The sequence below is a fragment of the Pithys albifrons genome, chromosome 16 (genome assembly GCF_047495875.1).
Source record: "Pithys albifrons albifrons isolate INPA30051 chromosome 16, PitAlb_v1, whole genome shotgun sequence".
NCBI classification, from domain to species: domain Eukaryota; kingdom Metazoa; phylum Chordata; class Aves; order Passeriformes; family Thamnophilidae; genus Pithys; species Pithys albifrons.
This window is the reverse complement of record NC_092473.1, coordinates 2,520,185-2,646,421: the sequence shown is the minus strand read 5'-3', so window position 1 is coordinate 2,646,421 and position 126,237 is coordinate 2,520,185. Positions and strand designations below refer to the sequence as shown.

General features: G+C 49.7%; 1 protein-coding gene and 1 long non-coding RNA gene across 3 annotated transcripts; one reads left to right on the top strand and one right to left on the bottom strand.

Moving 5' to 3' along the window:
• Positions 1–24,845: 24,845 nt before the first annotated feature.
• On the bottom strand, positions 24,846–123,160 carry ADCY9 (adenylate cyclase 9). 2 transcript variants are annotated; one of them, XM_071571654.1, is made up of 10 exons: positions 120,949–123,160; positions 69,381–69,553; positions 62,751–62,855; positions 56,448–56,665; positions 51,826–51,928; positions 48,447–48,655; positions 39,092–39,251; positions 35,970–36,118; positions 32,723–32,764; positions 24,846–26,128 (listed from the first exon to the last, which is right to left on the bottom strand). In XM_071571654.1, exons 1-10 carry the CDS (start codon positions 122,645–122,647, stop codon positions 24,940–24,942), a joined length of 4,047 nt encoding a protein of 1,348 aa, XP_071427755.1. In that variant the 5' UTR covers positions 122,648–123,160; the 3' UTR covers positions 24,846–24,939. The 2 variants fall into 2 exon arrangements, with proteins under 2 accessions (XP_071427755.1, XP_071427756.1); XM_071571655.1 differs by lacking the exon at positions 62,751–62,855.
• Positions 123,161–123,610: 450 nt separating this feature from the next.
• LOC139679685 (uncharacterized) lies at positions 123,611–125,261 on the top strand. Its single transcript, XR_011699223.1, has 2 exons — positions 123,611–124,333; positions 124,439–125,261. It is a non-coding gene; the product is annotated as an uncharacterized lncRNA (long non-coding RNA).
• The last annotated feature ends 976 nt before the right edge of the window (positions 125,262–126,237 follow it).

Below are 126,237 nucleotides of genomic sequence, written 5' to 3'. Positions count from 1 at the left end.
GTTAATCTTGGCTCCCCCACCAACCTTTAACCTCTTGCTGTGGGTTCAACTCTTAAAAAACTTTATTTCTCATCAGAGACTCTGTTGAACTCCCAGAGTCACCCAGAGAGCAACTCCAAGCTCTTTTGCAGTGTCAGCCTCTCACCATCACCTGGGTTAGAAGCAAACTGTGAAATGTTTTGGCTTTGGGTGGCAGACAGGTCCCTCACCTTCTCTGTTAGGCTCCAAGGGTTAACACTGACCAAGTCCTTGGAGAAAGGTGCAGCCTCAGAGGTGGCTGCCCTGTCCTTGCTCAGGCATTTCATTACATTTCTGCCATATGCCATGACAGAATCATGGAATGGTCTGAGTTTGAAGGGACCTCAAAGCTCATCCCATCCCACCCCCTGCCATGGGCAGGGACACCTCCCACCAGCCCAGGGTGCTCCAAGCCCTGTCCAACCCGGCCTTGGACTCTCCCAGGGATGGGGCAGCCACAGCTTCTCTGGGCACCCTGTGCCAGGGCCTGCCCACCCTCCCAGGGAAGGATTCCTTCCTGTGGACTGTGCACTCCTCCCATGCAGGAAAGGCCCCGAGCGGTGACCAGGAAGCCTTTCTGGAAAACTGTCCTGCCAAACCAGTTCCAATTTGTATGAAATTCTTCAATATTCATCAGGGCAGGGAGCACACTGAGCTGGGCTAACAGGGGGAATACATTAGCCACTGGTTTGGGCCTCCACCTTTTATCTTCCTCCACCACAAGTGTCCATTCCTTGTTTTGGACAAAAAAGGGCAACTTCCACAGGAGTTCAGAGCTCAGTGCTGTCTGGTCTGGGACCAGTGGAAAGTGGGACCTGGCCCAGCCCCCAAGTCGGATGGTGATGGCTCTTTCCCTCCCTTTTTCTAGCAGATAACAAGTTTATGGAAAACTGCCTTATCCAGGGGGGTAACTGGCATGTTCAGGGGTTCAGTGAGTATTCACAAACCCCCTGAGGTCTCAGCTTTTGGAATTCAGAAACCTTCTGATGTATTAATTCATATAGAAACCACTTAATTTCCATGCTGTGTGAGCAAAGCTTTAAAAACAGCTTTACCTCTGAAACTGAGAAAATAAAAGGAGTAAGAAAGGACAAAGTGACCAAAATACATCAATCCACCAACCTTCCCCTCACAGCACTTTTCAGATCAGTTTGATCCCAACTAAATTCCTTACCTTTTCTTGTTAAGCCAACAATCAGTTCAAAGGCTCCACTATTTCTCCAGCCCTCTGGGTCTCTCAGAGAGCTCCTTGGGTATTGTCTGGCTCTCATGCGTCCCACTGGATGCACCTTGGATTCCTCCTATCACCTTGTTTCAGCTGCCTGAACCACACCTGGAATCCCCTGGGTGCCCAGCATAGAGACAGACCCAAACCCTTCCTGGGGATTCAGTCCAGAGTTTCTCCCATCACACCATGAGGGTTTAGCTGGAAAACCTTTTTTTTTCATCAGAGATCACCTTTCACCATAAGTTTGCACAGTGCCTAAGCAATGGGCTCAGGTGAAAGTAGAAATAATTATTGTCATTATGGCTTCTAGCTCATACAACATGGAATCCCAGACTGGTTTGGGTTGGAAGGGACATTAAAGCTCATCTCATTCCACTCCCTTCTCATTCCACCCTATTCCACCAGCCCAGGTTGCCCCAAGCCCCATCCAACGTGACCTTGAACCCTTCCAGGGATGGGGCAGCCACAGCTTGTCTGGGCACCCTGTTCAGGTTAAGGGGGTCAGAGCAGGGCAGCAAAGTTACTGTAATAGTGGTGGTAATAACCAGCACAGGAAAAACTGGGATCATTTCCCCTGGAAAATCTGTGTGAGAGTGACTTCAGTGGGATGCTCAACTCTGTTGCTTTCAAGGTTATCAAAGAAATGATCTCCCTCCCAGCAGTGATGTCCCATTCCGTGGCATTAATGGCAGGGAAATTTAAAGCTGAAGGAATGTCTTGGCACAGTATGTAATTTTTCTGGGGAAATTAGTTTCAAAAAGAAACAGGAAGTTAAATACTATTGCTCAACTTAAACAAAGGCAAATGATTTTAACAGCCAAAATAATATTTTTCTATGATAAATTGTGTTGAAGGTGGGAGTAATAAAATGTCATGCTCCAGGGTATGAAACAATCCCTGTAAAGGTCAGGAAGCTCTTTTAATGCACCTGCACATCCCTGCAGATGCATTTTAATTTGTTTAGATTTTGTGTCCTTGACTGGACAAGATACTTGTCTCTCCTGAAGCTCCTCACGGCCGAACACTCCGCTGAGTGGACAGAGAATCCTTCCCCAGCTCTCTCAGGAATTGCTCCATCCCTGTGCACATGAGGCAGGAGATTGTTACACACAGCACTCCTGTCCCATTCCTGCAAGACTCGACATCGGTGGCATCTCACCCTCTGACTCATGACTCCCCAACTCTGCTGTGACAACACTGTCTCTAATTAAATGAGGATTAAATTGTCAGCCCCAGCGCTCCACCTTGGGCCTGGTGCTCAATTCCTGCCTCGTGCAGTTCAGCAGTTTGGCTGTCCATGTGCTCCGTGCTTCGGTCTGGGATCATCCACAGCACGCCGGGCGTTAAGGAGACAAACTCCCTTTTTTCTTGCTTTTCTTCCTACCCCACATCAGCCATTCAATCTTATCCCAGCCTTGTGCTTAGCAGGGAGTTGAGAGAGATGAGCTGCAGATCACCCAGCCTGGAGTTCCCACCACTGTCATCCTGAAGCAGGGCTTGGCAAACTGCTGCACCTCGTCTCAGTCCCCCAGTTCCTCCACATCCAGTGTATGGTCACATCTACTAAATAAGCCCCCAGACAACCAGCTTGGCCCCACTGTCAGCTCAGCTCCACTCCCCGTGGCCCAAGCCCACATCTCCCTGCTTACCTGAAGGCTTGCCAGGTGCCTGCCAGGTTTCTCCACACAGGACAACATTTGGGGCTCATTTAGGGCAAGTTACTGGGCTAGTTTGAGTATGGAAGCTCCAAAATTTCACACCTGTGGAACAAACCCAGACCCAACCTCTCCACACCGACTGTCAGTGATGTGCAGCATCCTGGAATGTCCACGTGGAATTTGCTTGTGAGCTTTGTACAGTTACTTCCTGAGAGAGACAAAATAGGGGAGAATTCAAGCTAGGAAAGGCAATTTACATTATTGAAGTGTTAAAGCAGGACAGAGCTGTTACCTCAAACTTATATTATAAAAGCTGCTACAGACTCTGTAAAATACAGGATTTTCCTAGAATCATAGACTGGTTTGGGTTGGATGGAACTCATCCAGTCCCACCTGTGCCATGGGCAGGGATACCTTCCACCAGCCCAGGTTGCTCCAAGCCCCATCCAACCTGGCCTTGGACACTTCCAGGGATGGGGCAGCCACAGCTTCTCTGGGCACCTGTGCCAGGGCCTGCCCACTCTCACAGGGAAGAGTTTTTTCCCAATATCCCATCTGTCCCTGCCCTCTGGCAGTGGGAAGCCATTCCCCTTGTCCTGTCCCTCCATCCCTTGTCCCAGGTCCCTCTCCAGCTCTCCTGGAGCCCCTTCAGGCCCTGGAAGGTGCAGAATACAGATCACCTGAGGCATCTGCAAAGTGGTACCAGTGACACTGCCCTGGTGTCTCCCCAGCCTTCGATCAGAGATGCCCAGAGTGATCTCTGCCTCTTCCAGAGCAATGGCAGCTCCATCTCTTCCTTCTCCACCCTTGAGCAAGCAGGGACCCTCTGCACCCCCACACCAGCACGAGTTCCCACCGTGACAGAGACATCTTCATGGCTTTGGTTATGAATTTGCATCATTGGCTGTGGCCAAACCAATAACAATACATCCCAAACTGTCTGGCTTTGTATCTTCCTGGAGTTTAACTCCAGCTGAAGGCATTAGATAATTTTTTCTCTATTTTTGGATGCCACAAGTCACTGCATTTCAGGTGAACATGGAGCCCCATCACTCAGGTCAGATTAAAGCCTCAAGAGAGCAGAGCTGCTGTCCCATCAGATGGGAAGCCATGAGGTGCCAGCACAGCCCCAGCACTGCCAGGGAGGGTCTAAAAGTTCACAACAGCAGCCTGGGCTCCAGCCTGAAGGAAGGGGGACAGTCCGGGCACCCTGAGCCCTCTCCCTCCACAGCTGGCACAGGGCACTGAGGTCTCACAGTGACTGATCTCACACCACTTGGGCAAGGCAAGAAATCCTTGTGGCTTCACCTCCCAACTCCCCACCTGCAGGCTGAGTCCTTCCTCCCAGACACTGAATTAGAGACGTGTGGTGGGAAAGGAGTTAATTTTGCTTTCAAACCTGTGAGCCCCAGCACGGCCACTGCCCCCCTCGCCCGCTGTCACCGTGCACAGCCCTCGGCACCGCCAGAGCTGCGCCTTCTTTCAGGGTTGAACCTGTCCAGCTTCAGTCCCTGGGACACCCACAGCCCTGGGAATACTCTGGGAATGCTGCAGACCATCATAGCAGAGCCGTTGCTTTCCTCGATCTGAGCTCTGGACAGGAGCTTGGTTTTTAACACTGATGGCCCTACATACCCCCTTTTTTGTACTCTCACAAGGCTGGAGAAGGGACTGGAGCACAAGTGCTGTGGGGAGAGGCTGAGGGAGCTGGGGGTGTTCAGCCTGGAGAAGAGGAGGCTCAGAGGTGACCTCAGCACTGTCTGGAACTGCCTGAAGGGAAGTTCTGGCCAGGTGGGGGTTGGTCTCTTCTCCCAGGCACTCAGCAATAGGACAAGGGGGCACGATGGGCTCAAGCTCTGCCAGGGCAAATTGAAGTTGGAGATGAGAAAAAACTTCTTTGCAGAGAGAGTGCTCAGGCATTGGAATGGGCTGCCCAGAGAGGGGGTGGATTCCGCATCCCTGGAGGTTTTTCAACTGAGCTTGGCCGTGGCACTGAGTGCCATGATCTGGTAAAGGGACTGGAGTTGGACCAAGGGTTGGACTTGATGATCTCGGAGGTCTTTTCCAACCCAATCCATTCTATCATTCTATGATACTTTTTTTTACATTAAGCAAAACATATTTTATTTTCAAGCTTTACTGTGCAATTGCAAGGACCAGATACACTTCTTAAATTACAGGAGCTGAGAATCTTGAGCATTTGCAGGACCACAATGATTTTAAAAACTCCTTTAACTAAACCACTGCCCAGCCCTTACCAAAGATGCGTGAGGCTGATGTACGTGCGGGCTGCTGACACCCAGCGCAGAAAACGAGCTCTAAAGTACCTAAAATTAGCTCCTGTTGGCTTTTGAAGATACGTCTCCACCCTCCATTCAGAATGACAACTTTTGGCAACAACAAGAAAACAGAAATGACAGATGGTAACAAAATCTGGTACACAAACATGACAGTAGGCAATATAATGAACGTTTCACCCACTCCTTCATTTATGCTAATCGGTGCTTTTGAGCAACCGGAATTGTTCTGCCAGACAGCCGCGGATCTGAAGCACGGCAGAGACGATCTCAGAGAGCCACCAACCTGAAACCAGGGTAAAACCCACCAGGCAACTCGTTGTGAATTACATTAAAGTATCACGCAACTCCGGCCCGCTCTGATGGACGCTGAAAAATTCCCCCCGCTCCTAAAAGCTCGTCGGCCTCTCCTCCTGCCTGACATTCCCGCCCTCAAAACACCACGTCCACAACAGTCCGGTTTTCCTGCTACCCAAAGCTCCACCAAAACTCGGAGGAACCAGCAAACCTGAGAACTAGGAGCCTTGCAGTCGGTGCCAGTTATGCCAACAAAATGTATTTGTTATGGCGACAAAAAATTGTCTTTAAAAAGCCCTTTTGTGCCAGACTGCTCTCTGGGATGGGCTCTGTCTCCGAGGGAAAACGGTTACCCTTCCCTTTGAAGCCCACTTATCTCATGCTGACATTCTCCGTAGAAGGTGCAATGTCACCCACAGACCTCCTTTTATTTCCTATAAAAATGTAAATCAGCCTATTTCCCCCCCAACAACCTTATGTAATGAGCAGTGTCCTTGCTCAATCATTTTGAAGACGTGCTTTAGCCTCTATTTTGTGCAGGAATCCGTAAGACTGGCACTGTTCCTCTTCTCCCTTCCCTGATATTTCAGTGCTTGCTCCCTTGCCTGCTGATGCAAAGCTCTATCGCTCTTCCTGGGGTGGGCAAGACCTAAAGACATCGTAGCAGGCAACAGCAACACCCTTATATTCTCCTGAGGGTATAAAATAATTTTCCCCATAAATAAATTGCCAGCACTTTCAGGAAAAAAAGGGGCAACCTTGAGCAATTGCCCTCAGAGCCATCTGAGATGTGTAATTGTACAAAACTGTGTGTATTTGTAATTACAAATGAGGCTGGTTTTCCGTGATGAACATTTCCAGACACTGCCCTTTGTAGGTCCCCATTTTCCTTTGCTGACAGTGCTGTCAAACATAACCCACAGCAGATGAAACATTCTCTTCTGGGGACAGAATCACAGTGAAAACTCACGAGAAAAATAGCAAATTTTGGCCAAAACATTTCAGTTGCTTTTGAGGGGAAAAAAATACTATATGGTGCTGGTGTGTTTCCAGTAACCAGGTCTGCACTTGGCCCCAGGAGAAGGGGCTGGAGAAAATCTTCATGACAGCGATTCATCTCATCATTGATCTCCCACTGTCCTCATGAAGATCCACCCAGACTTCTCTGACCTGGGGAAAACTTTGCTTTCCCTGCCTTCTGTGTTATTCCTTTGTCATTTTTTGCCCTGGGTGAAGCATTCTGGCCCATTTTGTTGCTCTTTGGGTGGAAACTGCTCCATTTCTTTAACTATCCTTGTTGCCCACTTCCTTCTCTTCTGGCCCTTCGTGCAAAGCCACATTTCAGTTTTGAGTTGAGGGAATCTCAGCAGTGGGAGCAGAAGCCCCCCATGGAGGGAGGCATGGCAGTCCAGGGCTTCAGTCTCAATCACTCCTAAAAATAATGCCCCAACCAACTCCCAGACTTGAAATGGTGAAGCCCTGACCAGCAGGGCTGGGCCTTCCCGAGCCCTCCCACTGCAGCCCTGGGTGTGCTGCGGTGCCAGCAGTGAGGGCATCTCTGCTGGTTTGGGGTGTGCAGGTCCTGCATAGTGACCAGCAGCTCTGGGGTGACAGTGCTGACATTCAGCAGCCCTGCCCTGAAAGAAGGGTGGCCAGAGAAGCTGGGGCTGCCCCATCCCTTGGAGTGTCCACGGCCAGGCTGGACAGGGCTTGGAGCAACCTGGGCTGGTAGAAAGTGTCCCTGCCCAAGGCAGAAGAGGTTAGGACTGGATAATCTTTAAAGTCCCTTCCAACCCTTAACGTTCTATGATTCTCTGATTTGGAACCAAATGCTCCTGCTCAGCTGGCCGTGCCTGGGCCAGCTCCCAGCCCACACGGCATCTCCCCTGATGGCAAGAAGGAATTGCTCACTCTGGCTTTCCCAGGCCTGAACCCATCTCAGACCAAAGCCCTTTCATACAACAGTTTGGGTTGGAAGGGACCTTGAAGCTCACTTCTTTCCACCCCTGCCATGGGCAGGGACACCTCCCATCAGCCCAGGTTGCTCCAAGCCCTGTCCAACCTGACCTTGGACACTCCCAGGGATGGGGCAGCCACAGCTTCTCTGGGCACCTGTGCCAGGGCCTGCCCACCCTCACAGGGAAGGATTCCTTCCCTATATCCCACCTAACCCTGCCCTCTGGCAGTGGGAAGCCATTGCCCCTTGTCCTGTCCCTCCATCCCTTGTCCCAAGTCCCTCTCCAGCTCTCCTGGAGCCCCTTTAGGCACTGGAAGGGGCTCTCAGGTCTCCCTGGAGCCTTCTCTTCTCCAGGTGTCCCCCCCAGCTCTCCCAGTCTGGCTCCAGAGCAGAGGGGATCCAGCCCTGGAGCTGCTCTGTGGTCTATCCTGGACTTGCTCCAGCAGTAGTTCCACATTCTTCTCATGTTGGGAACCCCAGAGCTGGAGGCAGCACTGCAGGTGGGGTCTCAGCAGAGCAGAGAGGCAGAATCCCCACCCTCACCTTGCTGCCCACGTGCTGGGGATGCAGCCGTGGACTGGGCTGGCTATCTGGGCTGCCCCTTCAATCCATGGGTACAGATGGCATCTGTTAAAAGATGAGCAAATCCTAATTTTTTTGTTTTGTTTTGGTTTTTTTCAGGTTTTTTTCAAGAGACTCAGAGGCTTCTCATCCCCTCCCACCCATACTACCCTCTTCCTTTGCCTGGTTTCAGAGTTGGGAAGCCACACATGATGTTCCTTCTCTCCAGGACATGGTGAACTGGCTGGCAGGATGTCTGGTAAGAAGGGATGTGTCTAGGGATGTTATGAAATGGTGGGAGCTCCTGTCTCTTGTTTACCATGCTGAAACCAGGACCACCAGCCCGAAACCGGGAGCACCACTGGGGTGCTGCTGCTCCAATGCTGCTGTGGTTGCAGGAGGCTGCACCTTGAGTCCTTGGTGTATTCTTGCCCAGGTGTGTTCTCAGGGGTCCCACAGCCTGTGGTCCTTGGGTGCCGCGGTGCTGTGGGACACCCAGCTCTGGCACGGGGGGCGCGGGGCGCAGGGCAGGTGGGTGGTGTCGGTGACTTCACCACAGCCCCTGGCGCCAGCACCGCCACAGCCTCTGGCTCTGCCGGGGCCGTTCGCACGTCCTAGCGGGTTCTGCGCGCTCGCTCAAAGTTCACGGAGCTATAAATACCCGGGGCAGCGCTGGCAGCGCCCCGGCAGGGCGGGGGAGCCGCCGACACCCGGCGGGTTTCATTGCAATTAACCCTGTGGGTGCAGAAGTCCCCTCTGTGCTGTGTGAGAAAGAGGAGGACTCAGATTCAGAATGTTTGTAGAGCCAGAAGAGTGCAGCAAACTCCTTCTGTGGGCTGTTTGCTGCTCGGAGCAGCGCTGGGATCGGCACTGGGACTGGAGAAGCACAGGGCACTGTGGGGCATTGCAGGGAATGGGGGGTTTGTGGGCAGGCACCTCCTGACCCCCAGCTTGGGCAGGTCCTCGTGCCGGGACCGCGGTGCTGTGGGGCCAGCATGGCTCGTGTTCTCCCCCAAAGCAGAGGCTGCCTGTGCACCTCACACTGCCCACAAAGCACAGCCTTGCACTGCACACCCCACACCCTGCCCCAAACAGCCCCACACAGCACAGCCCCACACCCTGCCCCGTGTGTCCCCACAGAGCACAGCCCCACACCCTCCCCATATGACCCTACAGAACATGACCCCACACCCTGCCCCAAACGGCCCAACAGAGCACAGCCCCATGCCCTGCCCCATGTGGCCCCACAGAGCACAGCCCCACACCCTGCCCCAAATGGCCCCATAGAGCATGGCCCCTCACCCTGCCCCATATGACCCCACAGAGCACAGCCCCATGCCCTGCCCCATGTGGCCCCACAGAGCACGGCCCCACACCCTGCCCCATGTGGCCCCACAGAGCACAGCCCCACACCCTGCCCCATGTGGCCCCACAGAGCACAGCCCCACACCCTGCCCCATGTGGCCCCACAGAGCACAGCCCCACACCCTGCCCCAAATGGCCCCATAGAGCATGGCCCCACACCCTGCCCCATGTGGCCCCACAGAGCACAGCCCCATGCCCTGCCCCAAATGGCCCCACAGAGCACAGCCCCACGCCCTGCCCCAAATGGCCCCACAGAGCATGGCCCCACCCCTGCCCCATATGGCCCCACACACCACAGCCCTGTGCCCCTGAGCATTCTCCGTGTTCCTGGCCCCACGTGCAGGCCTCACTCCCAGCAGAAGGGCTAAAACATGCTAAAAACCCCAGAGTGCAACAGAAATGCCCTAAATCAGGACCAGCTCTGTCACTGGCTCAGGGACAACCCCAAAAGGTGGAGGAGTTCCCAGTGCTGCCAGCTCACCTGAGGCAGGGCACAGGGCATCACCTGCAGCAAGGTAGGAAGAGGCTCTGCCTGGAGAGCCAAACAAACCTGCACTACCCCCCAAAGCTGCACAGAGCCCTTTCACGGTGTCTTTTTAGCCATTTCCCTCCCAGAACCTCACCATGCCAGGCTGAGGGACAAGCCAGTCTCCGAGGAAGAGCCTCTTCCCCCTTTCATCCTGTTCAAACCGTGGGAGATGGGAGGCTCGGAGTGATGGAGAGGACGAGCCTGCAGAGCAGGCAGGGCCTGTGGCTCCAGCTGAAGCTGGACATAACTCAGTGCACACATGGCTCAGGGACAGGGCTCAGGGCCAAGCAGGGTCCTTCTCACCACAGATCCTGCAGCCCCCAGGGCTGATCCACAGCTCCAGTGGGGCCAGGCTGCCCCGAGCACAGGGACAGACATTCCCAGGGTCCCACAGGCTGGGTGAGCCTCTCCCCACCCTCTGGGGAATCTCACAGTTCTGGTGGATCCCTCACCTCAGGTCTGGTCAGGTCACAGTGCCCAGCTGACCCTGCTGCCACAACAGCCTCATTTCAGCCCCGGACATGTCACCTTTTAGGTTCCCAATTTCATCACTTCACTCTCCATCTCCCTCTCCCCTTATCCCACAGGATGCCGAACCCCTTAGTGCTGTTGGATGCCGTGGCACTTCCTTGACACTCAACCACAATTCTGTTTCACTCAGGTCATACCTCCTCATGCCGACAGGGTCCTGCCCCACGGCTGTGCCCCGCACTGTGCCCTGTTCCCCCTGCTCCCTGTGCCGCTCCGGGACGTGGCTGCCCCAGGGCTGCTTCCCCCGAGGCGGCACCGCCGGGCTGCGTTCTCGGCACAGCACCGGAGCGAAGGATCCCGAGGCACTAGGGGGAGATAAAGGCCGGGACATGCCGGGCTGTCCCCTTGTCCCCAGGGCCACCCTGGCCCCGGCTGCTGGTGGGGACAAAGAGTAGAGCTGCAGGTTTCTGCCTGTCACAGTCCCGTTGCTTCGTGGGGTCTTTCCCGGCATCTCCGGTCTTTGGGAAGCACTTCTGGCAACGAGGGTCCTTACAGCATTTATACCTTCATGCAGCAGGTCTGAAAGCAAAAACCTCCCACATGCAAAGAGCTCAGGGGCACCCCAAAAACTCACCCAGGAGGAAGGAGAACAGCAAACAGCACCCAGAACAGGGACCAGCAGGGAAGGAGGAATCTGGGAACCCGGCCTGGAAGCACAGAGAGACACACACTGCAAGACCTCAGCTGGAAGCTCAGCCTGTCACTGGCCCAGCTTCCCTTTCCCAATGCACCCAATCTCAGGTGCACTTGGCACTGGCAGAGCCATGACAGTCTTCACAGGACCCCACCACCAGCAAACTGGGCACCTCCATGGCTGTAAACCATTTCAGGGGACATCTGGCTCTGGGCACCACCCCAGTATCACACCAGCCCTTCTACACAGGCTTCCTGCAGCCCCTCTCATTGAGATGGGAGGACTTCACTAGGCAGAGTTTGGGGCAGGTCCTGGGAGACAAAGAGCCAAACCAGCAAGACCTGTCCCCAAGAGAATTGTTTGTGCCCAGCTGGATCACACAGGGCCCCACAGGTGCTGGGGCAGGCAGAGCACAAGGGCAGCTCTGTGGGGAGGAGCCACTTGAGGGGTCACTTCTCCCTGGTATTGCCTATGGATCAGAAAGAAAAGTTAAATCTTACCCCTTTTTCCAGAAGGAAGGATTCAGAGCATGCCTGGCACAGATTTATCCCAAATGGTCCTGATAAAGGTTTGTACATTGTGATGCCATCAAGCCATGCTGCCCTTGGGGCCTGGGCTCTCTGGGCACATCCCTGAGCTCCCCCCAAAAACCCACAGAGCACCTGCCTCCAAACCTCCAACCCACCCACACTTGTCTTTTCTCTCCCACTCTCCAGTTTGGTCACACCATGGCATTGCTTCCCCTGCAGCCACATCTCTGCTTTGCTCATATTCACAGTTATGTGGAGTTTCAGCTCTAGTTCTCAAAATCCTCACTGGAACTGCTGGTGCTGGAGGGGAACAGGGCGGCTGGTAACGGAATAGGGATGCTGGCCTGGGCCCAGGAGGCTGATGCAGAGGGAGGAAGGCAGAGGGTGCCTGGGCCGGGCTGTTATCCGAGCCCCTGAAGGAACAGGGTGTCTCTGCCTCGATAGGAGCTGGCAAGAGCAAGAGGAGGGAAGGAGATCCTCTGTCAGCACTTTGCTATGCACTGCACTCTGTGTGTTCCCCAGACACACAAACTCCAGGCTGCAGTGGCAGGACACCCATACCCAGGGCTGCTCATCCCGGGTCCTTGCTCCCTCCCAGGCCTGGAAAATTTCATGTTCTACTTCGGCTTCATTGCAGACACATGGTCCAAGAGCAGACCTCTGGTGCATGCTCTGAGGCAGTGAGGCCACACAGGAGCACCCGGAGCTGTGCTGACAGAGAGGGCTCTGCCACAGGGCTCTTGTATGGAAGAGCTCAAGGTTTGTGCTCAGCCCCCACCACAGCCCCTGCACCTTCTGGAGGCCCTGGCACAAGTCTGGGGTTTGCACTGTCCCTGTCCCAGAAGCAGATCCATGGTTTGCAACGCAGCCTGGAAGTACAGGCTCACTTTTCCTGCTGATTCAACAACATTAAATAAGGACCAAAGCATTCCCTGGGATTGCTTGTGGCACCCAGTGCTGTGAATGCAGCACAGCATTCTGTGTGAAACCATCCTGTGCCACCGTGGGACCCCAGTCCAGGCCCTGGGACTGCACACGGGCAGGGACTGGGGTTTGTTTGAATTGTTTCCATGCTGGTGCTTGGCTTTTAGCAAACCATTCCTAAGATCCTGCCATTCTGCTGCACCTTTTACCCATTCAATTCCCACCTCCCAGCTTGGACACAACCTTTGAAAAGGGACATTTGACCTCCAACATCCCCCAGCACTAATCCAGCCCTTCCACAGGCTCTTCCCAAAGGCTCCTGCTCACAGCACCTCGTGCCAAGCCCAACGTGGTCACTTGTCTCAGAGCGTCGAGTACGAAGCATATGCAGGACAGATGGGTACGAGGCGTACAAGATAATTAAGCATGTTAATGAAGTTCATTTGCATCTAGCTCTTAAATTCCCATAAACTCCACGGAGCTGGTAAATGAGAATGGCTGCTTGATGCCACAAAGCAACAAAAGTTTAGTTATCAAAAGAAAATGATAATTAACAAGTCGAGACCCGAAGCCATCAAGGCCCTGCAGGTCCCCGTGGCAGAGCTGTGGCACTCGATGCCACCAGTGCCACTGCAGTGGCCACGGACATTGACACAAAGGGCTGATGGATTTGCTGGACTGAAACATCACAAAACCAGGGAGAGTGGGGGGAATTACTGCTCCAAAGAAAGACTTATCCCAGAGATGGAGGCAAAGCTCTTTGAGTGGTGTGAAAAGGAAGTCAATGGCAGTGTGGGGAGCCAGGTGAGAGCACCTGCTCTGCATGGGCTGACCCTGAAGCAGGACCAGGGCAGGGCCCTTTGGTGAAGCCTCAGCGATGGCACAGCAGAGAAGCAGGTGGGTACCCCTCAGGCAGAGATGGAGTCCAGGGCCCAGGATACTGGGGGTGCAGCTGGAACTTGGGAATCCCCAGGGAACACCCAAGGATACCTGAGGAGGAGGAGAGTAGGAGCTGGCAGATCTGCCCCACACCCACCTTCCCCAGGTGGTTCTTGTGCCCAGCCAAGTCCAGGCCAGAGCTCTCCTGCAAGTCCTCCCCTCCCTGGGAAAGCCAAAACACCCCCTCTGGTTCAGCAAGGAGGGCACAAGCCGGGCAGTTTCCAGCCATCCCTGATCCACAGAGTGGGAGATGGCTCCAGCTGCTGCAGCACCTCCCCCTTACCCCCAAGCTGACAGTGGTTCCTCAGGAGCAGAGACCCCAGGACAAGGTCTGGGGCCTCCCACCACACCAGTAACTCCAGGGTCAGGTACCACTCACCTCCCTGGATGATTTTGGAGCACAAAGGAGGAAGAAGCCAGCAGCTCCTGCACAGCTCCCACTGCTGCAGAGCCTGAGGGGTTGGATTCCTGGCAGCACCTGCACATGGGAGAGGTGGAGCAGCCTCTGGGTTGGCTCTGTTGTCCCAGAAAGCCTTTTGGGAATTGCTGTGAAACACATCCAAGAGATCTTCAGGCTTTGTACTGAAACCCCACATAAACTAACCAAACACAGCGTGGATCTTTCATTACACCCATGGCTGGTGTGTGACACATCCTGACCAGGAACCAAAGCACAGAGAGAGAAGAAACTTTAATGTGGGGTTACCCAGCACAACACAACACCAAACTGAACACAGGAAGGCAGGATTTATTTGAAAGACCTTGGTAAGATTTATTAAAAAATATCCCTTGGCAGTTGACAATCACCAGATCCACAACTGGAACACGACTGGACAACACTGAAACAGAAGGTGAACACCCAGGAACAGCCCAGCAAGGCCTACACACCCTTACTGGCATCAAACCCCTGGGCTGGAACTGAGGGGCTGGGGGCAACCACTGCCTGGGGCCCAGTCACACCACGGGCACCACCTGGTAAGTGCTCCAATACTTACCTGGTCTGTGGGCAAAATCCAGCTATTTAAAACATGGGGAAAAGAACTAATCAGAACCCAGAGAAACCAGACTCCACCTCTCCAGGATTCCAGGAGGACCAAGCTCTTGGTCTTGCTGCAGCTGAGGGAGAGCAGAAAAACAGGAACTGGGAGGTGTGGCTGGACCCATCCAGATGCTGTGGCTGCCCCGTGAGGAGGGTTTGGTGCCACAGGACGTGATGGCAGCAGGTGGCTGGTCACTGACAGGGAGCAGGATCCAGAGGAAACCTGAACATCTTCCTGGGCAGGGGCTCAGGGCTTCCCTAGGGGTTTCATCCCCCAGTGAAACTCCATGAACACACAGTGGGATGCTCATGAGAGACTCCAGGGGAGGCGAGGGGGCAGGTGGGGGTGGGACAGACAGACAGACACGGGGTTTGCTCTTTGGGTCAGATTCCCATTTTGGAGGAACCTCTTCCTGACCAGCCACCCCCACGCAGCCAGTCCTTGCTCTGTGGATGCTGCCTCCAGCGTAACTGCCTCACTCCCCCTTTCCAAATGGATGCAGGGGATCTAAACAAGGCATTGGTATTCCAGAGTAAACCATCTCTGCTAAAAGAGAAAAATAACTGTTTCCAATTCCTCCCCAGTTCTGCCCAACAGAAACTCCCTGTGGGGAAAGGCTCTGCTGACACCTCCCGCCACAGCCGGCCTGACCTCCGGTGGCTGCACCGCCCTTTCCCAGCACGTCCCTGCCCCATCAGAACGAGGGGAAATCAGGAAGGACTTCGTCATCTTCTCACCTGGCACTGGGAACACGAAGGTCAGTTACCACTAACTTTATGTGACAAATTCCTCTCGTGTTTGAAACGCATCCTAGACATGCACCTGATCAAAAATTAACTCGGCGGCTTCTGATTATCAAAGAAACATTGTCAAAGGCAGATCCAAACCTTCTGTTCCAAACCATTCCTCCTCCAGACCACGTGCAAAGGGCTGTGGCTGAAGCAGGGCTGGAGCAAAAATACGAAAGCAAACCGAGTTGGAGTTGACATAGTGTATTGTGAATTACTTCTCAGCCTTTCTACATCTAAGAGAGCGTGAAATGATTGGCTGTACAGTGAAACAGTTCAATATACAATTGATTACAGAGCCGCAGATAATAGGTCAGATCTATGTACACACAGAGCTTCATATTTCACAGATACAACTTTTTTCCACCTCGGTTTTGTCCACAAAGTGTTGGCAGAGTATTTACAGTGAGGCCTCTGCGAGGAAGACCCGTCCCCCACACAGCCCCAGCCGAGGCTGCCCGAGCAGGGGGTGTAAACAGAGCAGTTTCTCTTCCTGCAAGGGAGGGACGAGGTGGGGAACACATGGTGTGCTGGGCAGGAGGGAAAAACAACCTCCAGCTAACCTGGAGGCTTCAAAACACTTTGATTTGCCTTTTAAAAAGTTTTATTTTAACTGGAAACTGTTCTTAGTTAATTTTCATTTCATATTTCAGTAAGGTTTTGATGATGTTCTCAATGCTTTCGATCCATCCCCGTGTGTGTGTGTGCAAGGACAGGCAGTGCTGAAGCCTCGGATCAGTGCTGAGGCAGCTCCTCAAGGAGCAGGGGATGCTCAGGGAAACAGGGGAGGCTCAGGGAAACAGGGGAGGCTGAAGGAAACAGGGGAGGCTGAAGGAAACAGGGGATGCTCAGGGAAACAGGGGAGGCTCAAGGAAACAGGGGAGGCTCAGGGAAACAGGGGAGGCTGAAGGAAACAGGGGAGGCTGAAGGAAACAGGGGAGGCTGAAGGAAACAGGGGATGCTCAGGGAAACAGGGGAGGCTCAGGGAAACAGGGGAGGCTCAGGGAAACAGGGGAGGCTCAGGGAAACAGGGGAGGCTCAGGGAAACAGGGGAGGCTCAGGGAAACAGGGGAGGCTCAGGGAAACAGGGGAGGCTGAAGGAAACAGGGGAGGCTCAAGGAAACAGGGGAGGCTCAAGGAAACAGGGGAGGCTCAGGGAAACGGGGGAGCCTCAGGGAAACAGGGGAGGCTCAGGGTATGCACTGGCTCCCAGACCCACCCCCTGCCCTTGGTTTCAACTGATCACTCCAAAAACAATCCCTCTCAGGCTGTTTGTAGTCAGGTACTGCTGCCCAGCGATGGCTTATGGAGAGGGATGTGTAGGTGTCCCTGTGTGAACAGAGGGTGGGCTGACCCAACCTCATCCCCATCCCAATCCTATCCCCATCCCAATCCTATTCCCATCCCCAATCCCAACCTCATCCCCAATCCCAACCCCATCCCCAATCCCAATCCCCAATCCTATCCCCATCCTCATCCCCATCCTCATCCCCATCCCCACCCCAGCCCAGTGCCCATCCCATCCCCAGCCATGGTCAGACAGCAGCACTCCAATCTCAGGGTTTCAGTGACCAGCTGGAATTTGCTCTCACAAAAAAAGCAAACCCCCAGGCAGGAGGGAAGGTGCATTTCCAAAGGCATCCATGGACTAGCTGCACGAAGCAGGAAGTGGGATGTTGTCCTGGAGCAAACCCTCCCAGAGCTGTATTGCAGTGCCAGGGACGGGGAAAACTCGGCTGTGGGAGCTGCTGCTGCCTGGGCACCACTGTGGCACCTGCATGGCAGCTCCAGGGCACATCCAGCTCCCTCCCAACCACCCACCTGTCCCATCACTGACACCCCTCTCCCCTCCACCTCAATGCTGAAAGACCCTGAGGCTGGGAAAGGAGGAATCCAGTCCCTGCCATTGGCAAAGAGGATGTTTTATGGACATAAGGAGCTTTTCAGGACAATACAACACCTAAAGCCATCCTGGTGGCACTGGGGGAGCGAGGTGACTTTCCTGAGAGCACAGGGGGGAGCCTGTTACCTGTTCCTTGGGAACTCAGGGAGGGTGGCCAAGGTCCTTGTCATCTTTGGATGCTGCTGCTGCCTCCTCACTAACCAGAGACATGCACCATCGAGCAGGAAAAATTCCCAAATATTCAGCACAAACTCAGAACTGGGCTGTTTGTCTCAGCAGATGTCGGAGTTGTTAAGGCTCTTGGCTTTAAAGTTTATTACTTTGGAAGTTTAAAGCTGTACAGTGGGGTGTAACAGGCTCTGTCTTGGCATATATATCTCAACAGGGTCTCTGAAAGATAACTGGGGAGAGGGTCCCTCTGGCAACTGGGGGCTCCTGAGCTATGACCCAGGGAGAGGAACATTTGCCAGTGCTGCCACCCCTCCTCTGGACACGATGCAGTGGCACAGTCAGCTCGAAATAACCCCTGAACACAGCTCTGGGCTCACTGCAGTAAAGGCAAAGCTTCAGAGACACTGAGGAGGCCTTTCCTGGGCACACCCAGACCATGTGCCGTGTCCTTCCCCACCCTGAGGCAAATGTCTCAGCACAGATTGATACAGACCATCTTCAGTTCCAAACTAACACAGAGTGGGTGCGTTAAGGTAGAAAGAAAGGCAGGAGGGACCAAGGGAGGAAAAGAAGGCAAAGCTCCAGAAAGTTGCTGTGACTCATCAGGATGAGGGTTTGGGAATCGATGCTTAAATCAGGGACGTGCAGGAGGTGGGACTGGTTTCACCACACCCCGGCACTGAGCTGTGACAGACTGGTCAGAGCATCACTGATAAAAGCTGAAACTTGAAATTCTACTAACTGTTCCCAGCCACGACCTTCTCTGCAGCTCTTCAGATTCAGCAAACACTGAAATTTCCGCACATTACAATCCGTTACAGTCACAGAGATGCTCTGGGGGCTGAAGCACATCTGGGCTGGGAGACCCAGGGGTGTTCAGCCTTCCAGGGGCTAAAGGGGCTCCAGGAGAGCTGGAGAGGGATTTGGAACAAGGCATGGAGGTACAAGACAAGGGGAATGGCCTCCCACTGCCAAGGCAGGGTTATGTGGGATACTGGGAGGAAATCCTGCCCTGTGAGGGTGGGCAGGCCCTGGCACAGGTGCCCAGAGAAGCTGTGGCTGCCCCAGCCCTGGGAGTGTCCAAGGCCAGGTTGGACAGGGCTTGGAGTAACCTGGGATAGTGGAAGGTGTCCCTGCCCATGGCAGGGGTGGAAAAAGATGAACTTTAAGGATCCTTCCAACCCAAACTATTCCAGGATTCTGTGGAATTGTTGCAGTGAGCCAGAAAACAGGAGAGAACACAGCCAATCATGCCAAAGCTGGACAGGAGAGGCAGAGAGCAGCCTCGGGGCCTTCCCAGAGGTGTGAAAGACCAAAGCACTGATCTGTGACTCAGAGACAGGCACATGGGACAGCTCCTGTGAGGGATCTCTGACTCCAGCTCTGGAGCAGCACAAGGGACACACCAGGCACTGCCTGGCTCCTCACCAGCCCCGGGCTGGGCAGCCTGGTCAGGGCAGGACACATTAACAGCTACAATAAGGTACCAGGGGGGAAAATGCTTCCAGTATCTTCTACCAATCTGTGTTTTCCAAACTAATCTTCTTTCTCCCAGGCCATCACTGACTCCTGGAGATGAGCAGCAAACACTTCTGCATGTGCTGTGCAGCCCAGCCACTCATCAGGGCTGAGGCAGAAGATCAGCTCAAACCATACACACTTGGAAAAGGTTGTATATGGAATATTTGCACTTTTTTCCTACCCTGTGTCTGCAAAGCACCTCCAACCTCCTTATCATGCACCCTCAAACTGTGCCCCTGTTAAGACAAGATACATTCCACCCATTCTATTTTCTCCTTGAACCTCTTCAGAGCCTGACATTTGATTTTAGAAGAAATCTAGTAAGGGCAATAAGCTCCTGGTGTCCTATTTTCACCAATGAAACTCTCTGGACAGAGTTCAGAGGGTGGTGCTAATGCAGATTTCAATAAAATCAGCCTCTTTTAAGGCACCTTGGTGCCCCCCCAGAGCACAAACACAGCTCAGCTTCCCCCACAGCTACCAGGCAGGGACATCATCACTCCTGAACACTCAGATCAGCTTCTGAAACCATCTGACACCTCATCCCATGTTCCCTTCTCATTGTGTCCTCAGTCCAGGCCTGGAAACTCTCGTTTCCACACAGAGCCCCTCGGTGAGCCAAGCCCTGTGACCCAGCCCAGCACCCACAGCTGCAGCACCTGCAGGACCTGCTGTGCCATGGTCACAAATTCCCCCCTTTTCACAGGATGTTGCAGAACCCACCAGTGCTGCACACACAGGACAGTCTCAGCAACCCAAGTTTTACCTCCAGGAAACAAAACAGAGACTGCCACAGCCTGTATAGAGAACTCAAAAGGCAAAAAGCCATTGGAATAAATGACTTTCCTGCCCCCCAACTGATCATAGAATCAATTGGGTTGGAAAAGACCTCCAAAATCATCAAGTCCAACCCTTGGTCCAACTCCAGTCCCTTTACCAGATCATGGCACTCAGTGCCACGGCCAAGCTCAGTTGAAAAACCTCCAGGGATGGGGAATCCACCCCCTCTCTGGGCAGGCCACATGCAGATGCTCCACATGCAGCCAGTCAAGTCTCAGTGTTACCCTGAAACCCCAGCTGGGTTTTTGCAGCTGCCTGGGCATCGAGAGGGCAGCACCAAAGCACTGGGGGATCCCTGAACCTCCCCTGCTCCCACACACAAATCACTCTGTACTTACAGTCAAACCACCCCTGTGACAGTTCCAGCAATTGGGAAAATCAGATCAATAAGTAACACCTGCCTTTTGAGCAGTTACTTCTGGAATGTAACTGCTGGGACGTGGCTGCTGCTCTTCTGCCACCACCAGGAGGAGGAAGCTGCAGCTGTGACATGACAAAATGGCCAAGATCCCAAAGCAAACCTCTCTCCCTTCTCCCTGAGGACACAGCGAGGCAGCGGCAGGGACGGCACCAGCAGAGCCGCTCCGTGCAGTGAGGAAGACACAGGTCAGCAGAGATGAGGACAAGGGAGGCAACAGCCACTCATGTGTCCCACCCAGCCAGAGCAAATGAGACCACAGCAGGGAATAAGGGAGCAAACAGGGCAGAGTCCTTAAATTTGGCACAAGCCCCAAGCCAAGGTGCAGTTAAGCAGCCATGGCATGACAGCAACCTCAGGCACCCTCGGCCTCTTGAGATGCTGCAAAGTGAAGACATGAAGTGACTTAACTGCTCCCTTGCAACACTTCTTGCTGTATTCAGAGTGAAAGTTTTGGAAACAGGTCAAAGTTACTGATTTTAAAATGCTGGAAACCCTAAAAGCTTGGGTTAATACTCAGGAATAAGCTCCTCTTTAGCTCAGGCTGCTATGGTTAAGTGTTTGGTTTGTAGCTCTCTTCAGTTTTGCTCCAGGCACCTCCTTTCTCTCTTTTAGCCCTAAAGTAAGAATATCCCAATACTTGTGTTGTAAAGCCCTTGGCGAATCCATTCTCCCCTCCCCTCATTTTTCACTCTGGACTCTCCCTGGGACACTCTGGACTGTTCCTGGGGCACACAGGAGCCACTGCCAGGCAGCAGCACTGCCTGCTGGCAGCACTCACGTCACCTCCAGCAAAGGGGAATGGTCCTGGGAAATAACAGGCACATTCTGGGAAATAACAGGTTTATCCACCCTTCTCAAACTCGTAATGCCAGATGTAAATCAACAGGAATGCCATTCACCTGCTTCTCCATGAGGAGCCTCTCACAGGCACAGCTGGGAGGAAAACAAGCATTTTGGTGTGTTGGCAACACATTAAGACCTCACTGCTGCCAATATTCTGTGTGTTCCTCATGACTCTGCTCCAGAGTTGGCCCTGCCAGTGGCAGAGGGGACACTGGATCACAAACACTCAGCAATCTGCCCAACCTCCTTCTCTGGGCCGTATAAAATCATCACCATTAAACTACCCTAAAAACTGGCAGAGCTGTGACACACCAACTGTTCTTGTGGAATAAACTCCTGGGCAGAGCCCTCTCTGCTCACTGGCAGCACCACCAGCACACACAGGCATTTTAACAGAGTGAACATGTTGGGAATTCAGCAGCAGAGCTCCACAGTTGTTTTTGTTAGGACATCTCTCCAAAGGCATAAAGGGAAGATGTAAAGGTCCAGCTCCCAGAGGTTTACAACAGAAACAAGCTTCTCCTGGCTCTTTGTGCCTTGACAACCTCCCTCCCCAAATCACACACCAGAGCTGAACCTCTTGGTTTGGCATTACAGAGATTTAATCAGCAGAGCTGGGGCTGGGGCTGTGGAGCTTCTGCTGCTGTCCTGGCACGGAGCAAACAGGGTCTGCTGCTCTCCCAACCTGTCATGGCTTTTCCCAGCTCCAGAGTTAAGGCAGAGGAACGTGGCCAGCAGTTCCCAGAGCAGACAACAGCCCTTGATTTCAGAGTCCACTAAAGCCCCTGTCCTCAGTCCCTTTATTTGCTGACACCAAGAGGCCCAGGTGGGCTGTTTTGGTTTCCTGCTGTTCCCATAAACCCAAGAATCCTCTCACAGCCCCCCATGGCACACAGCTGTGCACTCGGTAGGCTGGAGGAGAAGGGGTTTGCATCCTGCAGTGCTTGAACAAGGAGGAAGGTGCTCTGGGTCCAGGGCCCCATCCAGCACCTTCTGCTTTTGGGATGGAGCACAGGGTGCCAACCCCTCCCGGGGTGCAGGGCTGGGGCTGGGGGAGGTTTGGTTACTGTGCAGAGCCAGCATGTCCCAACTGAGTCCTGCCACTGGAAACAGCTGAGCAGGCAGAGAGGCAGGATGGGCAGAGTCTATAAAACGGGGAGAAAGAAGTGACAGGGAGAAAGAAGTGACAGGGAGAAAGGCTGGACAGACTCTGAGACAAAAATGTAACACTAGAAGGCATGTAAACAATTCTGGACCGTGTTAGCTCCTCAACTGAAGGAAAAGGAACACTGACACACCTCAGCTGAACCCTAGAAATGTTTCAGGGATACATTCTTCAGATGCAAGAGGTATTTGCAGAATTACTACCTGAAAGTTGGAAATGCCACTCACTATGGCAGGGTGGGGGCAACTGTAACCAGGGAGAAGGGAGCTGCTGGAAAACTGTGCACCCACAAACACCTCACGTTGCTGCTCCTCAGGAACAGCCTCCAAGGAGGCAACAGCACTTGTGGCAGAGGGATCTGGGGATGGGGATCCCCTGGATTTCTGTGTGTTGGCAGACTGAGCGAGTAAGATGAATTCTGCACAGCTTTCCTTTCAAACAGAATATTGACATGCATGAACAGCAGCTCCTGTGGGACCAGTGCAGAGTCCTGTGTGACAGACACAGAAATTCCACAGGTTTACATGTGAGAAAGGCTTCAAGGGCTCCATGCAGACCGTGGAGTGGAGATGGATCTCCAGCAGCTGAACAGGAACACCACAATGGATATAGTTTTTACTCATATCCCAAAAACCACATGGGGATAAGAAGAATAACCCACATATTCTGCCTTGAGTTCACATGGGAAGCAGCACTGCCCACAACTGCAGCCCACAGCCAGCATAGCACTGCCTTCCCCCGCTCCTCCCTGGCTGATGGACTTCTCTGGGGCATAAAAATCCTTTATTTGGTGTCCCAAGGAGTTCCCTGGATGGGAATAGTTGAATAGTCAGTATTACCCACAGCAGGGCATCAAACCCAGTCAGGGAGGGGATGGAAGCAGAGGACAAACTGGCACAGCCCAAGGCCTCCATCCCACAGTCCCCTCTGTGCTCTGCCAGCTGCTGCTCCCAGGCCCTGCCCGGAGCCATCCACAGGACTGGGCAATGCTTGTGCTTCTCAGCTCTCCACAGGGGCTGCTCCCCCTGTCCTGCTCCCAGAGCCACGCAGGGAGCACCCTGCTCTGTTCCCTGCTGCCAAAGCACAGTGTGTGTGTGGGGAAATCCTGAAAAATGTTGTGCAGCACCATTGGTTCAGTCCAGAGGGAAGCTGGGATACTCAACTGTGTTTGGTGGCTTCTGAAGTGTCACCAGCTTGGAAACAAATATTGCCTAAGGTAACATCCTCACAGTGGTTGGTAGCTCGAAGAGGCTGAAACACCATCTTATGACTCCCGTTAAACCCACTCGTCTCTCCTGATCCCTTCTGCACATGACAATCCCCAGAGAAAACAAAAAGAGAAAGCCCCAATAGGAATAAAATAAATAAATAAATAAAGGCATTCCCAAAACATTTATTTTGCTTTTCTCTCTCTCTCTCTCTTTCTCTCTCCAGTCAGCTCAGAGACACCGACGTCACCTACCTTGGCCACCTCAGCCGCGTCCGGTGCGACACCGAACGGCGCTGGAGTCGTGAGCCCCCAACTGCAACACTCCTGAGGCCTCTCACTGCTCCTGGAAACCTGTCCCCAGAGCTGGCGCTGTCCCAACCCTTCCTGCATTCCCACACATCTGCAACTCATTGGCTATATGGAAAAGAAGTGTAGCCAAAGCACACGATGGCACGTGGAGGCTGAAGAAAGCACAGGTGAGGGGGAACACACCTGTGGCAGCTGCTCCTCCAGCCCTGCCCACAGGCTGGGCCACAGCAGGGCTGCTCCTCCAGCCCTGCCCACAGGCTGGGCCACAGCAGGGCTGCTCCTCCAGCCCTGCCCAGGCTGGGCCACAGCAGGGCTGCTCCTCCTGCCCTGCCCAGGCTGGGCCACAGCAGGGCTGCTCCTCCAGCCCTGCCCACAGGTTGGGCCACAGCAGGGCTGCTCCTCCAGCCCTGCCCAGGCTGGGCCACAGCAGGGCTGCTCCTCCTGCCCTGCCCAGGCTGGGCCACAGCAAGGCTGCTCCTCCGGCCCTGCCCACAGGTTGGGCCACAGCAGGGCTGCTCCTCCAGCCCTGCCCAGGCTGGGCCACAGCAGGGCTGCTCCTCCTGCCCTGCCCAGGCTGGGCCACAGCAGGGCTGCTCCTCCTGCCCTGCCCACAGGCTGGGCCACAGCAGGGCTGCTCCTCCTGCCCTGCCCACAGGCTGGGCCACAGCAGGGCTGCTCCTCCAGCCCTCCCCACAGCGTGGCACCCTCGCCTGGACATTCTCATGGTGCATTACTGGCACTTTATAGCAGTCTCATATGGTAGATACATGCACATGTCTGTGTGTTACATACAAAAGGTCTGATAACAGTAAAACATTGTTCCGAGAGATATAAAAAACCCAAGGAGTTGCATTAGCCAAAAAAAGTGTTTTGTGAGAAACAACAATAAAAATGATATAACCACAGCTTTTCTTTTCTTTAAAATTAGATAAATACCCAAAGCTATGATTTCACTTGGGGCCTCTGTACCTTGACAGGGAGTCCAATGGAGTATATCTGAAGGCACTTAATATCCTCTACTCAGCTATAAGATGGTTGCACAGGGAGCTGGGGAGCTCGGGGTGTGACTTGGGGCATGGAGGAGAGAGATGGATGAAAAGCAGCCCTGCAGAGCCGTGATCCACACAGCCCCAGGCGCCGAAATGAACACAAACGTACAACCCAGGGGTAGAGAAGGTCTCTCTTGAAAAAGAAAACTGCCAATTGCAAAAGTTTGTGTGTTTCTATGGACAGAGCACTTCATGCAACTCTGACAGTGCATCATACACTCTTAGAGATATTTAGCTTTGTCAGTTCATTGACCTCCTCAGTCCCCGTGTCCTCACTGTCAGACTTCTCCGCGGCTTTGCCAAACCGGCACGTCTCCTCTGCCTTCGCCGCGTCCTTCTGGAGCTTCTTGGCGGAAGGAAGGATGTCCTTGGGTTCTGAGTTATCTGTGCCATGGGCTATCTTATCAGAATTCTGTACAGAAGGCACCAGGTTGGCAATCTCATCGGTGGGAGACCGCCCAATGCTGCCATCCACTTGAACCCGAATGTCTGGAGATATGGACAACTGGTGGTGCGGCACGATCCCGTTGTCCATGCATTTTGGGTACAGGTAGGTCTTCATCTGCCCCTTGCCCTTCACATTGACCGTCCCCCTGTAGTCAAAGTCATAGCCCATCTTGCTGAGGATGCGGTAGCTCTCCTCACTCACCTGGATGCGGCACTCGACGCCGGTGGTGTCCATCCTGCTGGCGATGTTCACCGTGTCGCCCCAGATGTCGTACAGCAGCTTGGTGGTGCCGATGACGCCGGCCGTCAGCGGGCCGTGGTTGAAGCCGATGCGCAGCTTGAAATTGAACCACAGCATGTTGTTGTTGAAGTCGTCCACCACCCGCATCATCTCTTTGGCAAACTCAAAGAGGGTCTGCAGGTGGCCGTGGGGGTGGCTGCTGTCCTGGCACTGCGACGTGTTCAGCCCCGACGCCGCCATGTAGGTGGCCCCGATGGTTTTGATCTTCTCGATGCTGCTGTAGTGGGGGTCGCTGAGCAGCTCGTCGAAGTCCCCGATGAGCTCGTTCAGGACCCTGTAACACTCCTTGCCCCCCTCGTAGTTCTCCTCGTAGAACTCGCTGAAGTTCACGATGCTGGCGAAGATCACGCCGCCGCTGTCGTGGTTTTTGGAGTAGCTCTGGGACACCTTCAGCTGCTCGGCCACGTGGTAGGGGATGATATTCCTCAGCAGCCAGTCCGCCTGATCCCGCATGCTCTGGATTTTGGTGCGGTGCAGGTCGGCCTCCACGTCCCCGTGGTAGTGCAGGCGGTAACTGACCTCAAACTCCCGGTTCAGGAACCACACCAGCAGCAGCAGGAGGAAGGAAACCAGAACCACCTCCTGCCCAATGAGGTCTGCTGGCCTCTTGGTGTCACCTGGCATGGAGCTGTTGCACGGGCTCTTCCTGGAGCTGGAGAGAGGAAAGAACAAACAAGTGCATTAAAACCACAGCCAGGGAACTGCCACTGCTGCTCCACAGACAGAAATCCTCTGCTGGAAAAAGAGGTGTGGGAAGTGCAGTTACACACTAAACTATAAAATATGCATTGAGAACTTCATCTGCTGTTAAGGAAACGCCAAAGAATTAATTTAATTCTTAAACTCACGGAGAACTTCCTTCTCATCAGGTTCAGCACCACAGAAGTCGCCCAGTTGTGTGTGAGGAACTTCACCAAGGAAACAGTTACTGTTATATCTAAATACGTAACTAAAAGCACCCATGTAAATGTGCATGTGCAATGCTCAGTAATGCCTGGGGGTGTGCTCAGCTATCTGTGTGCATGTGCATGTCTGTACAGAGGGTGCATGTGTGAGTATTGTGGGATTTATCTGGTTTTTTATTACCTCCAATATTCAGAAACATCTGCTTTACATTCCTTGTGCTGTTTCCTCATCTCCTCATCATAAACCTTTGCCATGTGCCTTTCAGGCTGCACATGAAGGGTTTGGGAGAAGGTAACACTGCACAAGACACGTGATGGAGAACCCCCAGGGCAGGGGGTCGGACAAGATGGTCCTTCCAACCCAGACCAGCCTGTGGCTCTCTGACCTGCATGGAAGTGCAGAATCTGGGGCTCTGGGCTGACATCTCTTCTGTGATAAAACCACTGAGGCTCCTCATGGTGGAAACAGAAAGTTCCTCAGAGTGCCAAGAATGAGAAGCTCCTGTCTCACAGAGACTGAGAGCAGTGTTTCAGATCCTCTCCACACTTGGTCTCTGCCAATGAGACCATGAGGTGCTGATGGAGCCTCTGCCAGTGCCAAACCAACCCTACTGAGAGACATCTGCACTCTGCAACTCAGCTCTCCGCAGAGGAGCAGACACCACCTGAATCTGAGAAGGCTCCACCCCTGTAACTCCACAAACGAAGGCTCAGCCCAGGCATTTTGGCACCCAGTCACTTCTGGAGGCACCAACTGCAGTTTTTTGGTATAAAATGATGCCAAAGCTTGATTTGATATGAGCAGACATGTGCTGAAGTTCTCCATGTTAAGAGATGTTTCTTCAGGGAAAGCATCCCATCAACCTTCCTCCTTGAGACCCACAGAGGCAATCCATGCTCAGGGGCAATCCATGCTCAGGGGCAATCCATGCTCGGGGCAATCCATGCTCAGTGCCCCCACTTCTCTGTGAACTTTAAAACTCAGAGTTCCCAACTCAGAGCACAACTGGAGCAACAGCTCTAGAAGGGAAGGCTGAATTGGTTTCTGTAGCACATGAGAACATTTCTCAGCCCGTTTTGTTTCTCTCTGTCCATGGGGGACAGGCTTCCACTTGGGACATATTTTAGAACTGAGCTTTATCACAGACAGTTTCTTTTTCTGAATTTCATTCTCAAGTCCTTGATTGACAGCAAAGTGTGATGAAGCAAAACCACAGCACAGCTGTGGAACAGATGAACATGCCCCATCTCTGCAAACACTTCTCTGTGCCATAGTCTTTGTTTCCAGTAACTTCTACCACAGTGAGCCTACATGGAAAAGAGTTCCCTGCAAGTGAAATATTTACAATCCAGAGTGTGCAGATTGAATTTCAGATTAAAGATAACACACTATATTGGAAATTACTCCTTTTGTTTTCTGGCATAAATACACTTCTTCCAGGAGAAGTGAAGGTATATTCCCTTCACTCTCTTCAGGAGGGAACAGTGGCAGCAGGAGATAATGCCCAGCTCACAGCAGGTCCCCACCATCACCTTCCTGTCACTGCTGTACCAAGACTTTCCTGCCTCCCTTACAACCACTTTTCTCAACAGAACCTCTGTCATGAACCTATTTCTTTCCTCCCTTGAAAGACAAACCAGAGACTAAGCCAAAGACACAGTTTAGTGGTGGCCTTGGGAGTCCTGGGTTACTGATTGGACTTGATGACCCCTGATGGTCCCTTTCAACTCAGGGTATTCTACGACTCCCTGACCTTGGGGGCCTTTTCCTGCCTAAAAGATTCCATAATTAATGACTAGAATGGGAACAATTCCTGAAATACAATCCTTGCTACCTACTTTGCAGGTGGCAAAATATCCTCCCAACTTGCTGGGCTTATAAAACAAAATGAGGGGAGGGTAAGGAAGAGAAAAGACCCTGAAAGACCTTGAAAAATAAAAAAGGGTTGGGGGAAAGAATCTTGTGTAAGGAGAACAATTCAGGTTCTTTTCAGAGTCTGAGTTTGTTATTTCCCACACCTGGTGGGCAGATCTGTGAGAGGAACTGAGCATGATCATTGTACTCCTTTGAGAGTACAAGTTTGATCCAGATAATCCTCTCTATTATCAGACATCCCTGCCACAGGGATTTATTCAAGCCATTAAAGGCTTTTTATTTACACTTTGTTGTACAAAACACCTCTCAAAGCACTTTAACTCCTCTCCAATGAATCAGGTGAGTGCCACAAATGGCGTGTTGGGAAAAGTGGAAGGCAAGACCTGCTTTTTGGGCAGGAACTGCTGCCCCCATTGCCCATCCCTGCAGCTCTGGCCCCTGTGAGCTCTCTCAGTCACCTGCTCAGCACTGGCCTGACCTTCTCTGCCCCGTGGGCTCCAACCCAGGGATCTCCCTGTGCAGGGAGTGACTCACTGTCCCCTGACCTGATTTCACTAAGAAGGAAAGGGTTGGGATCCCAAAACAGAAGGGGCAGAGTCTCCTCCTGGGCAGGTGTTTTTATCCTGGTGCCACTGCTGGAAGCAGCAGGAAGGAAAGCCCTGAGTGCAGCCTGGACGGGACAGCACTGACATCTCCCTCTTGTGGAAAGCAGATTTCTGGACACCCCAGACCAGCTGCAGGACCTGCAGGACCATAAATCACCTCTCACAGTCAGCAGTGATGACCTGGAGTCACCCTTTAGAATGAAAAGAAGGAAAAACCCCCCACCTGAAACAGAAAGGATCACACCCCCTAAATCTTTCTCAGTTCTGTTCTTTATGAGGTGCTGCAGCAGAAAATGAATTTTAAAAGTAATTCATACTGAAATCTTAAGCTGAGAGTGTTGCTTTAACTCCCACTGGTGAGTGCTGGCTGGCACAGCCACCCCACTGTTAACTTGGCACCTCCATCCAGGCTGGGTGAACGTGGGGCAGCGAGAGCTCTGCAGACAGAATCTCCATCACAAATAAGAGATAATGGATTTCCACTCAGGGTTTTGGAAAGCCAGTTTGTTTCTGAGCCAGTAGCCCTTGTTTGGATTTGGATCTCTATTTAAGGAGGATTCCTGGCTGCTGGATCTGGGAGGAGAAGGCAGGGCAGGAATGGTGAGGAATGGAGTTCTGCTTTCCAAGAACAACGTGGAACTGAGCCCTGCAAACCCTCCCTGCAACCAAAGTGCCTTCAGTCCTCCCTCTGCTGATCCTCCTCGAGCACCCACAGTGGAAACAAACCCCCCACCTGCTCTGAGGGAAGAAATGAATGAAAATGAGAAATATTCCCTGCTAAAAGACAAGTTTATGGTTGTGTCCTTTGGGCTGTCTGGGAAATAGGGCAAATTCAAAGGTTTGATTAATGGACAATCCAGACATGACTCTGTGCTAAGGCTTCCTTACCATTGCTAATTTCTCTCTTCTCAGGCAACATCAACATAGTTTTGATTCGTGATCTCTTTTTGATTCTCCCTCTGCAGAGGGACCTGCATAGACTTGAGGGATGGGCTGATTGCAATGGGATGAAGTTCAACAAGGCCAAGTGCAGGTCCTGCCCTTTGGCCACCCCAACCCCCTGCAGCGCTCCAGGCTGGGCACAGAGTGGCTGGAGAGCAGCCAGGCAGAGGGACCTGGGGGGACTGAGGGACAGGAAGCTCAACAGGAGCCAAGAGTGTGCCCAGGTGGCCAAGAAGGCCAATGGGATCCTGGCCTGGATCCAAACTAGCGTGGCCAGCAGGCCCAGGGCAGTGACCCTTCCCCTGGACTCTGCCTTGGGGAGGCCACACCTTGAGTGTTGTGTTCAGTTCTGGGCCCCTCAGCTCAGGAAAGAGATTGAGGGGCTGGAGCGGGGCCAGAGAAGAGCAACGAGGCTGGAGAAGGGACTGGAGCACAAGTGCTGTGGGGAGAGGCTGAGGGAGCTGGGGGTGTTCAGCCTGGAGAAGAGGAGGCTCAGAGGTGACCTCAGCACTGTCTGGAACTGCCTGAAGGGAAGTTCTGGCCAGGTGGGGGTTGGTCTCTTCTCCCAGGCACTCAGCAATAGGACAAGGGGGCACGATGGGCTCAAGCTCTGCCAGGGGAGGTTTAGGTTGGATATCAGGAAGAAGTTCTTTGCAGAGAGAGTGCTCAGGCATTGGAATGGGCTGCCCAGAGAGGGGGTGGATTCCCCATCCCTGGAGGTTTTTCAGCTGAGCTTGGCCGTGGCACTGAGTGCCATGATCTGGTAAAGGGACTGGAGTTGAACCAAGGGTTGGACTTGATGATCTCGGAGGTCTTTTCCAACCCAATCCATTCTGTGATTCTAAGATTCAAGGAGAAGGAACAACCTCATTAAAAGCAAAATATAAGCTTGTTTGTCCCTCTCGGAACGCATGGAAAGTTTTTGTGGTAAGTGGGGTGAGAAAGGAACTGATTTATTTCATTCCATGAGAAAGGTGCTGCAAAAAAAGTTTGTTAGGATAAGGGAGTTTCACCTTTTCATTAGTCCATCCCCAGGAAAAGGGGCAATTCTGTCTGCACAGCACTCCAGAAATGTGTTACACAATAATGTACAGTAAAACAGCCCTCAAAAGAGAAGCCAAATTCTGTTTAATGGTAGAAATAGAACAGGACTCACTCCCAGGACTTGTTGGTTTACAGGTCTGGGCAGTGCCAGGTCAGTGGAGCCTGCACTGAAGGGAGTAACTCATGCACAGGTGCCTCTTCCCCACCTGAAGGAGCACAGACAACACACAAACCCAGCACATCTCCTAAGAAAAAGGGGCAAATGAAGTTTAGAAATGTTTAATGAGTGAGACATTTGGGTCACTGCCTTATTTGGCCTCTAAATCCCAAGTAAGGCTCAGCAAAGGAGGCAGAGCCAGCTCACAGTGACATCCATGGCTCGATTTCTCACCAGCTCTCACCTGCAGTGACTTAAAAGTTGTGTATTTATGGAAGAAAAAGCCTTGCATGCAAACAGTGCTTGGTAACTGATCTTTTCCCAGATTTCTGTCCTTGAGGGGAAGACCTGGTAGTTAATGATTTAAGGCAGGATGAATTGTTTATCAGTGATTAACAGCTGGGTGGGAGCCTGTTGGGGGAGAGGTTTGTAACTCTGAGCAGCACAAAAGCTTCAGTGAGTTCACAAACTAATAATAAACCACTCAGGATCCAAACCTGGACTGATCCTAAGGCATCACTGGAGTGACCACCACACTAACACCTTGCCCACTCCTTCACAGCAAGTTCCCTGCAGAGTTTGGTTATACAAAAATCAAGCTGCCTCTTCTTTTGGCTTTAAACTGCTATTCTGGATTCAGAGAACTGAATTCTGTTATGAAAATGAGGTTACCTTTATGAATGAAAGCCATGAAAAAGGAAATCCCAAAGCCCCCCAAATCCCCAGACTGAAGTGCTGACTCCTTGGGGAGGAAACACGTGATTGAAGGTGTTCCCACCTCTCTGCACCAACCCCACGTGTTTCCCACACACCACAGAACTCAGGGGGGTCACAGGTCTGTAAAAGCAGGTTTGTTTTGGCCCATGCTCCCAGGAAAAGCAGCACATGCTCCTGGAAAGCCACTTCAGTGGATTCCTGGCTCACATCACGGGGTCAGCAGCTCAGCACGACCCAGTGTTGCCCCCAAGCTTGTGACTGGCAAACACACACTTGTCTAATACCAAAGGCAAGTAAAAACACCTTCAAAATGGTCCTGCAAAACTTGCAACAAACCCATGAGAAATCCACCACTGAAATAATCAGAGTGAATCTTTAATGTATTGATTTATAAAGGGCCATTGATAACCCAGGAAGACATTTCTGTTTGATTGTTTGAAAATCTGGGGGCAAGAATGTCCTTTGCTCTCCAATTAATTTCTGCTGTCCTGCCCAGGTGAGCTGAGGGGACAGCCAGGCCCAGACTGTCCCATCTCACCCTGGGAAGGCACCTGCACATCCAGCTTTTCCAGGGGCAGCTCCTGCCCCACAGGGAATTCTCCCCTGGCCAGCCATGCTCCAACTCCTGCTGCTTTGAATGGTGCAAACCAGCCAAGGGAACCAAACAAACAGCTGGTGATGTACAGGTAATGCTCTAAAAACTGCTACCACCAGAAAAACAGATGCTGTTTTATAGAGCTCCTCCATAATTCTATTTCCTAGAAATCCAATTTAAAGAGGAGATACCATTACACAGCTCTGACATCAGCTCTGCTGAGTTGTGGTCACACCAAGTAACCTATAAAGGAAATTACAAATATGAGGAGCTGAAACACCACTTGCTGAACCAATTTGTTGAGTTCCCAAGTTATTACTGTGGATGCAAAATTTTGCTACAGATAAATCACTGAAAACATTTCCATCCCTAAACATAAAGATAGTAAATTTATATAAAGCTTACCTAAAGTTCTGTGCCAAATCTAGAGGAGGAGTTTCCATGGAGCTGAAAGTAAAAAGAGCACTGATTTCAGAGGGGAAGGTGAAGCAACAAACAAACCATCCTGCAGAATTTCAGAGAGAATGTTCAGCTTCTGTTATACAGACCAGGATCTGCATCTCACACCTGAGCAGCTCCAGATAATCTGTGTCTGAACTGACTTATCTGCATCTGGCCTGAAAGGAGGAAGCAGCCAGAGATGCAAATCCCTCTAAAGGGAAACTGCTGGTTCCTGGGATGAGTAATAGTTAAACAATCCTGGATTACCTGGAAACAGGGAGGTGCAAACTCAGAACTCTAAAACTTGGTTCTGCCTTCATCCCATCTGAGCACACAGGACAAAGATTTTAAAAATAAAACACAAAAAACAAACCCCAACCCCTCCAAACAAACAAAAAATCCCCTCACAAACAGAAGACACCATTACAGAAAAGAAGCACTTCAAGCACTTTTTCAAATATTAAGAGAGTGTCACAATCTCACAATTAGTTACATCTGTAAAGAGAAGTAAAGAAACCTGCAGAGTGGATCCATCTGTGGTGCAGACAAAGCTGCAATACCACTGTGACCAAAAACATGGTCCAGATTCATGGCAGGAGCAACAAAGAGGTGATTATTAACACACTGAATTTATGGGTTTCACTAACTCAGCCTGTGTTAGTTTTGCTCAGCAGCAATTCCACCAAGCACCTTGTTGGACCTGCAGTTGCACTGAGCTCCATCACTTCAAACTTTTATTTTTGAGGGATGGGATGGGGACATATTCCATGATTTCTGAACTTTCCTCATTAATGGGGACCACTGTTCCACTCACAGGTGGAAACACACTCTCATTACCAACATTTCTTAAGACAATGGGTTTTTAACATTCCCAGGACACCCCCAGCAGGCAGCAAAAGCTGCTGAACCCACAGGACAGCAAGGTCTCTCTTCTGTGCTTTGGAACAGCCTGTCCCAGTCCCTCAATAACGTTGAAAAGCAGAGAAAATCCCCAGTTTTGGGTTCCTTTCTGCACCAAGTGCCAGCACAGAGCTCGGGCACAGGAATATTCCCTCCCCAGGCAGCTCCAAGCACACACCCCAGCAGGGCAGAGCTGAGGGAGCTGCAAAGATCCTGCTGGGGGGAATCATGGAAAAGGAACCAGGGAGTCAGGAATTGGCATCAGGGGTTTGCTCCTCACTCACTTCCCTGAAAAAGCAAACCTGGTGGAGCCAGTTGGGCTCTGCTCCAGGGAACAGGGGCAGGACAAGAACAAACGGCCTCAAGTTGTGCTGGGGGGGGATTACAGTGGATACTGGGAAAGTTTCTGCATGGAAAGGGTGGGCATTGGGTCAGGCTGTCCATCTTCATCATCATCATCATCATCATCATCATCATCATCATCATCATCATCATCATCATCATCATCATCACCACCATCCCTGAAGGGGTTTAAAAGCCATGTGGATGTGGCACTTGGGGACATGGGTTAGTGGTGGCCTTGGCAGTGCTGGGGAGCATTTGGACTCTGTGACCTCAAGAGGCTTTTCCAACCTAAAGGACCCTGTGATTCCATGACTGTCAGCACAGCTGGTGGCAGCAGTGACAGCACCAGTGCCACAAAGGGAAAAGGCACAGGACAAAGTCATCTTTGCTCCTGGGAGAGGGTCCCTCAGTGCTGGGGCACAGACAGCACTGGCTGTGCTGGAACCCAAACCCAGGAGGGGACAAACCCAGGGGGACAAACTCAAGGGGACAAACTCAGCTGGGGACAGGGGAGTCTCCAGACCCCACCACTCCCTCCCTTCACTGAAGCTGCAAAGAACTGCCCTGCCCTCCTTGAATGCTCTGCACACTGACCAGGGAGGGGTTTTTCTTCAGCCCAGTATGAGCAAGAAATCATCTGCCAACTGACTCCAACTCTCAGTTGTTTTTTCCCAAGGAAAGACTTTCTTCCTTCAACCCTTACAGCCACCTCCAAATCACAGGTGTGAACAGAGGTGACTTTTATGCTCCCTTTTTTCCTTTAATATAAATTAAATCAAGATTAAAAGAGTGCACTGAAGATACTCCAAGAGGGGATTAAAGAAAAACACTCACACAAAACGTGTATCTGCCAACTCTTTTTGGTTTGTTTGGAGGTTTTTGCATGTTTTTCACCACATGATTCAGCAGGTCTCTGAAGTAGGAGAGCAACTAGACTGATTGAGCAGAAGACCTTGCAAAGTCCATCCCAGGAGAGCCAAAGACTGTGAGAGGTCTTAAAGCCACTGAGAAGTGCAAGTAGATTATAAAATGTTATCAGCAGGAGTGGAAGGCTGGAAAGACCCCCTTGACTCTCCTGGGAAGGAAACAGGAGGAGAATACTACAAACAATTTCTCCTTGGGGAAAACTGCTTATCAGAGGAAACCTGAAATAACTTAAGGTTATTGCACAGAAAATGCATAGTCTTGATTCTTCTGGTTACTGTCCTGCAGCATCCTCTGGAAAGGCAGGAAAGTGAGAAAGGAAACAGGGCACTGGAACCCCATTAAATTTAAGCACCTCCATTCCACACAGGAACATGCATTGAGGAAAGTGGTGGAAGAAAAACACATGGTTCCTGAGAGCAAAAATAAAAGCAGGGAGGTGTGGGGGAACCACTGGGCTCCCTGGCCCCACCAAATGCCTGGGAAATTCCTTAATAAAAGGGATTTTCAAACCAATGGTGAAAGGCAGTTCTGTGGGTCTGACAACACGTGTGTGCCCCACAAGCACAGCAGGTGAGCACAACACTAACACCTTGCCCACTCCTTCACAGCAAGTTCCCTGCAGAGTTTGGTTATACAAAAATCAAGCTGCCTCTTCTTTTGGCTTTAAACTTCCATTCTGGATTCAGAGAACTGGAATTCTGTTATGAAAATGAGGTTACCTTTATGAATGAAAGCCATGAAAAAGGAAATCCCAAAGCCCCCCAAACCCCCAGATTGAAGTGCTGACTCCTTGAGGAGGAAACACCTGATGTGAAGGTGTTCCCACCTCTCTGCACCAAAGAAGCACAGCAGGTGAGGACAGAGAGTCACACAGGAGAGAGCCCTGAAAAAATTAACAATGCAGACATAAAATTATTGAAGTTGAGGTGGTGGAGAAAGCCATGGCAGGGGGTAAATCCTGTGCATTAGATCCTGGTGTGAGTGGTGCAGGAACCCCAGAGTGCCCCCCTGGAGCAGAGGGTGTGAGCTGGACACTCACCTGCCTGGGCACAGGGACACGTGGAGCAGGAGGAGCAGCACAGCTCCCACCACAGTCGCCAGCAGGGACCTCATCCAGGAGCTGAGCTGGCAGAAGTTACAGTACTGCACAATGGTGATGAGAATGGCACAGCACATGAACATGGTGTACTGCAACAGAGAGAGACAGCCAGTCAGCCCCACCTGGGCACCGGGAAAGGGCACGGGGAGAAGGGTCCAACCCCATCTGCACTGTGGGCACAGGCAGTGAGCCCTCACAGGGCACCAGGAGGCAGCACGGGAAGAAAAGGCACATCTTCCCTTCCAAGAGCAAGAGAACCTTTAGCACAGGTCACAATTCTCCCTGGATGGGGTTTTGTACCTCTGTGTTACACAATTACTTCAGCCACTTCCAATGCCTCCAGCTCACCTTTGCAAAAAGCTCAGTGCCTCCTCTTACTAAAATAAAATAAAATTAAAATAGAAAAGGTAAATACTCATAGCAACCTCCTCTCCACTGCTGGGGTTAGACCCCATCTGTTTAAAATGGAATATCAAAATGCCACTGCATTGAAAATGTGGAAGGCAACTACACCCACCTGCCTGTTTTTACAAACCCTTCTCAGAGGACCCTGGTCAGCAACAGGGGAGCTGGGGCAAGGAAAGATCTGCCCTGGCAACAAAGGGCAGGGACTGGTCATTGCCAGTAACACGACCACTTGTGCCAACTTGCAATGACAATTTTACATTTTTTGTTCCAAAGGCCCCATCTCAAACCCCCCTCCCTTTCCCACAACTTCACTGAACAAAGGCAAGGAAGTGCAGGAGGGACACATTGCCCAGAACACCTTCATCTCCCCCAGATACAATCCCACAGTGCTCAAAACTCTCAGGCTGATGTGCCAATTTTGGTTTTAGAAGAATATTCATGACCATCCAAGCTCAAACAGAGATTCCACACCTGCGTGAGGGAGTTCTGTTCTGGCTTTATGCTGTGCTTTACAGCATGAAATGATCATTCTCTCCCTTTCTCTCTTTTATTTTTAATCACAACCTCTTAATAATAGTCTCTTTTTATTGTTAATTTTACATGCTCTGTTCAGCTGAAGCACAGACACTGCAATCCTGTAGCATAACAAGCAAACACATGATTCAGAGCAGACACAGAGCATGGGAAAAAACCCTTGCATAATTTACCACTTTCAAACCACAAGCACAGTTGTTGGTTTTTTAAAATTACTCAGAAAACAGATAAAAGGAGTTTCAGAAGTGTCCATAAAAAGACATAACTCAAACTTACTTTTTTCCCCCCATTTCAGGTCTCCTAAAGTGGCAGAGCACTGGGTCTCACTCCAAGGGATGCCCCAGCATGAAGCCAGCCTGTAGAGGGTCAGGTTGTGCTGCACTTTACTATGGATGCATGGCTTTGGAAAGTTTTTTTTTTCATGGCTCTTTTTTTGTTAATGTTCTTTTGAATTATTTTATATCCAGGGAGGGTATAAAATGCTATGAATAAAAAAAAACTTTGCAAAACCATGTCATAGTAAAACAGGACACTCACCTGACCCCCTACAGGCTGACTCCACCTCCCAGAGCTCCGTGAGTGTGGGAACACTGAGCACAGCCCGAGTTGGGACATCTCTTGGAGAGGGAGCCAACAGCCCCACGACTCTGGAGGACCTGCAGGAGGAAAGAAAGCAAAGTTCATTCTCAGTCTGGTGATGAAAATCACCATTTTACTGCAGCCTGAAGTGTTTTGACTCAGCCTGACCTGAACAGGTATTGAGAATACACCAATAGAGTTTTTTTATTATTTTTAAACATTTGGAGAGATGATCAAGGATGGTGATGAATGGGATGATATCAAAATCACTGGACAGATTTGAAGGTTTTTGGGTCCCTTCAGTTTAAAGAAAAAATTCCTTCAACTAATTCACTGATAATCATGTCAAAGAAAGAGCATCAACAAACTGAACTAACAAAAAATAAATTTACTTCTGCAAAGTTCTTAACTAAAGTCCCAAAAGGGAGAAGCTGCAGAATGGCTTTAAACATGTGATGTAACAGAATGTCCAACACACCCTCCTGTGCCTGTGATAACCACGGGGAGTGTGTTTAAATCAGAAGGACCAACAAGTGTGTGGCCACAGGTTGTCATGGCACAAACACTTCCCACAGCCAGGAATGAGCTGTGATAGGAAGAGTGAGGAGGATCTGGTCATAACCTACACCCAGGGCCCTGAAATAGCAAGGGCTTTGTGAGACAGAATTCCCTGAAGATCCTGGAAAGCATCACTATGGGACTGAAGAGAAACCTGCAGAGAAATCAGCTTTCATCTCCAGTTTGAGGCCATTTTATTCACAGTTTTTAAGCTTTGATTTTATGCTACAGTTGGCCTTTAAATTAAACTGTTCTTTCCCCTTCTCATCACTGCCCATGGTAGGTGGCTGGAAATGGAAGATCTTTAAGGTCCCTTCCAACCCCAGCCAGTCTGGGATTCTGCAAATTCAGAGAATTTATGTGAAATTCTGTGACTATTTAACCCCTTGTTCTCCCTCTCTGAATGCTTTTACTAACAGAGACCCCAAATCCCCTGTGGATCTCTGTGTCTGGGCTAAATATGCCCATTGCTTTCTGTTCCTTTCCAGAAGGCAGTTGCTGCATCCCTTTAACCATCTCCACAGCCCCTGCAATGATCATTTCTAGGTACAGAGACCTCTCTCTGAGTTCCTCCATCTCTGCAAAGTCACAACACCCACCACTAATACTGTTCTCACTGCTGAGATTCACTGCACACCATGGCCAACTGCAAACTCCAAATCCAGCCTAGATTAATGTGCCTGAGATAAATAAACCACCTGCATTATGTCCAATAAACTCCTGCAGAAGTGCTTGGTCTAAGGAAAAACACAGCAGGGAAGTATCAGGCATTTCTAGGCAGGCTGTCCTCTTTTGTCTGGGAGTTTTCAAAGCCCTGTATTTACATAACAAACTAGGAATTCCATCAGCCACAAAGCCCTCTGCCTCCCAGAGATCCGAATGGAACAGATGTAAAGCACAGGGAGGTGGAGGAAGGTGCAGGCAAACAACACGGATTGTTCCATCCAAAACATCTCATCACCGAGTGGAGTTGCACAACTTACATGTATATTTGTTTCGAAATCAGAGGTGAAGTGTGAAAAAACTGCCAGGGCTGGGAGAGAAACCAGGATTGCACCGAAGAAATGCCGAGGCAGCCAGCCAGATATCACCTCCAGGAGACGCTTGGTGCAAGCCATCACCTCCTCCAGGAAGAACGCCATCCTGCAACACAGGGAACCGGGCGGTGTTAACGAACTGCAGCATCACCGCAGGCTCTGAGTCACCTGGAGGGACCCACCGACCTGCAGGTGTCACCCAGGCTCTGAGTCACCTGGAGGGACCCACCGACCTGCAGGTGTCACTCGGGCTCAGAGTCACCTGGAGGGACGGACCGACCTGCAGGTGTCACTCGGGCTCAGAGTCACCTGGAGGGACCAACCGACCTGCAGGTGTCACTCAGGCTCAGAGTCACCTGGAGGGACCCACCGACCTGCAGGTGTCACCCAGGCTCTGAGTCACCTGGAGGGACCCACTGACCTGCAGGTGTCACTTGGGCTCAGAGTCACCTGGAGGGACCCACCGACCTGCAGGTGTCACCCAGGCTCAGAGTCACCTGGAGGGACCCACCAACCTGCAGGTGTCACTCGGGCTCAGAGTCACCTGGAGGGACGGACCGACCTGCAGGTGTCACTCGGGCTCAGAGTCACCTGGAGGGACCAACCTACCTGCAGGTGTCACTCGGGCTCAGAGTCACCTGGAGGGACCCACCGACCTGCAGGTGTCACTTGGGCTCAGAGTCACCTGGAGGGAATGACCAACCTGCAGGTGTCACTTGGGCTGGGAGGTCACTTGGAGGGACCGACCTGCAGGTGTCACCCAAGCTCGGAGTCACCTGGAAGGACCGACCTGCAGGTGTCACTCAGGCTGGGAGTGAGCACTCAGGTGTTCCACACTCACAGCACCTGCTGATGGGGCCAGGGAATGACCCACCTTTGGCGATGGATAAGTGAGGGGGTGTTTGCTGCGGCACAGGGAGGGCTGGGCGTGCTGGGGAGGCACCTGACAGCCAAATTTCTCTCACTCGGGGGGTTAAGCACAGGGAGGGCTTCTCTCCAGTCATAAATTAATAGAATCATAGAATGGATTGGGTTGGAAAAGACCTCCGAGATCATCAAGTCCAGCCCTTGGTCCAACTCCAGTCCCTTTACCAGATCATGGCACTCAGTGCCACGGCCAAGCTCACCTTAAAAACCTCCAGGGATGGGGAATCCACCCCCTCTCTGGGCAGCCCATTCCAATGCCTGAGCACTCTCTCTGCAAAGAATTTCTTTCTCATCTCCAACTTCAATTTCCCCTGGCAGAGCTTGAGCCCATCGTGCCCCCTTGTCCTATTGCTGAGTGCCTGGGAGAAGAGACCAACCCCCACCTGGCCAGAACTTCCCTTCAGGCAGTTCTAGACAGTGCTGAGGTCACCTCTGAGCCTCCTCTTCTCCAGGCTGAACACCCCCAGCTCCCTCAGCCTCTCCCCACAGCACTTGTGCTCCAGTCCCTTCTCCAGCCTCGTTGCTCTTCTCTGGCCCCGCTCCAGCCCCTCAATCTCTTTCCTCAACTGAGGGGCTCAGAACTGAACACAACACTCAAGGTGTGGCGTCCCCAAGGCAGAGTCCAGGGGAAGGGTCACTGCCCTGGGCCTGCTGGCCACGCTAGTTTGGATCCAGGCCAGGATCCCATTGGCCTTCTTGGCCACCTGGGCACAGTGGGCAGGTCGGGAGAGGTGAAGTGTTTACAAACTAAACCGACCCACAAGAACAGCAGGACTGTGTGCCAGCAGCACCGCACACCCCATGGCCAGCCCAGCCCCCGGCGCCAGGCACAGCCACCCCACCACTACCAAAACCAGTCCTCCCAGTTGCAACCACCCGTCTGCGAGCTCCCTGTCACTGAGGATGGGCAAGGGGAGCGTGGGCTGAGCCCTGGCAGCCTGGAGGCAGCAGAAGCAGTTGGGCTGGGAGCTGGAGGGCCAGCTGGCAGCAGCGCCAGCCCCAGGAGCCAGCACAGCGTGCCAGGCTTTGCCCACGCGGGCACCGAACGGCTCCTGCTGGAGCAGCACAGAAACCACGGCCCGGGCTCGGCGGGAGCCGAGGGGGAGAGCTCTGAGAGAAGAGACCGGAGATGCTCCTTAATGAGAGCAGCTCTAATTGCTAAAATGAATAAGGGAAGGGAAGAGGATGCTCAATGCTCAAGGGCATTGCATGGAAAACTATTATTTATCCACAGAAATAAATCCTTGGGATAACTTCCTTCTCGAAGCTCAGCATTAGTCACTTGAGAAAAATTGTAACTGCTGTTCAAGTGCCTAATTAGTTTTATGGAGACATAAAAGAAGGTAGTGCAGCACAGTTAGCTGCAGCCAGAGCCCTTAATGGGATGTGTGGAATTACCAGACTCACTCTGGGCAGGTACTTCTGGACAAGAGCAGCGCCCAAACAGTACAGAATTACACCTCTTTTTAAACAGAGGTGCTCACAGCTAGAAAAAAACCTGTAACATACACTAAATATGGATTTCCCAATCTCCAAACTGACATAAATTACTCCATATCACCATATCTTTAAAAATAGAAATGCAACATGCTTATTTTTAACCCCACTGTCTGAAATACAAGGTTTTATGCTGGATGGAAGCCTGAAACAAACCAGGCTGAATTTGAATTTGTTTATGCAAATTTGACCCTCATTCCACACCTTTATATTCAGTGTTCACTAATGATATTTTAATTATCTAGTCTGGACTTTGTGAGTTTTGCAACCACAAGCATTTTCTGAAGCATCAAGAACTCTCCTCTAATTTAACTTCTTTAATATATTAAAGTCTGGAAATTATCCTTAAATGCACGGGAAAAGAGAAATTTGGGCTGGGATACATTGTAATACACCCAGATCCCACGAGAGGGTGCTCACAGATTTGCCAGGTCTCAGTTTAATGGACTTCCATTCACACCTAAAATCATACCTGTGTTCCACCAAGAAACAGTTTCCAACAAGGCACGGAAATTTAAAAACTGGATATAAAGCAAGATATAATACATAAATAAATAAAATCTCTGCAGAGTAAGATTTGGGGTTTGTGCAGGGTTCTGAACTGTCCCACCCTGAGGACAGAACTGTCGCTGTGCTCAGTGGCAGCTGTGGGCGCTCAGCATGTCTGAAGTCAAGGTCCCACCCCAGAAAACACAGTGCCATTCTCCCGAAGGATTGGGATTAGGATGCCCATGGCTATACTGGGAGAGAGGAGTGGGAATGGGGCTCCCTGGACTGCCCTGCAGTGCTGGTGTCTGCACAGGCAGCTCTGCAGCTCCTCTGCCCACGCTCTCCTGGCGCTCGGCGTCGCTGCCATCCTGCCTGGCACAGCACCCGGCTCAGCGGAGGTGCCCAGAGCAGCTCATGTCTCTCACCCCAACCCACACACCAGGGACTCCACTTCTGCAGCTCTCCTTCCTGCCAAGCCTCCATGCCAGGACGAATTCCTGTGGGAACTACAGCAACAGAGGCACCAGCGAACGCCAGCAGCTCATCCCGAGATGAGGACACGCTTTGTTTCGGCAGCCGTGTCTCCAAAAGGACACACAGCACAAATTCCAGGGCAGTGCCCCGTGTCTCCTGAGAATCTTCACCTTCCTGCATTGATTTTTTGGGGCTGGTGTTCATCCCAAAGCTCAGTGCTCCGGAATGGATGGCCTGACCTCCCCTCCCTCCCAGGGAGCATCACTGGACACAGCCTGATGCTTCCAGCCAGGAGAGCATCCCATCAGACAGCAGTGAGAGCTGCAGACACTTCATGGCTACAGGGCACGATCAGTAAATAATGTACTGCCAGTGGGCAGCTCAACGGGGCCTCAATGCTGAGGTTTAAACAGGCTGGAGTCCAAATTAGTAACTTTGACATAAATGATTAATGGCTAATGGAGACTGTTAACATCATTTCTGTATTTACTGGCAGTTTCAAATCAATTCCCAGAGTTCAAATCAAGAGCTTCTGGCATAGCAGCAATTTGGTGGGATATTAAATACCAGATGTTAGAAATAAATAAAGGCAACCAGACTCCATTGTCTTGCCCAGCATCAATACTCTGTATCAGTCGTGTTAACAGATCTGGGTCATTAAGCTCTAGTTGCAGAAAACAATTTCTGCTCCTGGTCATTGGGAATTTAGGAAGATCCAAGAGGATCTTGGCTGTGGACAGACCATGGGTGGCACTTCAGCAGGGCTGGGAAGGTGAGGCACCAGGAAAAGAGCAGTCCTGCTCAGTCAGACAACAGCACAACTTCCCATTCTAGTGCTGAATTGCACTTGTCTCCCTCATCCAGGAGATAATTTGTTTTGGTCTCTAGAAAGGTCCTTTTAAATTCACGAATCAACTCGAAGTGCTCCCACTTCTCACTCTTTTGAACAGGGGTGAAACACCCACCCCTCTGCCCTCAACGCTTCACCCACAACTCTTCTCTGAAGCACATTACCAAAAGCAACATATTTTTTGTAAACAAACTCTTTTATGGACAGTTTTATTCAAGAACCAGATGTCAAAATTACCTAGTTTACAAAAATCCTGTATTTAAACAAAAGCAGTGGGCAGCTTTCACCTGTACTCCTGCAGCCCCTCCTCTGACTCCCAGATGAAACCCTGCACTTGCTCTGTGTTCACTGACATTTCCCAAGTTTTTTTTACCAAAATCCAGAACTTTGGGACCTCTTCCACTTCAACAGAACTTGTCAAAGTCGTTACATTTCAAGTGGGCAGAAGGACATTCTTTGCAGAACATTTACAGAGCAGGAGATGACATTTCCCACGTGCTCACAAATGAAGCACCGATTTTTGCGAGCGGCTTCATACAATTAATTTTCGAGTGGCTCTTGTGTTAACAGTGGGATCCTCATTTACAGGTACTCCAATAATTTATTATTAGACACTTCAGAGGCATCAAAACATCCTTCTCCCTCCCTCTTTGCTCCATGAGGACTTCTGCTCTGCCAGAACTCAGGTTTGGTTTCTCATTGCCCAGGCAGAGTCAGGGCTTCCCTTTCCCCTCCCTCAGCTGGACTGAGGGCTGAGCCACAAGAGCCAAGCGAGTCCTTGCTAGGCTGAGTCCTGTATTTAATTACAATTTAGACTGATTTAAAGACAGGGTGTTTCACATCATGATAATGAAAATACAATGTGAAACTTAGGCAAGAATTTTCTGGTCTTAAAATACTCCCCTTTCCTGAGATTCTGGGACGGTGCCCAGCATTGTAGTCTGATCTCCTCCCTGCAGATATCTCGGTGCTATTCTGTGATTGTCATTTGGGATGACATTTCTGCACAGGAAGTTCTGCACTGTTTCTGTGCACTCTGAGTGGTCAGAGGGAGCAGTCCTCACTTGGAAGTGGATTTGAAGAGGAAAAAGATGATTTTCTTCCTTCTGCTCAAGGGAACGTACAGCAGTGTGTGCCCAAAAGGCCCCAAAGGCTATTTTATGTATTTACTATAAAGCAAATATATATTATAAATTCAAAACAATAACAAACACCTCTCCAAACCCAACTAGACACCTTTTCTTACCAGAGCTCCACCTAAATACACCACTGTTATTACATTTAAAACTGGACACCTCCCAGAAAGCTCGTGAGATTTTTCACCTACAAAGCCTGCTCTTTCCAGGTGAGGAATGAGACTGTTTCCCAGCAGGTACCCTGGGCAGGACCTGCTCAGATCTGGGATGATCCTGGGTCTGCACTCTAAGAGATTTACTCAAGTGTTACCTTAGATGGGATGAGCAGAGTTAACCAAACACAAACTGCACCTCGTTAGCAGAGGAAAGATCACAGATGTGAGACCATGGGAGCAGGTTCCAGCCAGGAGCTGGACTCGATGCTCCTTGTGTGTCCCTTCCAACCCAGAACACAGAATTGCTAAAATAGGGAGTGATTTGCAGACACTGCCAGAGATACCTGGTGCGTCAACTCCTGTGTCCCACCTCCTCCTCAGCTGCTGGTTTGAGAGAGGGCAGGGAAGGGGCAGCTGCTGCTGATCCCAGCCAGCAATTCCTGCTTCCCAAACTAACCAGGACAATTTGTGGCGTCTTCAGGTTGACCACACACTGAAGCCAAACCCCTGCACAGCCACACATGGCTCAGGAAGGCAAAACTACTTTGCCAGTTCTTGGCCATATAGATAGACTGAAAACAACAATTTTCCTTCTCCTTAAGAAACCCATAAACCACCAATTACAGAACAGGACTGCAATAAAACCTTATGTATCTGCCTATAAATATTTCTAAGATTATAGCAATGGTTCTTATAAATGGCCAAAACAAGGAAAGGCCAGTGCAATGTAGCACTGGGAAAACAAGTGGGAAAAACACTGAACTGAAAAATACTAAAATGAAGCAAGAATTCCCCTGAAAAGTGAGTGAACACAAATTTTCTCTGGGTAGCAGAAAGCAGCAAAGTGGGGGCTGAGCTGTTTACAGCTGAACTAGTTCATGGCCACCAAACCCAGAGCACATGGGAGAGCTGCCTGGGCACAGTGAGGTGCCAACACAGCTTCTCCCCCACCCAAACCAGAGTGCAGAGACTTCTGCAAAGGGGAAAATGCATTTCTGATGCAAGAGAGAGGACAGAACATGAGTTAATCCAGTTTAGGTGCATTACCAGTTCCACCATCTCCCAGCACAGCTCTTAACACCTTCTGAATTTCTAGGTTTTCTAAAAATGATTTGAATTGCAACAGTCAAACACCCCTGCCAAGAAATACTGTCTTTAAAAGCATTTCCATTGTTCATACATGACCTCTCTCCACCCTACAAGCCAGCTTTGATGTAAATATACTGCCACACATTTACATGCCCACTGAGATACAAACTCCCTTCAGTGACTAAAGCACTAATTCAGTGTTTTTCACCTTGGCCCTGCAGTGTCAAACCAGTGCACACTGTAATCTCTTGTTTCTCTTGAAACAGCAGCAGAATTGCTTCCAACTTGTAATTACAGGAGCATTTGGACTCACAACCCTGACAGATCTGCAGAGATACAAGTCAGGAGGACACAGGTCCCCACACACCCCCCTCACCATGCTCTGGTGTCAAGGGAAGGGCAGGGAGAGCAGGGATGAGGAGGGCACACTGAACCTGCTCCCACATACACACAAAACCAACAACTTATTAATAGGTCCCTCATCTGGGTTAATTACAGGCTGCACGGGGATCTGCACACATCAGACAACACACCCAGGAGGGCACGAGCTGCTCTGAGCGCACGTACAGCTGTGGCTGCTCCACCTGCTGTGAGAGCAACCTCTGGGAACCCCACAGCACCCAGGGACTGTGTGAGCAGCCCCTGGGAACTCCACAGCACCCAGGGACTGTGTGAGCAACCCCTGGGAACCCCACAGCACCCAGGGACTGTGTGAGCAACCCCTGGGAACCCCACAGCACAGAGGGACTATGTGAGCAACCCCTGGGAACCCCACAGCACCCAGGGACTGTGTGAGCAACCCCTGGGAACCCCACAGCACAGAGGGGCTGTGTGAGCAACCCCTGGGAACCCCACAGCACCCAGGGACTGTGTGAGCAATCCCTGGGAACCCCACAGCACAGAGGGGCTGTGTGAGCAACCCCTGGGAACCCCACAGTACTCAGGGACTGTGTGAGCAATCCCTGGGAACCCCACAGCACACATGGACTGTGTGAGCAGCCCCTGGGAACCCCACAGCACACAGGGACTGTGTGAGCAACCCCTGGGAACCCCACAGCACCCAGGGACTGTGTGAGCTACCCCTGAGAACCCCACAGCACAGAGGGGCTGCGTGAGCAGCCCCTGGGAACCCCACAGCACACAGGGGCTGTGTGAGCAGCCCCTGGGAACCCCACAGCACACAGGGACTATGTGAGCAACCCCTGGTAACCCCACACCACACTGGGGCTGTGTGAGCAACCCCTGGGAACCTCACAACACACAGGGGCTGTGTGAGCTACCCCTGGGAACCCCACAGCACAGAGGGGCTGTGTGAGCAGCCCCTGGGAACCCCACAGCACCCAGGGGCTGTGTGAGCAACCCCTGGGAACCCCACAGCACCGAGGGGCTGTGTGAGCTACCCCTGGGAACCCCACAGCACACAGGGACTGTGTGAGCAACCCCTGGGAACCCCACAGCACACAGGGACTATGTGAGCAACCCCTGGGAACCCCACAGCACCCAGGGACTGTGTGAGCAGCCCCTGGGAACCCCACAGCACCCAGGGACTGTGTGAGCAACGCCTGGGAACCCCACAGCACCCAGGGACTGTGTGAGCAGCCCCTGGGAACCCCACAGCACCCAGGGACTGTGTGAGCAACCCCTGGGAACCCCACAGCACACAGGGGCTGTGTGAGCAACCCCTGGGAACCCCACAGTACACTGGGATGCTCCCTGAGGAGCTCCCACAGCTCTGGAGCCTGCAAGTGTCCCCAAAGCTCAGGACACACGAGCTGTGTGTGACTGGGTACAAGTGGGAGCCACTGCCACACAGCCAGCCTTCCCTGCAAGGGCAGGGATGAGGCTGAGGGGCAGGACAAGGATTCAGGACTGAGGATTCTTTGCTGCTGTGTGGGGCTGGCACTGCAAAGTCCCACCCCTTCTACAGAGACCAACCAGTACCCTCTTCCCTTCAGCAACAATGCCTGTCCCACAGCCCTGACTCCAGGGAAATGCTGAACTTCAGTTACGTGTTGGACAGAAACACAAGGTCTTACAACATTAACCTGTGAAACTTCAGAAAAGAAACTAATTCTGGGCAGATGCAACATGACTTCAGCAATTTTTCTTCTTTTTTGCTTTGAAAGATGCACTGCTCTTTGCACCTCTGACTTCAGTTTTAACCCCAGAACAGTGTACTTTTATCTAGGAATGTTTGAGTGGGTTTGTTTGAAGGGCAGATGCAAGTTTTCAGCTTTGGTTTTGATGGTCCAGCAAGGGGAGGCTCATGGGGCAGCCCAGGGAGCAGTAAGAGGGGCAGGCATGGTGTGCAGACCCTGTTTCCCTAAGAGGCCTCCAGCAGAGCAACAGCATTCCATGATTAGTTCTCTCTGTGCAGGACCTGCTGTGAGCCTTGGCCACAACAATGCTGCTCCTCAAACATGCCATGCCATGCCATGCCATGCCATGCCATGCCATGCCATGCCATCCTGTCCCATCCCATCCCATCCCATCCCATCCCAACCCATCCCATCTCATCCCATCCCATCCCATCCCATCCCATCCCATCCCATCCCATCCCATCCCATCCCATCCCATCCCATCCCATCCCAGTGAGCTCCAGGGATGCTGTCAGACCGAATGTTCCCCAGCCAGAGCGTTTCAGCCCTCCCTGCCACCCCCACACTCGGTGACTCCTCACTCACCTGATGGAGATGACAAGGGACAGCACCTCCAGCAGGATGGCGACGACGAACACGGCGACAGCGGCGGGTGGTGGTGGCGCTGCCACCATTCCGTGCCTCAGGAAACAGGTGATGGAGAGGATGAGGAACACCGTGGTGGACAGGAACACATCCAGCAGGGAGCTGAAGGTGGCACTGGCAAAGGTCTTCACTGGCGCATTCTTCACCACCTGGGTGGGGATGGAGGGGAGGAAATGGTTAAAGAAGTTCTGGCCACTTTGTTAATCCAACTAAGGACTGCTTGGAAACAAGAAGCAGAGAGGTGGTTCCATGGCTGTCACAGCTCCCAGAGAAGAATGTGTTGAAAGAGCATTGGCAGCACAGCCCCCAGGCCTGAGCTGATTTTTACACACTATTAAGATACAGAAATAAAATAACATGAGAATTGACTACTCTGTGCAAAGACACATGAATATAATTACTAGCAGATAAAGCTGTGGGGTATTTTCTTCAATGATTTAAATTTAAAATAACAGGTTTTATAAGAAAACCCTACAAACACCTCCCTGCAGTAACAGCTCCTGTGATAGGGTTCCCATCTCCCTTTCACACCATTAAAAGCAGTCAGTGGGACTCTGTGTAATCCCAGTTGGTCAGAGCCCAGGACACCGAGTCCTGCTCTTCCATAACCCCTCACCACACGTTCCCAGCCCATCCTGTCCTGGCCCAGTGCTTGTGCAGCTGTGCTGGTGCTGCTGTGGCCAGTCCAGCTGAAAACTGGAGCTCCACCTCCAGGCTTGCTCGGATGAGCCCAGTTTTGGACTGCCTGTACCTGCCCAAGGGACCACAGAAAGCAAGTTCTGAAGAAAAACAGAAATTCTGGGATCAATGTCACCACGAAGGCACCCAGTTGGAGTGCTCTGGTTTACTCTGGAAGCTCCCTTTGCTCCTCAAAACACTCCTTGCACTCAGCACTATTGGGAACAAACCTTTCCCTCCTCTGCACCTCTCTGCAACCCCAGCCAGCACCTCTTCACCACCCCAATCCCCCGTTAGCCTGAGCAGCAGCAGGCCCTGCTCACACACAGTCCCAGCAGGGAGCTGAGGGAAGCAGCACTGGATCCCCAAGTGACAGCACTAAAGATGCTCTGACAGTGCTAAGCAGTGCCTTCATTTCCAGCTCTGGGGAAGCAGAGCTGACTCCAGAGGGGGATCACAGCCCGGGCAGGGAGCTGGCACTGTGCACCCAGAGCTGAGCTCAGGGGTGCAGGAGTTGCCTTCAGCAGCAGGGACTGCCAGGCAATTAGAGCGCTGACAACTCTTTTCACTCTCCAAGAGAAGATTTTCTTGTTGGTTTGGACCAGTGCTCTGCTAAATATTAAGGCTTTGCAAGGTTTTTGCTCCAGTGCTGCAGAGTTACTATTACAGAGTGAAGATTCCCATTTCCAGGGAGATTTATATAACAACTTAATAGCTTGCTACTAACAAAATACACTGGACACATTCCTGCTCTTTCTAGGAATTCCCTACATATCCACATTAATAGGTCAATCTGTATATATTTGACTATCACTACTTCACTTCTCTTTCCAATCTTTCCATTGGAAACAACTTGATTTACTGTTTTCTGTATGGTGTGCAGATTTTGCAGGCTGAATCCCACGGGCAGTTTCTCCCTGTAGCTGCTGCAGGAGCTTCATGCAAACACCCCCAGACTGTTGTGCTGCAGGATGAGCATGGAGTGAACAAAGTGAACAGACTGAACTGCAACACAACTGGGCTTTCCTTTGGTCAAATAAAGGGAGGTCTCACCTGGAAGTATCAGAGAACAAGCAAACAGGGGCTCTATTGCCAAGGAGAACATGATAACACTGCCCAGAGCTGGCAGCATGAGCAGCACAGGCAGAAATCCCACCTGCTCTCAGATGCAGGACAGACTGGGAAGAAAAGAAACCAACTCCTCCATGTCCCTCCATCCATGCAATCCTGCAGCTTGGTCACCCAGCCTCACAGCTCCTCTCCTGGGCTGGCTCTGGCACTTGCCAACCCCTCTGGAGCTGCTGGTTCAACACAGCAGAAAACACAGGGATGGAAAAAGAAAGAGCTCCAGATAGAAAAACAAACCCTGAATATTTTATGCTGGGCTAGTAAATGAAGTGCTCACAGCAGGGAAGGCTTCTAAGCACCAGAGCCATTAGAAGGAGCAGGGGGGAGGAGGAGCAAGAAGGACAGGGCAGAGCAATTGCCTCTTTTTGGCAGCGATTTTTCGGCTCCTGCTGGAAATGCAGCCTCAGTTCTAAGTGACACTTAATGTCACTCCATGTAAATGTAAGATACCTTGCCAGTTCCTATCAGGCAGGCAGGGCTGTCCCCTGACATGGAAAGCCTGTGATATTATTAGCCCCCGGGGGAACTGAGGGCTTGCTACACTCAGAGCAGAATCCTGAAGAAAGTACCGAGTTCCTTACAACTTACTCACTGCTCCTCACAGTTCCCCAGGGTTTCTGAATGCACCACACTTCCGGAATTAGGACATTTTTGTTCAGTTCAGGTGCCACAGGAGCAACCTGTGCACTTGAACAAGGGTCAGATTCAAAGTTGGCACTCTCAAAGCTGGGATATTTGATGAGAAGGCAAACAGCATTTGGTCCCTTCCTGCCATCTCACCATGGTTCTCTGGCCACCCCAGAGCCTTAAAACAGTCACTGAACATGGAGAAAAGGCAAGGGAGAAGTAATTAGTGAACCTTGGTGGGTTGTGAAAATGCATTTCCAGACCAGTGTTGGACAAGGTTCAGGGTACAGCACAGGACATGCTGATGCTCCAGGGCTGGAGCCCCTCAGGCTGGAGTCAGGCTGGGAGAGCTGGGGGGGTTCACCTGGAGAGGAGAAGGCTCTGGAACACCTGAGAGCCCCTTCCAGTGCCTAAAGAGGCTCCAGGAGAGCTGGAGAGGGACTGGGGACAAGGAATGGAGGGACAGGAAAAGGGGGAATGGCCAAATAGGGCAGGGATAGACGGGATATTGGGGAGAAATCCTTCCCTGTGAGGGTGGGCAGGCCCTGGCACAGGTGCCCAGAGAAGCTGTGACTGCCCCATCCCTGGGAGTGTCCAAGGCCAGGTTGGACAGGGCTTGGAGCAACCTGGGCTGGTGGGAGGTGTCCCTGCCCATGGCAGGGGGTGGGATGGGATGAGCTTTGAGGTCCCTCCCAACCCAGACTCATCTGTGATAAACTGGAAGGAGACTGTTTTCAGAGGCAGCAACACCAGTAGTAGATCACATCTGACATTTCATGACCCTTGCCATCAACTACAATGAGATGTGTTGAAAAAACACCACCCAAAATGACAGACAGTTGCTTAGACTGATTACAGAAGGAAACCAATGCCAGGGGAAACACACCTCGACCTGGTAGCTCTTCCTGTAGGTCATCTCCAAATCCTGATCCAAGAAGTTCAGGCTCAGCTTGTTAATAGGAGGTTTAAAGAAGTAATCTTTCATGAGGCTGAAAAATAAAAAAAGACATTATCAACATCAGTTTGTTCAGCTGCACCTGTTTCAGCCCTCCCTGGTCTGTGGTTGCTGTTTCCAGGGATGCTGGACCTTGGCTTTGATGTTCCATTGGCCTTGCTCTGCTCCTGATCACCAAAGCACCCCCTCAGTCACACCACTCAGTCAAGGGAAATATTCCACAAACAAATGACACAGCAAACTTTTGTCCTTTCAGGAAGAGACTAACAAGTCCTTCCAGGAACTTAACAGCTCTCACTCCAGATGCCTGCAGATAATTGCAATCTAAGCCAGCAAATAGTAAAGGTTAATTGCTGCTGCAGAGCACAACCTCAGGAGATGTGTGGCTGGGGGATATTTGTGCCTTGGGTGGAATTCTGTTGCTCAGAGCAAGCCAAGGATGACAAAGGTGACAAATTGTTAGGGAAAAAAAATAAAATAGCCGTTTCTTGTTATTTCAGACACTAAAATAACTCAGTAACTCGACTGGGAACACTTCCTTAAGAATCTGGGCTGCAAAGAAAAAGGGAATCCAAGGAAATAGAGAGCTTAGACTGACTTCTGGAATAAAAGATTTAAAATTACCAGAATCATCACCAAAGTCAGTGGCAAATAATGACACCAGCTCAAGAAGGGACCTGGGGGCAGATCTGCCAGAGGGTGTTTGTGCCCTCCTTCACCTTCTCTTCCAGTGTGAGATGCAGAAAAAATCAAAATAAACAACATAAAGGAGGCTTCAATCATTAAAAAGTTGTTTCTATTTCCCATTCTCTAGTGCAAAAATAGAAAGCTAAATTTTGCTCTAGTTGTAAGAGGTTTATGAATGAAGTTACCCAAAGACAGCTCTGTCCCTTGATCTGCAAACCCTCCTTTCTTTCCCTGGGTGGGTGTCAGAGCTGAAGGACTTGACTGGCAGATGCACATGAGGTCGAACTCTCAGCAGAGGAAGAAGCTGGAAGATCCTACAGAGATTTTCTGAGCCTGAATTATTCTTTTTGAGGGGGGTTTTCCTGTTTAATTTTCCTGAACTCTTGGCAAAGAGGTTTTTGGAAGTGCAGTTCCCCAGCACACAACGGCACGTGGGAAGCACTTCTTTTTCTTTTTGAGATGTAAGACCAACCAACCACACATTCCTAGACTGATGCTGGAGAAGACAGAAGACTCTAACCATGAATATGGCCAATACTTTATAAGCTTTAATCATTCTGGCCTTGGCCAATATACTTAAAAAAATCAGGATACCCTGAAAGAATGACAGGACACATTCACTTGAATTACCCTTCTCTCTTTCATTACTCCTTGTCTTCATTCCTCTCCTCTCTTAGATGTTTGCAAGAGCATCTTATAATAAGAATTTTGAAAGCTATTGGGTTTTTCTAAAAGATTGTTGAAATTCCTTTTTTAGAATCATAGAATGGATTGGGTTGGAAAAGACCTCCGAGATCATCAAGTCCAACCCTTGGTCCAACTCCAGTCCCTTTACCAGATCATGGCACTCAGTGCCACGGCCAAGCTCACCTTAAAAACCTCCAGGGATGGGGAATCCACCCCCTCTCTGGGCAGCCCATTCCAATGCCTGAGCACTCTCTCTGCAAAGAATTTCTTTCTGATCTCCAGCTTCAATTTCCCCTGGCAGAGCTTGAGCCCATCGTGCCCCCTTGTCCTATTGCTGAGTGCCTGGGAGAAGAGACCAACCCCCACCTGGCCACAACTTCCCTTCAGGCAGTTCCAGACAGTGCTGAGGTCACCTCTGAGCCTCCTCTTCTCCAGGCTAAACACCCCCAGCTCCCTCAGCCTCCAGGGCAGCTCCACAGAGGATGGTGATGCTGTGCTGGAGGATGGCAGAGGAACAGCCCAGCACAAAGCAGAAGGGGTGCCACGATGGACCCAGGGTGAAGGCAGCATTCCCAGTGCCAACCCAGCTCCATGCCAACTGCTGCCTGTGCCAGAGAGGAAGACCCCACTTCCCTTGACTGAACAGTCCCACACACCATGTGCTTCCCAGGAGGCACGAGGGATCTGTGTGTTTCCCAAAGGACCAACACTGGGAAGTGGGAGAGGACAGAAAAACAAATTTCAGAAGTATTTAAACAGCAAACTGACCCAAGGAGGTGATGCTGTGGGATTACTTCATGCACCTTATCATCATACTTGGGTTAAGTACCTTCTGTTATAGGAATTTATATGGAAGTGACTCTGCTCTGTCAGCCCCAGGGGATTACTGGAAGTGCTGCCCTGACCAGTGCATGAGCTCTTGTTTCCTGCACTTCAGGAGGTTTACAGCCCAAGGAACACCTAATTTTTCTTGGAAACAAAAATCCCCAAACCGAGACTCCTTTGAGGTATCCACAATGAAATCATGTTCTAACATTCTGTACACTTACTCTGTAGTTTTCAAATACACAGTAATGTGCAGATTTCAATGAACAGTATTTTTATAGTGCCTGTAGTAAAGCTGCACTCAAAGCTCAAACCATACCCTGTTTGTCAAACACAGAGAATCAAGTTGTAAGAACTGGTAACTTTGCATAAAAGTCTTCTTCTATAATGTCCTAATACAACATGCCACAGTAAGACTGTCTTCATTATTATGGTTTTTAATGAGAGCTCTGAGGTATCAGCTCCCAGGTTCAATCCTGGCATGCAAAGAAACTCCCAACCACAGAGCTAAAGCTCTGGAGAGAGACTGGAAATGAGAAATATCACCAGTGTCCAGCATTTCCTCCCAGGCAGCTCCTAATGCAGTGTCCAGGCTCCTGAACCCCCCAAGAGATGTTCAACCCTTCCCAGCCCTATGCGATGCTGTGGGATTAATTAATGTACCTCATCATCACACCTGGGGTAAGTACCTTCTGCTGCAGGGATTTATCTGGAAGTGCCTGCAGGGCAAATCCCTGCCCAGTGCCCAGGGAAGGCCACTTGGCTCCTGCTGGGTTTGAGCAATGTCCAACCAGTGCAACAAAACTCCCTGAAAATGGGGATTCCTGCAAAATGACACCTCAAATTCCACACCCAAAATCCTCACAGATGCCTGACTGATCAAGATCAATGTTTGATTGGAGGGGATCAAGAATGTTTTTAAAAGGACTTATTCCATGTCATTTCTCACTGAGAGATGTTGAAAAGATGAGTGTAAACCAGGAGGCTTAAAGCATTTTGCTTAGACCTAATTAATCAGAAGATTATTTTTGGAAAGTTCTGTTTACATGGACTGAACTCGGCGGAGAAGTTTCCGTGGCAACAAGAAATGGCCCACTTAATATGGTAATGATGGTATTTAATTGAGACCAAAAAAGAGCCAGGCTTTGACTGATCTCAAATCACAGTCCTGCCTCTTCCTTCTTCCCAAATCAGAGATTTATCCATTTTGGGAGTGGAGGAGGAAAGCATCAGGAACACAAGAGCTTGGGCTTGACCAACAGCATAAATGAAGCCACTTCTGTAAGTTGAAGTTTGGAGTGTGCTGGTTCCAGTTTAAACAACAATCCCATTGCTGATTTCTGCCAACACTCAGACTTTCCCAACCCACTGTCTTCTAATATTTGAAAATATCAGCTAAACAGCAATTCTCAGCCACTAATGACAGAGAAAAACAATAAAGGAACCAAAGGTTTATCTGAAGTTGGCACAGGAGAAAGGCAAACTGAGGAAATCTGGGTAAGGGATTGCAGACAGAATCCTGTTCCTGCTTTCCCCTCTCCCTGCCTCGCCATGTTCTCAGCTCAGGTGATGGTGTCCCTGCTCCAAGCAGCCCAGGGGCCACACAAGCACACAGTTTCATGGATATTTAGATAAAATACCCTCAATTGGAGTGGAAGCAGTGAAACAAGAACAGCCACAAATAACAGCAAACTCATCTGTTTTGCTGCTCCGGTCCAGTCACTGTCACAATAGGGGAAATGCAGTTTTGTGTTTATAAAAATCCCACACTACTGAATTTTGGAGAATGTTTCCTCTGCCCCAAATGATTGGGTTTTTGAAACAGAGAAACTAACTTTACAATATGTAAGTAGGTAGAAATTCCAGGAGAAATCTCTCCTCTGAATTCTGTTTCCAAGCCCAGCATGATTTCTAGGTGTTAGTCACACAGTGTTATCAGATGTTGTTCTGCTATACAAAAATGTGGTTTGTGGTTCAGATTTTATGTTACATCTTAAATTGCAGGGCAAGGCACAAACAAGTGCATTTAGACAACATTTGATTGTTGAGATAGAGCTGAACTTCATGACAAGTGATTTAAAGAGCAATTTCCTTTCCAAAGACTCGAGTGAAGGAGGACTGTTCACCCTGGAAGCAAGATAAAAACTGGCTTTACATGTTTCTGAACAGAGTGTTTCTGATATCAAGTTCCTACTGTAGTTTGAACAGAATAAAGATTAAATCAGAAAACTTGTGATATGTTGTATGTTAACAATAATTATTGAAACCAGAGAAAAAGCACACAAAGATTAAAGACATGGGCCCCTGGCAGTGCCTTGTCACCTCTGCAGGATTTCACACTCCATTTTCCTTACCTGTCCTCTTTAATCACATCCACAAAGTGAGCATCTGTCTTCTCCCTGATGTTTTTGAACCTGAGGGGCAGCAGAGCCGACTGGTCCAGGCTGACCCCGCCCCAGCGCCCCTTCTCCTGCAGCATCTCATACAGAGAGGTCTGGCTGTTGCTCAGCTTCTCCTCCTGGGGAGGACTCAGGAGCCCGTTCTGAGTCTTGGGGCTGTGTCCTCCTGGAGCCTGGATGACAGAAGGAAACACACACAGGGAATGTCAGGGGCTGAGAGAGCAAACAGATGAGATGCCAAGGAGCAAAAGCTGGAAGAAGCTTTTCTTCAACACATTGAGATTTGACCTGACCATGTCAAAGCCCAAATTCCCCCTGCTCTGACTTCATCCCCATCCCTGTGGATGCATCTCCTCCATGTTCTGTAGGCACATCCCTGGTTAGGGGGCTTTTTGTTTTTTAGGTACCAGCTTTCCAAGGAGCAGAAAACAACAATTCATAGAATCATAGAATGGATTGCTTGAAAAAGACCTCTGAGATCATCAAGTCCAACCCTTGGTCCAACTCCAGGCCCTTTACCAGATCATGGCACTCAGTGCCACGGCCAAGCTCAGCTGAAAAACCTCCAGGGATGGGGAATTCACCCCCTCTCTGGGCAGCCCATTCCAATGCCTGAGCACTCTCTCTGCAAAGAAGTTTTTCCTGATATCCAACTTCAATTTCCCCTGGCAGAGCTTGAGCCCATCGTGCCCCCTTGTCCTATTGCTGAGTGCCTGGGAGAAGAGACCAACCCCCACCTGGCCAGAACTTCCCTTCAGGCAGTTCTAGACAGTGCTGAGGTCACCTCTGAGCCTCCTCTTCTCCAGGCTAAACACCCCCAGCTCCCTCAGCCTCTCCCCACAGCACTTGTGCTCCAGTCCCTTCTCCAGCTTTGTTGCTCTTCTCTTCTCAGTTGGGTTGAAAGAGACCTGTGAGATCACCAAGTCCAATCCTTGATCCAACCCCACTGTGATCACCAGCCCAGGGCACAGAGTGCCCTGGGCTGGTGATCACAGTGGGGTTGGATCAAGACATGGTGAATTCTCTGTCCCTGGAGGTGTTTAAGAGGACACTCAGTGCCACATCCAGTCCCTTCTCCAGCCTTGTTGCTCTTCTCTGGCCCCGCTCCAGCCCCTCAATCTCTTTCCTCAACTGAGGGGCCCAGAACTGAACACAACACTCAAGGTGTGGCCTCACCAGCACAGAGTACATTGCACACATGCAATGACAACCAACCACAAGCCCAAATTTCATTCACTTATCTTAAGGTCAAGATCCTCCTACAAAGTTTTTTGAATACCCACTTAAACTGTGCTGACTTTCCATGGATCATGAGACAACTCACTCTGGCAGCCCCTGCAGATTCTTCCCCTGACTGCTGCTGCTTTCCCAGTGCTTCCTCCCCTCTCCTACCTGTGGGAACAGTCCTTTTGTACATCTCATCACCCTACAAAAAAAATCCTATAAATTAACCCACATTTTCCTCACTGACTAAGCCAAACTTACTGTTTCTGTTTTTCTTTTGCCTTTGTTTTTAAGACTTCAGTGTCAATTCTGACACAAGTTGGCAAAAGGCTTAGGTACAGTGTCACCAATCCTGCTTTCATTTGAGAACATAAATGACTTTTAACCAAAATTCATTCTATTTTCATGGATCCTGAAATTCCTTCTAGTACATTTTGCCTGACCTAGACCAATATGCACTGAAGCAATTCCAAAAGAATTAGACAACCCAATGTGGTTAGAATGAAAATGAACTGCAGTTAGTCAGGATCATTTTCAAATGCAAACACAGAGCAAACGGTGCATATTTGAATGTTCATCTCCCCCCTCCACGTCTTATCACTTCTCATGTAGCATTTCTCCTCATCCTGAAGCCCACTCATGACAGAAGCTTCTCCATTCCTGCCTGTAGAGCTCTGACAAGCTCCTCCAGAAGACTATTCTGAGATGCCACCGCAGTGACCATAAATAAATACCATAAATATCATCATCACCACCCCAACCATGTGCTGAAATATGTTCCTGACATTGTAAAATCAACTTAGTTAAAGTTAAAAAATATCTGGTTCCTGGCTGGCTGTGCAAAGTGAGTTCAGTCTCCTTGTGTGACCCAACCCTGCAGCACCTGAGCACAGACAGGGGCAGTGAGAGGGGCAGTGAGAGGGGCAGGGAGAGGGGCAGAGAAGGGGCAGTGAAGGGGCAGTGAGGGCAGTGAGAGGGCAGTGATGGGGCAGTGAGAGGGGCAGGGAGAGGGGCAGTGAGAGGGGCAGTGATGGGGCAGTGAGAGGGGCAGGGAGAGGGGCAGTGAAGGGACAGGGAGAGGGACAGGGAGAGGGGCAGTGATGGGGCAGTGAGAGGGGCAGTGAGAGGGGCAGTGAAAGGGGCAGTGGGAGGGGCAGTGAGAGAGGCAGTGATGAGGCAATGAGAGGGGCAGTGAGAGGGGCAGTGAAAAGGGCAGTGAGAGGGGCAGTGAGAGGGGCAGTGAGAGGGGCAGTGAGAGGGGCAGTGAAAAGGGCAGTGAGAGGGGCAGTGAGAGGGGCAGTGAGAGGGCAGTGAAAGGGGCAGTGAGAGGGGCAGTGAGAGGGCAGTGAGAGGGCAGTGAGAGGGGCAGTGAGAGGGTAGTGAGAGGGGCAGTGAGAGGGCAGTGAGAGGGGCAGTGAGAGGGGCAGTGAGAGGGGCAGTGAAAGGGGCAGTGAGAGGGGCAGTGAGAGAGGCAGTGAGAGGGGCAGTTAAAGGGGCAGTGAGAGAGGCAGTGAGAGGGGCAGTTAAAGGGGCAGGGAGAGGGGCAGTGAGAGAGGCAGTGAGAGGGGCAGAGAAGGGGCAGTGAGAGGGGCAGTTAAAGGGGCAGTGAGAGGGGCAGTGAGAGGGGCAGCGAGAGGGGCAGTGAGAGGGGCAGCAAGAGGGGCAGTGAGAGGGGCAGTGAAGGGGCAGTGAGAGGGGCAGTGAGAGGGCAGTGAGAGGGGCAGTGAGAGGGGCAGTGAGAGGGGCAGTGAGAGGGCAGCGATGGGGCAATGAAAGGGGCAGGTGCCAGACCAAGGAGCAGCAGGAGAACCTCGTACAGGGAAGGGACAGGAAGCACCCAGGCTTGGCTCCCTGTCCTAGCCAAGACCTCCAGAGCTCAATCCATACCAAGGTGTGCTGGAATGGTTCCCTGGAGCTACAGCAAAAGCAGGAGGGAGGTGAGTTGTGCCTCCCCTTCCTCCCTGCCAGGGGATCCTTGTGCTGCCCCACTGGAGGTGTGAGCCCCACAGCCCTGTGCTGGGCACCAGGGCATGGCAGCAGTGCCAGCCCAGCCCCAACAGTTTCTGGCAGCCTGCAGGTGTCACAGCACAGCAACAGCAGCTGAGGAAGGAATAGGAAACTGGGGAGTTTCCTTGCTGTGCTGCCAGTGCTTTGCTACAGACCATAATAACCAGGAGAGAAAGATGATTCCAGCCACACAAACCCCAGCAGGGGCAGAGCAAGAGCCCTCCTGCATGGAGAGGTGCTGCCTGGGACAGAGGGACACTCTCCTGCTGTAAGCCAGAGCCACAAGCACTTCTCACATAAAAGATCATCGTGTTCTTTCCAAGGGAACACATTCAGCAGCTTCCAAGCAAGTCTTGTGCATCCCTACCAGGTTATCCAGCTCAGAGGGAATGTGGCTGTGGAGCCAGGAGAACACCCCTGGCCTGGAACTAACCAAGGGAAAACAAGGAGAACTCACCAACAAGCTGCTAGTGAAGGGTCTTCATTGTTTGGTTGGGGTTTTTTTTTTAATTTATGTGAAGGATTGCATTAGGAAAACCTGAAGGTCACAGTTACCACCATTTTTCCCCCCCTAGTGAAGTCTTTCTGCCTTTCCCCACCCCTGCAGCGAGTTGTCACTTGAAAGGCACCCAGGTTTTGCTATGATCAGCCCAAATAAAAGACCCAAACTCCTGTGCACTGTCTGCTCTCCCTGCTGTTCTTCAGGATCATCTGAAAAATGCAGTGAAAATTTCTGCTCCTTCAAAGAAGGTCAGCGTGGACTTTCTCTTTAGCTCCTTGGCAAAGGCTCAAATCCCCAAGAAAATTCCTTCCTTCAGTCAGCTCAAGGTTTCCCTGTGCTGTCTCCACTCTGTTAATCTTAACAGGCAGGGATTAGAGTGTGAAACTGTTTGTGCAGGAGAAAATCCCTATTTATTAAAAGTTGTCAGCTCCAATGTTGCCGTGGCTTCTGAGGGCCACAGGCCATGCAGGTTTGCTGGAGAGCTCAGAGACAGGGCAGCTCCAGAGGCTGCTGGGACCCAGGAAGGTCCATGATGTGGTTTCACATCAGTAACATTCCCAAAAGGCAGGGCACAGGAGCACAGCATGTGGCATGGGAAGGGCACAGACTCCAGAGACGGGCAGAGGGAGCTCAGGGCTCTTTTTCCCAAGAGACTTGAGACTTCAAGGAAGAATTGCTAATCAAATGCCACAGCAACTTTGTGCATGTGGCTGCTCTTTAAGCTCTCAGTTAAACAGACATCCCAGAGCCATGTAACAGCTCCAATTTTTGGCTGAGCAATAACCAAAAAAAAAAGGGATGTGTGACTGGGTCTCCACTAACATATTTCTTCCAGTGAACCTCGAGCCCTTTCCCTCTGCCCTGCACAGCCCTCCTGGAGCAGGGTCAGGTGAGTGGCTGATTCACACACACACAGCCAGTACAGCTGCAGGGAGAGGGAACTCAGGATAATTGCAATGACACTGCTCTCTAGAACTCCCTGAAGGGAAGTTCTGGCCAGGTGGGGGTTGGTCTCTTCTCCCAGGCACTCAGCAATAGGACAAGGGGGCACGATGGGCTCAAGCTCTGCCAGGGGAAACTGGAGATGAGAAAGAAATTCTTTGCAGAGAGAGTGCTCAGGGATTGGAATGGGCTGCCCAGAGAGGGGGTGGATTCCCCATCCCTGGAGGTGTTGAAGCTGAGACTGGATGTGGCACTGAGTGAGAATCCACCACATCTTGATCCAACCCCACTGTGATCACCAGGAGTGCCCTGGGCTGGTGATCACAATGGGGTTGGATCAAGGGTTGGATTGGATGATCTCAGAGGTCTCTTCCAAGCCAATCCATTCTATGATTCTATGAAGACATCACTGACATGGGGCAGTCAGTACCTGAGGACAATCCCTGTCTGCAGTTGTGTCCTGGAGATCCCTGGCATGTGGGCAGAGCCAGACTGGAGAAGTAGCATCTCCTGCTGACCTGCAGCTCTCCCAGGTTTCTCTCTTAAAGATCTCATGCTGGTTTGAGGGCAATACCTGCTGGCCACTCTGCTCCACCTCCCTCAGGCCTGAAGGGATTATTTTTTCACTCTTTTTTCAAGCTGTTTCCTGGGAATCCTGGCATGGAACTGCTGTGTAACACAGCCCTGCAGGCCAGTAAGGCAGGCCCTGCTTCTGAGCTTACAATCCAAGCAGGAGACAACAGGTCAAGTACAGACAAAGAGCAGAGAGACAAACACTGATTCATGCAGTGGCTCAGCAGTGGAAGAAGTGCTGGCAAGTTTTTCAATCAGCTTTCTAGGCGAGAAGAGTCGTAGGACAGATGTGAAGAACAAGACTGTTGTCTCAGAGTGTGTTCATGAAGTGATTCCCCCCCCCAAGGAGGGAAAACATGAAACTTATTTGAATATATAACAGCCAAGTGGTGAGCACAGGTCCCCAGCCTGCACTTAGGCAGGAGCTGAATGCTCAGGAAGGAGAGGAGACAGGCAGAGCAGAGGCTGGGAAGGCCATGAACGAGAAAAAACAGACAATGTGTGGAATGGCAGAGGAGTAGGTGGCTGAGGGAGAATATCTAAGCAACAGGGAGGGAAAGCAGCCCGAGGAGGATGTAAGATGCTGTATTTGTTGGTCACCAAAGGATGCAAACTGAGTCGAAGCTGTGAGTTTCAGCTGTGAGCACCAACAGGAACAACCCTGTGCTAGAGCTGCAATGCAGAGGACACTGGCAGGACACGGGACAGTCACTGGGTAAGGGATGGAGGGCCCAGGAGTGCTGTTTGTGCCTGTCTGAGTAGCTCCAGCATAACTGAAAGAGTCCAGATTTTAGGACCTTCTCAGTATCAATCTGAGCCCATAAAATTACTAAAAATTCTGAAAATTGAGGTGGGAGACTCGAACTAAATTTCAGAACCCAACTGCTCAAAATCCAAATCAGTTCTGCTGCTTAAAAGCTTGAATAAAGGAATGGCAGCAAAAAAATGAGGAAGCTGAGGGAAGCAGAGAAAAAAAGAAGAAGAAGGGGAGTGAGAAATACTTCAATTACCTTCACACTGTTTTTATGCTCATCCTGACAACCATTTTGGATAGCTCCTTCCTCTACGCTGACATCGCAGTGGGGAGCAAGGGTGGTACTACATGAAGGGCAAGGCTGCAAGGAGACAAAAAAATTTTAGCCAGGAATGTTCTGGTGTCCTTGTAGTATTATGCAATTTGTAATTCAGTCCACTGGTATATTTGCAGCGTGGCTAAAAGACAAAGCTACAGAATGGGAAGCAGGGAGCAAAATCCGACTGGAACAGAGTGCACCATTTCAAAAATAAATCACAGATTGGCTGTTCACTGGAGCTACATCTAACCCAGGAAAGCTGCACCAGTGTAAGATCCCAGACACACTGGGACTGTTGTGTACTAGCACAGGACCTCCCCAAGAGGAGTAAAACGATCTTTAGTAGGTGGAGGGCAGTTTTCTTGTGTAAAAACTGCCTGCAAAGGGATCTGAATGGCATTAGGAGTGAAGACTTAGCACAGAATGCAGCAAAATCCAGAGAAAGCACAAACCACCACGATGCACTATGAGCAGCACAGGGAGATGGAAAGCAACAAATCTGAAACTAATAAAGGGAAATCCTTTTTCCTACAGAGCTCCAAGGCAGGGCAGTGGAGCTCAGGCTGTTGTACACTGTTGAAGCCAAACACCCAGCAAAAGTCCCAGGGAACATGGAAAGCAAAGCCATTGGGATTTGTACCAGGAACAGGTTGTGCATTCTGGAAGCAACCTGAAATGTTGCAGTTGAGCTTTAAAAACAAGCTAATTCCTTTGAGTTTAAATGTGATCTTCCTTAGGGGGATTAACCCCAGATTTGCATCTTCCAAGTTCTCTCTTTTCTGCAGTCCTGGCAGAGCACAGGCAGGATCCTGCTTGGAGGGGCCCTGTGCTTGAGCCCTTCTGCAAGCCCCTGCTCTGGGATGTTCATTGTGACCAGGCTCATGAGCTCTGCTGACGTGTGGGGGCATCCACTAAGCATCTTGATGAGTTTTTCAGCAAGCAATTTGAGCCTGTTGTCTCAAACTCAACACCCCATGTTCATTTTAGATGCCTGGAGGGACAATTCCAGGCTCTCTAGTCTGTCATTCTCCTGATCCAAACCCACAACTTCCACCTGCAGGTTCACTTCCAATTCCAGAGACCAGCGTGTTAAGTCTCTTCAGAGCTGACTCTTCACTCTTTCCCATTTCTGGTGTCACACCTGAAACTCAATCACCCAGAATGTTTAATTGTCAGGTGTTTCTCCCAGCCCCTCCCCCTGTGACTGCTGACCCACCTCAGCACTCACCAACGCCCCTCAAAGGCTTTCATCAACACCTTGAGCCTTCTCGGGAGACCATCAGATCTGCTGTTCCCCAGGGGCAGAGGCCAACTGGGGCACTGAAATTACTCTGAGTTTCCTACCCTGACATCAGAAAAGCAACTTAGATCCAGTCCTTAACCTGCACAGTCTGAACAAATCCCAGCACAGCTAAAGAAACTATAAAGTTGGTTCTCAGATGGTTGTGTTTAAAAATAATCTTGGACTAAACGCCGAGAATGTCTTGACCACTCTGTGGAAGGCATTATTAGATGGCTTGAAAAATAAATTGGCAAAGGGCTAACAGGCACTCCAAACTCCTGGAGGGTCAGGCAGTAGATTTATCCAAGGCAGACGGCAGTTAATGGCAACAAAACCCAAGCACCTCTAACAGTAAATAAAGCAAACACTCCCTGTTTGATCTTGCTAATCAACTCAGAAGGCCACCTCAAACACTCAGCTCCCGGGGTTAAACCAGGAGACAAAGGGCTTGCAAAAGCAGCCTGACCTTTGGGAAGAGGCAGAAGTCCCTCTTGACTTTCCCCATGTGTTCAAGTCAACATCATTAAGTTCCTTCTCTGTTGCAGGCGCTCACAGGGCTCCGTGTGCTGTGACCTCAGTGCCATGAATAAAACATGAATGCACTTCCAGCAAGCACCCAGACAAGGAAAAGGACTTTCTGTTTTCATACCAAGCAATGATTAAAACATTTTTACAACAGCTTATGATTCCCTGTCAAGTGAGGCATTTCATGAAAGATAACAGGGCAAATAAACTGATACCAACACTGCTTGAGCAGGTTACAGTGTTTTCATTCAAAAACCAGCTGCTATTACAGACTTAGGGGTTTCAGCCTCTGTCTTCACCATTTTAATCACGTACATGGACTTTGCTGATACCCACCCTTACTACAGTTTGCAGTTAAATGAACTACAGATACACCAGAGGAGGAAACACAATTCCTTTCATGGATCACTTGCTGTTCCATTCCCCCTCCTGACCTTCCTTTACATTCATTCAAGCCCTGAATGTGAAATTCATCCTTGGCATCCAATATGGCCATTTATTCCCTTTAAAGCAGAAATATTTCAACTTGCCTGTAATTTTGCCCCTCCTACTTCAGTCTCTTTTGCAGAGCTGGAGTCATCTCCTCCTACCCTGACACTGTTTACAGCTTTGCATTTAAAACAGTCTCATGGAAGTCATGATTCTTCTGCAAATTATTATCTCCAGACCCTACCAGAGAGCTGAAGGCTTTACAAAAACCAACACACAAACCCCCAAAAGCTGTAAAAAAGAAGCCCACTCCTTTTCAAAAGCTGTGCATGATCTGTGATTAAACTGCAGTCATTCTTTGTGGGGATTTTTTGAAATATGTATTTCAAGCAAAAGAGGGGGAATTTGGATTAGATATAAGGACAAAGATTTTTACAACAGGAGTGGTAAAACACTGGCACAGGTTGTCCCATTCCTGGAAGTGTCCAAGGCCAGTTGGACAGGGCTGGGGGAATAAGTCCCCATAGAATCATAGAATGGATTGGTTGGAAAAGACCTCCCAGATCATCAAGTCCAACCCTTGGGCCAACTCCAGGCCCTTTACCAGATCAGGGCACTCAGTGCCACGGCCAAGCTCACCTTAAAAACCTCCAGGGATGGGGAATCCACCCCCTCTCTGGGCAGCCCATTCCAATCCCTGAGCACTCTCTCTGCAAAGAATTTCTTTCTGCTCTCCAACTTCAATTTGCCCTGGCAGAGCTTGAGCCCATCGTGCCCCCTTGTCCTATTGCTGAGTGCCTGGGAGAAGAGACCAACCCCCACCTGGTCAGAACTTCCCTTCAGGCAGTTCCAGACAGTGCTGAGGTCACCTCTGAGCCTCCTCTTCTCCAGGCTAAACACCCCCAGCTCCCTCAGCCTCTCCCCACAGCACTTGTGCTCCAGTCCCTTCTCCAGCCTCGTTGCTCTTCTCTGGCCTCGCTCCAGCACCTGCCATGGCAGGGGGTGGAATAAGATGAGCTTTAAGGTCCTTCCAACCCAAACCATTCCAGGATTCTATGACTGGAACAGCAGAGGGAAGGCTGGTGCACCTCCAGCCTTGCAGGTGTGCTGTGGAGTGTGGAATATCTACACTGGCCAGGCAGGACACTGCACTCCTGTGCTGCAGCTGCACTCTCAGAACATGTTTCTCAGCCCGTGCTCAGCACTCACAATCACTCCATCACTCCAGCTGATCAGACCACAGGGACACCTGCTTTGGAGTCATCCAGAATCCACTCCAGCATGAGTGAACTGGGACGCTGCTCAAGAAACCCCTGGCCAGATGTACAGTGCTCAGGGTGATGAATAAAAGCAGGCAGCCATAAACACCAACTCAGTACAGTAGCTGTGGCACAACAGGGTATCCAAGGCAGCTGAAACTGAGCTGGCACTGGTTCAAGATGCTCTTCTGAGCAGCTTCTTTTTTAGCTTCTCCTTCCCTCACTCTGACAGCCACGCTGGCACTGCTGCTCTGCACAGACCAGCACTCAGCAAACACCTGAAGAGCAGGAGCTGCACTTGGATCATCCTTGTGGGTCCTTTCCAAGCCAGGATATTCTGAACGGCGATTAATACCCAGCAACAGCCCCAGAGCAGAAAATCAGGGAGGAGGCAGCAAACAAAGCATGGTGAGGCAGCAACAGGCTCCACATCACATAGAATCATAGAATCATAGAATGAACTGGCTTGGAAGAGACTTCTGAGATCATCAAGTCCAACCCTTGATCCAACCCCACTGTGATCACCAGCCCATGGCACAGAATGGGCTGGTGATCACAGTGGGATTAGATCAAGAAGTGGTGGATTCTCACTCAGTACCACATCCAGTCTCATCCTAAACACCTCCAGGGATGGGGAATCCACCCCTTCTCTGGGCAGGCCATTCCAATTCCTGAGCACTCTCTCTGCAAAGAATTTCTTTCTAATATCCAACCTAAACATCCCCTGGCAGAACTTAAGCCTGTGACCTCTTGTTCTCCTGCTGGTTGCCTGAGACACACCAGCTGCTGTGGGACAGTGGTGCACCTGCCCCTGCCCTTCTGGTTTAGAAGACACAGAGGTGATCCTTAACAACAGGTTTCATGTTGGCTCTGGATCATTTTAACAAGTACCACTGTTATACACAACAACTCTTATCACAGCCCAGCTGTGGGTGGGTCAGTCCTGCACCTCACTGTAGTTTCAGAGTCCTCAGTCACAGCTTCCTCTGTGCCTGCCATTCCCAAGGCACCCTCATTGTCTCTCAGAGCAGCACCCTCAGCTTCACTGCTTTCTTTCACCCCAAGGCACCCTCACTGCCTCTCAGAGCAGCACCCTCAGCTTCACTGCTTTCTTTCACCCCAAGGCACCCTCACTGCCTCTCAGAGCAGCACCCTCAGCTTCACTGCTTTCTTTCACCCCAAGGCACCCTCAAGTGTCTCTCAGCAGCATCCCTCAGCTTCACTGCTTTGTTTCACCCCAAGGCACCCTCAAGTGTCTCTCAGCAGCACCCTGAGCTTCACTGCTTTCTTTCACCCCTCCTCTTCCTTCACTGCTTGAAATGAAGGAGTTTCTACCCGTTGCTGTCACACTTGTACACGGCCACGACTGGGCAGCACTCACAGGTTCATTTGTACAGCTCCCCACCAACTCTAGGATGCATTTTCCTGCCTTATTTGCTGGTGCTTTTGCTGAAAGCCAAGAGGAAGATGCAAAGCTGGTGCCTGCAGGATGCCAAATATATTCTTTCTTGCACAGAGGAAGGAATAGAAACCCATCACCAGCAACTTGGATGCTGTCAAACCACACACAGTGCATATTTTGGGGAGGGATAAAGTTGGCTCCAGCTCCCTTGTGTAGTTAGACAGGCCTGGCTTGCTCTCTAAGCAGCTCACTTGAATCACAGAATGACAGAATGGATTGGGTTGGAAAAGACCTCCCAGATCATCAAGTCCAACCCTTGGGCCAACCCCAGTCCCTTTACCAGATCATGGCACTCAGTGCCACGGCCAAGCTCAGCTGAAAAACCTCCAGGGATGGGGAATCCACCCCCTCTCTGGGCAGCCCATTCCAATGCCTGAGCACTCTCTCTGCAAAGAATTTCTTTCTGATCTCCAACTTCAATTTCCCCTGGCAGAGCTTGAGCCCATCGTGCCCCCTTGTCCTATTGCTGAGTGCCTGGGAGAAGAGACCAACCCCCACCTGGCCAGAACTTCCCTTCAGGCAGTTCCAGACAGTGCTGAGGTCACCTCTGAGCCTCCTCTTCTCCAGGCTGAACACCCCCAGCTCACTCAGCCTCTCCCCACAGCACTTTGGAAGTCCAGCTGATCTCACTTTTACTGCAGAACACAGACCCATGTGCAGAGGCAGGTAAAGGTGCCCTACTCATGCTCTCCTAATCCAGAGGACAAACAAACAAGCAGGAAAAATGGAGGAGCACGAAAATCACCCCCACATCAACTCCACCAGCTCAGCCTCAGACCTGTGTCAAAGGGATCCAGTCAGCACTGAACACACTGAGGTCTAAGGACAGGGACTGTGGTTCTGAAATTGTGCCCAGCTCAGGCAGCCCAGGATAAGGAACCCTTAGCACGAATGAAAAGACAGAATACACATCTGTTGTTTGGGAAATCTGCTCTGAGCTGGAAGCTGGAGAGTAACAGCAAAGCTCTGAAGCAATACACATTGTGTCACAGATTTCCTCCTGGAGAGATCTTGGGAGAGGTGTGAACATAAAGTGTCATCATTCCTCCAGGCTGAATCCATAAAACCATGGCCCTCAGCTCCACGTACAGGTTTCCAGAGCAAACAGATACAACAATAGCACAGACTCCTGAAGTGTTTTCTCCCACCATACAAAGAACCCAGTTATCTTTTTGCAGGGATGTCTGTTAAACACTCCTGAAAAGGCTCACAGGTACAAAACCTGCACGAGAGAGGAATGGCAGAAGCAGCAAAAGCAGAAAATCACAGAAGTTACAGCAGCTGCATAAATCACATTCTTTTCCCCCCACATAAAATCCAGACCACTAAAAAAGCAGCACTGATCTCTGAAATACAAAAGGAAGTATTTATCTGAAACCACCTTTATAAACTGTTCACTTTCCTTTAGGGATTGTTTGTCATTTGGTGAGTGGAATTTTCCTTGGTAATTTTGTTCCTCCCTCAAACTATGTTTTGTCACTCTATGTATATAGACATATATATATATAAAATATATATAAAAACATGTAAAGCAGTGCATAACCAAGCCTGTGAGGTTTCCCCATTGCTGTTTGAGGTCTGTGCTGCTGGTGTGTGAGATGGGAGCTCACCTTTGGTTTCTCCCCCTGTTTGGGAGCCTTGCCCGTGTCCCTGGCGCTCTCGGCCGAGGACGCTCCCGCTGTCCTGGCCCCATCCGTGGCCTCCAGGCCAGGCAGCAGGGCCTGGGAGCAGCTGCACTGCGGCTCCTTCACCTTCTGACCCGAGATCAGATAGGTCTTCAAACCTGCAGGGAATACAAAGGGACGGTCAGAGCTGCAGAAAGACAAAGATGACACTCCTTTGGGCTTCTCAGATAGGAAATACAGAGACTCCCAAAGCGCTGTCCAGCTCGGCAACAGCACACAGAAAAAGACAGCTGGGAAAAACAGCCAGAAATATAAAGACATTCTGCATGGAGTGGTGGCACAGAGGGTTACCCAAACCTGCTCTCCAGGCACCCTGAACACAGCAACAGCCAGGACCAAAATGCACTTTCTTTATTACATTTTCACTCATGTACTGCTGAAAAACACAGCTAAGACCTTCTGTATTCGCTTCCAAGGCATAATTTGAGCTCTCACATTAACCCTTTCCTCGTGGAAAGGGTTTGCAGCCTGGTTTTCACTGATTAATATTCTACTTCTGAAAACCAGCATCTCACTTGCCAGAGAGATGTTGTGAACATTGCTCAGTGCTGGGAGCACACTGAGAAAGGAAATGGCATTTAAGAGCTAGAAATTCTGATGGGTTTTCATACTTAGTGCAGACTTCACATTTTCAAAGAACAAAATCAATCTCCCTCTCTCGCACGTACACCCACACACGCCCTCTGCAACTGGTGCATGAATTGAGGCATAATTGGAAAGCAGATCCAGCACTAAAGGCCAGGCTGGTAAACAGCAGGTTGTACCAAGCTGAGCTGTATCAAAAACCTGCTCAAAAAAAGAAAGATCGGAATTTCGTTCAGCACATCACTTTATTTTACTTCCTTGAACTTCCCCCTTGTGATGTTCAGGGTTATTTCCAGACACAAAGATTAAGAAGGAGCTGTTCAACACTGCTTTTTGAATCATAGAACGATAGAATGGGTTGGGTTGGAAAAGACCTCCGAGATCACCAAGTCCAACCCTTGGTCCAACTCCAGTCCCTTTACCAGATCATGGCACTCAGTGCCACGGCCAAGCTCAGCTGAAAAACCTCCAGGGATGGGGAATTCACCCCCTCTCTGGGCAGCCCATTCCAATCCCTGAGCACTCTCTCTGCAAAGAATTTCTTTCTGCACTTCAACTTCAATTTCCCCTGGCAGAGCTTGAGCCCATCGTGCCCCCTTGTCCTATTGCTGAGGGCCTGGGAGAAGAGACCAACCCCCACCTGGTCAGAACTTCCCTTCAGGCAGTTCCAGACAGTGCTGAGGTCACCTCTGAGCCTCCTCTTCTCCAGGCTAAACACCCCCAGCTCCCTCAGCCTCAATCCAGAGGAGTTCATTTTATTGCCACTGGATGGGCAACCTCCTGCTCAGGAGGTGCCCTGGAAAGTGTGGAGGTCACAGAAGGGGAAAGTGACTGTTCTGTGTTGCCAGACCCTGCTGGCCCCTGGGATGCTGCCCCTGGCTCTGGGGGTGGCTGCTGTGTGTCCCCTCCCTGCCCTGACACTTGTCACCCCCTGTCACAGCCAGACCCGACTGGCACAGCCACGGACTGCCCTCAACTGCCTCTGTCACAGGGTGAGTGCTGGAAATACCCATGTCAAGGTGGAGCCTCGGGAACAGAGGGCAGGTTTCTGCTGCCTCTGATAAGGTCACCCCCTCAGAACCTTCTTCACCCCCTCAGAACCTTCTTCACCCCCTCAGAACTTTCACCCCCTCAGAACCTTCTTCACCCCCTCAGAACTTTCTTCACCCCCTCAGAACCTTCTTCACCCCCTCAGAACTTTCACCCCCTCAGAACCTTCTTCACTCTCTCAGAACCTTCTTCACCCCCTCAGAACCTTCTTCACCCCCTCACAACCTTCACCCTCTCAAAACGTTCTTCACTCTCAGAACCTTCTTCACCCTCTCAGAACCTTCTTCACCCCCTCAGAACCTTCTTCACCCCCTCAGAATCTTCTTCACTCTCTCAGAACCTTCTTCACCCCCTCAGAACCTTCTTCACCCCCTCACAACCTTCACCCTCTCAAAACGTTCTTCACTCTCAGAACCTTCTTCGCCCCCTCAGAACCTTCTTCACCCCCTCAGAATCTTCTTCACCCCCTCAGAACCTTCTTCACCCCCTCAGAAACTTCTTCACCCCCTCAGAACTTTCACCCCCTCAGAACCTTCTTCACCCCCTCAGAACCTTCTTCACCCCCTCACAACCTTCACCCTCTCAGAACCTTCTTCACTCTCTCAGAATCTTCTTCACCCTCCCAGAACCTTCTTCACTCTCTCAGAACCTTCTTCACCCTCTCAGAACCTTCTTCACAGACAGAAACCCACACTGTACAAACCTCAGGTGAGCTCTGTAACGCACAACACTGACCGTACTTTGGACATAACCTTTGCAGGAACTCTAAGTCAGGCACACCAACAGCAATTGTGCAGTTTCTCTGCTTGTTCCTGTCATGACCTCAGCTCCTGAGCACTCCAACCAGCACAGAAAGCCACATCCACATCCACCATGTCCCCCTCAGGCTCCTGAGCTGTTGGGAAAGCTCCCACACAGTGCTCCAAACTCCGTCCCACTCGCTCCATCTTTCAGAGGTTACCCCACAGCCAATCCTTAGTTTTAAATCATTTATAGCAGTGCTTGGATTGTAGTTGGCAGTGCTGCTTACAAAAACCCTGAGCTGCTGCTGGCTTCCAGATGTTGGGCTCTCTCCTTCAAGCTTCCATTGATTGGGCTGTTGATTGAGGAATTCACTATAATAATTCACAATTATATGTTTACTGTGGTGAAAGCTCAAACATTAACTTACTACTTCTATTTTTAAAAGCTACCTTAAAGCAACAGGATTATTTCCCTATTACTCCTCTTTTTTTTTTAATTCCCCTAAACAAACATCTTTTCTTTGTTTGTTGCATTCTTAAAAAGGCTTTTTTTATGTCTCTGTGCTGTGAGCAGAATTATTTGGCCAATTATTTGGAAGTTGGAGCTCCACGTCAAGAGAAAAGGGAAAAAGCCACCGGAAAGTTCTTGAGGGGCTGGAGCGGGGCCAGAGAAGAGCAACGAGGCTGGAGAAGGGACTGGACGTGGCACTGAGTGTCCTCTTAAACACCTCCAGGGACAGAGAATCCACCATGTCTTGATCCAACCCCACTGTGATCACCAGCCCAGGGCACTCTGTGCCCTGGGCTGGTGATCACAGTGGGGTTGGATCAAGGGTTGATGATCTCAGAGGTCTCTTCCAACACAACTGAGAAGAGCAACGAGGCTGGAGAAGGGATTGGAACACAAGTGCTGTGGGGAGAGGCTGAGGGAGCTGGGGGTGTTCAGCCTGGAGAAGAGGAGGCTCAGAGGTGACCTCAGCACTGTCTGGAACTGCCTGAAGGGAAGTTCTGGCCAGCTGGGGGTTGGTCTCTTCTCCCAGGCACTCAGCAATAGGACAAGGGGGCACAGCTTGAGCTCTGCCAGGGGAGGTTTAGGTTGAATATCAGGAAGAAATTCTTTGCAGAGAGAGTGCTCAGGCATTGGAATGGGCTGCCCAGAGAGGGGGTGGATTCCCCATCCCTGGAGGTTTTTCAGCTGAGCTTGGCCGTGGCACTGAGTGCCATGATCTGGTAAAGGGACTGGAGTTGGACCAAGGGTTGGACTTGATGATCTCAGAGGTCTTTTCCAACCCAACCCATTCTGTGATTCTGTGATTCTATTATTCTAAACCAGCCACTAAAAATGGGTTTGGGAAGGCAGAATGCACCACCTTGTCCCCTCCTTCCCTGGCAAACCCACCAGCCACACTGACAGCACCTCCTTTGTCCCCCAGGCTTTAAAGTCAGCTGAAATGGTTGGGGTTTGGCACCAAGGGCTCTAAAAATCTCCTTATTCCTTCCCATGCTCCCCAGCCCATCCCTGCACAAGCAGCACTACTCAAAAGGGGAGTTTGAAATGGGATGGAGAAGGGCCATTATCCTGCAGAATCACAGCACATGTTTTGTGTGGAGCCAAGAGGGGAGCATGAAAAGGAGAAAAAGGTTATTTTTTCCAAAGTTTTGGAAAATGAAGAGGTGTAAAACCCTTTCATCTTTAGAGAACTTTATCAATATGGCCTAACTAGTACTTTGTTTGTTATTAAATCCTTCTTATGATTGGAAAACTCAATTAGCTCCAGAATTCCCTGGAACTCTGTGACACTTCACAAAGCAACTCCTACGCTGAGTCTGAAATATCTCAGTATAAAAAAGGGTCATTAATGGAGCAGAGCTGTAGTGGTGTAACTAAAATATATGACTTGAGAACAGAATTCTTCCTCCTTCTACATCCCCAGGGAATCAGCACAATCAACACTGTCATTTCCCATACAAGTGGAGTATGGAGGATGGAAAAACATCCTCACTGCTGTGCTGCAGTTATAAAGCCATGAAGCAAAGCAATAATAAGAAATTAATAAGCAGGAGACCTGATATTTTATGTGAAAGTGCAACTTTTGGTGTGTGTTGCTGTGCAATGAAGGAACTCAAGACATGGCAATGAAGCAAGTGCTGTGAGGTGCTTGTAGTGTTATTTCTAAAGGCCAAACTCAGCCTTTTACTCCTCTCCTTCCCCCATATTTCTTCAAAATAAATGCTGGAACACAACCCTGAGGTGGCTGAGAGAAAATCTGTACTTTCAGGTTTTATCCTGAAATTTGTAATTTCAGGTTTTATTCTGACATTTGTACTCTCAGGTTTTATCCTGACATTCTGCTTTTTTGGCTGTTGGAAGCAAAGGCAGAATAAGCTACAACAACCCACTCCCAGCAAACTGATTTAGTGTAGACAGTATTTTCTGCCCTGGAGAAAAACTGAGCTCCATCACCTGTCTCTGAGAAACACAAGCCAGTTCCCTCACTGCTCTTCAAGGTATGAAAACCTCCAGGTGTTCCCAAGACAAACTGGACCAAAACACTCATTTCTTGAATTCAACTCCTCTGAATATTGACATGACACTGTTTGTAAAGTGTGTTTTTGTCAGAATAGCAACAGGTGAGATGCCCACAGGACAACTGTGGGTTTATTAGCCCTGAATTGGACTGGAGTTGGACCAAGGGTTGGACTTGATAATCTCAGAGGTCTTTTCCAACCCAATCCATTCTATGGTTCTATGAATTTTAAAAGAATCAGTAAATTCCTGCACTTGGCTCCTTTTTTCAGTTTGCTTTTCTTTTATCAGGCTTTTCTCTGAAATGATAAAAACAGAAAACTGTCCCAACCACTAAAAAACCCTCCCAATAACAACTCACACTCCTGTGTGTGCACTCACAGCAATTATTTTCCACATGCACAAAAACAAGTATAAATAAGGTTGTCCATAAACACCCCGGGCAGCCCCAGCAGGTTTGGGGGCGTGAGAACAGCTGGTTGTGCAGCCCAGGGAAGTGCAGGGGGAGGCCCCTCCTGCCACCCCTGGCATGGAGCACCTCCAGCATTCCCACCTGTGGCTGCACAGGAAAACCTCTCAGGTAATTAGTGGGAAGCCACTTGCTGGGAAGGAACTGGGAAAAGGAGGGAAAAGATGTTCTGGTCCTTCCAGTCCTTAATTTGGTCATTTGTTCCTTCCTTTCAGCTCATTCATCCTCACGACTCCTGGTCAGGAGTTGCTGTTATGCCAGTCTAATCCCATTTTTCCCTTAGGAAAGGACCCCCTGCATGGATCTGTTAAAGATGGCGTGTCCTCCTACAGGGCCCAGGGATCAACACAGACACTGACAAGCAATTCCTTTGCAAAATAACATTCAGTTTTTCCAGCATACACATTTTCAATATGCATTTTTTCAAATAACATTTCAGTTTTTGATGCTTCACCTGTCTGGAACCAAAACTTTTTATCCCACTGTGGACAGCAGACAGCAAAATTCCCTTCTCTCTTATGCTTCTCACGTCTCATTCTAATGAAATTCAAATGCTTTGGAAACCCTTTTCAGCACCAATTTGAGCAGATACCAAAAAAACTTGAAAATATTTCAGTCACAGCCTTACTGATCCATTTAATAAAAATATAACCCCCCTTTTGTTCTATCCCCCTGTTCCTTCCTGCAGGGGTCACCTCACCTGTCCAGCTGCACTTTAACTAACAGGTTAATCCCTTGTTGATTCAGTGCTTCCCATACCAGCTGTCTCTGCTGGGGGACAGTAACATTCCTTACACTGGTGTGATAAAATCCAAACTGTATTGATTACACCCCATGGTGTTTCTTCACTGTTTCTCCTTCCATCATTTATAGCCAGGTGGGGGTTGGTCTCTTCTCCCAGGCACTCAGCAATAGGACAAGGGGGCACGATGGGCTCAAGCTCTGCCAGGGGAAATTGAAGTTGGAGATCAGAAAAAAATTCTTTGCAGAGAGAGTGCTCAGGCATTGGAATGGGCTGCCCAAAGAGGGGGTGGATTCCCCATCCCTGGAGGTTTTTCAGCTGAGCTTGGCCGTGGCACTGAGTGCCATGATCTGGTAAAGGGACTGGAGTTGGACCAAGGGTTGGACTTGATCTCAGAGGTCTTTTCCAACCCAATCCATTCTGTGATTCTGTGATTCTATGGATGTGGCACTGAGTGAGAATCCACCACATCTTGATCCAACCCCACTGTGATCACCAGCCCAGGGCACGGACTGCCCTGGGCTGGTGATCACAGTGGGATTGGATCAAGGGTTGGACTTGATGATCTCAAAGGTCTTTTCCAACCCAATCCATTCTATGATTTCTTTTAGACCCCCATGCTTTAATCATTTAATCACAGCTCTTCCCAGATAATTACATATAAATTTACAGAACTAGCTGAGCTCTATTTCCACCTCCCTCTACCTCTGCAGTCTCTTAGCTGTAATTTCCATGCAAACTGCTGCCCTGTGAGAGCCCCAGTGCCTGTCACTGCCAGGGCAGGGCAAGAGTCACTTTGCAGCTGGAAGGTGATTTAATGACCTGCTGCAGTCCAGCATGGACCGTGTGAACTCTCCACTTTCAATAACTTAATATCTCATTTTATCTGACTGATACAACCAGCGAGGTCAGAAGAAGAGCTTTGCAGTTCAGGACTGGCTCAAGCTCCTCCCTGCAAGGGGTAACTCACTCCTGGGTTGTGCTTCTCTGCAATCCATAAGCTCTTGCAGATTTCTCTTTTTAGAGAGACAATAAAAAGTTTTCTCCACGCCTTTCAAAGACTCTGCACTGTGCCAAAAATCTGGGAGTACAAGAATTGATATTCAGGCACTGTCATTCCAGGGAAAGGAAACAACACACCTACACTGAGGTTTCCTCATACAATAAAAGATGCTGCTATACCATTTCATCAGACTCTCACCTGCTCTGTAAACTGAACTTTGAATGTAACACGGCAGCCAAATAATTAAAAAAAAAACCCAAACAAACCAACAAAAGCCCAAACCAAAAGCGAAATAAAAACCAACTCAGAAAGGTGTTTCTAATTACAGTCTCTTTTTGGCTTCTCTAACTTTCCTCCTGTTGGTTTTCTTTTATTCCCCTGTCAAAGCTTAAATGATTTTTCAAGCACAAACCTACTCTAATGTTCATGGAATAAATAATAGTGTATACTCTCAGTCCAGAGCTTTAGTACTATTTGTGTCCAAGCTGCTGCTGAATCTAAAGATGATTTGTAGTAGCAAATACTCTCTCCTGTTCTTAGAATTCAGCAGTTGCCACATCTGTATTTATGGGGACTATTTTCTCACTTTATCAGACTCACTCTTGTCGAGGCAATTCACACAAACTTCATTCTCCTCCCCAGAACGAAACTCTCATGTACAGAATTGGGAGCTGGAATTTTACAGCACAGCAAGAAACCTCTGAACTGGCAGGAGTTCAGCCCAGCCACTGCCCCCTTGGAGTCCCCTGTGCCACAAGGCAACACAGGTGACACCCACAGGTGACACCTACAGCCACACCGACTGTCCTGGTGACACCCAGAACCACACTAACTGTCCTGGTGACACCCACAGCAACACCGACTGTCCTGGTGACACCCAGAACCACACTGACTGTCCTGGTGACACCCAGAGCCACACCGACTGTCCTGGTGACACCCACAGCTGCTGTTACAGAACCATGGAATGCTCTGGGCTGGAAGGGGCCTTAAAGTTCATCTTGTTCCACCCCCTGCCATGGGCAGGGACACCACCCACCAGCCCAGGGTGCTCCAAGCCCTGTCCAGCCTGGCCTTGGACACTCCCAGGGATGGGGCAGCCACAACTTCTCTGGGTACCCTGTGCCTGCCCACCCTCACAACCAAGAATCCCTTCCCAATATCCCACCTAACCCTGCCCTCTGGCAGTGGGAAGCCATTCCCCTTGTCCTGTCCCTCCAGGCCCTTCTCCAAAGTCCCTCTGCAGCTCTCCTGGAGCCCCTTTAGGCCCTGGAAGGTGCATAACACAGATCATATCACATATACACAGATCATATCACAGATATCAGGCACATATCACAGATCCCAGGCACTCAGCAATAGGACAAGGGGGCACGAGGGGCTCAAGTTCTGCCAGGGGAAATTCAAGTTGGAGATGAGAAAGAAATTCTTTGCAGAGAGAGTGCTCAGGCATTGGAATGGGCTGCCCAGAGAGGGGGTGGATTCCCCATCCCTGGAGGTTTTTCAACTGAGCTTGGCCGTGGCCCTGAGTGCCATGATCTGGTAAAGGGCCTGGAGTTGGCCCAAGGGTTGGACTTGATGACCTCAGAGGTCTTTTCCAATCCAATCCAATCCATTCTATGATTCTATAACACACAATAGAGACCAACTGAAGCATCTTCAGAAGAGGTACCAGCACCCAAGCTGAAGGTGGGGCCAAGACATGTGCAACTGCAAATGTAAACAGGGGTTGCTATTTATGTAAAAATATTCTCTTCCCTATTCAGCAACTTTTGTCAAAAGCTTGCTACACCAGAAATAATTTCAAAAAGTTTTTCCCCTTAAAGCCTCAAACAAATTCATGATTAAAGGCCTTGTATAAGCAGAAATGAAGAGAGAAGCAAAACCTGAGGGCAATGTCCTTAGCTGGGCAACAAGACCTGGTCAGCACAAACCAGGGGCTGTGCCATCCCTGCAAAACACCTTCCCAGCACTGAACTGGCACTGCTGGGAGAGCTGACACTGCTCTGGCAGCGACTCCTCAGCACAGCCCAGTGAAGTCCCTCTGACTTTGCAGCTCAACTTCAAGTTTTGCCTTTCAGAAATGCCCACATGTAAAGGCCTGTAGGTACATTTTTAATTTCAAGGAGGCAACTGCATTGTAATCAGACTGCCTGGAGAGAAAACTGCAGTCAGGCATAGCAACACCTGGGGAAAACAAAATAATTCTCAATTTCTGAACCTCTGAAGCAGCCCTGCACTCGTGGGACTGTGCAGTGCCACAGGCCATGCCCACAGCCCACTCCCAGGGCAGGTGTTCACAGCACCTTCCTCCCCAGAGGGGTCTGGGCAGGGTACCAGCCACCCTGGCCAGGCTGAACAGAGGAGAGGGCAGAGCTCACACAAGATGCTCCCAGAGTGGAACAGTGGCCAAACCCCAGCTGTGCCCTGTGGGCCGTGCCAGGCAGAGTTTATCAGACTTGCTGATGAACTCCCAGCAGCTGTGGTTAAACATCCCTAGCACAGCATCTGACCCAGGCTGGTCTCCCATCACCCCCCAGGAAAGCTCACAGAGAAAGGAGGGAGGACTGAGCCGGGCATGTTGTCTTCACTCCAGCTCCAAGGCTGGCAGAGCCTCCACCCCACACACCCACAGGGTGCTGCTTTTCCTCCTCCTGACCACAAACCCTCAGCTCCCTCATATTCACCTTCCTAGACCTTCACCTTCCTCACTGCTTTCTCAGATAAGTTAACCAGCTTTTTCTCACAGAGGACTGAAACATATTTCCATAGTCACATGGCAAACACACACTTACTTTGCTCTTTCAGAAAACATCCCCAGCTGGGGGGGCTCAGCCTGGAGAAAAGGAGGCTCAGGGGGGACCTTCTGGCTCTCTGCAATCCCTGACAGGAGAGGGGAGTCCGGGGAGGGTCGGGCTCTGCTCCGGGGAACAGAGACAGGAGGAGAGGGAACCTCCCAGGCTGTGCCAGGGGAGGTTTAAATTGGACACCAGGAAGAATTTCTTCATGGAAAGGGGTTGTCAGCCATTGGCAAGGGGCTGCCCAGGGAGGTGGTGGAGTCCCCACATTCTTGGAGGTGTCCAAGAAACAACAGGACATGGCACTCATGTCCTGTGGACAAGGTGGTGATGGGTCACAGGTTGGACTCAATGACCTTGGAGGGCTTTTCCAACCTTAACGATTCTGTGACTCTGATTTACTTCTCTTTAGGCACAGCCCTTCTCTCACTGTCCTTCCTCCAGGCACAAGGGGAGCCCCACACCCCACATACACCCCACACCCCATGCTCATCTATTGGGGTCCTCCTTACCCTGAGCACGGGGGCAGTGTGAATGCTGGTCAGGAGAGCTCAGGCACAGCGGCATCAGAAGGCTGGATCAGAAGGCTTACAAAAGTTTGTTCAAGATTCCATTCTTAGTAACATCAACACTTTTTATATCCTCTCATATCTAACATGTCATGGCATTATTGGGTAACATTCACCTCACATACACAGAAACATCTCAGTGGTCACAAGACACCCCACACACCACAGGTAGTTCTCTTCTCTTTAAGGGTGCTCTCTAAACTGCTTTCCTTCAGAGATACACACACTGTCATCCCCCCACACTCATCCTCACAGCCAGGGCAGAGGCTGGTGAGCCCAACTGGCACAGAGCCCCACAGGCACCACTGCCCTGCCTCACACAGCCCCTTCCCCTGGCACAGCCACAGCAGCCTGGCCCCTGCCAGCCAAAGCTGAACAGCTCTTCACACAAAAATAAGGGAGGCTTTTATGTTTATAACTCAATAAAATGGGTTGCTTTGTAGCCCCAATAAAATGCTGACCAATTTCTACTTGTTCTAGATGATCATAGAATGGATTGGGTTGGTAAAGACCTCCGAGATCATCAAGTCCAACCCTTGGGCCAACTCCAGTCCCTTTACCAGATCATGGCACTCAGTGCCACGGCCAAGCTCAGTTGAAAAACCTCCAGGGATGGGGAATCCACCCCCTCTCTGGGCAGCCCATTCCAATGCCTGAGCACTCTCTCTGCAAAGAAGTTTTTCTGCTCTCCAACTTGAATTTCCCCTGGCAGAGCTTGAGCCCATCGTGCCCCCTTGTCCTATTGCTGAGTGCCTGGGAGAAGAGACCAACCTCACCTGGCCAGAACTGCCAGAAATGAGGTTGCAGGATGGTGGGCAGATCCAGCACGGCCACACAGCTCCAACACACCAGTCCAGCTGCCCCTGCTGGCTCAGAAATGTATTTACAGAAGTACTTTTAAACTCTCCTGGCAAATAAAGACAGGCTGAAGAGCAAGATTTATCCTTATGCTGGGGTTTACCAGGGCCCCTGTTCATGTTCTGCTCCACCTGAGCCACCAACTGTGGCCTGAGCATGAACAGCACACGAGCCCCTTCTCTGGAATGACTCCGGGTTTTGAACAGTTTTTACCTCAATACAACTCACAACTTGATACCTTAATAGCAAAGAAAGGCAGGTTTGAGGAAAGGTAAGCCTGGGATTTTGCAGTCCTGCCAGGGGCAAGAGTGAGCTACACAAGGGAAGCCTGAAGTCCTGCAAACTCAGCAACCTCCTGCAGAGGAAAGATTCCCTCTGTCCTAAGCATTCCTCACAAGACCTGCTCCTCACAAGACATATCTGTATGATCTTCCTACAGTTGAAGCTAAAAAGAGGCCCTAATTACAGCTCTAGGATGTTTGGGATTAATTGGTAAAGATACTGTCTGGCTTTTATTGACACTTCTCAACCCTGCTGTAAACTCTCGCAGACTGAGTCATGACCACAAATTCCATGATGCAATCACACGCCTGAACAGGCATCTGCTATCATTATATTGACATTATTTTCCACATTTATTGACCATCCCTTTGCCATCTGTGTCAATTTTAACACCTGGAGAGGAATAGGATGAGAGAAAATGAAGTGTTTGCACAATGCAGCTGGGAAACAAGAGTGACAGGAGCCCACGGCGCCTGCAGGGGTTCCAACTGCTTCAAAAGTTCTTATATTCCTACCACAGAACAGCTTTTCTGAAAATACACTCAAAGAACAATGACCTAGAAATTGAATATAACTAGGAATACAGCCCATTTAGAAACTCAACCTGAAGGGAAGTTCTGGCCAGGTGGGGGTTGGTCTCCTCTCCCAGGCACTCAGCAATAGAACAAGGGGGCACGATGGGCTCAAGCTCTGCCAGGGGAAATTAAAGTTGGAGAGCAGAAAGAAATTCTTTGCAGAGAGAGTGCTCAGGCATTGGAATGGGCTGCCCAGAGAGGGGGTGGATTCCCCATCCCTGGAGGTTTTTCAACTGAGCTTGGCCGTGGCACTGAGTCCCATGATCTGGTAAAGGGACTGGAGCTGGACCAAGGGTTGGACTTGATGATCCTGGAGGGCTTTTCCAACCCAATCCATTCTGTGATTCAACATTTGCTCCACTGCTGGATTGGGAATGAGGTGGCAGCACTGAAGAAATTGCAGAGGTGGAGGAGCAGAAGATGGAGCAGCAGGGATGGATGGAAAGCAAGAGCCTCAGCCCAGCACAGCCACCCTGCAGCACTGCCCAGCCCACTGGGGTCCCCACTGCAAACTGGGAGCTGTGGGATGGAGGGTCCAGGCTGTGGGTGTGGCTGCAGGGATGGAAAGCAGATGGAAATGTGTCTGAGGTGTACAAGGTGCCTGTTTGGGCAGCCACGGGACTGCTCTTGGAGAAAAACAGTCAGGCCACAACAATGCAAAGTCTTCTGAAGGCACTGAAGGGAGGGGTTTTTTCTTCCATTTCCATGTCTGGGATGCAAATGTGGGTTTGGAGTTTTCATAACTGACAGGAAGTTCCCTCAGAGTCCAAACCCGAGGAAATAACCAATCCAGACTCATCCATTTTGCCCTGGGCCAGCCCTGGAGCTCCTCCACAACCCCCCTGTGTGCCACAATTTCTGCTGCCAGGACACAGCTGGAGCCCTGGGATGCCAGAGGGGCCTTTGGAAACAGCTCCTGTGCAGCCCCTTCAGCCCAGGCTCAGGCAGGACCTGTCTGGTGAACGTGCACATGTGGGAAGTTGTGACATAGCCCATGACCCTGAGAGCAGAGCCATCCTCTGGGGAAACACAGAATGCACTGCCAAAACTGCCTTCATTATAAACAAAAAAGGGGTGCCCACTTAAAGCTGCGTTTTACTGTGGGAGGCAAACAAGAGATCTGAAAGCTGCATGGGGAACATCTCTACGGCAAGGACTTCAAACAAGCTGTTTGAACAGCAGCACCATAAACCAGAGACCCAGGGGGAGATAAGGATTTCTCAAGAGTAATTCCACTGCTGTGGATGGGACAACTACACAAAGCCACAAACATTCCAGAAAGACATCATATATATTCCATTTTCTGCCCACACAGTGGCTGGCACACCTCAGGAGCTACAGATGGCAGTGCCAGCCTCTACTACATGCAGCTGGAATTAAAAAGTTCAAGGCAGAGAGACTCCAAGTGCAAGTTTTCTCAGCTCTGGGCTCTCAGAAATGGGAATTTATTCATTTTCAACTAAAAAGGGAGGCCAGAGTGAAAGTTGTTAGAAGTTTACTAGAAAACCCACCCAGGAAAATTCCACTTGGGACCAGAAGATGCCATCTATCTTTTTGATTGATACTTTGGAATTGATGAATAACAAACACATTGACCCTGAGATGAGTTCAGTTGGTTCAAACCTGGTTGCAATAATGCCAAGGTCATGGGTTCAATCCCCTGTGTGGGCCATTGACTGAAGAGTTGGACTCGATGATCCTTGTGGGTCCCTTCCAGCTCAGAATAGTCTGGGATTCTGTGAATAATACCAGATCCAAGGCTAAGCCCTGCAAAATCATGTAGGATGGAGGAGAGGATTCCAATAAAAAAACAATAGTCTGAAGCAACTGGAGCCTGCTCAGCCCCCGGTAACAGAGGGAACTATTGTGGCTCTCTGGGCTAACAGTTCTTAATAGAATCCAGCCTCAATTTAAACAAGACTTCAGGAGCCTATTTTGTTCCAGCAGTGCAATCTCTGTGTGTTGACAGGGCTACAATCAGGCAAATCCCTTCCCTCTCACACAACGCAGGTGGCTGGATGTGCCACGCTACATCAGCACGGTGTTCAAACCAGGCAGTCCCACAGGCTGGCACTGCCCTTGCTCTGAGCTGAGACTGCACCACACTCCAAGGACTCCCAGGAAAGCAAACCCAGATCAGCTGCAAACCATGTGCAAAGCAGGGGGGCTCTGCATGGGGAACATCTTTGGTTGGTCACTGTAGGAATTGGTTTACAGTATCTGGAATGGAGAAAATCCTGCCAGAAATGAATTTGTGAAGAAAATCAACAAGCCATTGACAATGCTTTGATAACTGATGTTTGCAGTGTTGTTTAATTGTACAAAATGTTTGTTCAAATGTCTTTTTGCAAAGTCACTCTACTCCTTCCCAGAATACTCTGTTATCTCAGGCTCTGGAGGAAGGTTGTGACATGCCTGTTACCTGCACCCCCCTCCTACTGAATGTAAATCCCCTCACTCCCATTGGCCCAGAGCCAAACCCCCTCTTGTTTTCTGTTAGTGGGGTTTGAATCCCTTCCAAGGCCCATATAAACCCCTGACCAGCAATAAATGTTCTCTTCTTCTCCTCCCTCTCTGGTGGTCTCTGCGTGTCCCTCTCAGGGGTTCTCAGGGACCACGTGGTCAGGGCAAGCAGGGAGCACATTTTCTCCTGGGTAATGGAATAACCTGCAAGAGCAGGAGACCCACCCACCTCGCTGCAGACTGCACCCTCCAACAGCCAGCCACACAGACACAGAAGGAACCCCCCAGGAACAGGTCACGGCGAACAACTGAGAGTCCACCATTCAAAAGGTAAAATAAAACCCAGGTGTCATTCTGTCACCAGTTGGGTTTGATTTTTTTTTCCAGGCAACTGATGAAATAATATTGAAAACACACAGTAAGTACCCACAGTTTAACTTATGTCAAAAGTATCTAATCTCAGGCATCTCTGTGACCACAAATAAGGAAACTGTAATTCATATGTTTCTAAATACCCATCACATACTGGTGAGAACAACCCTCCTCATGCAGGCTCTCCTCAGCACTGCTGTCCACAGGTGTCACTTGTCACCTCTTCCCAGGACAAACAGCTGTAACAAAATAAAGCCAATAAGCTGAGAAGGCAGGGCAGGGCTTTGGGAGCTGCACAGCCCTGGCCCTGCTGCTCTGCCTCCCTCCAAACTCCCCCCAGCTCCGCTCCACACACTGGGGAGAGTTTCTAAAGATGCTCCTCACACTCTCCAAGTAACCTGAAACATTTAAATGAAAAGAATGAGACACAAATGTCCTCCAGGCAATGAGAATCACTCTCTGGTTCTATGAAATACTATTTCTGACTGTTCCTGTGAGGATGTTTGATGAAATTTGACCCAAGTCCATTCAGTGTTGTTACCTTGAAGAACACCCCTTGACTTGATTAAACCAACTCACACTCAGAGAACACAAAATAGTTGACCTTAGGGCACTAAATTGAAAGAAATAAATCTGTATAGTGCAGGTAATTCCCACATTAAAAATAAGAGGATATTAGGTTTTTAAAGTTACATGTCTGTATCAATGCCCAAAGTAAAGGAAGACCATTATCCAAGGAGGACATGGACCTGTTGGAGTGGGAGCAGAGGAGGCCACCACGGTGATTAGAGGGCTGGAGCAGCTCTGCTAGGAGGGAAGGGAGGGAACTGGGATTGTCCAGCCTGGAGAAGACAAGACTTCAGGGAGACCTGATTGTGGCCTTCCATGGCCTGAAGGGGCTGAGAAGAAAGAGGAAGAGAGACTGTCTCCAAGGGCCTGGAGAGACAGGACACAGGGAATGGCTTCCCACTGCCAGAGGGCAGGATTAGGTGGGATATTGGGAAGGAATCCTTCCCTGGGAGGGTGGGCAGGCCCTGGCACAGGTGCCCAGAGAAGCTGTGACTGCCCCATCCCTGGGAGTGTCCAAGGCCAGGCTGGACAGGGCTTGGAGCACCCTGGGCTGGTGGGAGGTGTCCCTGCCCATGGCAGGTTTGGGGAATAAGATGATCTTTCAGGTGCCTTCCAATCCAAACCATTCCATGATTTTATAATAATTTTTTTCACCTGCCATCAGAGTCTACCAGCACAGTTTGAAGAATTAATAGTTGGAATAAACCCCTTGTTAAATACACTTCATTATTGTTAATAGATTTTTTCCCCTCATCCAAGCTCTGTTGCTCTTTGGTCAGAACTGACAAGTCACATTGTGAGCAAGCAGAGCCTCACCAGAGCCTGCAAGGAATGCTGCTCATCCCAGGAGCAGGAGCTGAGCCAGCACATCCCAACACATATCCGAACACATGGGGAGGCAGCAATTCCCCCAGGACAGCTGCAGCAACCACGGGAGCACCAGGGTTCTTATTCTTATTTCAAGAAGCCAGATAAGCAGAGGATGTTGCAGGGCAGTTGTTCTTCCCTCCCAGGTGAGTTGTTATTCACAACTCACACGCTGCTTGTTTACATGTGGTCGTCAGTTTTTAATGGGTACTAATTCAGGGCTGAAAAATAAAGCGAATGCAAATCAAACTGCTGCAGGAGGCACATCAGAATAACAATATGTAGCAGTGGGATAAACAGCAGGGAGGTGGTGAAGAAATTCCCAAGAGCAGCCACCCAAGCATTCATCACTATCCAGCTGTATTTAACTGGCAAACTCCAGCCACTGACTGTGTGCAGTGTTTCCAGCTCAAAGTAAGATTAACTTAAGACCCACTGCTGAGAACAGCTACTGGGGGTTGTGTCTCCCCCAAGCAGAGAATCAGCTTTTCAGTTTATTTTCCCTCCTTAAGCAAAATACATAAAACAACGATCCCTCTCAAAAGTAAAAAGTCACAAAACAAGGTTAAAAAGGAGATATTTCCAGCACTATGTTTATTCACACAGTGAAAACGTTTCTGAAATTCCTTCCATTCCCTCAGGGTACAGCACTGAGACAACCTCTGGTCCTGACATGACACATTGACCGTCCTCTTCCTCTTCCCAGGGTAGCCATAGTTTCAGATCTCTGGTGAGATCATAGAATCATAGAATGGATTGGGTCGGAAAAGACCTCCGAGATCATCAAGTCCAACCCTTGGGCCAACTCCAGTCCCTTTACCAGATCATGGCACTCAGTGCCACGGCCAAGATCAGCTGAAAAACCTGCAGGGATGGGGAATCCACCCCCTCTCTGGGCAGCCCATTCCAATCCCTGAGCACTCTCTCTGCAAAGAATTTCTTTCTCATCTCCACCTTCAATTTCCCCTGGCAGAGCTTGAGCCCATCGTGCCCCCTTGTCCTATTGCTGAGTGCCTGGGAGAAGAGACCAACCCCCACCTGGCCAGAACTTCCCTTCAGGCAGTTCCAGACAGTGCTGAGGTCACCTCTGAGCCTCCTCTTCTCCAGGCTGAACACCCCCAGCTCCCTCAGCCTCTCCCCACAGCACTTGTGCTCCAGTTCCTTCTCCAGCCTCGTTGCGCTTCTCATCTCAGTTGGGTTGGGAGAAACCTCAGATTATCAAATCCAACCCTTGATCCAACCCCGCTGTGATCACCAGCCCGTGGCACTCTGTGGGGTTGGATCAAGACATGGTGGATTCTCCGTCCCTGGAGGTATTTAAGGGGATAGTACCACATCCAGTCCCTTCTCCAGCCTTGTTGCTCTTCTCTGGCCCTGCTCCAGCCCCTCAATCTCTTTCCTCAACTGAGGGGCCCAGAACTGAACACAGCACTCAAGGTGTGGCCTCACCAGGGCAGAGTACAGGGGAAGGGTCACTGCCCTGGGCCTGCTGGCCACGCTAATTTTGGTCCAGGCCAGGATCCCATTGGCCTTCTTGGCCACAACATGCATCCCTTTGACCCAGGCCATGGCACCAAACCCACCATGGAGACCAGCCAAGTGCTGCTGTACATGGAACAGCCATCCAAGGACAGGGTGCTGGTGGGAGGACAAGGACAGGGTGCTGAGCTCTTGGCTCACTTGGGAGAGGGGAAAAACACAGCCAGGACTGGAGGAGTCTTGTCCAACAGCTGACTGAACTTCTCTCCAGCCTGTGATGCTCAGACTCTGCCTCCAAGTGAGACAGATCACCCACACTCAGAGCAGTCTGCAAACCAGAACAGCTTGAAAGCCACCACAACAAAGGACTGTAGAATAGTGGAATGTTTTGGGTTGGAAGGGACTTTAAAACCCATCTTCTTCCAATGCCCTGCCATGGGCAGGGACACCTTCCACTACACCAGATTGCTCCATGCCCTGCCCAACCTGGCCTTGATCTTCCAGGCCATGTTCCACTGCCCCCTCCCACTGTATCACTGCCCAGTGGAGTTTGCTGCCTCTCCCGTTACTAGAAAACAACATGATGGGCAGGAAGGGTGATGACATCCCCAGTCCCAGGACAGAAAACAAATTCTCTGCCACACAAGCAGCTGTGGATGGTCTTCAGCCCATCCCCTCAAAGCTCCCAGAGCAGAGCAGCCAACACCTGGGCCAGGAGACTTGAGCCAACACAGGCATCTTGTGCCAAGCCTTAAGCCATGTGTGGTTCCCACAGGCAAAGCTGGGGCCCTTTGCACTCACTCCAAATGCTGCAGCACTGCATACTTCAGCAACTTGTACTTCACCAGATAACACAATGGGATGGATTCTAATGTGATCTGCACCCATAAAATATAGAACATGAATTCCTTTGTGTATCCAAACGGTGAAACTGTTTGATGAAATGAAAATTGAGATTTGCCCCTTGCTACTTAATATCACCATTAGGTCATGTCACTAATGGGAATGACATTAAATAACATACAGTTAATGAACATTCTCCAAATGCAACTCCATTGACTTGTCTGAAATGAGTTCACCCACACACTCTTTGCCCAGTGCTGAGAGTCCTATGGGGAGAGGTTGAGGGAGCTGGGGGTGTTCAGCCTGGAGAAGAGGAGGCTCAGAGGTGACCTCAGCACTGTCTGGAACTCCCTGAAGGGAAGTTCTAGCCAGCTGGGGGTTGGTCTCTTCTCCCAGGCACTCAGCAATAGGACAAGAGGCACGATGGGCTCAAGCTCTGCCAGGGGACATTGAAGTTGGAGAGCAGAAAAAATTCTTTGCAGAGAGAGTGCTCAGGCATTGGAATGGGCTGCCCAGAGAGGGGGTGGATTCCCCATCCCTGGAGGTGTTTAAGATGAGACTGGATGTGGCACTGAGTGAGAATCCACCACGTCTTGATCCAATCCCACTGTGATCACCAGCCCAGGGCACTCTGTGCCCTGGGCTGGTGATCACAGTGGGGTTGGATCAAGGATTGGATTGATGGATCAAGGATTGGATTGATGATCTCGGAGTCTTTTCCAACCCAATCAATTCTATGATTCTATTCTATGATTCAAAGCTGCTTTTAAGAGCAAAGGAGACTCAATCACCAGCTGAGAAGCAAGTACAAGTCCTTCAAGTGACATAAACCAGACATGGGTAGAATCAGCATTTCTGGTGTTCCAAGGTTTGAATATCCCATAAATCATCTGTTATTGCTCTCTGCCTTTGGCCCAGCCCTGGCAGCAGAGCCAGCCCCCAGCAACAGCTCCCCCGTCAGCGTGCGGCCACATTCGGCTTCTTCATCCTCTGCAAAAACATTCCCAGAGTTTGTGCTAATAACTGGCTGATTACATTTCAAACCCTCGGGCTAAAAGTTATTACTGGGGAGTACAGGAATGTGTCTGGAATGCAAAAACAACCGGGGTGAAGAATCAGTGGGCTCTGAGCTGGTACAAATAGAGAGTTCACTGAGGAAACCCATCTCCTCTCGAAACCCCCAAACAAAGACCCACTATCTGCCCCAGCTCATCTACCAGAGAACTGACTCAGTCCCTCTGCCAGCTCTTAGGAAAAGGCACCTCTTATCTCCACAAATCCAATATAAATAATGTTTCTGTTGTGTTTGCATGTCAGATGCAGAACCGCCCTGCGTAAGCTGTTGATAAACTCACGTAAGAGGCAGTAGTTTCGTGACATGCCAAACAGCTCACATCTTGGCAAGAAAAGGGGAAAAAGTTATTCTTAGGGAAGCCTGCTTTATGGTTTAATGATACCAGGTTTATTGACAGAAAGTTTCTGTTATGAAAACTTCCTTTGGTCCAAGGAAATTCCTGCATCACCCTCCACCTGGTAGTTCAAGCTGAGTGTTAAACCATGAGCTCATCACCAAGGGTTGGTCTCTCTTTCCAGGCTCCCCAAGGGCTGTTCCAGCACTCAGCCCTGCAAGGCCCACCAGGAACAGCCCCAGGAATCCATAGGATCTGAGGGAATCAGGGGATCAGCCCTCCCAGTCTGATTTTTGAGGCTTTACACTGTGTTTGTTTGCATATCCTTCATCCTTTCTGATCTGGATGTGGAGTTAATCACTTTGAGGTGGAAAGGACACCGGAGAATGTAAAGACTTCAGGACTCCAAAGGAAGATTTTTGTGAAAACCACTTATTTAGCTGCAGCCACACTCTGCAGAAAAAAGCTTTAAAAAGCAACCTACAAACTGGAAGTGAAAGCAGAGAAACAAAAGAAATACCCCCCTCCCCATCAAAACAAAAGGGCTCTTGGCTACACTTCACAAAACTGAAAAAAAATCAAACCAAGGCTGAATATTTTCCCAACCTCTGTATTTGCATCTGTGCTGCTGTTGCTGTTTCCTGCCATAACTTGGTTAGAATTGGAAGAGGCAACTCCAAGGTCCAATTTCTCTGTCCTTCTACTGAATCATTTGCCTAATGAAGTCTTTCATGACTTATTTGAAGATCCAAGCATTCAAAAACAAAATTCCTCAATGAAGAATGAAGTATTCTGTGGGATTACTCTTTCCCTGAGGTCAGGGATCAAGGTTTCTGAGAAACACAATGAATCACAGTGGGTTTAGCTTACTCATCTTCAAAAGTGTGGGCTTTAATCTGATAACAAGCCATTCTTTTTACAAAAGAATTTGAGAACCACTGAACTCGTTTGAATGAGAAACAAAATATGCTTTTTGTTACCCTCACACTTGTATAAACTACGTTATGTAAAGGGAGGATTTCATAAGCACCCTTTGACACTTTTAGTGTCAAAACTGGGATAACCCACAGAAGTTCTTGCTGGTTTAGAAGCAACAGCTTGCCCAGACTGAAGTGAGGCAAAACAAACCTGAGATGCAAAGGAACTTTCCAACCAGAAACATTTACAGTGTTGAAGCCACCCTTCAATGTGCAGTCTCCCTTCCTTCCAGGAAATTGAAATTAAAGAACCAGCATAATGAATTAAATTCACTGATGCCATGAAAGGGTTTTAAACAAAGAGCAGGACTTACAGATGAACTCACAGGTTGGTCAGGAATATATTCCCTGTCACCAGCATCAAAGGCTGAGGGAGCTGGGGGTGTTCAGCCTGGAGAAGAGGAGGCTCAGAGGTGACCTCAACACTGTCTGGAACTCCCTGAAGGGAAGTTCTGGCCAGGTGAGGGTTGGTCTCTTCTCCCAGGCACTCAGCAATAGGACAAGGGGGCACGATGGGCTCAAGCTCTGCCAGGGGAAATTGAAGTTGGAGAGCAGAAAGAAATTCTTTGCAGAGAGAGTGCTCAGGCATTGGAATGGGCTGCCCAGAGAGGGGGTGGATTCCCCATCCCTGGAGGTTTTTCAGCTGAGCTTGGCCGTGGCACTGAGTGCCATGATCTGGTAAAGGGACTGGAGTTGGACCAAGGGTTGGACTTGATGATCTCAGAGGTCTTTTCCAACCCAATCCATTCTATGATTCTATTCTATGAGGACAAGTTACAGCCACGGGGAGGTGCCTAAAAACCAGCTCAAATTAAACCTCTGTTGAACATGAGCTTGGACAAGAACCTTCAGGAGGTCCTTGAACAAGCTGTTATGCTGTGAAGACAAAGGGCTGCTGCATAGAAAACTACAGGAAAAGTTTGGTTTGCCTCAAAGGTCCACTGTGTGCCTGTTTGGTTTAGATGGTCACTGATCCAGGAGATCACACAGGCAGCAGGAAATTTTCCAAGTTTTCATCATATCTGACTTAAAATTTCCACTTCATGCTCTAATTTTCACAAAGAAAGGTCATACTGAATGATTTCTTTCAAATCAGGTAAATTTGAGTTCCTGTATGTTTTTCAGTTGAGATTTCAGCATTTTCCCTTCAACATTCTCACTGCTGTTTCTTCAGAAACAACAAATGGATTAGAAATTCCCACTCTTGTTCTCCGACCGAGGAATTTCCACCGTAACCTCACGTCACCTTGGAAAATACTGACCACACATATTAAAATTGTATTTATGCACTGAAAGCTTCATAAAACACCTTCTGCAAGATGTTTATGTGGGGCAAGACCTTCTAAATCACTCCTGATCCACAGGGATAAACCAAATTTTGAGTCTGGTTGTTGAAAGGAGAAAGACTCAAGGGGTGCCCTGGTTCACCTGACCCAAAGCACCCACCTGGAATGGCAAAGCAGGTATTTTTTATTTAAAGCAGGATACCAGTACTGATATTGTGAGGTGCTGTTGAAATGCAATGGGAATCAGAGGCTTTTCCAGGAAAGGAGAAGAGCAGTTTCAAGTCTGCTTCACCTCTGCCAGGAGCAGCTTCAACCACCTCCTGGACACTCAAAACCCAAATTCTGTCCAACACCTTCCTCCTGCCAAATACACTAATTTGTCTCTCATCACCCAACAAGTCCCAGGCTCTCACACTCTCCACAGCTCTTCCAATACGAGTGAACATAATGAATAAAAAATCTGTGGCATATTGGACTGAGCAGAGCTCTGGGAGCAGCTCTGGATGTGGCTGTGGATTCATCCCTGCAGCACAGCGAGGCAGAGGGAGCTCCCACAGCTCCCACCTCCAACTCTCAGCTAGCCTCACACCCCACACCTCCGGCCTGAAGGAGACTCCAGACCACAACTTAATGCAAAGGGATTCCCATTCTCACTCTCACAACCGTATTTTATTGGCAAACAACTGAACTCCTGTGTTTAAATTGCCTTCCTTCAGAAACCTGCAAATTCTTGTGTGTTGTGGGGGGGAGAAATAAAAGAGGGGAAGGAGAAAAGGCAAACACAAACAGGGAAGTCAAGTAAAGCCTTCACGGCAAAATGCTTTTGAATTGCAATTCAATTGGGATAGGGCAGGCTCGGAAATGATGGTTCGAAACCACAAACAAGGCAGGGAATGTTTAGTAACCCCAGGCAAAAATCCCCTGGCCTGTGCACAGCGCAGCTCCAGCCTGGAGCTCTCCAGCTATTTATAGAGCCGGGGCACCGATCACCACAATAGCTGATTGTGCTTTGCAGCTGTTTTGTATATCTAGTAGGGCAGGAAAGAACAGGCTGCACTTTGATCTTGCCCTTTTTTGGAGTAAAAACAACAACAAAAAAAGGCCATTAAGGAGGACTTGGTGTTGTGGACTCAGGAGGGTCGAGGCTCCCAAAGCCACAGCTGGCACCGGGAGTGCAGCACCGGCAGCAACAGGGCAACTGTTCCCTGGGATTGTAAATCCAGACAGTATTTATTCTAGAAGCACACAAACTATTTCACCTCGCATGAAAACATATGGCAAATCTAATTATAGGAGCCTTTACTCCCCAGAGCATCTGTTAAGTGACACACACAGAAAATTAAGATTCAACCTGAATGCATCTGCATCATAAATTAGCGCTGCAATTAAAGAAATTAAGGATTTGCTCAAGATCACATTGTGTGATAGGAATGAACTATGTACAACCTGTGAGGTGTGCTGGGATTAAAGCTTTGTAAATTATACAAAAGTAGTGGAGCCAGTGCTGCTAAAGGCAGAAATACACATTATTCCCCAAGTCAGATCAGGGATCCCTGGCTTAGGGAGGGAGCTGCTCCTTCCTGAGCTCTGGAGTGGGAAGGATCTCTTGGCCACTCTCTCGTTCTTACTGTTCTTACTCCAGCACCCAAACAGTGACACTGAGAAGGAAAATATCTTTTTCTTTAGCACTAGAAAGGAAATAAGCCAAAATCAAGTACCCTCAGAGCCCTGAGTGTATCATACCCAGTCTCTCCGAAGAACATTTCTAATCAATTACTGACAGGATTTACAAACTGCAATAAAATGTACAATGGGCTATAAATGTACTGCTTACAGTTACTACCTGAATGAGTCTTAGTAGTTCATTTCCAAAGAATGTGAGTATGTTTAAAACACAGCAAGTGAGTCTGCAGAAGGGACTTTAAAAAATAGAAGCACCAAGAGAGAAAGACAGAAGGTCAAAAGAGCTTGTGGTGAGGCCAGGAGTGGGCTGGGAACAGTGAAAGGCTGAGGGAGTTGGGGTTGTTCAGTCTGGACAGGAGAAGGCTTTGGGGTGACCCAACTGTGGCCTTCCAGACCTGAAGGGAGTCTGCAGGAAACATCATAGGATAGAATCATAGAATGGATTGGGTTGGAAAAGACCTCTGAGATCATCAAGTCCAACCCTTGGTCCAACTCCAGTCCCTTTACCAGATCAGGGCACTCAGTGCCACGGCCAAGCTCAGTTGAAAAACCTCCAGGGATGGGGAATCCACCCCCTCTCTGGGCAGCCCATTCCAATCCCTGAGCACTCTCTCTGCAAAGAATTTCTTTCTGATCTCCAACTTCAATTTCCCCTGGCAGAGCTTGAGCCCATCGTGCCCCCCTGTCCTATTGCTGAGTGCCTGGGAGAAGAGACCAACCCCCACCTGGCCAGAACTTCCCTTCAGGCAGTTCCAGACAGTGCTGAGGTCACCTCTGAGCCTCCTCTTCTCCAGGCTGAACACCCCCAGCTCCCTCAGCCTCTCCCCACAGCACTTGTGCTCCAGTCCCTTCACTTGTTTTACTGTAGAAATACCCTTACAGAAAGGCATCCCTGTACTGAAAAGGGTTATTGTGGTAACGAGTATCTGGAGTTCCACTGATAATTGTAGCTAAATCCGCTTTGGAAAGCTTATGTTCTGTGTGAAAAACGTGCTTTTACTGAAAGTTTTGTTAAGAGGAAATTATGTGAGAGATCCTTCTAAATTTCAGCTTTTCCAGCTCTTAAAATAATGAGTTTGAAATACAAAATTTCAGTCTTGGGTTGCCCTGCAGGGTGTGAATACCCTGGAATCTTTCAGGATCCTCCTGACTTTTCTGGAATGCAGCTTGCTTGGAGCAGCTTAGTAACTGTGTCAGTGGTGTCTGTAGTTATAAATGTTCATTTTCAGAGCCCCTTGGATGCTCCTGTTGTCTCTGTCAGCTCATGCCTTCTCTTAATGGGTTTTATTTAATTTATTGGGGTTTGTAATCCATGTGAAATATGGTTATATGTATTTAGCAATAAAAACAGTTGCTCTTTGAGTCTGCTCCCCCTGCTCAAGGTGATGTAGTAACATTTTTATTATTGCTTCAACATAAATAATTCATTTAGTAAGTTACTAATTTATGTAGTAGTTGCTAAACTAATATATAATTATATAATAGTGCTAATGAAAATCAAGAACATTCTCTCAAGTGCTCTAAAAATGAAACAAAAGCCTCTCCATCCTGTGAACTTTGGTTTAAATAAACAAGATAGAGGGATACAGGACACAACAGAGATAAACTGGTATCCAGGACAGGGATATACCTAAAGGTTTTCTTTCAGAATGAGGTTTTACAAAGTACTATTCAATGCCCTGTCTTAGGTATTTAAAATTCTGAGAGCTTTCTTCCAAATGATCAAATGAGCTGTGCTGATGTTGCAACACAGATAATTCAGAGGCCATTTAGCACTTAACAAAAGGCTGATCTTGCCAACTTTCCTCTTAAATCTCTTCTCTCCTCCATTTGATCAGCTGCATTTCTTGCAGCCTGCTGCTGCTTTTCCATCTCCCTAACTGTATAATTTATTTATTTGCTCTCCCTGGCATTCTTGACTCAACATTTGGGAATGTGGAAGTGCAGGGTCACCCTGCAGCCCACCCTGCACACCCAGGCTCCCTGTGTGGGGGGCAATCACAGCACCCCAGGGTGGGTTGGGTGGGAAGGGATCTGAAACCCCATCCCATCCCACTCCCTGACATGGGCAGGGACACCTCCCACTGTCCCAGCTGCTCCAAGCCCTGTCCAGCCTGGACACTCCCAGGGATGGGGCAGCCACAGCTTCTCTGGGCAACCTGTGCCAGGGCCTGCCCACCCTCACAACCAGGAATTTCCCACCAGCATCCCATCTAACCCTGCCCTCTGGCAGTGGGAAGCCATTCCTGGGTTCTGTCTCTCTGGGGGTGTTCAGCCTGGAGAAGAGGAGGCTCAGAGGTGACCTCAGCACTGTCTGGAACTCCCTGAAGGGAAGTTCTGGCCAGGTGGGGGTTGGTCTCTTCTCCCAGGCACTCAGCAATAGGACAAGGGGGCACGATGGGCTCAAGCTCTGCCAGGGGAAATTGAAGTTGGAGATCAGAAAGAAATTCTTTGCAGAGAGAGTGCTCAGGCATTGGAATGGGCTGCCCAGAGAGGGGGTGGATTCCCCATCCCTGGAGGTGTTGAAGCTGAGACTGGATGTGGCACTGAGTGAGAATCCACCACGTCTTGATCCAACCCCACTGTGATCACCAGCCCAGGGCACTCCATGGGCTGGTGATCACAGTAGGGTTGGATCAAGGATTGGATTGATGATCTCGGAGGTCTTTTCCAACCCAATAGATTCTACAGTTCTATGTTAAACATTAAGTTTAAATGTCACGTTGGCTCAGCCCGAGCTAAACTCCAGCTGTGAGCAGTTTGCATCTCGAAACCCCTCCATGGCACTGGGGTGTGCCACCAGGCCCTCCTCAAACACAGTGCCCAGCACAGCTTTGGAGCCCCTGCTGAACACAACAACTCCGCTGGAACTACACTGAGGCTCTTCCTGGAGTCCACAGGGATGGGAATTCCAGAGGGGAGTCGCTGGACTGAGGGCCAAGGTCCTGCAGGACACAAGGTACAATAAATGCCCGGCTCTTGCAACACAAGTGCTAAAGATCAAGTGTCAGACAGAAGGAGAAAAACCAAACTGCACCTAGAATCATAGAATGGATTGGGTCGGAAAAGACCTCCGAGATCATCAAGTCCAACCCTTGGGCCAACTCCAGTCCCTTTACCAGATCATGGCACTCAGTGCCACGGCCAAGATCAGCTGAAAAACCTCCAGGGATGGGGAATCCACCCCCTCTCTGGGCAGCCCATTCCAATGTCTGAGCAATCTCTCTGCAAAGAACTTCTTCCTGATATCCAACCTAAACCTCCCCTGGCAGAGCTTGAGCCCATCGTGCCCCCTTGTCCTATTGCTGAGTGCCTGGGAGAAGAGACCAACCCCCACCTGGCCAGAACTTCCCTTCAGGCAGTTCCAGACAGTGCTGAGGTCACCTCTGAGCCTCCTCTTCTCCAGGCCAAACACCCCCAGCTCCCTCAGCCTCTCCCCACAGCACTTGTGCTCCAGTCCCTTCTCCAGCCTCGTTGCTCTTCTCAGTTGGGTTTGAAGAGACCTCAGATTGTCAAGACCAACTCTGTGCCCTGGGCTGGTGATCACAGTGGGGTTGGATCAAGACATGTTGGATTCTCTGTCCCTGGAGGTGTTAAGAGGACACTCAGAGCCACATCCAGTCCCTTCTCCAGCCTCATTGCTCTTCTCTGGCCCCACTCCAGCCCCTCAATCTCTTTCCTGACCTGAGGGGCCCAGAACTGAACACAACACTCAAGGTGCGGCCTCCCCAAGGCAGAGTCCAGGGGAAGGGTCACTGCCCTGGGCCTGCTGGCCACGCTAGTTTGGATCCAGGCCAGGATCCCATTGGCCTTCTTGGCCACCTGGGCAGACTTGTCTGGTGAGAGCCCTGAGATGAGCCAAGTTAATTCCCAGTGAGGAGTAGCACACACATCTCCAGAGCAGCTCCCCAGGGAGTGCTGCTCACACTGAGCCAGGACACAGCCCAGGACTGGAGGTGACTCAGTGCTGGCATTTGAGGAAGACACAACCCACTGCCTGACCATACCCCTCATTTTTTGATGAGACAACACCAAATCCAGACTGGAATACATGGGATAAACCTCTGAGAACAACCAACTTCCCCTCCCATCACTCTGTGCTTGCTGACAAGCTGCTGGACCCTCCCTGGGGACAAGTGACAAACACGTAAGGGATCGTGTCACAGACGTATTTGTGACCACTTGGAGATCCACTTTCCAAAACAGAAATGCAGCTTTTGGAAAACATTCCTATTTTAACAAGCCACAGCGCACACCAGCAGAGCCCTAGAAATAGTTTTACAATTGAAACATTACACACAGTAACCGCTATTTATACTTCAATATGTCAGCCTTAAATATTTACTTTTCCACTCACTTGGTTTACATGGAGTGTCAGCAGAGCACTTTCTGGCATCAGTTAAAGAGCTTATAGAAACTCAAAATTGTCAGAGCAGTAAGGAAAATACTATAAAATATTTCAGATTAAATGAGGAGGGAAAATGTGTTTGCTACTTTTTATGCACGATTCAAGTTCATGCAAAGAGGCACAATTTTTACCAATAATTAGGATCTGACAAGAGGGAATCAAGACTATCACTGTGTCTTTCCTTTGGAGTTGTGTTGCTCTTGCAAATTGGATAAAACATTTGACATATGTGTATTTGAAAGACTTCTGGGTCATTAATTGCTCCTTCTATATTGCTTTGCTGGTGGTAAGTGATTCCAAATGCTGTTAAACTACTGGAAGGATTTTGTGGAATAAAGGGATCCTTCCCTTGCCAACTGGAGGGTTCTTTCTGAAGCTTTTACTAGGATGATAATGATTGCTCTAGGAGCAATAATTAGGCACTTTGAATTATTTTTCCTGATTTAAAAAGGTCTTTTTTTAAAAAGCAAACTGATTTGACCTTTCAGTCTCTATCAGGCTTTACATCTCTGCAAGGAGAGCACTCATCAGGTGGCAGCATGGCATTATTCACATCATTGCCCTGCCCTGTGGGCTCTCAGTTCAGAGGAGTAAGTTCAGAGCAGGTCAGTGTTCAGGGCTGAGCTCCACCACACACTGTACCAGCAGTTACTGGACATTTTTCCCAGAAAGCAAATGGGCTGGGAACTGTATTTTGACAAGAAATGTTGTTTCCTTTTATGGCCCACAGTCGTGTCTGTGGTCTGAGGGGGGAAGGCAGTGGGAGCACCTCGGGCTGCATCCCATGGCTCTGCTGTCCCTGCTCTTCCCATGGTCACCCTGATGGTTCCCTTCCTGGCCCTCACTTATTTAAGTGCACAAGAGACACTCCAAATAGGATATTGTATTATTTACTTTCCAGTTTGCTCTATTTTAAGACCCATAAAGCCACAGTTTAAACAAACTACTTGGACTGAGAAGTGTTTATGGTGCTCCTGAGCCCACCAGACAGAGGAACCAGGATAGAGCTCAGCCACTCTGCCACTGCCTGGGCCATTTGTACACCTGCATTTCTGTGTCTTTCAAACCAGCTAAAAGGGGCTTTGAGGGATGAATGGCCTGGAGACTCAACAGCACTGAGATTGCACAACATCCCAGTTCACAGCCCATGGAAAATTCAAAGGATGACTCTGACCATTTCCAGTCAAGTTTTTGGCTGGTTCTTTGGGAATTCAGTCCTGATGGGCACGTTAACTGAACAACTGCAAGGAAGAAAACAAGAGAGCAGAGGGTGTGGGAAACCTCTGTGGCAGAGGAGCTGCAGACAGACAAGGAACACCTGTCCAGGAGCAGCCAGATGTGCTGAGCAGGTTTCCAACCAGCCCACCCTGGCTCATCACCCCCATTCCTTCATTTACTGCCTTTGCTCCAGCTTTTCACTCCTTCAGCTGAATGAAACATTGAGCCAGCCCTTTCTTGTGGCTTTAATCCCAGAGTGGAAACCTGGAATAAAGGACTGGGAAGAAGGAAAGGGGAATGGGGAAAAGCAAGAAGCTGGAGGCATGGAAGGAAAATATTTCTATGAAGAAGATAAAACAAGTTTTCCAAATGGCAGTTGGAAATTCAACAATTGTAACAGACATGGAGGGGGAAAGGCCAAGAAACAAGGGCTGAACACTGTCAGAAACAGCAAAGCCTCCTTACCTCCCTGGCTTGGAAGTCCTTATCTAACTTCTGCCTTTTCCTAAAACAAAGCCAACCTGACATTCTGCAGGAAGCCAAACTCCAAGCAGCTCTGCACAACCACTGCAGCAGCAGAGGAGAACCAGCTTCTCCAACTGGCTGCACTTCCCTTTGTGGTGCCTTCATTTAATTGGAGTGACACTAATGAGAGGAGAGGGGGGAAAGCAGAGTGGAAGGGAGGAGCAGGAACACCAGGACACAGCCTGAGGGGCAGGGATGGCCAGCCTGGAGTCGCCCTGTAGGGATGGAGCTTTGCTGGGCAGTTATTTGCTCAGGCTTTACAGACGTGGGAAAACTGCAAACATTGTCAGGAAACACCGAACCTCCTGTAATGGAAAATCCTGTCAGAAACACATCCTGGCCACTGCCAGCCCCAGCCTGGAAGGGATCCTGGTGTCCTCCAGCAAACAACACACAGCTCCAGCGACTCTGAAGAAACTGAGCTTGGAAAGCAGAGGGAGAAATGAAAAAACTCAAATCCTTTCTGTCGAAAGCTCTGGCACAGGTTGGGCAGAGCAGCTGTGGCTGCCCCTTCCCTGGGAGTGTCCAAGGCCAGGCTGGAAGGGGCTTGGAGCACCCTGGGATAGTGGAAGGGTGTGGAATGAGATGGGCTTTAAGGTCCTTTCCAACCCAACCCATCCTGTGATTGCACAGTTCTGCAAGGCAGGATTTAGATCACTGAAATAAACCTGAAGTGTATCCTGATTTCATCCATCCCCCAGGAGTGGGAGATGGAGACACAGGCCACCAACTCTCCCTGCTGCTGGGGCAAAGATTGGACTCCGTGACCTCAGAGGTCTTTTCCAACGCAGTTGCTCCTCTGTGTGATTCTGTAATTCTTGGGAATGTCCTGTATTACACCACGTAAGGGCTCCAAATTGCTCAACACAGCTCATTTTCTAGTTAAAAAGCCTCACTGAGACGAGTCAAATATATTTATACTCTGCTTTTTTTCCCCAACCCAAGTTTAGAATCCTGTTTCCACAACCTGTCGATGCAGGATCAAAATGAGTGAGGGACACAGCTCCCACTGTCATTTGAAATTGCAAATTAAAGGCAAGGCAGAGCCTGGAGAATCTCAGGGCTTGTGAAAGTTCAGAGTTGTAGAAACTGTTTAAATTGTAAGGAGGTTATAATGGGAAATTTAAATAATTAGATTTGGCACTGTTACATCAGACTTCAACAAAACCAAATAAAAGACTCAAGTTTCAAATGCAGAGAGAACAAATTATTGAGGAAACTGGATACAAACATACTCTGGCAGCCTTTTGTAATAAACACAGCTCAGGGAGATTTAGTAAGAAAATTAAAGATATAAAAATTAATAAAACAGATGCAAAGAAATCCTTAGGTAAGAACCCTCATAAAAATTAATATAAAGAAATACAATCCCCTAAAACTTGATGAGACCCTTAAACTCAGTAATCCAAGGCAACAATTCTGCCAATTATGGAAAGAAATAGAAAATTGATTAAAAAAAAGACAAACCCAAAAACCAAATAAAGCCATCCCTTCAAAAAAAGCACTATAAACCCCCAAACTATGGAGGGGGAGAGGGGACAGCCTCAAGTTTTCAGCCCCTAAAAACAGCCCTTGAAGGGGTCCTCCCCTGAGGATATTTTGATCTGAGTCACATGGGTTTTCCTAAGGTATTTTTATTTAGTCTCTCTGTAGATAAGTGCAAGGAGAGAGCTGTTAACATGGGATTAAAGGAATGGTTTGCTGGGGGACCTCGTGGCTCAGAGAGGCTTTAAGTCTGAAATATTACCAATAAAACCATTAAGGCTGAGCGACCTCTGAGAACATTCTCACACTCACAGATTGTTTTCTATCACTTTGTCCCAATGCAAAAATCAAGTTCATTTTCTTATTCTTTGATATTTACCTGTTTACTGATATGCCTGTATAACTGTACAGGTAGGTAAGATCAGAATTCAAACAAGAAGAGAAAACATTTGGGAATGTCTCATGATACACAAGTGTTCTTGTTTACACAAAGAGGGAAGAGAAGAGCAACGAGGCTGGAGAAGGGACTGGAGCACAAGTGCTGTGGGGAGAGGCTGAGAGAGCTGGGGGTGTTCAGCCTGGAGAAGAGGAGGCTCAGAGGTGACCTCAGCACTGTCTGGAACTCCCTGAAGGGAAGTTCTGGCCAGGTGGGGGTTGGTCTCTTCTCCCAGGCACTCAGCAATAGGACAAGGGGGCACGATGGGCTCAAGCTCTGCCAGGGGAAATTGAAGTTGGAGAGCAGAAAAAACTTCTTTGCAGAGAGAGTGCTCAGGGATTGGAATGGGCTGCCCAGAGAGGGGGTGGATTCCCCATCCCTGGAGGTTTTTCAGCTGAGCTTGGCCGTGGCACTGAGTGCCATGATCTGGTAAAGGGACTGGAGTTGGACCAAGGGTTGGACTTGATGATCTCGGAGGTCTTTTCCAACCCAACCCATTCTATGATTTTGCTCCTGTGGCTCATATTTGCACCTAAACCACCTATGTTTTTTGATTTCATCTTGCAACATAAATTTGGAAAACACACAGGAAGAACAGCTCACACAACAACCTCTCCAAACTGCCATGTCTGGTTTCTGCAAGTTTAGACAGCAGGAGTGAAGCACCCAGTTAAACAGACTGGAAATGTTATGGCAAGGCTGGCAAAGCAGAGTGGAGTAAATTCCAACAACAAATACACTTGTAATCACAAAAACTTCTCACACAAGTGCACCCACAACAAAAGCTCCTTCAGAGCAGGGATCCCCAGGCTGGGGCTGGACTTGGATTGGGCTGGCCAGGGAAACATGGATAAGCACAGAAAGAGAAGACACAACAAGCAGATCTGACCTGGGCTGCCACATCTGCCTGCCAGGGAGGTTGGAAAGACATTCCCAGCTTCTGTCCTGGCATTTGAAAAGGCTGCAGCATGCAAAGGTTTTCACATCAAAAGCAAAACAACCCCCCAAAACGTTGGTTTGCAATGTATTTTTGCAGTTCTGAACTAATGGAATGGATGCATTTATTTATATACTGACACATGCATAAAAATTAGTACCATCTGATATTGGATTTTTACCAATGGGAAAATCTTTGGGAATGAGAAGCAGAGACAGAGAGAGAGGGAGAAGGGGGAAAGGAAGGAAGGGGGGAGAGGAACATTGACTCTCTGAAGCCCCTTGCTCTGCTCATCTGTCATCAGGGGGTAGGGCAAGTACACAAGTACCTGTTAAACACCACATTTCCTTTCCAGGAATGGGCTCCATGATATCAAGGTGTCCCTTGCACCCTGTGTGGGCAAACCTGCAGCTGTGCCCCCTGTGCTCCTCAGGAAACACTGCTGGGATGGCATGGGGTGGGGTGGGGTGGGGTGGGATGGGATGGAGTGGGATGGGGTGGGATGGGGTGGGGTGGAATGGGGTGGGGTGGAATGGGGTGGGATGGGATGGGATGGGATGGGATGGGGTGGGGTGGGGTGGAATGGGGTGGGATGGGATGGGATGGGATGGGGTGGGGTGGGGTGGGGTGGGACAGGACGGGACGGGACGACCTGGCATGGCATGGGATGGCGTGGGATGGGATGGGATGGGATGGGATGGGATGGGATGGGATGGGATGGGATGGGATGGGTCGGGTCTCCGGGACTGCTGCACACTGTATTCTCTGGGAAGCAAAGGCACAGCTCCAGCTCCACATCACTCCTTCATGCAGCTCTTGTTGGCAACAAAGACCACCTCTATCCACTTCAACCAGAGCAATTCTCCCTCATATTTCACATCCTGGACAAGCCAGATGGCTCAGAGCACCAAAAAACCCAATTCAAAACAACCACCTCAGTAAAGCAGCAACAGCTCTATGCCAAATTATTCCAACTATTCCAGAAGAGGATTAAGATTCCGGTAATGCCATCCTGCTGAAACACTGTGTGGTTATGCCATCCTTATTCCAGGCTGGTACAGAGCAATCCATGCTGCTCCCAGCATTCCACACCCTCGGGAGGAGCAGAGTTCCCTTCCCAGACCTGCCAAGTGCTGAAGCTCAAAGGGATGTTGACCAGCCCAGACCTCACCTGCTCCAAGGCCAGACTCCCAAAAGTGTCCCCACAGAGCTCCACAACTCCTGCTGGAGGTGTTGGGTGTCCCCACACGTTTGGTTCGCATCTTTTTAGTTGATGTTTCTTCTGTTATTGAGAGTTGGACCAAGGGTTGAGCTTGATGATCTCAGAGGTCTTTTCCAACCCAATCCATTCTATGATTCCGTGATAAGTTATGAGATTTAACAATTAAACTAAAAAACTGCATAAAAATGCTTCAGATTAGATCCCTGCAGATTTCAACTTCTCGTGATCTCTTCCCTCCCACTGTCACCCAGAGTCCCTTTGATTCCCACTTTTCCAAATACCAGCATGAAATTCCTCTCTAATTTACCTCTCAGAGATGCAACCTAATGGGTAATTAAAAACACAAAAGAGAGTTTAGGAATAACTGCCTTCCCTTCACAGCCCCCATCCCATTAAAATATTTTGCTGTTATAATGCCTGCAGGGATTATCTCCACTTGCAAGAGAACAAAGAAAACAAACACCAAAAAATTATCTAAATAAGCCACAATATTTTGAGAAAAGCCACCATGGTGCTGTTGGACCTTGGAAACTTGCACCAAAATATGTGAGATATTGCTCAGAAGTCAGTTTTGCTCTTCAGTTCTATGGCTAGAAACAATAACACCACCTGCAAATCCCACCTTTCCTATTTCACATCACCAAACTGCACAGGGAACACCATTACAGCTCCCCATGCACTTGGTAATGCCTTCAAATTATTAGCAAACAAATATTAAAGTAAATAAAAAGGGGGGAATAGACCACAGCATGAACTACATGACATTGTAAATAAAAATATGGAGTCATTTTTAATGGGGGGGACAACAACTACCACTGAGTTTGTTTATAAAGGAGTCTGGTTCTCTTCCAAGTTTCATGTTCCAGCCTGAAAATAACTTCTTAAAACAGCTGTCAGGTTTTTTTGGGAGGAGGGAGAACGATCTACCAGCAAATACGACCTTTCTTTAGAGCACACAAGTTGTCGTGGGTGGTGGCTTGGGCTTTGCTGAGAAAATCCAACTCCTGTGTGGGCCCTAAAATCTGCAATCAAGAACAAAATGGAGCATCCAGAAAGAAAAACTGACCTTCATGGAGAGCTCCTGGAACAGAGAGACACCATCACCTCCGTGCTCTGAGAGATGGGAATTAATCATCTCCCATGGGCCAAAATTCAGCTGCTCAATTTGCCTTTCCCTTGAGTTCCAAACTCCCAGTTCCTCCACAGGAGAGGAGCAGCAGGACTCTCCTGAACAGCTGGGGTTAAGCAGCCTCTGCACCCAAACACACAAATATCAGCTGGATATATTTACTGAATCCACCACTTCTACACCTGGCACAGGGAGAGGCTTTTCCATGCTATGAAAGTCTTGGGATTTGCTTTGGGGAGTGCAAAATAATAAAAAGCATCTTAGATTTAGTGCTGCTTCAGTGTCCTCTTTCCATCTCCAACTTCCCCAAACCGAAATTCTGGTAAATGAAGCAGCACAAATTGCCCCAGATGTGAGGGAGGAGCAGCAAACTTGAGAACATTAAGGAATCACTTCCTTCCAAAAAAATGTCACTTAAACCCCCCCTCTCCTCCAGAACTAGCATAACATTGCACCAGACAGATAAATCATTATCTGTTGGGTATTAAAGAAAAAAAACCTACTGAAAAACATAGTTTCAAATGCTGCTGTGCTGATCTGCCATCCTTCATCCAGGTTTGGGAATGACAATGCCTGGTATCCCCACAGTCCCCCTTTTCTTCTCATTCTACTACCAAGTGCAGACTGAACTTTTTAAGTCTGCAAATTATTTTATGAAGGATTTTTAGTGCCACAGTAAAAAGGGAAAGCACAACTCTCCCCTCTATTCTCCCTTATTTCAACATGGGGTGAAAAATGCCATAGGTGGAAAATCACAGAATCACAGAATGGATTGGGTTGGAAAAGACCTCCCAGATCATCAAGTCCAACCCTTGGGCCAACTCCAGTCCCTTTACCAGATCATGGCACTCAGTGCCACGGCCAAGCTCAGCTGAAAAACCTCCAGGGATGGGGAATCCACCCCCTCTCTGGGCAGCCCATTCCAATGCCTGAGCACTCTCTCTGCAAAGAATTTCTTTCTCATCTCCAACTTCAGTTTCCCCTGGCAGAGCTTGAGCCCATTGTGCCCCCTTGTCCTATTGCTGAGTGCCTGCGGAGCTGGGATGGGATGTGAGAAAGAGTTCCCATCTCAGCACAACAAGAGGATTTGCAGAGAATCAGTGTCCAAGGCAGACACGGTGTGCCAGGGAACAATAATCCTCACTGTTTAGTCTATCCAACTCTCACCCAGTAACAAGCACTCAGGTTTCTGGAGAAACCTCAAAATCAGAGTTTGGGGAATCCCTGTCACCAAAACATCAGCACAGGTTCCTATCAATAAATGAGCTCATGCCCCTGTCTGAGCTCAGACCAGCACTGCCCATCACTCGGAATGGAATGGAATGGAATGGAATGGAATGGAATGGAATAGAATAGAATAGAATAGAATAGAATAGAATAGAATAGCATAGAATAGAATAGAATAGAATAGAATAGAATAGAATAGGGTTGGAAAAGACCTCTGAGATCATCAAGTCCAACCCTTGGTCCAACTCCAGTCCCTTTACCAGATCATGGCACTCAGTGCCACGGCCAAGCTCAGTTTAAAAATCTCTCTGACCACAGAGGCCATTTAGAAGTGAACACATGTGGGGCTGTTTGGGATTTGAACCTGGGTTCAGGAATCCCAAAGCAGAATGTACAGTAGAAGCCTCAGTTACAGCAAGGCAAAGCTCCATCAGCACATCCCCTGGGTGTGTCTGGTAACTTCACATTAAAAAAGCTTCACAATAGCAATAGTCAAACCTTACTACATCACCTTGAGCAGGGGGAGCAGAGTCAAAGAGCAACTGTTTGCATTGCTAAATACATATAACCATATTTCACATGGATTACAAACCCCAATAAATTAAATAAAACCCATTAAAAGAAGGCATGAGCTGACAGAGACAACAGGAGCATCCAAGGGGCTCTGAAAATGAGCATTTATAACTACAGACACCACTGACACAGTTATTAACCTGCTCCAAGCAAGCTGCATTCCAGAAAAGTCAGGAGGATCCTGAAAGGTTCCAGGGTATTCACACCCTGCAGGGCAACCCAAGACTGAAATTTTGTATTTCAAACTCATTATTTTAAGAGCTGGAAAAGCTGAAATTTAGAAGGATCTCTCACATAATTTCCTCTTACAAAACTTTCAGTAAAAGCACGTTTTTCACACAGAACATAAGCTTTCCAAAGCGGATTTAGCTACAATTATCAGTGGAATTCCAGATACTCGTTACCACAATAACCCTTTTCAGTACAGGGATGCCTTTCTGTAAGGGTATTTCTACAGTAAAACAAGTGAAGGGACTGGAGCACAAGTGCTGTGGGGAGAGGCTGAGGGAGCTGGGGGTGTTCAGCCTGGAGAAGAGGAGGCTCAGAGGTGACCTCAGCACTGTCTGGAACTGCCTGAAGGGAAGTTCTGGCCAGGTGGGGGTTGGTCTCTTCTCCCAGGCACTCAGCAATAGGACAAGGGGGCACGATGGGCTCAAGCTCTGCCAGGGGAAATTGAAGTTGGAGATCAGAAAGAAATTCTTTGCAGAGAGAGTGCTCAGGGATTGGAATGGGCTGCCCAGAGAGGGGGTGGATTCCCCATCCCTGGAGGTTTTTAAGGTGAGCTTGGCCGTGGCACTGAGTGCCATGATCTGGTAAAGGGACTGGAGTTGGACCAAGGGTTGGACTTGATGATCTCGGAGGTCTTTTCCAACCCAATCCATTCTATGAGTCTGTGATTAAATGCATACAAATCAAGACATTCATTTTAGGCTTTTCTGAAAGCAAGAGGGTTTTTTCTTTAATTAGGGGCAAAGTCACATCAGGAATAAAAAAGGTCAGAAAATGAGAACTATTTCTTTGTGCTGCAAGGCTCTAACAGGCTCAGCTTCACTAGCTCCTCAGCACTTGAGGAGCCCAGGCAGCAGCAGAGGCTTCTTAATTTATTCAATACTGCTCCTTGTCCAAGAAGTGCCTCTGTATCTAAAGATCTAAGGATGAACCTTTTCAATGACCATCTCACACAGCTACACTTCACTGGCTCATTTTCCATCTGCTTGTCCCCCAACAGTCACTGCAGCAGATTTGTAATTTTATATATGCATTGGAAGGGCAATAAAACCTCCCATAAATACTGTTGGCCATCATATTTTTGCTCCCAGAGTCTGAGTTTACAGCTGTAACTGTGTTCACTGCCCAGAGAAGCTGTGGCTGCCCCATCCCTGGGAGTGTCCAAGGCCAGGTTGGACAGGGCTTGGAGCAATCTGGGCTGGTGGGAGGTGTCCCTGCCCATGGCAGGGCAGTGGGATGGGTTGAGCTTCACAGGTCCCTCCCAACCCAAACCATTCCATGACACTGATTTTATGCTGAATCACCTAAACACAGCAGCAAAGACTTCCAGAACACCATTTTGCTTTACTCGTATTTGTGAAAGTCACTGGCTGCAATTAAAGTTGTCTTAGTTAAGCTCTAGGCAGGCTCAGTGCAAATGAAATGCATTTCCTGACTGGGGTGTCGTGTGTGTCCCTCACCCAGGCTGTTGTGTCACCATCATGTCCCCAAGATCACAGATAACACACACACAATATTGCCACAAATCAATAGTTTGCTGTCAAAAACAACCAGCTCTCCTTTGAAAGGACACAATTATGAATTCAACTTTTAACAAGTGCCATTTGAATTCAGGACTTAGTGTTTAAAAAGCTGCCCCAGACACTGGTGGGTCATGGTCCAACTCCTGAGTTTGCTCAGCAGTGCAAGAATTACCAAATCCTTTGCTCCAAACGGGTTAGATAAATAACACACTGTCAGCACAATCCAGCACTGCAAAGCCTGGTCTGTAACAGCAGCAGCACAACTCACACAGTAATTTATGACCATCTTGGCTGCACACTTGGTTATGGTTGACATTAGGCTCATACAACTCAAATCATAACCTAAATCCCCACATACATCTGTAATACAGTTTATTTAAATGTTTTGCAAATACACTGGTTCAAGGAAGCACTGACAGGGGTGGGAGCCGAGCAGGCAAATATCCTAACTTGGAAAAACAAAATCTCCATCTCAATTTTAAGACAATTTCCAACTTTGTCACCTCCTGAAATCTTGGAGAGAATGAAATGCATAACAGATGCACTGCACGTTAAATATAGCCCATCACGCACGCGGTTTCTCAGCAAACACTGTGCCTGCTGCTGAACGCCTTCCACAGGCTCTGATTCACTCCAGCACGGACAGAAAAGCAGCTCTGCCTCCTCAACAGCCAAGAACTGCCTCTCTTCCTGAGCAGAGACAAGCACCAGGGCACGATGGCCAGCCCAGTGCTCCACCAGGGCTGGGAAACCAGCACCTTCCCCTTGGCATCCTGCATGAACTGGAGCTCCCACCATCTGGGACCAACAGGTGGGTTTTAGGATGTTCCCTATTCAATGAGGAGAGCAGAGCAAAACTTGTATTAAGAAGTGCCACCCAGTTGATGAATGTGTTGTCATTTGTGCTGCAAGAATTAAACACGATCTCCAAGCTGAATAAACATGATTCAAGCATCTGATTATGGAGAAATAACAGATTGTGATGACCAGGCAGGGTATTGCCACATAAAAAGGATCCCAAGAATGCACACAGTTACTGAAATGCTGTGTATACACACACAGATATGGGGGAACAGAGACTGCTGGCAAGGGCATGTAGTGACAGGATGAGGGGGAATGGCTTCCCACTGACATGGTAAGGTTAGATGGGATGTTGGGAAGGAATCCTTCCCTGTGAGGGTGGGCAGGCCCTGGCACAGGTGCCCAGAGAAGCTGTGGCTGCCCCAGCCCTGGGAGTGTCCAGGCTGGATGGGGCTTGGTGCAACCTGGGATAGTGGAAGGTGTTCCTGCCCATGGCAGGGGAGTGGAACAGGATGAGCTTTGAGGTTCCTTTCAACTCAAACCATTCTGGGATTCTATGAAGTCAACAGGTTTATGTAACTCAGATTTTTGGACTTATTTGTGGAAAACTATTGTCAAATATCAAATTAAAGTATCTGACACAGGTAAGGAAACGTGACTTCAGGGAAGACCAGCAGACCTTTGTTTATCTCTGTATCCACAGCAAATTCCAGCAGCAGCAACGTTTCATAACCAAACATGTATATGTTACTTTAACATCCTCAGCAGAAAAATCCAGTTACTGATCATTATGGATTTCAGAACCTGGGGTGAGGCACGGGGTGTGTGTGCTGCTCTTAAATGGTTTACTGGAATTATGAAACAACTTACATTTTCTCATCCTCACGTGGTATTTGTAAGAATGCTCTCTGTTTCTAGTTGATGCCACATTGCCAAGCAGCAAGTAAAACATTAAATATTATTCATACTGTCTCATGAATACCGTATAGGTACAAGGCTGAGAATCTCTTTCATAACCTGTACCTTCGTAGCAAGATCAGTTCCAAACAGGGAGTCAGAGAGAGACAAACAAGTTCATAGAATCATGGAATGGTTTGGGTTGGAAGGGACCCTAAACCTCACCCAGTTCCACCCCCTGCCATGGGCAGGGACACCTCCCACCAGCCCAGGGTGCTCCAAGCCCTGTCCAACCTGGCCTTGGACACTTCCAGGGATGGGGCACCCTGTGCCAGGGCCTGCCCACCCTCACAGGGAAGGATTCCTTCCCAATATCCCATCTGTCCCTGCCCTCTGGCAGTTTGAGGCCATTCCCCCTGGTCCTGTCACTCCAGGCCCTTTCAAACAGTCTCTTGTCCACCTTTCCTGCAGGCTCCCTTTGGCTACTGGGAGGTCACAACTAGGTCACCCCAAAGCCCTCTCCTGTCCAGGCTGAACAATCCCAATTCCCTCAGGAGAGATGCTCCATCCCTCTGACCATCCTGGTGGCCTCCTCTCAACTTGCTCCAAGCAAGGCCCAAGTTTTTATCCCTGGCAATAGCTGGGAAAGGTTATAAAAGCCTTGGCTCAGAGCCCAGGGATGTCCTGGCGCAGCCACTGTCGCAGGGTGTGTGACAGACACAGCAGCCTCCACCTCCCTGCTGGCCCAGCACAGACCTCCTGAAATACAGACAGCCCCACGTGTCCAAACAAAGGAAGTTTGGAGCTACTGCTGTACCTGGTCTGCCTGCAAATCATGCCCTTCCAGAACATTTCCTCCTGACATCCTGCCTGTGGCAGTGCCTCCTGTCAGCCCCCAGTGCTTCCCAGGATTTATCAGCTGGACATTCGTCCAAGTCGGGCAGAGGTGAGAGACACTCAGCCCCCACAGCACAGACCTCACGTGTCCCTCCAACAGGAGTTACAGAAGGCCAGACTCTGATCCCAGGAACTCCTGGAAACAGCTCTGGAAAAGTCTCCCAGCTCTGAAAACAGCACACCAAAAATTCACTTCTATGCCATCTACCAGGCATATGCATGCAAACATTAAAGCTGCACATTTAATAACTGAAAGGATTCCATTTCTGACTCAAACATCCTTATTTACCCAATGAATGTAAGGAATTAATACCAGAAGCAGAAGTTTTCCTACATTTCCTGTGTCAAGGTTTCATAGCATGTTTTATTTCAATTTATTTCAATTATAGACTTCCCTTTTTTTTTTTGGTGGGGTGTCTTTTGTTGGCCATTTTTTTCTTTTGTTTATTATGCAATTAAACACAGTCAATCAAACTATAACCATTTTGGCCCTTAAAACATACAAATAATTGTTAGTACTGTTTATCCATTAGTTTTGCTTTCCACTTTTCCCTCAATTTGCTGCTTAGAGGAAAAAGGAGTTTTCCTATCAAGGCCTACAAATGAGTAACACCAGAAGGAAATCAAGTCTTTATAAACAGGAACAGCTGGATTTGGATGCTCTGGGGCTCTCCCTCTGTGTGGCCCCCATGCCCCTGTTCCAGTGGCAGGAACTCTGGTTTAAGGAATGGAGTGCCCAGCAGGAGCTCTGGGGATTCCAGCCCATGACGACATCCCCACACACAGATTCGGCTCAACTTCAGCTGAAGGGAAAAAAAAAACAAATCAAAAGGAAGCAAATTGCTCTTTTAGATCATCAGGATGGTACTTTTCCCTTGTCTGATAAAGATCCCACCACCAGGCTCGTGGCCCTCACTCTGCCAGCCCCTCTGCACCGTGCCAATTTTGGAGGGTTTATAAATAATGTTATTTTCTGACAATAACGTGATTGCTAAATTTATCAAGTCATGTTGGGGAGAACAATTTTAGACGTGCAACAAGAGGAACAGTAAGTGCTGTCGGTGAAAGAAAGCCTTGCAATATACTCGCTGTTATTTATATGTTTTGCCAAGAATTTCCACAGTAAGTTACTGTAACAACTCCAAAGATTTACAGGCAGTTGTGAGGGACATTTTGATCCTGAGGGATGCGAGCTGAAGAAATACATCTAGAACGTTTAGTGCCCTCACAAAGAAATTTCAGAACCATGGGAAAAATAGCGATCCCCAAAGCCATGTATCTGGCAGGCTTATTGCCCGAGGTTACAACGTTTTCAGGAGGGGGAATGAAAGAGAGTGTTAATTTGGCGACAACAATCTGGATTGGAAGGGCAGTGCAGATTTCTGGGGCACTCCCGCCCTGACAAATCCTCACCAGAACCAAATCTGTCCTACTGCCCAAGACAACCTGTGCCCAAACACTATTCTGGGGAAAGAACGACCTTTAATGCTGTGGTACATCCCCATCTCTGCTTCTTTTTCCAACTGCCACTTGGTATTTTCACAAATTGTTACTTGCAGGCAAACAGCTACACTTTCAAACCCTGCCTGGCTCTTCTTTAAATCGAATTCCAGCAATTCCCTCCCTCAAACCCTTAAAGAGCCCTCACAATAATGCAAACTTACATAACAGAACCTGTTAAAATGTGTTAATGAGCCCGTATTGACTCGCTGGCTTCTCTGCAAGAGCAACTCCCACTGGAAGTTACAAATTTAAAGGCTAGGAAATTTTTTTTCCTTCCTTTCTTTTCAAAGGACAGAAATGAGATTGAAAATCATCTAAAAATAGCTGAGAATTTTCAAGTGTCAGCTGTAGCAGAAAGAGGAATGGCTGTCTCTCCTTACAGAGCCAGGATGGATGGAGTGAGCTTGTGGTTCAGGATGAAGACAGAGAGAACTTACACACAAACTGTAGGAAGTAATCCTAATTTCCTAATTTTTATAATGTTCCAGGACAACCTACAGCGACTTGAAATCCAGTGAAATTATATTCTGTTTAAAAGTGGTGAGTGTAAATTCTTACATCCTTTGCCTGCCAGGAGGAAAAGTGAAGTACATATTGTGAAATAACTGCAAAAAAATACTTAAATAACCCATTCAAACTATGCATCCTCCTCAGCACAGAAGATGAATATAAACTATGTGTCTCTGACTTTGCTTTGTCTTCTCCATCAATTTTTTTCCCCAAAAAGCCACCATGTCAAGGCTTTTATTTATAGAAGATGTTCCCTTGCATTTAAATAAGTCCCTAGGAAGATTTACTGAAGTCAACAGGAAAAAGACAGCCCAGATTTGTAATTTGTAGGGTCCCTGTGCATAAGGCAGCACCAAGATTTGGGGCAGCCAGGCAGAAATACAAGTGAGAGGCTCTGCACAGATGAATGACCACAGAATGCAGCACAGCCAAGGATTCCAGATTCCAGAGCTCACCTGTCCATGCTCTGGAATGAAGCTCCACTGTGGCCACACTCACTTCAGCTCTTGCAGGATGTAAATGCTTTAAAGTCTATTGAAAGTTTCACTCCACAGGGCTCATCCAGGGCTTGAACAGCAGAGCTGCAAGGCTCTTACTTATAGAAGAGGTTCCCTTGCATTTAAATAATTCCCTAGGAAGATTTACTGAAGTCAACAGGAAAAAGACAGCCCAGATTTGTAATTTGTAGGGTCCCTGTGTACAAGGCAGCACCAAGATTTGGGGCAGCCAGGCAGAAATACAAGTGAGAGGCTCTGCAGAGATAAGTGACCACAGAATGCAGCACAGCCAGGGTGTCCCTACAGCACCATGGGATTCCAGAGCTCACCTTCCCATGCTCTGGAATGAAGCTCCACTCTGGCCACACTCACTTCAGCTCTTGCAGGATGTAAATGCTTAAAGTCTACTGGAAGTTTCACTCCACAGGGCTCATCCAGGGCTTGAACAGCAGAGCTGCAACACTTCACAACCAGACTGTCAGTACTGCCTTGACTTAGTTGTTAATTAGTGTCAGGGCATGACAAATTAAACCACAGCCCACGCTGATAAATGAAGTGCATGGTCAGGGTCAGGCTCCATCCCTTTTACACAGATTCTAATTATGCTTATAAATTATTTTTCACTCTGTCCAGTCAAATTAGCCTGTAAGTATGACATCAAAACTCAAAGAACTCAAAGCCTCAAAAGCTCTTCAAGTTTCTCATAAATAAAATTATGAGCAACTCAACAAATCTTGCTCCAAATTTGGAGCACTCGTGCCCTTCCAGCCCCGGTCTGGCAGCGAGCTGAGCAGTACCTGCACACAGACACAGTTCTACTCACAGAAAGTCATGTCACTGCATTGTCAAATATTTGGAAAGCTCAGTAATCACCAGGTTTTTCTACAAAGTTCTTTCTTTTGTTTATAGCTGTGAAAGACATCTTCACTGGGTAAAGACAAGAACCAGGTTGAGCAACTACATTCACTATTTACCTCCTTTTCTTCTTGCTATTACATGGTAAAATTACAGATCATGTCAAAATGTTCTCTCAGGGTAGAATCTGCTTCTCCTGGCAATATGCCTTAATGCAAATTACCTTTATCTGTCACGGTATTTTCATTTTGGAAATACAGAGTGAAGTCAACCTGCACATGACATCTTATTCTCAGGCTCACACAGAAGACCATGAACCACCACCTCGACGAGAAGGTAAGTCAGATTAGGTCAAGCTGATAAACTGACTGGTCACTAAAATTTTCTGTCACTGTCAGCACTTGGAATTCTGTTTGTGGGGAAGTGGAAGTACATACACATGTTTACTTCATCAGCACTCACCCAAGGTGGAGATTTGTTTGACCTGTTGCTGCCTGACCATTGAATTAGTCTCAGAACACACGAAATCCAGAATTACAACATCTGCCACATAAAAAGCCTGTATCTCACATTTGTGGAACATAATGAAACCAGAGCTTGGACAAAAAGACCTGCACAGCAGCTGGCAAGTCACAGGGCAAGTACCTTAACCCCTTGTAATTCATCCCCAAACCTCCCTGGTCAGAGACTGAACCTGCTCTCAGCCCCAGAGCAAAGGGGAACCCACGCAGAGCTCTGCACAGCCACCCTGCTGGCACAGGCACAAACCTTCCAGATTTACACTGTGCCCAGCAGGCTGGGCTCAAAAAGCCAAGGAAAACTTTCATCTGATCCTTCCTCTACCTAGGAACTTCCAGAGGCAAAACAGCTACAGGGTCCCTGTGCACAGGGTGGTGAAGGACACAGGGCAGGAAGATTTCACTGTCTCTGTGAGGGGACTGTGGTCTCCCCAGTCAGCTGCAGAGGGGAGGGAGGGAAGAAAAACCTCAATGATTTATCTCTTCATAACCTGACCCAAGACTTTTGTCTTTTGCTGTGTAACCCAAACATGCAGCAGCAGCAGAGCACCAAGTCACCAAGCAGAGCACCAGGTCACCGAGCAGGGCACCACCTCACCAAGGAGGGCACCACCTCACCCAGCAGGGCACCACCTCACCCAGCAGGGCACCACCTCACCAAGGAGGGCACCACCTCACCAAGGAGGGCACCACCTCACCCAGCAGGGCACCACCTCACCCAGGAGGGCACCACCTCACCGAGCAGGGCACCACCTCACCGAGCAGGGCACCACCTCACCGAGCAGGGCACCACCTCACCACGGACGGCACCACCTCACCACGGATGGCACCACCTCACCAAGGAGGGCACCACCTCACCCAGCAGGGCACCACCTCACCCAGCAGGGCACCACCTCACCAAGGAGGGCACCACCTCACCAAGCAGAGCTGTGTCCCACAGGCCCAGGGAAAAGCAGCCCGTGGGTCGCAGATTGCCATCCTGGAAAGAGATGGGCTATTTGTGGAGTAAAAGGCTTCAGTATTGAGTAAAATGGTGACTTTTATAAATAATTCACTAAACAAATGCTTAAAATTAAAGGAAACACAGAGAACAGTGAAACAACACACCAAGCAGGAGATCTTTGATAAGCCAGGAACAGCCACAGGTGGCCACAGGTGAGTTTTCCTGCAGTAAGTGCTGTGAAAGCCAACCTGCCCTGTGCCCCCAGGCACAGCTCAGCCAGGTGAGGGACAGCACAAGGATCCCTCTGCATTTTTCCATGATGAAGTACAGGACACAATCAGAGGGAAAAGCGTGGCTATGCCTCCAACAGAAACACAGCCACACAGCTGCTCCTTGAGGCAAACTGAACAAGGAGATGTCCAGCTGCAGAAACTTTGGGAATCATTTGGCAGGTCAATGTACATCCAGAGGCCCCAAACAAAACCCTGGTTCTGCTGGGCTGTGCTCCACAAACACAGAGAAAGCATTCTTGCCCCAACGTGCTTACGTATTTTGAGCACTCAAAAACAAGATGCTGGTGACCCTGGTATTTCTGGAAGAGTTGCAGGCTGGTAAACAGCAATAGTGTGACCTCCCAAGCAAGAAGAAAGAGAAAGGCAAACAAGCAAGAAGGGAGCAAAACAAAAATATTTCCACAAGCAGAACTTTTTATATCCCAAGAGGAGATCTCTGTCTCCAGAGCTCAATAAGGACGTACTAACCTGTGCTATGAGGCTTCAATTAATTTATTTGCTAGGAAGCTCAGCAAGGAAAGGGAGAAAGTGAATTGTTTCAAATCCTACAGCAAAATTATTAAGAAAGATAGAACTGAACTGATGGCTGGGGTTTATCTGTGTACCTCAAAGAATGAACAACAGTGCTCTCCTGTGCTCCACTCCCACCCACGGTGCTGTGAAAACAGAGGGCCAGCAGAAACAGGCAAAAATACTGTAGGGCATCACTGGTGCACTCTTCATTGGTTTTAGACACCATCTACTTACTGCCAAAGTCAGAAACAGGAGGGAACACACCAGGGCCCTGCTGTTGCACTAAGGAGCTAAGGAAGCAAAGGAGGAAGAACAGATATTCCCACCCCAAGACTTCAGTGAACCACAGAGCAGAAAGAGAAATTTAGTTCTGCCTGGTCTACTCCAGTAAACAAGGTGATCAGCACTAGGATGACTTGGGGTACATCCACCTGAGTATTCACAGAATCATAGAATCGATTGGGTTGGAAAAGACCTCCGAGATCATCAAGTCCAACCCTTGGGCCAACTCCAGTCCCTTTACCAGATCATGGCACTCAGTGCCACGGCCAAGCTCAGTTGAAAAACCTCCAGGGATGGGGAATCCACCCCCTCTCTGGGCAGCCCATTCCAATCCCTGAGCACTCTCTCTGCAAAGAATTTCTTCCTGATATTCAACCTAAACCTCCCCTGGCAGAGCTTGAGCCCATCGTGCCCCCTTGTCCTATTGCTGAGTGCCTGGGAGAAGAGACCAACCCCCACCTGGCCAGAACTTCCCTTCAGGCAGTTCCAGACAGTGCTGAGGTCACCTCTGAGCCTCCTCTTCTCCAGGCTGAACACCCCCAGCTCCCTCAGCCTCTCCCCACAGCACTTGTGCTCCAGTCCCTTCTCCAGCCTCGTTGCTCTTCTCTGGCCCCGCTCCAGCCCCTCAATCTCTTGCCTCAACTGAGGGGCCCAGAACTGAACACAACACTCAAGGTGTGGCCTCCCCAAGGCAGAGTCCAGGGGAAGGGTCACTGCCCTGGGCCTGCTGGCCACGCTAGTTTGGATCCAGGCCAGGATCCCATTGGCCTTCTTGGCCACCTGGGCACACTGGTGGCTCCTGTTGAGCTTCCTGTCCCTCAGTCCCCCCAGGTCCCTTCCTGCCTGGCTGCTCTCCAGCCACTCTGTGCCCAGAACAGGGAGGAGCAGGTGATGCAGTTTGCCCCCTTCACTATTCCTCACCCTGCTCTGGTGCACACTGGAGAGCTGTACCTGGATTCCCTGGGAGTGAACTGAGCCAAAGGACTCACTCCAGGAGCTGCCTGATGTGCCCCACCACCAAGATGCTTTTGTTCCCAGGCCCATCCAGGAGTGGGAGGCAGAAGTCCTGCCATGTGTGTGACACAGACACCCCATCCTCGACTCCTCCCTGTGCAGGGTTTACTTGCTCAGGTTGGCTCAGCCTCACAGACACCACCACTGCTGCAGCAGCTCAGACAATTAGGAGATAATATACTAGACATGCAACATAAAAAATGGGATATAATTAAGATAGCAGAGGTTGAAAGGAAGCTGAGAAGTGAAGGACCGGCAGGGAAACAAAGCTCCTGTCTGTTATCTCCACAGCAGTTTTAGACTTGAAGAGAGTATGAGGTTTGACATAATTAAACAACCACAACAAACTTCCTCTTCTCTATCACTACTATCAAGAGATTCTAAGGGAAAATAGGAAAGCAAAGTTTCTTAAGAGCACCTCCATTCACAGAACTGAGCAGGTGCTTGGCAGAGAACAATTAATTAACAAGTGAAATCTCACTCTCCTGTATTAAATCTCAGAGCTGCTCCCTGAAAAAAACCTCCCCTGCAGCACATCCCAGACACCAGCCTGTGGCACTGCTCTTTGATGGTTTTTATCATTATCTTTTGATTTTTTCCCCTCTCTGATGGCATTTATGCATCAGCTGAGTAACCTGGCTGTGGAACAAGGCTCTGAGGAAATAGGAAGATATGGGCAACTCTGTAGCCCCCTCCATGTGCCCCTGAAAGTCTGGGCATCAGAAGGAAAGGAGCTGCAAACCTGTGAATAAAGGTGGTCATGGCAGAGGTGTGCTTGGTTTAGAACTACAGACAGATTCTGATTTCTACAACTGCATGAGACATTGGTAGGAAGTGGGAGCTAATTACAGTTCCACAACAAAATACAGAAGGGAAATGGAGAAGGAAAAAAACCCCAACCCATATTCCTTGTTAAAGTAATTCTTACCACATGCTCCACTTTCATAGCTACGTTTTAGAGTAAGAAGAGACCATTAAATGTCATCCACAAAGCAAACTTCATCTTTTGTAGCCTGCATTTCAGTTTGCCCATCTGTAGTGCCCTGGCTGAAGCAGGAGCTGTGAAAGGCACTCAGAGCTGCAAAATCCAAACCACTGTACTGAGGAGGCACAGCAGCCTGTGCCCTCTCATGATAAACACAACCAAGGGCAGAAGTCTGAGAAACACCATGAAAAAAACCCACTCCTGGCATGGGGTATAATTGCTCTACACAGTGCTCCTGTGATCTCCTAGAAAATATAAACAATAAATAAGAATATTTAAGAGCAGCACTGTCAGTCTCCACAACTAAATTCATGCCTTTTGGGGATTAACATCGAGTACAATTATCAATGCAGCAAAAATACTGAATTTCCTTTGTTGCTACAACATGGCCTTCACTCTGCAGCTGGCTCTAAAGGTACATGGAAGAGAGAAACATCACAGGGATGCTTCTCTACAACCTATTCTGTGTATTTTCAGCAAAATTCATCCTGGAGTTAACAGTGAGATTATGACTGATCCCCATTTTCTTGCAAGCACACTCCCCCTGAAATGCATCAGTGTCAACCGTTTTCAGAGAATTTAAGTGAATTCGTATTTTTAGAAGCTGAAGAGAAAGCCAAAGCCCAGGGACACACATCTGCTTCAGTCCTATGGCTTCCAGCTACCAATGTCCCTGTGGATCTCACTGCTCCCCACGAGCCCTCTGCTGCAGCCCCGCTGCCATCTGCCTGTGGACAGCCAGCTCACCAAAAATAAGTTTTTGTGTCACAGCAAAACAAGCCCCTGCCAGGGGCGAGCAGCTGCCCCTGCTGCCGCCACTGCTCTGCAGCGCTGTCCCCACGTCCTTACTCACTGACCTTTCCAACCAGCCCAGCCTCCCCCAGCGTTTGGTGCAACAAATACCTCCCTCCTCCATCACAACACCTGCCTGTGACTCCCGCGGGCTCTTTCACTCTGTTTGCCATGTTTCCTTCATAAAAATGGATCCTTTTATACACAGAGAGAGCACAGAAGGGTTTGTTACATATTCCACTCCCATTTTGATCCATCTGCTCGCCACTTTGGGCTACAAGCACTGCAGACAACGGTATCTCTGTGAGACAAAGGCACAGCACTCAAGAGACACAGCTTTGACAAAAGAGACAATTAAACCCTCAGCGTGTACAACCCTCCCGCACGCGTTTCCAAGTGCTGCTAGAAAGCAGCCAAGGGTTTCACTTCAAAAGGAACACTGCAGAAAAATCAAAATCGGACCCGTAGCCAAGGGGGACCAAAGGATCCCTCGCTTCCTTCTCCAAATGGCAAATTTGCAGTTTCATGCCCAAATCCTTTGAGCTGCAGAAAGGAAAGCATCTGCCAGCTCCCTGAGCCACCTGAGTAACTTTTTCCAGCCTAACTCCGAACTGTAACAACTTGCCATATCAAACTGCCAAATCTACAGTGCTCATTTCTTTCTGTGAATCCAGCTGTCATTTTTCCCGAATGCCTTTGCAGTCCCAACTCTCCCAATGCCAGAAAAACCTTTTCACAGATATACATAATTTTGCAAAACACATATGCTCTCTGTATGGCACATGAAGCCAATTAACAAGTTTACTTGCCGAGTTAAAGGATGACACACAACACTAAAACAAAAACCTCTTGCAGACAGCAAACACACCAACCTTCTCATCCCTAGGAGGTGACTCTCACAGGGAGAGCTGAGTTTTAGAGCCCGTGTTGAGTACCCCAGATCTTTAACGCTTATCTATCTCTGTGGCACCTTTTATTCTGTAATTACCACAGTGTCTGTGATCACCAGCACGGGAAGATAAATGCAAAACACCTTCAATTTGCAAGTCAGCAAGCACAAAGCAGGCACTTGGGCAACTATTTTCTCTCCTGAAAGAAAAATGAGCACAAAGTGAAGCACTAGAAGCACGTGTACCTTTTAACTGGTCAGCGACCACGCTCTGACCAACACGCTCAATCACCTTCCCATCCTCCATTTCATAACGATCATCCAAATATTTGGCAGTAGCTTCTGAAATATGGACTTTCCCAGCCACCCCCAGCTGCTCCATCAGATTGGCCAAATTGACATCGTTGGACCACACATCGAACTTGAACCTCCTCATTCCCAAAATGCCACACAGGACTGTCCCGGTATGGACACCGACTCTCATGTTCACCATTTCTTTTTTCTCCTGGCAGAACTGCTCGATGGCTTTGATCATGCCCAAGCCCATCTCGATGCAGCAGTAGGCGTGATCCGCCCGGGGCTCGGGGCAGCCGGCCACGCAGTAGTAACAGTCCCCCAAAGTGCTGATCTTCTCACATTTAGTGTCCTCACACAGACGGTCAAAGCGGCCAAAGAGGTCGTTCAGGAGCCCCACCAGCGCGTGGGCTGATTTGTTGGCGCTCATTTTGGTAAAGCCAACGATATCTGCGAACAAAATGCTCACTTGCTCTATCTGCTGCATTTTGAAAGGGCGGAATACTATGGGGGTTTTCTGTATGGAGGGCTTCTTCTTCCTGTTTTTGGGGCTTGAGGTGGAATGACGTTTGATGGAGTTTTCGCTTTCATCATCGCCCTGCTTCATTAAGTCATCGGCTATTATTCTTGGCATAACAGAATGAATCATCCTCTCTTTCAGGGCTTTTTCCACTTCCAAGTCTTTTCCATGCATGATGGATTGCCCCACTTTCAGGAATGTGCTTCTCGATCTGACTTCGGACATGATAAATAAGTGAATACCGATGGCGTGGATGCAGATGTGCAGGAAGGCTTTGCTCAAGAGCTCCCAGTAAACAGCACCTGCTCCGAGAGGTGTGAAACAGTTCTCGTCACGGAAGTGATAGCCAAAGGTCTCGAAGAGGACCGAGTACGACAGTCCCAGAAACAAGCTTAAATACAGGGGTAAGTGCATCACCGTGTAAAGCAACAAGAGCACTTCGATACACATAGAAAAACTGCCCACTTGAGAAAGACAAGTGTCCGTGAGATCTGCCGGGGGAGTCCGATTGGACATGTCACCACTTCCTGAGACAGGCCTGAGAGCCTGGAACTGCGGAGCGAGGGTCAGAGCGAACACCAGCAGGGTGAGGACCAGCGAAGTCCAGACGTAATGGCGGGCGTAGGTCTTGGTGAAAGTGAACACAAAAAAAGCTACACATACCAGGAGGAAGCACAGGGCCGGCACCATGAAAACAATCTGTTTCTCTCTCATGTGTACGCCGAAGTAGATGCCCCAGAGCAGGCAGGCCACGCCGATGTAGAACAGGGCATAGCGAAACCTGCGCTGGGTCTGCGGGAAGCATCTCTCCATGCAAGCCTCCTCCAGGTTGTTGGAGTCGAACTTGGGGTTCCACCACTTGGAAGAGGCCCTCTCGAAGAGCTGCGGCAGCTTCTTCTGGCGGCGGAGGCCGGAGCCACCAGCGCCCGCTCCGCCGGCCCGGCGGGTGCCCCCCGACTCCCCCGAGCTGCAGCTGGAGGAGATGCTGTACTTGCAGTGCTTGGAAGAGGAGCAGCCCTGGTGCTGCTTGGGGTTGATTTTCACCGTCACGCTGTTGCTGTCCCCGCTGGAGTCGCAGCTCACCTCGGTGCTGTGGTGATGCAGCAGCTGCTGGTGCGGTGGGGAAGCCATGTTGTCAATTCCTGCTCAAGAGCCCGCCACGGAGTTGGGTCTCCGGGGCTGCCGGAGCCACCGGGCTCCTCGCAGAGCCGCCTCTAGTGTCCGCCGGGCCGGGAGGGGCGGCCGGGCAGCGCCGCGGCGTTCGGCCGCTCGCCGGGCTCGGCACACAGGGCGCCGGGGCTGCCCCGCATAGTCCCCTCGCCTGGGCCGAGGCTGCCGCCGCTGGCCCCGCTCCCCCGCAGCCCTCCCGAGGCGCGGGGCGGGCGGGCCGCTGGCTCAGCCCCGCGGGGGGGACGCCGGGCCCCCGCCGGGAGGGGACCGCTCCTCCATGTCGGTGCAGCTGCCCCGCCGCTTCCTCCTCTCCCGGCCGCCGCCGAGGGGCCGCCTCCCGCCCGCACCGCCCGCCCAGCCGGGACGGCGGCAACGACCACTCCCCTGCGCGCCGCTCCGCCCGCCCGCCCGTCTGAGGGGAGGAAGCGGAGCGCGGGGACGCGCTCAGGCGGCCGCCACCATCTTCCTCGCGGCGCGGGGGGGGCCGGGGGTGCTGGGGGAGCGCGCCCCCGCTGGCCAATGGGACGCGGCAGTGCAGCGGGAGCGAGCACCCCCCCCCACCGCCGCCGCACACACGGTTCCTGCCTCAGTGCGAGGGGCGCGGGCGGGAGCGGGGACGGGCCGGGGGTCGGGCGCGGTAGCGGCGGCGGCGGCGGCGTGAGGGAGCGATGGCACAACCAGGGGCGGTCGCAGCGTGAGGGAGCGATGGCACAGCGAGGGGAGGCGGGAGCGTGAGGGAGCGGCGGTACAGTGAGGGGCAGCGGGAGCGTGAGGGGGCGATGGGACAGTGAGGGGCGGCGGAGCGTGAGGGGGCGATGGGACAGTGAGGGGCGGCGGAGCGTGAGGGGGCGATGGGACAGTGAGGGGCGGCGGAGCGTGAGGGGGCGATGGGACAGTGAGGGGCGGCGGAGCGTGAGGGGGCGATGGGACAACGAGGGGCGGCGGAGCGTGAGGGGGCGATGGGACAGTGAAGGGCAGCGGTAACGTGAGGGGGCGATGGGACAGTGAGGGGAGGCAGAAGCGTGAGGGAACGATGGGACAATGAGAGGCGATGGGAGCGTGAGGGTGCGATGGGACTGTGAGGGGAGGCAGAAGCGTGAGGGAGCGATGGGACAATGAGAGGCGATGGGAGCGTGAGGGGGCGATGGGACAGTGAGGGGCGATGGGACAGTGAGGGGCGGCGGGAGCGTGAGGGGGCGACGGCACAACGAGGGACAGTGGCAGCGTGAAGGGGGCGATCTGACAGCGAGGGGCGGCGGGAGCGTGAGGCACATCGCTCGATGGGACAGTGAGGAGCGATGGGCACAGCGAGGGCCGGCTGGAGCCGCGCGGGCCCCATCCCTCAGCCATAGGCCGGGCGAGAGGCTCCCCGGCTGCCCCCGCCACAGCCGTGCCCTCCGGCCGACACTTGCCATGCGCAGACAATTCGCACTGTACAAAAAAAATTCAGCTCGAGTCCCGCTGCACAGTGCTCTGGTTATTTTTCTCCTCGCTCTCCGCTTGTTTATGGCTGACGCTATCTCTCCTGCACCGCTCCCTCGGTCTCATTATCTCCGCTCGCAGATGGCCCGTGGCTTTCCCTCCTCCTGCTCGTCCTACAGCTCCCTCTGCTCCTCCCAGCTCTCCATCCCTCAGCCCTGCTCACAGGTGATGTTCCCACACTGGTCCCACCTCGTCCCTCTCAGCACCTCAGCTCCAGCTCTTCCCACTGTGGCTTCTGCTTCCCTGAATCCATTTATTGCTGTTTTCCAGGTGAGCCTTTCCCAGAAAAGCACTTCGCTCCAGCAGTCCTTCCAAACAGGGAGTCCCTTCTCCTCTGAAGACCACACCATTCCATGAAGTAAATGCAAAAGCATCCTGGGTTGTACCAGTAATATTGTGTCCAGCAGGACCAGGGCAGTGCTGAGGCACCTCCAGTCCTGGGGGCACTTCTGGGCATCTCACGACAAGAAAGACGCTGAGAGGCTGGAGCGTGTCCAGGGAAGGGAACGGAGCTGGGAAGGGTCTGGAGCAGCTGAGGGAGCTGGGGGAGCTCAGCCTGGAGAAAAGGAGGCTCAGAGGGCACCTCTGGCTCTCTGCAATCCCTGACAGGAGGGGGGAGCTGGGGAGGTCAGGTTCTGCTCCAGGGAACAGGGACAGGAGGAGAGGGAATGGCCTGAAGTTACACCAGGGGAGGTTTAGATGGATATTGGGGAAATTTCTTTCCAGTAAGGGTTGTTAAACATTGGAAGGGCTGCCCAGGGCAGTGGTGGAGTCACCATCCCTGGAACTGTTCAAAAAACTTCGTGATATGGCTTAGTGGGCACGGTGGTATTGGACTGAAGGTCAGACTCCATGGTCTTGGAGGTGTTCTCCAACCATAATGAGCTTTTTCAAAAATAGTGACAGAAAATCTGTGGCCACACAGTTACTGAAACAGAAACCTGCCTCTTTTCCCCTTTCATTTGTAAAGATGCTACTTGTCTCGTTAACCATGCTGCAACACACCCTTTTACTAATATTATTTTAAGGAATTTTTTATTTTCTGACATGCTCAAATACCCAAATAATCTATAATAAAAATTTCCAATCAATATCTGTAATTGTTCTGGGTTTGCTATGAGATAGTTGTCTCTCAAATTCCAGCTAATGGTTCAGCTGATCAATATTTTATAGTGAGTGCTGCTTTCCATGCAGCTCTTACATAAACACTGTTGGGAGGAAAGAAATCCCTGAGCTGACAGAGCAGAAAGGCAGGATGGCCTCCTGGGTTTGCCTATTAATTGATACATTTACTAAAACTTCTTTCCAACCTTTTTATTGATTCGTCTAAATGTACTTTAAGTTACATTTTTACTTCATAAAGGATGATGCATTTATTTAATCTGGAGGATTAAAGAAGTGCAACAACTTCCAAGGAGTCAAAGATGTAGTGGAAAAAGTCACATCACTGGCAAAGACTTTAAGGTAAAACTATGTGTGTTTTTCACTTTGTTATGTAAACCTGTAAGATTTTTGTTGTAGAAATTATGTGATTTGAACCTCTGAGATTTAAGAGGTACTGAAATTCCAGCATATTCCAGCATAGATTTTTATAGCTTCTTTTTATGATGGTTTTGGCTTATTATTATTTGCTTTCGAGATCAATTGCCAGTCTGTGTGAGCTGCATTTCCCAAACACACTCTGTAAAAGGCAGGAACTAGAAAGAGCTAAATTATGGTAAAGGACAGAAAATAGTTTAAGCCACTATTATTTGTTAGTAAGTGAGGGTGTTGTTGAACACCAGGGTCCATTTTCCCTCCAGCTGAAGATGTGTATGTTCCCTCTGGGATCCACAAACTCAGGACTTCATTCAGTTCCTTGGGTCCAGGGGGACTGAGAATAAAGGGGCAGAAAATAAGTAACACATTGATTGCCTGGAGGGTAGTGAAATTTGAGGCCTTTAAAATTACTGAAACTGGCTTGGCTGGGCTTTAATTTCCACCTGAGATGAGGATGTGGAGTGGCTCCTTCACTCCAAGGGAAGTTGTTGTGTTTATGCAGCAGAAGGTGAGAAGGAGGTTGGGGTGTG

Coding starts and splice junctions, on each gene's coding strand:
- ADCY9 (XM_071571654.1), bottom strand. CDS start 122,647: ATGGCTTCCCCACCGCACCAGCAGCTGCTGCATCACCACAGCACCGAG. Junction 62,856..69,380: donor AACAGGGGGAGAAACCAAAG/GTGAGCTCCCAT, acceptor GTCTCCTTGCAG/CCTTGCCCTTCATGTAGTAC. Junction 32,765..35,969: donor GTGTCCCTGTGCCCAGGCAG/GTGAGTGTCCAG, acceptor TTTTACTTTCAG/CTCCATGGAAACTCCTCCTC.